At 29.2% G+C, this 139,764-nt stretch overlaps 12 protein-coding genes across 18 annotated transcripts; 6 read left to right on the forward strand and 6 right to left on the reverse strand.

The window, feature by feature from the left end:
• Positions 1-5,976: 5,976 nt before the first annotated feature.
• On the reverse strand, positions 5,977-9,946 carry LOC114189647 (NADH dehydrogenase [ubiquinone] 1 alpha subcomplex subunit 13-A). Its single transcript, XM_028078274.1, has 3 exons — positions 9,618-9,946; positions 6,496-6,567; positions 5,977-6,398 (listed from the first exon to the last, which is right to left on the reverse strand). The coding sequence occupies exons 1-3, from the start codon at positions 9,830-9,832 to the stop codon at positions 6,254-6,256; spliced, it is 432 nt and encodes a 143-aa protein (XP_027934075.1). The 5' UTR covers positions 9,833-9,946; the 3' UTR covers positions 5,977-6,253.
• A 1,707-nt stretch (positions 9,947-11,653) lies between these two features.
• Positions 11,654-16,240, forward strand: LOC114191714 (chaperonin CPN60-2, mitochondrial-like). Its single transcript, XM_028081072.1, has 18 exons — positions 11,654-11,868; positions 12,123-12,147; positions 12,295-12,426; positions 12,716-12,875; positions 12,965-13,140; positions 13,227-13,322; positions 13,527-13,631; positions 13,751-13,837; positions 13,919-14,008; positions 14,098-14,178; positions 14,262-14,330; positions 14,536-14,613; positions 14,734-14,829; positions 14,934-15,033; positions 15,112-15,215; positions 15,431-15,536; positions 15,646-15,724; positions 15,906-16,240. Exons 1-18 carry the CDS (start codon positions 11,831-11,833, stop codon positions 16,009-16,011), a joined length of 1,728 nt encoding a protein of 575 aa, XP_027936873.1. The 5' UTR covers positions 11,654-11,830; the 3' UTR covers positions 16,012-16,240.
• A 307-nt stretch (positions 16,241-16,547) lies between these two features.
• Positions 16,548-22,413, reverse strand: LOC114191715 (PHD finger protein ING1). The gene is made up of 7 exons (XM_028081074.1): positions 22,289-22,413; positions 22,104-22,175; positions 19,161-19,348; positions 18,624-18,687; positions 18,364-18,469; positions 16,923-17,085; positions 16,548-16,834 (listed from the first exon to the last, which is right to left on the reverse strand). The coding sequence occupies exons 1-7, from the start codon at positions 22,314-22,316 to the stop codon at positions 16,724-16,726; spliced, it is 732 nt and encodes a 243-aa protein (XP_027936875.1). The 5' UTR covers positions 22,317-22,413; the 3' UTR covers positions 16,548-16,723.
• An 8,104-nt stretch (positions 22,414-30,517) lies between these two features.
• LOC114190812 (probable serine incorporator) lies at positions 30,518-35,246 on the forward strand. 4 transcript variants are annotated; one of them, XM_028079857.1, is made up of 13 exons: positions 30,518-30,756; positions 31,142-31,383; positions 31,905-31,981; positions 32,179-32,338; positions 32,680-32,704; positions 32,786-32,875; positions 32,994-33,165; positions 33,403-33,476; positions 33,710-33,779; positions 33,860-33,931; positions 34,067-34,200; positions 34,478-34,551; positions 34,726-35,246. In XM_028079857.1, exons 2-13 carry the CDS (start codon positions 31,146-31,148, stop codon positions 34,815-34,817), a joined length of 1,278 nt encoding a protein of 425 aa, XP_027935658.1. In that variant the 5' UTR covers positions 30,518-30,756; positions 31,142-31,145; the 3' UTR covers positions 34,818-35,246. The 4 variants fall into 4 exon arrangements, with proteins under 4 accessions (XP_027935658.1, XP_027935660.1, XP_027935661.1 ...); XM_028079859.1 differs by lacking the exon at positions 30,518-30,756 and having other exon boundaries at positions 31,142-31,220; positions 31,363-31,383; positions 31,905-32,040; XM_028079860.1 differs by lacking the exon at positions 30,518-30,756 and having other exon boundaries at positions 31,142-31,220; positions 31,363-31,383.
• Positions 35,247-36,684: 1,438 nt separating this feature from the next.
• LOC114192244 (dirigent protein 16-like) lies at positions 36,685-37,724 on the forward strand. Its single transcript, XM_028081903.1, has one exon. The coding sequence runs from the start codon at positions 36,761-36,763 to the stop codon at positions 37,499-37,501; it is 741 nt and encodes a 246-aa protein (XP_027937704.1). The 5' UTR covers positions 36,685-36,760; the 3' UTR covers positions 37,502-37,724.
• Positions 37,725-39,519: 1,795 nt separating this feature from the next.
• On the forward strand, positions 39,520-40,535 carry LOC114189878 (dirigent protein 16-like). Its single transcript, XM_028078598.1, has one exon. It carries the CDS (start codon positions 39,564-39,566, stop codon positions 40,362-40,364), a length of 801 nt encoding a protein of 266 aa, XP_027934399.1. The 5' UTR covers positions 39,520-39,563; the 3' UTR covers positions 40,365-40,535.
• A 158-nt stretch (positions 40,536-40,693) lies between these two features.
• On the reverse strand, positions 40,694-46,231 carry LOC114189877 (hydroxyethylthiazole kinase). The gene is made up of 2 exons (XM_028078597.1): positions 45,683-46,231; positions 40,694-41,266 (listed from the first exon to the last, which is right to left on the reverse strand). The coding sequence occupies exons 1-2, from the start codon at positions 46,124-46,126 to the stop codon at positions 40,874-40,876; spliced, it is 837 nt and encodes a 278-aa protein (XP_027934398.1). The 5' UTR covers positions 46,127-46,231; the 3' UTR covers positions 40,694-40,873.
• Positions 46,232-46,652: 421 nt separating this feature from the next.
• On the reverse strand, positions 46,653-50,112 carry LOC114190010. Its single transcript, XM_028078749.1, has 3 exons — positions 49,889-50,112; positions 48,352-48,740; positions 46,653-47,726 (listed from the first exon to the last, which is right to left on the reverse strand). Exons 1-3 carry the CDS (start codon positions 49,924-49,926, stop codon positions 46,852-46,854), a joined length of 1,302 nt encoding a protein of 433 aa, XP_027934550.1. The 5' UTR covers positions 49,927-50,112; the 3' UTR covers positions 46,653-46,851.
• Positions 50,113-61,079: 10,967 nt separating this feature from the next.
• On the forward strand, positions 61,080-64,381 carry LOC114192280 (beta-glucuronosyltransferase GlcAT14B). Its single transcript, XM_028081955.1, has 4 exons — positions 61,080-62,008; positions 62,822-62,897; positions 63,029-63,144; positions 63,595-64,381. Exons 1-4 carry the CDS (start codon positions 61,393-61,395, stop codon positions 64,104-64,106), a joined length of 1,320 nt encoding a protein of 439 aa, XP_027937756.1. The 5' UTR covers positions 61,080-61,392; the 3' UTR covers positions 64,107-64,381.
• Positions 64,382-65,197: 816 nt separating this feature from the next.
• On the reverse strand, positions 65,198-72,861 carry LOC114192566 (protein PAM71-homolog, chloroplastic). 4 transcript variants are annotated; one of them, XM_028082325.1, is made up of 11 exons: positions 72,576-72,861; positions 71,863-72,025; positions 71,226-71,276; positions 70,719-70,902; positions 68,424-68,471; positions 67,914-68,010; positions 66,791-66,954; positions 66,628-66,693; positions 66,284-66,334; positions 65,839-65,943; positions 65,198-65,759 (listed from the first exon to the last, which is right to left on the reverse strand). In XM_028082325.1, the coding sequence occupies exons 1-11, from the start codon at positions 72,694-72,696 to the stop codon at positions 65,694-65,696; spliced, it is 1,116 nt and encodes a 371-aa protein (XP_027938126.1). In that variant the 5' UTR covers positions 72,697-72,861; the 3' UTR covers positions 65,198-65,693. The 4 variants fall into 4 exon arrangements, with proteins under 4 accessions (XP_027938126.1, XP_027938125.1, XP_027938128.1 ...); XM_028082324.1 differs by having other exon boundaries at positions 71,863-72,055; positions 72,576-72,856; XM_028082327.1 differs by lacking the exon at positions 71,226-71,276.
• A 16,924-nt stretch (positions 72,862-89,785) lies between these two features.
• LOC114189890 (inosine triphosphate pyrophosphatase) lies at positions 89,786-94,315 on the forward strand. The gene is made up of 9 exons (XM_028078611.1): positions 89,786-89,889; positions 90,089-90,238; positions 90,755-90,819; positions 90,923-90,986; positions 91,077-91,086; positions 92,453-92,484; positions 92,599-92,711; positions 93,870-93,946; positions 94,036-94,315. The coding sequence occupies exons 2-9, from the start codon at positions 90,112-90,114 to the stop codon at positions 94,151-94,153; spliced, it is 606 nt and encodes a 201-aa protein (XP_027934412.1). The 5' UTR covers positions 89,786-89,889; positions 90,089-90,111; the 3' UTR covers positions 94,154-94,315.
• Positions 94,316-102,785: 8,470 nt separating this feature from the next.
• On the reverse strand, positions 102,786-108,219 carry LOC114191754 (probable pectate lyase 8). Its single transcript, XM_028081129.1, has 7 exons — positions 107,980-108,219; positions 107,483-107,542; positions 106,473-106,547; positions 104,435-105,077; positions 104,245-104,348; positions 103,753-103,891; positions 102,786-103,650 (listed from the first exon to the last, which is right to left on the reverse strand). The coding sequence occupies exons 1-7, from the start codon at positions 108,111-108,113 to the stop codon at positions 103,429-103,431; spliced, it is 1,377 nt and encodes a 458-aa protein (XP_027936930.1). The 5' UTR covers positions 108,114-108,219; the 3' UTR covers positions 102,786-103,428.
• Positions 108,220-139,764: the final 31,545 nt, after the last annotated feature.

A 139,764-nucleotide genomic window follows, 5' to 3' on the forward strand; every position in this document is an offset into this window, starting at 1 on the left:
AAAACATATTTTTTTCCTTCAAAATTCGTACTAAAGTTTGGGGCCAACTTGTCACGTACACAACCACTCATATACAAGATGACGAGGACATGAATGACACTTTCGACATGATACAGGCCACCCCAACTGTTACATCTATTGAACTTTGCACCACCTACAACTCGGGTACCAGACCTTCTGAACCAAATTCTTTAACACATTTTGATGCACATCATCCACAACCAAACATCGAAGCCACACAAGAACCATTTGACCTTAACACTACCTACCTAGGGGAATGAGGAAATGATATATAGTCATATATGGAACTACTAATTTGTCTTTTTACCTCAAATATTTTTCAATCACCTGCACATCACAACACCCAAAGGTTCTTTCCTCAAACTACCGTAGAAGTTGAAATCCTATGCCTACCTACAACGTCCTTAGATCCGTTTAGTGAAAATGATGACAAAATACTTTTTGATCAACCTAATGACCATGACCAAAACTTAAATGTCCACCCCATACAACAACAACACACGTATACATATGTCCCCTACAAAATGTTGCATGACAACTTTGAGCACGATGTCGGTACACTTACCCAAGGAATGAGCTTCCAAACTATGGAACAATTGCTAGATGCTTTAAACATGTACCATATAACAAACCATTGCACCTACAAAATCACACACTCAAACACAACGAGGTTGAGTGTGCAATGTGTACAATAGGTGTGTCCTTGAAAATATCAAACAATATTACGTGCAAGGGACCAAGTATGGGAAATCATAAAGGTTGAAGGTGTGCACACATGTGCCACATAACTCATAACATAAGACCACAACACCTCAACTAAAGAATAATTTCCCAACATGTAAGATAAATGGTGGACTCAAACTCGTTCACACCAATTGCAACAATAATTTCTTCCATCCATACCTCTATGGTGTATAACACAACCTATAAAAAGACATGGTTGACGAAACAACAAGCAATTGAAGATGTGTACGAAAATTGGAAACAATCGTACAACTGATTGTCTTTGCCTACTACAAGCCATGTAAACTTATTTGCCTGAGTTTGTATACAAGTTGAAAACGAGTTCAATTACACATGGGGAGGAGGTCCTATAAAACCAATAACATTTTGGAAGAGTTTTTTGGACATTCAAATCATGCATTGATGTCTTCCCATATTGCAAACCAATAGTGCAAGTCGCGAAACCTTCTTATAGGGGCACCTTGTAGTAGCTGTTGCACAAGATGGGAGAAACAACATTTCCCCCCATTGCATTTGCTATAGTAGAGGGTGAAACGACTCGAACATTTTTTTCCTTCAAAACCTTAGGAAGCATTTTATGCCTCAACAAAATTTATGCTTAATATCAGACCGCCACAACTCAATCAGTGCAATATTCAACAAACTGAGTAGTGGCTGGACTGAAGGGAATTGCGTGTCAATGTTTTGTATTCGACACATTGCACAAAATTTTACAAAAAGATTTAAGAGTATAACTCTGAAAAAAGATCTCATCAACATGGGTAAGTTATTACATGTAAAAATTTGTCTTTTTCATTTTTTTGGCTGTTAATTATTCACCTCATTATTGGTAACTAATTTGTTTTTAAAATTATATTTGTAGCGTACACACTGACCAAGCCACGCTACAACTACTACTACAACATCACTAGGGAAGACAACCCATAAGCAGCATCATGGGTTAACAAAATTCCAAGGGAGTAGTGTTGTCTTGCATACGATCAAGGAAGAAGGTGGGATAATGTAACAACAAATCTAGCTAAAGTAATAAATTATGTCCTGAAGAAGACAAGAAATTTGTCAATTTCTTCCACAATATTGGCCACGTACACTAGGTGCAACACCTACTTCATGAAGAGAGGCAGACAAATAACTGCAATGGTGAGTGCCAATCATATGTACTTTGAATATGTGACCAACTTCCTACAAGATGTGGACTCTAAGTCAAACACACACATGGTCGTTGAATTTGATAAAAATACCACAAGATTCAAAGTAGAGAAAATGGTGAATCCCAGAGAAGTACGTCCATTAGAAAAATTTGTAGTCAGGTTAGATGAAAGGTAATGTGATTGTGGAAAGTTTCAAAAAGTTCATCTACCCTGTTCTCATGTTATTTCAGCTTGCAAACATGCACATCACAACTTCAGCATGTACATTAGTCCCCATTATAGGTTGGATGTTATCATGAAAGTATATGACAATTTGTTTGGCGAGTTAAGGCATGAAAAATATTGACCACCATACCAAGGGCCATAGGTATGGTCTCATCGTGCCACAAAAAGAAGCGAGATATGTCATACTAAATCAAGTATAATTAAGACTACGATGGACATTAGGGAAGGAAGACAATAAAGAAAGTTGTTATTGTAGAACATAATGACACACAAGAAATCATTTTTCTAACAATCCTGGACTTAGATGATCCACATCCAACCACTAAATTTATGTTGTACCATTATTTGCATTCAATAAATTTAGCATTGATTCAATTCAATGGTGCATTTTTAATTATTTTTCACAAATTTGCAATGATTTTTTTTTTTACTTCTTTCCCGTAAATGTATTTTATTAAATATACTTATACCATTTTTTGTAATTTGTTATTTCTTTTTTAATTTTTTTTACTACAACTATATTCAATGTAATGATAAATTTTTTATTTGTACCAAAATTTAATAAATGTGGTCCATATTCATTCCCTTCATTTTCAAAACAATATGTTTAAGATTTTTTAATCAAACTATATTCTGGAATTTATTTGTTTTCAAAAAATATTTCTGCATTCAAAATTACTACAATCTTGTCATATAAAAAAACAAAGTATATAAATTAAATTATTTTTCTAACCTTTTAATATACAATTTTTATAAATTACCAAAAATTAAAAATAAAAAATTTCAATATTTATACAATAATTATTTTTACTTTTGTTACTTATATTATAATTTGTACAATTTTATTTCCAAACATCAATCAAAATAAAATAATATTACACAAATAAAAAATAAACTTTTAAAATAAATTTACATTTATTTTTCTAAATAACACCTAAAATAATTAACATACAATACTAAATATATTTTAAATTTTTTAACATCTTTCTCCATCATTAAAAAAAAAACAGAAAAAAAATACCCAAATACAGAATTCGGTTCCTGAAAACCAAATTCAGACCGAGAAAAAAAAAAATAGAAGCCAATACTGCACAGAATTTGGATCCCTGGACCGAATTTCCAGCATGACTCCAAAACTGTGCTGCTATGTAAAATTTGTATTCAATATCCTATGTAAGTAAAATTAGATGAGAACGGTGGTATTTGCGTAAAAAAAATAAAATCTTTCATAACTAACATAATATTTGACATTTTTAAAAATCATGAAATATGATGACTAAAATATGTGATTTTTCTTAACGAATAATATATTAATCATCTAAACAAACAAAAAGAGTATAAATTAACAATAAAATGTATAAATAACTTTTTCTTATTAAATTCACTAAGTAAAAAAAGTATTCACTTTTAAGATATATATATATATATAGAGAGAATTATAAAACAATTATCTTTTAAAATAGTACAAATTAAAATAAAAATCAATGTTAGAACTTTAAATAAACAAGCATATATGAATTAAAATATTATAAATAAATATAATAACAAAATATAAATTAATATAAATGATAAATAAAATAAAATAAACAAATAAAACAAATGAGTAACTAAAAAAAATATAAGACCTAAGTAAATAAATAAAATTAATGATAACAGGGTGACAGGACACCTAACACTTCTTAAAACTCGTTTAGTGTTTAGAGTTTGCATTTTATATATATATATATATATATATATATATATATATATATATATATATATATATATATATATATATATATATATATATATATACTCTTAATTTAGATTGTCCAAAACTGGAATGTATAAGATTAAATTTTTCTTTTTTGACTACATACATTTTCTCGTTTTGAGAAGATAAATTTCAGTAGTTAGAACGGATCTTTTCTAAACTGGTCAATCTTTAAAATTTTCAAAGAAATAAAATTAAGGTAGTACATTGTTAATAAAAGTACTATCATCAAAACTAATTCTTATTATTTCTAAGTTATTTATTTTCTCTTCTATCTATCATATTTGATTCCAAATCTTATTCAAAATATTTAATTTTAGTTTCACTCCTACTAATGATGGTCATTAAATTAATATTTATTCAATTTAAGGTTTTCTTCTTTTTAATAATATTAAAAAAATTTAATTAAAAAATGCGATACGAATCGTGTTACATCTCATTTTCATTCATTTTTAACGGCAAGAACCAATAACACCTTGCACCATTGTTTTTCACTTAAATATAAGATCATGTTTTGCAAACTATAAAATTAAGAAAGAACATTACCTTCAAATTTCTTATTTTAATTTTCACTGTAGACTAAGTTTAAGTTGAAATAATTAACCAAGCACTGCTTAAAACAAACATAATTTCAACTAGTAGTTCGAAAGTGATAGAGAACATAACTACAATCAAAATAGCAGAAATATTATCCGTAAATCTTCGATTAATGTGAGAATTACAAGTAAACTAGTATGTATCCTAACACCGTACCTAGTACCTAAATTAGTTAAAATATAGAAAAAACTAATAAAATAGAACACAAACCGAAATTATAAAATATTTTTTTTTCTAAATTTGAGCAAACTAATATATTTCAAACAAAATAAACATATCGTATAAAGTTGGTTTGAATTTAAAAATTATTTTAGATTTAATCATTCAAGCTTTATTGAGTAATTTTCTTCTTATCTTTTTTTAATTAATTCAAATACGTAGAATTATCTACAAATATAAATTAAAAAATCAGCACACACACACAAACACGTTGAATTTTTTAAGATATTCTCCAATTTTTACGCATATACATTTAGTTTTTGCCTATTCAACGTAAGCTCTTTTATTGATATTGTTTCAATATAAAAAGACACTACAACATATTTATGGTATATAATTTTTTTTTCTGTTTTAACTTTAATAATATTTAAATTACAAGAGAATAATTTATAATAAATATCATCGATGTAAAAAATAAAGAAAACAAAAGATAAAAAAGAAACTAACATCCTGGAACGCTCACGTAGAATAAAAAAAAGGTAACTACTCAATCTCTTTACAATCGACTAATCTTCTCATAATTAAAAAAAATGATATGCCTTTATAATATTTGATCCTATGTAATAAAAACAATTTAACTGAGAAAAATAATTGCAAATGACAAGTAGCAAATTAACGTTTTCATAGTAGATTGCTATAGGTAAAAAAATAAGTTACATGGGTAATATTCATCATTCAAACGCCATCTAATTTCATGGACAACTTGATTCTAAATCATGTGATTGAACTTCTGCACGTGCTTGGGTATAAAATTTTAGACTAAATATCTACGAAGCTTCTTCATTAAATTTAATTTATCTGTAGGGAATACCTGTGATACTAGTAAATATAACGGAACCAAATGTGTTGTTTTCTACATCCCTAATTTTTGCCTCTACCCTTTTCACCTTTTCTTTTGAAAACTTGCCAATATCAGAGACCTACAACATATGATATGATTCAAGGCTGTCACTTCGATTCTGATTCCTCAAAACAATCAGCCTCAAACTTCTAATCACACATATTTCAGTGTCCAGAGTTAGGCACCGCTTCTTTATAGTAGTGTCGCCATTCCGTGCTCACTTAATCACTTAAAACTAATGACTAAGGAAATATGAAACAAGGAACATAAAATTTTTCCAAATAGTTGGAATTAACCCTTCTTTCCTCCAATTAAGTTTGTGCTTTATTGTTCTAGAAATCAGAGCTAAGATGGGAGCATTCTCTAATCCCCTACATCATTGGCAAAGCTGTTTAAAAACTGTTAAAAATTTCACCATTTCTCTCTTTTTGGGTTTGAGAGTTCTTCTTCTTCCCAAAGTTACGAAAAAAGTGCACAGTTTGTAATGCCAAGGATGTGCATTCTTATACTGACATACATCTGATATTAAGTGCTATTGTCAACATGAAGAACAAATTCAAAATGCATTCTTGTTTTAAAATTTCGCAAAGAAGTCACAAATATTCCAGATACAAATTTATTTTAGAGACTGGACAAAAGTACCAGAATGTTACGAACATGCAAGAAGCAGCACAAATTCGGATGGAGATGGCTGAAAAAACATCACCAGATATCAGGACGCAACTCACCACTTGCTGGGGGCACCCATCTCCCAGAATTGTACACACTTTCACCAACCTTCCAACCAGGCACATCCTTCATCACTTCTGCCTCATACTCGAGGTATTTATGCCACTCTTTAACAAATCTAGAGAAGGAAACAAAAAATAATGGAGATTTAAATTGCTAGCACAACAGTAGCTGTCTATGTGACGATACAAAATTGGTGAAAGAGTCTCAAATACCTCTCATCCTCCTCAGCCTGTAGCACAGGGAGTATGGATCGGCGGGCAGAATACTTTTCTTCCTTCAGTGCCCTATAGGAAGTGAAACATTATACATCAGTTTTAGTTTTTGAGTAGGAACTGAAAGCAAACCTACGTGGTCTGGTTCTTCCTTGATACTTTTTTCAAATCAAAATTGGGGGTCACCTCACCTCTCGTTACTAATCAGAAACTCCAATTTTATAAGAAAAATAACACCAAGAGCACTAAAAGAGTTGTCTTTTGTCTAAATCCTTTTTCCAAAAAAAAGACGCAAGAGAAACAATATTCCAATAAAAAATTAACTTACACAGGAAAATACAGACTGCTTTGTTTTTCTACTTTCCAGACAAATTTTGAATCGATCCAACCCATTTTCTTAAGAATAATTAATAAGAGTGTAAATTTTTTTTATGGTCAACTGGAACAACCCTTCAAAAGGGAAAAGCATTTTCAAGTTTCCTGAATACAATGTTCTCACCTGAAAATATTTCTTGTGCGAGTACTTTTATGTATTCATTTAGTTCAAGAAGCTTATCTCGACTGAAGACATTTTCCACGGTCAAACTATTTTTGGTAAAAATGAATCCTTGATTATTTAATTCTAACTAGATTGAATAAATCATTTTTCGAATACATGGCTTGCATATAAGTTATAATCAACCGGATTGTTAAGAAAATACAAGGTGGAAATCAAGGAAACAACCAAATCACAGAGGAATCAAACAAACCAAAAATGTTTGGTTAGGGTCATTAGTTAACAGAATATTCATTCAAATATATTAAAGAAATGCACATTCCAAGGTATCCAGTTTGATATCAAGGAAAGATGCAAATTCCAGTAGTAACATTTAACAACTCGACATCATAATTAAACATACAAGTCAGAACAACGAAAAATCTCTCCCTTTATGATTCATAAATTAACAATTGTTCTCAATGTCCCTGAGGCCCATCATTGCTGCCTCCGCATTTGCAATCATGTGGTTTTTACTCTCAAAGTCAAAGTTCCGCTTGCTCATGTACTACATCTTGTAGATGTGGAAAGAAAAACAACTATTGGCAATATCCATGAAGCAATGGAGAAGACCAAGGAAACAACTATGAAGTCTTTCAATAACAATGAAAGTAGTAACATTTAAAGAAATGCACATTCCAAGGTATCCAGTTTGATATCAAGGAAAGATGCAAATTCCAGTAGTAACATTTAACAACTCGACATCATAATTAAACATACAAGTCAGAACAACGAAAAATCTCTCCCTTTATGATTCATAAATTAACAATTGTTCTCAATGTCCCTGAGGCCCATCATTGCTGCCTCCGCATTTGCAATCATGTGGTTTTTACTCTCAAAGTCAAAGTTCCGCTTGCTCATGTACTACATCTTGTAGATGTGGAAAGAAAAACAACTATTGGCAATATCCATGAAGCAATGGAGAAGACCAAGGAAACAACTATGAAGTCTTTCAATAACAATGAAAGTAGTAACATTTAAAGAAATGCACATTCCAAGGTATCCAGTTTGATATCAAGGAAAGATGCAAATTCCAGTAGTAACATTTAACAACTCGACATCATAATTAAACATACAAGTCAGAACAACGAAAAATCTCTCCCTTTATGATTCATAAATTAACAATTGTTCTCAATGTCCCTGAGGCCCATCATTGCTGCCTCCGCATTTGCAATCATGTGGTTTTTACTCTCAAAGTCAAAGTTCCGCTTGCTCATGTACTACATCTTGTAGATGTGGAAAGAAAAACAACTATTGGCAATATCCATGAAGCAATGGAGAAGACCAAGGAAACAACTATGAAGTCTTTCAATAACAATGAAAGTAAATACAATGATGCTACCAATGGCCTCTATCTATAGTTCTTCTATTCCAACGCGAAATTGGAATGTGATTTGGAGGTTACCATGGGTTGTATGATTAAATCAAGAGGCTGGGGTGAAGTAAAGATGTGCAACATTTAACTAAGGTTTTCGTTTATAAAAGTGGAATTGGACTATTTGGTGGTGACTTTGCCAAAGAATCAAGGAAGACCAAAGCTTATGGTGAGACACTTAAACACTTTCATAGAAGTTATTCCTGGTGTTCTAAATTGCTTTACGAAAAGCACTAAAACTTTAAACACCTATTAATTTAAACTATTAGGTCAGGTAGTATCCCAAGTCGCCTTGTTGTAAAAAAAAAAGATAACAGCCACAAGTAATAAAAAAAAATAATAATATAATGAAATCAGAGATAATAACTACAAGACTAACGTCAATACAAAATCGAATCACTGCTCATACAGAATGAAAAACGTCAATTGCAAGGATGGTCCTCAACAACGAGGCAATTAGTTGACATAATTTCACTCAAATTCAACTACAGTGAATAAATCTAGATTCCTAGCAAAGAAGCAGATTCCTAGAGTAATAATCCAACGCCACAATTAAATCTACAAGTCAAATGATTCATAATAGTCTCGAATAACAGATCACAAGCTCAAAACGCTCAATTAAATCCCAGAATTTGTCGACAACACTTCAAATTGTAAGATTTAAAAATATAAATTTCTGTATTAATATACGCTGTTAAAGAATCACGGGCAAATAAAAAAAGACAGAACAACAGCCAACAATAACTGAATACTAGAATTGAGAATATGTAATTGGCAATAGGATGCACAATTATAAAATGACACAAAAACACTAAAAAGGTTTTGTTTGGACTAGTTTATCCATTAACACCAGTAGAAGGAGAAACTAAACAAGTTTCTCTCAAAAGCTAAACTTTGATCATGATACGGCAAACATTCTAAACAAGCCAAATAGTTCAGGCATCTATTCAAATATAAACACATATAGGAATATAAACACAAATAGGAGAAGGAATCACAAAAGTAACGACAAATAAAATTAACGAAATAATATTACGAAATTAGAATGAGGAAACCTAAGATGATTTCTTGATTACATTAAAAAACAGGTGAATACAGAATGGAATTCACTCCTGATACAGAATGTAAAAACTTCAATTGCTAGAAAGATTTCGAAAATAGAGAATTAAATCAAAAAGAAGAAAAAAACGATGGAAAAGAGAAGAGAAGAACCTTCGGATCTTGTTGCCCTGGCCGACCTGGTACATGCCCCAAGAGAATGTTCCGAAGGCAGCGAGGAAGATAGCGACGGCGCTTGGGCCCTTGTTAGGGATGCGGCGAGCGAACCGGACCGGTGCGAACCCGCCCGGCGGTGGACCGTCCTGGAGAACCGGCATGTCCTTCACGCTCACCATCCCCGGCTTGTTCCTTATATGGGCCTCCGTCATCTTTTTCCGATCTCCTCTCTTCCGACGCTCGTTGTGTGGAATATAAGAAACAGTGATAACAATCAACAATTGATTTCACGCACTCGCACTTGCTTTGTCTCTCTTCTCTCTGTTGTTTCAGTGTGTGTAAAGGGGAACTGAAACGGATTCGGGTTTTACATTCGGGTCCGAATCCGAAGTGGATAGTCCTACAAGGTATTCCGTTTTGGCGGACCTTATCCCAGCCCACAACCTATAATAGGCACACTTCTTCCATTTGGAGAAAGTCTTCCTGCACCTCACAATTTCAAACTGCACCTATATATACTTCAAAATTCTAATTTTATTTTCTAGTTTAAGATTTTCATTTTAAATTTCGAAATGCAGGAAGGAAAAACCTTCTTGCTTTATGAGTCTTCAGGAATTTTTTCTATTGCGGATACTCTGTAATTCTTTAAATTTTATTAAAATATAAAATAATTGGAAAAATATTTTTTAACTATTTTCTCATCTGATCGATAAAATATCAATTTTATATTCAAATTAAAAATCAAATCCTTCCTTTATAATTACTATTGCACTTCAACTTACATGTCACTGTTGAAAATTTAATGCATGATTTATATACTTACAAACACAGGTTCTTCAAAAATTATAAAAAAAAACAAATAAATAAAGTCATGCATTAAAGTTTGACTTGCTTATGGGTTTTTTTTTTTAAATTCTGTTTATTTTGATAATTATATTACTATTAGATATAAGAGAAATAAGTCAGTGTGTTTGATTAAGTCAAAAAAAGAACTATATTTAATTTCATGTATACTTGTTTCCAAATTTTTAACATTTTTATGACATATTTGTTTCACATTCTTTACTTTTATTTTTAAAAATGAAAATTTCAAAATGTATATTTTAACTATTTTAACTTTTACTTATATGTTTTATTAAGGAAAATTGAATATATATATATATATATATATATATATATATATATATATATATATATATATATATATATATATATATAAAAGGTTCGATAGTCATATATAAAATTCTTCTCTTCCAATATATATTTTTTTCTAATCTACCTAATGTTATTTGTTATCTTGACATTCATATGCGTGAAACATCTTTAGATTATGATCTGATTTAATCTGATGTAGGAACTTTTTAAAAAAATTCATCTTATTACATAGTATATTGATTAAAAGAATTTATTGTATTGTTTTATTGTTATATTTCATATCGTTAGAATATAATATAAAATTCAGCGGTCATCGATCTTTTTATTTATATTACAAATTTTAAGATAATTATAATTATAATTTCAAACTGAATCCAATGTTCATATATTTTTTTATGTGCAATATATTATACATAAGAAAAACTTTTGCAATAACTTTGTAACTATATTGGATAATAATGAGATAACTTAAGAAATTAAAATTATATTTCATATTTTGTTTATAATTTAATTTATTTCTCACTTTAATATGTTATGTATTTTTTAAAAAAAGAGAAATATTTCTTTTAATGGAAATGAGTTTTACAACAACTTCATTTTTCATATTTATTCCCAAGTTGGTATTGAATTCTAAGATCATGTATATTTTTTTATCAATAATGATTACTTGAAGACAAAAGATGAAAAATCATTTATCATATTAAAATATTTTCAAAATCAACATTTTAAATATCGTTATTATTTTTATTAGTATACTTTTGAATTAATATGAAAAATAATTAACCTATGTTTTGTGCGATGCAAACATACAAACACTAGTGTTTTTTTAATAATATTTCAGTTTAATTATTAAAAAAAAAAATAAAATCATGAACTATGAAGATGGTGTGGGGGTTGGTGGCTTAAACCCTAGTACAGGAAGCCGCTTCTTCCAGACCCTCCTCTTTATTTTCATAAACCCCACGCACACTCTCCATTTCTCACTTTGCCTTTGCACTAGGTGCTCCATTGCTGCATTTTCTTTACTTTCTCTCTTAATTTTTCATATTCCCATCATGTATCGCTTTGCTTCTAGCCTCGCCTCCAAAGCAAGGTCACCCTCTTATCCACTCTTACTTTTGTTTGTTCTTTTTTATTCCTGTGTTGTTTGGAAGTCAAAATGTTCCTTTGGGTCACAGAAAATCTTGCAAAATGGATCAAAATTTGATTTTTTTTAATCATTACCTCACTGGGTATTGTGTGTTTGATTCTTACATGTTGGGTGCTACGTTGTGGGTTTGGAGGCTAACACTTGATTGGGATTGATTGGGTTTTTTTGACTTTGAATTGCTGTTTCTTTGGTTGCAGAATTGCTAGGAGTGGCAGCAAACAGGTGGAATTCTAGTTCTTTAATGACACTTTTTTATAGTATTGTAACGCTGGCATTTGAAATTTGAGATTTTATTTTTGGAGATTTGTGTGAGTGAATCCTTAGTCTTTTCTGTTTTGTTTGTCTGTTCTCTTTTGCTGCATGATTTAGGTTGGAAGTACGTTGAGCTGGAGGCGAAATTATGCGGCTAAGGACATTAAATTTGGTGTGGAGGCTCGGGCTCTGATGCTTAAGGGTGTTGAAGAACTTGCAGATGCTGTCAAAGTAACCATGGGTCCCAAGGTAACCGAGGGGATTGTTTGATTGCTTCTTGAGTTTGTTGTTTTCTTAAAATCATTGTTGATGGGGGAGTGTTAATATTTGTGAAGGAGGTAGAGTAAGGGGTAAGTGTAGAAGGATTGTCACTTATGTATTATTGTGGCTGCAATCTCATTTGTTTAAGAAGTCAACTTTTTGCTTTCGAGGGACAAAACCAGTATTTTACAAAAGAATGAACGACATTAATGCTAGTCTGTTTTGAGGTATTGCCATTGTTCAATAGTTGATTAATGTTGAATTTATTCTCTTTAAGGGGCGTAATGTGGTAATTGAGCAAAGTTTCGGTGGCCCTAAAGTAACTAAAGATGGAGTAACTGTTGCAAAGAGCATTGAATTCAATGATAAAGTGAAGAATATCGGTGCCAGTCTCGTAAAGCAGGTTGCTAATGCTACTAATGATGTGGCTGGTGATGGTAAGCTGATATATCTAACGCTTTTATTATTTAGTAATTTCAATTTTACCATGACTGAATAATGAGGGAGCATTTTAATTGTTTTGCAGGAACCACATGTGCCACGGTCCTTACACGAGCCATATTTACCGAGGGCTGCAAATCAGTTGCAGCTGGAATGAATGCAATGGACCTGAGGCGTGGTATAAGTATGGCTGTTGACGCTGTTGTAACAAACTTGAAAAGCAGAGCTCGCATGATTAGCACATCCGAAGAAATAGCACAGGTTTGTGGAACCTCTTTGTTAGAATCTTTCCTTGCACATTGCAGGGGATGCCAATATGGACTTAAGTTTTGAATTTGAATTGTCAGGTTGGTACAATATCTGCTAATGGAGAGCGAGAAATTGGTGAGCTGATTGCCAAAGCTATGGAGAAAGTTGGCAAAGAGGGAGTTATCACCATTTCAGTAAGTTCTAATCTGATCATGCTATTTATTGGTGTTTTATATGCCTGTTTTACTTGTAGAAAGATTTTTATTTTTATTTTTATTTTTATTTTTGCTGTTTTACTTTTCTCTGTGGAAATAAGTGAGCGTTGTTTAGTTGTTTTGAATTTTTACTCCTTTCATATTTTTAGCTTATTATAAGCCTTGATCATGGAACTATTTCAGGATGGCAAAACTTTATATAATGAGTTGGAAGTTGTTGAAGGAATGAAGCTTGACAGGGGCTACATATCTCCTTATTTCATAACAAATGATAAGAACCAGAAATGTGTATGTTCTTTCTTATCTATGTAATTCACAACATTAGACTATTTATGGCAGTTTTTGATATCCCTTGCTCATGAATCTTTGTTTTATATATACTTACCATGCATGTCTTGTTCCTGTAGGAACTTGAGGATCCCCTCATTCTAATCCATGAGAAGAAAATCTCAAGTATAAATGCTGTAGTTAAAGTTTTAGAGTTAGCTTTGAAGGTGAGAAGTGCCATTCCCTTTCTTTTGCATCTGACTTTTAAAATATTGATATTGGCTGTTGACACCTACTCTCTTTTCCAGAGACAAAGACCATTATTGATTGTTGCTGAGGATGTTGAAAGTGATGCACTTGCAACACTTATTCTAAATAAGCTTCGGGCTGGAATTAAGGTTTGTATTGCCTGCTTGGCTGTAGGTTCCTAAAACTTTGTATTGTTAATTTTGTGGAGTTGAGCTTATATATGAAGCTTTGCTTGTAGGTATGTGCAATTAAAGCCCCTGGTTTTGGTGAAAATAGGAAGTCCGGTCTTCAAGATCTTGCAGTTCTAACAGGAGGAGCAGTAAGTTTACTGTTTTGAGGTTACTGCTGCATTAAAATTTATTTTGTTAACTTACTAATGATACCTTTTCTGTATCCCAATAGCTTATCACTGAAGAACTTGGCTTGAAGCTTGAAAAAGTGGATTTGGATATGCTTGGCACTTGCAAAAAAGTAAGAATTTAGCTTTATTTGTAAAACATTTGAAGGCACTGTAGAACTTTTAATGTTGTTTACTGGTTCTGGTTGAGGATGTTGAATTTCCTGTAGCAACTCTCTTGTTTGATATTGGAATATATTTTTTGTTGTGTTCTCTGTTCTTATGATGGAAGTACATAGGGTTAGTATGGGCAACTCACTTAGGTTCTCATTGTTGCAGATAACAATTTCTAAGGATGACACTGTCATTCTTGATGGAGCTGGTGACAAGAAAGCAATTGAGGAAAGATGCGAACAGGTTTGACTGAGTTTATTTATAGATTTGGTTTCCCCATTATACATGTATTCTATGTTCCGTCAACATGTCAGATTTAATGCCACATCTGATTTGTTTGTGATGACTTTTTTTGACAAACAGATTAGGTCAGCAATTGAAAATAGCACCTCAGATTATGACAAGGAAAAATTACAAGAAAGATTAGCCAAGCTTTCTGGTGGTGTTGCAGTGCTCAAGGTATACCTACTTTTTTCATTTTGTTTTAATGGTTTGTCCGTTGTGAAAATCCCACTGAGGTTCTACGTTGACAAGAGTAACATTTGAGAAATAACTTACTACAGATTGGAGGAGCCAGCGAAGCTGAAGTTGGTGAAAAGAAGGATAGAGTGACAGATGCCTTGAATGCAACTAAGGCTGCTGTTGAAGAGGGCATAGTACCTGGTAAAATATCAGTGCATACAGTTGATTAGTTTTACAATCATGAATCAGATCTGACCTCAATTTGTTCTGATACTTCAGGTGGCGGTGTTGCTCTTCTATATGCATCAAAAGAGTTGGATAAACTTCAAACTGCTAACTTTGATCAGAAGATTGGCGTCCAGATTATCCAAAACGCTTTAAAGGTTTGTTTTTTGAATTGCTCTTCTGCTCCTCCATATTACATTTTTGATTCTGACACTTGTGCAAGCAAAACTTGCTCCAAGATTTTTTTTCTCATCCTAGTGTTCATTCTACTGTATGAATTTATATTCCTAAGATCCATGTTGTTAAAGACTTTTAACTGAAATTGCTGATATGGGTTGTCATTCTATATTGCTTGTCCCCATATATAATGCAGACACCTGTGCTCACAATTGCATCAAATGCGGGAGTTGAGGGTGCGGTTGTTGTTGGTAAACTATTGGAACAAGGTGATAATGATCTAGGATATGATGCTGCCAAGGGTTAGTGTTCTTTTATTTCATTTTCCCTGGTTGTGTTTTCATTCCTCGTCAGCAGAGAGACTGATTTTGCTGATGCATTTTTATTCTTGTTTTTCTGTTCCGTAATTAGGCGAGTATGTGGATATGGTTAAATCCGGAATCATTGACCCATTGAAGGTGATTAGGACAGCCTTGGTTGATGCAGCAAGGTAGGATATGCTGTAATTTTATGTTGATATTGATGCATTTTAACTATTTGTTTGTGATGTACTTGGTTATAACTTCTAGATTTATATTCATACATTTCTACTCTGGGTTTTTAAAATGGTGTCATGTGTACTTTTTTGTTGTTATGTAGATTGCTTAATGTTTATGACCCTTTTTCTGCAGTGTATCATCTTTGATGACAACAACTGAAGCTGTCGTGTCTGAACTTCCTAAGGATGATAAAGATACCCCAGCTATGGCCGGTGGAATGGGTGGCATGGGTTATTAACCGGCTTCGATTGATTTGATTGCACCTGAAGACAAAGAATTGGTGCTGAACCCACACTTACAACCTTTTTTTAGCTGAATTATTTGTGAAGGCATCACTGTAATCATAGTGAGAGAACGAGATGTAGGTAAGAAAAATTGACTGCAATAATTCAAATTAAAAGACATTTATTTGTAACAATTTTTACCTCCCAAATCAAGGTATTGTTCCGGGAAAGTTGTTTGTTTAAGGTATTCTTGATCTTCCGATCGATCATATTTAGCACCAATATCCGAAACTGGAAACAATCGTCATAATTTATCTTTTAACCGACCTAGCTATAGTAGCTATAGTTTTTACAATGTAACGATTTGACATAAGTACCTCGATGAATCATGGTCATCTGAACGAAAAGTAGAACTAAGTTTGTTTCCCATCTGGTTACGGTTTTCACTTTTATTGTCTCCTGATGATCGAGATCTGCTTTATTCTGTTTAGTTTGGATTTTATCATTAGTGCAGAATTCCATGACCTGGGGAACAGTAAAGGAACAGATAGGTCTGAAATATGTGCCAAACCAATTCTTAATACATTGACATACACCATACATATAAGTCATTGGAAATGAACTGTTTCAAAATTTCCCTAATAAATAAATAACACCCTTCTAGAGATATTCAGATATACACACGCTGTATCGTTTTTTAAGCTTATTCTTATTCTTCTCTCAGCCTCATTTGCCTCTACGCCGATTTTTTGTTGTTGCGCAATTTGAACAGTACCATTTTCCTTTTGGTTGCTCTTTCAGACCAACACAACCGAAATGAAACCACTCTATTTTGCACTGTAAATTTAAATAGATCAAGGAAATGATGTGTAAGCATTGTAGGTAAAATTGACAAAAAATGTATTTGGAAAAAATAAACACCTACGTTGGGGTTATCACATGCAACCATTGCTCCATAGCTAACTTGATTACAAAAGCAGTATGTGGGTTCATTTGGATCAACAGGTAAATCTAAATCCATGCCAGTTGGCTTTGCTGTGGTCTGTGCTTCTGTTGCCGCCGCTGTGACCAATGTGGTTTGGCGTGTTCTGGAGAGTTAATTCAAAATATGCATCAGCTTGTAACTTTTTTGTAAGCTCTTCGTAATCGGAAAACAGGAGAACAAAAAGAGAAAGCTAAAATTATTATTACCACTCGTCATTATATTAAATGTTTTAGGGAAAATGCTGTTTTGAGAGTAAAATGAAATCTGCTGCTGTTGATCATTTCCGATATTGATTAGATATTAGGAATTATAAAAATAAATTCCGATATTTTATTACATCATAAAGATTTTTCATTATGAATAACATTTCTGAAAATAAATTTGGCTTCCAAAATAAGTAGTATTTTGAGGATCTAGAACTTTCATATACTTGGTATTTAGGATTAATTGAGGTTCAACTACATATAGAGATGCTATGATTGATGACAGTAAGGTATCCGGACAGCGATGTACAAGCACATAACAACAAGGAAGTATAGCATAATGTCAAATGTCGTGAAAGTATTAAATGAAGAAAAGGCATATAAACATGGGATGATGGCAGGAGAACATCATACATTTCTTACAGCAAAATTGACATCTGCCTATTCATTAACTTCTCTGACTCGATGCTTTTAGGTATCACAAATTGAATTCAAGTAACAAAAACATTCTATTCTTCACCAAGCGTAAAGTAGAGACTGGGAGCAGGTACAGGCACTGTTGCTAATAATTAAGAAAAAAATATATTTAGTATCATGGCACTAAGCATCTTCCCTGTCAAGAGTACGTTCAAAAAAGGGAAGAAGGTTATTGTTTTCAATGTGGCCACTGGCAAGCCATTTGGGATCCTTTGAAGGTGGTCTAAAAGGAAGAACTCTTATTTTAGGGGGGAGAAAGATAATTCAAAGGTCTTGAATTGATGAAACCAAATTCAGTGCTGATCAGCAAGGAGTAGTTTCCTTATTTTAGGCGTTGAGGACAAGGTGGTTTACCGGGAGTCATTGATAGGACCAAATCTGATTCAGGCCCTTATAATTTGCAATAGGAAGTTATTTTTGCATCAATTTCGGATTAGGCAGTTATAGGTTATTATGACGTGACAGTTATAAGTTACTTTATATTAATTTGGGTACAGACATTAGAGGAACTGAGGTATGATATTGTTAGGTGGAAACCCCGAATTTGTACTCGAGAAGTAATTCTGGAGTTCAGCACAAAACAGTACCATAAAGGCAGGATTCTTATTTAGGAAATGCATGTGTGACAGTCAAAAAGCAAAAAGGATAATTTATAAGCTAGTACAAAATCGATTAAAATGATTTCTAGAAGAGTTACATACTTTTTTCGCCCTCCTCTACCAGTCCCACTTTCATTACCCCTTCCAGATTTTGTATTACCCTCTGGTCCTGAAGCAGGCACTCCAGCTATTGCAGCATTTTCTCTTTCTGTCATTAATCATATAAAATTAGGTTTTATTAACAAATAGAATTAGTTTGTCATCAAACACCATATACTTCAACTATATCACATAAAAAAGACTATTAATAACATTTACAATACAGATTATGAGCTGCACAAAAAAGGTAGGAAGTGCAGTACCACGTCGAAGCTCCTCATCAAACTTTTTAAGATACTGATCAAGGTATTGTATGTGTGTGTCTACCTGCAACAAAATGATGAATATGTAATTACTAAATTCATGAAATTAAAGTACGAAACCAGTTTCCACTAACTTCACTGCAAATTTATCCCAATATCTATTCCTGAACTGGATTTCTCTTACCAAACGATAATACTTGCATATATAACTCTTTACCCAACTCCCAAGATGTTAAGCCAAATGAAGTGTGTAATAAAAGGAAAATAATATACACAAACCATGTTTGTATAACTGTTTCACAGGCAATGAACACTTGAGTGTAACTAAAATCATTGACAACCCAGAAAAGAAAAAAAGAAACTAGTAAAGAAACAAAAATACAGATAGCAGGGTTGCATAAATACAATCTTTTGATCTAGTTATATCACAGTAGGTATTACAAAAAGAACGCAATATCAAAGTCCAGGCTGATATATTCAAAGACAAGCATTAACGAAGGTCTTAAAAATGAACATAACAAGAGAAATGTGGACTACCAAATCATATGCCTGGACAGCCAAGGCTACTTTTTCATCAGCAACCCTGATACTATGCTTTTGCTCATCAAGCGCTTCATCAGAGAATCTAATAACTGAAGTATCAGGTGTAATGTTTCCAGACCTAACTCCCCGCCTAATATCTTCAATTTCATGTTCACAACGCTGTTCATTTTGCCTTTGAATATCTGTTTACACACATCACAATGCTTATGTTGAGTGGAAAAAGACCTCAGATGTGATATGATAAGAGTAGAAACAGACACACACAACTACGCTTTTCTTCTTTTTCCTTTATCAATACAAGAATGGGCATTGTAGATATTGATCACAAATATGAAAAATAGTACTCTGTATCTTTAATTTAATATCTAATACGTAATCATATTTATGAGTAATCACCAGCAAGATCATGAACATATAACATATTGTAAATGTAGAGTGCGAACTTTAAGCTTATCGCAACCTCACAAATAGGTTTGCAACCCACTTGTATACTACATTTTTTATTTTGTCTTTAGTCAATATAAGATCTCCAATACACCCGCTCATGCTGAGGACTAAATATCCCAAAGGATTACATATTTGTGAGTGGTGTAATAGCAAGTAACAGAATAAGTCTAACAAACTTTATTAGCATATGTTGCGAAACCATCCTATAAATTGGATTTTAAACCTAATCCAACTTCAGAAAAATTGACTTGCAAAATAAGATTTGCACTACTTATACACTATAATTTGGTCATTTCTTTAGTTGACGTGAGTTCTCTAACAATAACATTGATTGGACCATAAGGTCTTCAAAATTCCAAACACAAACTTATCATAATGGACTGAAATTACCATTGGAAGTTAAAAATTCTATTTCTAACCAATGTTTAACATTATAATTGTAGCATTTCGCTCAGCATTATAGTGGCACCACTTTGATCGGTACAGAACCTTGCCCGGAACTCTGTTGAAAGCTTTATTCACACAACATGCCCTTCTCTCTCATACCATCTATTTTGAGACAAACCACAAAAAAACTCCAATCCTTTCTGTTGTTGTTTCCAGCCACTCCCACTTCTCAATTTTGCATGCACTCTGTTATGTCAATTTTGTGCTCATCCTCTACTTCTTTCAGTTCTCACAAAAGTTCTACTAAAGGTCTGTATCCTCCCTCTGCCCCTGTTCTGTTGCACACCCTTCTTTTTTATTTGTCTCTTGTTCTGTTCTGCCACTCGCCCCTTTTGTTCTTTGTTTGGGTTCTATTTTGAATGTCTTTTTTATAATCAGTCACTCTTTAAGCAGCTGTAGCATCACCCACTAGGAGGCTTATACTTGTAAATTTCTTTATTTCAGTTCTTATTGATTTGTGTATTTAGCTTAAGAATGTAGCTTCTGATTATTAATTATAAATATATTTTTCATCATGCATATATTTTGTTATTTTAGCGTTTATATGTATTTAATGTAATTATTCAGCCTGTATCTACAATCCTCATAATAGTGATTATCCCACTATCTTCTATCACACTATCATGCTATAATCACTATGTGCTACTATCTCCGAATAATAACTATGCTTCCAGATTTGTCTATGCAAGGATTCATATACTATACCAAATGATTGATATCAACCTAGTATCCCGCTTACTTTTGCAAGAGAGAATGTGCAACAATGATCTCGAAAACAAGTTTTTGAATCCTGGTGACCACATTCCACGGTTTACTGAAATCAACTATGTACGGATGACAATACAAATTCTTTGGGAAATTCAACCATCATCTGATATCTAAATAAAAATAAGAAAATGATGTTAGTTACTATTAGTTCATAGCTACTTGGTAAAAGCAAATTGATGTTAATTCTGACAAGAGTGCACTGCATAAATTCTATGATCTCTCAGTTTCTCTCTTCTTTCTCTGTATCTTCTATATTCTTCTATTCTACTCTTCTTCTTGTCCCTTTTCTCGCCATGTTTTCCAAAGGGTCCCTAAAGCTCAATCTTGCTCTTAGGTACTAGAGGCCCTATAGGATTCTGGAAAAAGTAGGTCCAGTTTCCTACAGTTACATCTTTCCAAAAACTCAAATAAACCCAACATTTCATCACTCCTAATGCAAGTGATGTCAATACCCTTTGGAAATGGTAGGTCCAGATGCCTACAAGTTACAGCCATGCATAGTGTCTTCTTCCTGAAAAGATCCCAACAAACATATGAAAAGGAAGAAGATTCTTATCATCACAATATTTGGTGCTCTAGTGTGGTTTTGCTTGAAGAGGAGGCTACATGTATTCATCTATTCAAGTTTCAGCAGCAATTCCCAATGTTTGAGATGTTCAACCTTTGAGGACAAAATCTTCATTTTGGGATATTGATATGTGAAGATAAATAAGAAAATTATATTAATGAATTATGTTTGATAGCTGCTTACAAATAAGGTAGGATGTTTTGTGCTTTTGTTTCTCTCCTCTTGCCCAATATCCTCTCTATTCTTTTATCTTTCCTCCACTTCTAGTTATGTCTCTCAATTTCATTATATTTCCCTCCTAAGTTCTATATTTTTATCGGTCAATAATCACATCCTAATAGACAAGTGCATTCAGTCTCAGGGACATAGAATGACATAAAAGTCACCAACCTACGTAGCATTGCTTGAAAATAGAGTTTTTACTTGTCATCATGGTATAAAGGGAAAGAAAGAGTAAATAGTCATATTATCTCCCATTCAATCACAATTATCAAGTATGACATGTTTATTGATTTTTACAACTACTTCACCATTTGTACTTGGCATGATTTGATTTCTCATTGTTTCTCATTGTTTAAATGTGAATCGATTTTTTCGTTCACTGCCAGCACATTAAAATTAAACTAAAGAAGAAAAAAATGCAGACTCTTTAATAAGCACATACATGAGAAGTACATAAATAAATAGAATTATAACACTACAATTACCCTGTAAGCTCTTATCCAAGTCACGTAACAACGCATACTTCTTTTGAAGTATAACAGGCAGTGAATCCAAATCTACAGAAGAACACAGAACAAAAGACGTTTGTTGTTGCGAAATTGAAAGCACAAACACAATCAAACCCTAAAAATCCAAAAGAGAAATGGTGAGAGATAGAGGAAGGAATTACTGGCTTGAAATTCCTCAAGGAACGACATTAGGGTTTCCAACAGGGCTGAAGGGATAACTTCAATTTTAGTTTAAGATGAAAAAAATATTAAATGTAAATTCTGCCTCACTCTTTTGAGTCACGACTTTTAAGAATCTTCATTATTTTAATTTTAAGGAATGGATTTATACATTCAATTGTTGCAATTAATTAAATTAATTCCAAATATTGGTTAGGTAATTATTGTAAGAATTAACATTTTAATTATATAGAAATAAAAATACATCCATGATATTCGTATTTGTGTTTAGTTTTTTTTCTTCTTATAATAAAAATGTAATTATTATAATTATAAAAATATGAATATAAATAATTGTTATAATTTTATTCTAGGTAACTTTTATTTATTTTATGGATATTTTTTACTATAAATACTTATTTTAACTTGAAAAACAGTTACATTAATTTTTTTTTAATTTAAGATTAGTGATTAAATTTAAAAAAAAATAGTGAAACAAATAAAAAACAAATTACTATGTACATGAAAAGAAAATTTAAGAATGATGTAGATAACTAACCAAAACATATAAACCTATAATGAACTCATATTTATATTTTTATTATACTTGGTAAAAGCATATTGTATATTCACAATTTTTTATTCCTTAAAAATATATATAATTCTATTATTTCTATGACTAATTAATTAATAAAAAGAGATAATACAATTTAATGTGTATATGTATAGTTTTATAAAAAATAGTATTTTAAAAAATATGTAATCATTTTTTTTTGAAAGAAAAATTATTTAATTATCTTGAAATAAGAAAAGTATACAATTATTATTTTATAAAATGAAATGAAATTATTTTTATTTATTAAAGAATAAAATCATCCAATTTCAGGAAGATATAAAGAAGTTACCAAATGATTTTCTTTACATATTGTGTAGGTCAAAATAATATAAATTTAAGAATTAATATAATTTTATAATTTATATACTTTTTACTATTTTTATAAATAATTAATTAAAAATATAAAAATAATATAATTTAAAAACATATATATTTTTATAAAAACAGTATTGAAAAATTATATAGAAAAAGTTGATTAATTAGTAAAAATTATCTAAAAATAATTTAGTCAATGCTATTATTTTCTTGTATGAGGATATAATTGATAATGATTCGTTATTTAATAAAGACAATAATGTTTTTGATGATAAGTATGGAAAATACTATAACTAATTTTTATTAAAATATGGTTATAGTTATTTATAAATTGTTATATTTTGTATTTTTGTCTCTATACTTTTTAATTTTAATCCTAATAATTTGTTGTTGTTGTTTAGTTTAGATAGTATTCTGAATACTAATATTTTATCATAGATAACAAAATATTATGGACGACAAATATTTGTCAGGAATTGAATATAAAATTACATAATTTAGATAATCAAAATATACTAAATACTACAAATTATTACAAGATTTTCTTAAAATTAGATTAATTTTTAAATACATTCTAGTAAAAATAGATTTGATACAATGTTTATGTTTTATATGTTGAATCAAAAGTGAAAGACAAGTATCTTTTATAATTGATTTTCCATATAAGTAATAGATTTTGACAGACAAATCTTCTGTATTCTTATACATGTATAAGTATTACTGGGTAAATATTATTTTTAACTTATTTTTATCATTATATTTAGAGTAAATAAAATTAATATATATATATATATATATATATTAATTTTGTCTCATATTCCGATTAATTTTTTTCAAAGATAATAATTATAATAATATAATACATGACACATGTATCATTTTTTTTAGTCATTACACATTATCCATTAAATTCTTATAGATTAATTATCATTATTAATTTAATGAGAAAAATTAGATTAACTCGATTTAAAAAAAATATATGATGGAATTGAAAAATAAAAATAATAAAAATAAAAATAAAAAGTGTTATATATAACTATTCTTTCTCTATTAAAATATTAAGATTTATTGCTTTTTTTTATTATTGTCAAATATGAGTTAAAGTTATAATTTAATAAAGAAAAATAAAATGACTTAAAGTTATAATTTTAGTAAAAATAGGTAAAAATAACAACACATAAGAAAAGATTAATGATTTCATCTTCACCTTCTTCCTTCTTATTTCTTAAATTAATCAAAATACTTGCTACCTTTGGACTTTTTACTTTTCATAAACATATTTTTGAAATTAATTCTTATCAACTCTCACCAAACATACTTTGGGTGGTTTCACAAATAAACTCCTCAGTTGCAAGTTTTCTGACTCATACCTAACTTCAACATATATTCAAATTCTTTACAAATAAGTTAATTGTGTTGAAGAATTACGGCAAAGTATACAGCAAGGAAACTTAAAGTTTTTATGCAAATAAAAAAAATATACAGACTTAATTGAGGTTTCTACAATTATTTTGATTTTTTTTTTCATTTTGAATAAATTAGAGTTTTATCATGTATGTTCATGTCATTCAAACTAAATTCATAGTTAAAAAAAAGTATAAAATAGTTAATAAATTAAAACATAAACTAATTTATACAATTTTTATTTAAATTATTCTCAACTTTGAGATCTAGAAAAGAGGATAAAAAGTGGTATATATATTTTTCTAAAAATGATGATCGATTATTTTTTTACTAAAATATTGAATTATAAATAATTTTATAATAATCGAGTTTCATTTTATAAAATTATTTTTTTCTTTTAAAAATTTCTTTAGAACATCTTCTATCTTTTTTCTAGGTTTCTGATCAAATCGATAATTCTTTTGATGATAAAAAAACTACTAGTGGAATCACTGTAGAGAGTTCTTCATATTTGTTTGATCAGAATTGAAAATATGACGAGTTCATTTTTATTTTATTTTAGAGATATCTTAGCATTTTGAGGTACATTTGGCTAGGATGACCATGTATTGATGGAAAAAACGTGTCATCATGAAGAACATCATCATCTTTTACCTTCGAGAATCACTTTACCTATAGAGAGAAATAAGATTAACACAAGAAACACAAAAATATAACATGGAAACTCCAAAATTAGATAAAATGTCTAATGACAACTAGAGAATAATACTATGTGAAAATTTGTACAACACATAAACAACTTTTTCATGTCATTTGACCCCAAGTGCACCCACACCCCTTAAAGCAAGAATTTAACTATATCTCACAACACTATACTACAAGAGTATAAGAAAAGTCAAATACAAGCTTAAAATATTTTTTACAAGGACTAGAAACACTATAAACACAGAGTCCATTATATAACTATTATCCCCACTCCCTTGCTTATATCCTAGGTGATTTAAGACTTTTTAAGATGCATTATTTTCATCAGCCCAACATGCATGTGCCTTAAATATACGCAAAGTGAATCTATGCTGAATTTTGATCCTAGTGATAGACTTAGTTATTTGATATGATGTTTGTGTAGGTAGTTAGAGGATTTGTGTGATTTAGAGCTTTAGGAGTACCTATAGAGAAATAGGGAGTTTCTATAATAGGCAAGGGTAGCTAGTTTGAAATTAAATTATACTCATGATTGATGAATCATGAATGATATGGTGATGATTTGTGATGAATTGGATGTGTGAAATTTGTTTTAGAATAATAAATTGCATGTATAAAGTGCCTTGATGAATTGATTGCCTAACAAGTGATTTTTGAGTTGTTTGTCTTAATGGTACATGTGAATTAGTTGTGTGACTTTATTGAATTTGTTTAAGGTTGTTTGATAAGTAAATTATGCATGTTTCTAGGGGAAATGATTAAAAAGCTTTGACAAATTGGTCAGGAATACATTGTTAGTAGAATTGAACTACATAATTATGCAAACTCACTAGACGAGCATATGGCTCGATGCTCACTAAACAAGAATGCATAATTTGCTAGTCAGAGAGCTCGAACGTTTTGATTCATAGAGCGAGTCATTCTCTGTTGGGCGAGCTTATCAAAAGCAATCCCATTGGGTATACTCGGTGAGTGAGTCAAAGCTTGATTGGGCGAGTCTAAAATTGCTGAAAACATTAGAGCAAGGTATGCACTTGCCTTGCTGAGCGCAAGAGTTTCACTATGACTCTCTCGTTGAGTGAGCATGTATGCCGCTGAACGAGAAGGTTTTAAGCAAAATCGGAAAGCATCAAGGTAGCCTTCTTATTGGGCGAGCAGTATGGTCACTAGGCGAGTTTCTTTTAGGGGACACTCGCTAAGTGAGACATGTTTTCATTGAGCGAGAATATACTAATATGAAATTATATAAATAGTTTAAATCTGGTAGTTTTTGTTATGATTGATATGAATTGAATGGAAGGAGGAAGTAGTGATTCCTAGGGTGGGAATACTGTCATGGTTGTATCATGTAGTGAATTTATAATAGAGACTGAAATGAGATGATTTTGACTCTACTAGTGGTCAGATTCATTGATATGGGTAAACTTACTAGTGGTCAGATTCATTGATATGGGTAAACTTTGGCGAGAATTTTAAGTCCATTGAGCTTAAGCCCTAAAAGCCCCAACATCACACAATATCAAGTTTTAAAAGAGTTATCAACTTGTGTAACCTATTGGTAAGTGCACAAAATCAATTGTAAATCGAATAAAGAGTTATTGTATTTATAAGGATTTAACAAGTATATTGGTAGTTTATTTTTAGGATTTTTGTATGAAAATATTGATAGTAGTATATATTATATAAATTAAGTGAAATGGAGGCCATGCTTGATTTTCATCACATGTTCTACTACACCAGTAGTGATTTTGTCTATACTATACAAATTAATCAATGTCTTGGAAGTACTCTAAGGTAGATGTAGGCCCATTCCTGCAGCCTATAACTAAGAACTTCAAATCCAATGTGATTCCTCTAGTCCTAGTTTAATGAATTCTCGTTGTAATATTAATTAATTAATTTGTATAAAATAATAAAAAATTACGGTAAAGAAAACATAATATCATCAAATATTCAATATTAAGAGGAGAGTTATTTCTTTGATATCAAATATTTAGAAAAAAATTATAATTGTATGCATTTCAAATTAGAATACCAAATAAAATTAAATGAAAACCAAAACACTTATTAAATTTGTAAACATAAATGGAACCTAGTTGATAAAATTTAAAAAAATATAAAAGAAAACAAATATTCAAATTAAAATATATTTTAAATGTATGTTTACTACACTTTTTTAAATTCTAATGAATATCTTTTTGTATACAATAATAAAAGTTATAATACATCATTTGATCAAAATCACGCAAAGAAAAAATATTATACTAATTGTAATAAAATTTTAACGTACATCTTGTATCTTTTGAACTTCCATACATGTTAGATGATGATAAAAAATGATGTCAATTACATTAATTTTTAATATTATAGTAAATAAAATTTATTTATAAAATTATAGTGACAAAGTTACAACATGATTGATAATGAGTTAGAAAATAAAAAATAATTACATAAAATATATTAAAATAGTATTCTACATGATAAAAATAAACAAAAAATTATTAAATGTGTGTCTTACAAACAATTTGAGAGACTATTGAATGAAATCACACAAAGGAAAACAAATGTATAATTAATGGTATTATAAGATGAAAAATATCAACACAGTCAATCGTTGAGAAATAACAAAAATTGTTTTAGCAAAACAAAAAAATTCTTTAAATGAATCACAAATTAATAATAATTTAGTAAAGAAGATAAATCATTTATATTACCTAGTAAATGAAATATTTATGCTATTAAACAATTAAATTGAGAGTATTAAACATTCCATGTGAAAGGAAAATATATAATAAATAAAGATATTAAAAAAGAATTTAGTCCATTTCAAAACTTTGGACCAATTTAGCCTTTTATCTTTCGAAATACGTGAAATTAGTTATTTTAATCAAATTTTGTTAAATTTATTTGACATTTCAAGCGCGTTTTATAATAGTATTTGACTTAACATTAAAACAAAAATGTGTCAAATAGTATAAACAACTCAAATACAATCCTTAACTACATACGAAACATCAAATAAACCTAACAAAATTTGATTAAAAAGACTAAATCCACTTATTTCAAAAGATGAAGAACTAAATTGATCAAAAGTTTTGAAATGAACTAATTCCAAGATTTACTGAAAGTTAAGTGATCAATAACATATTTAATCCTAAAATAAAACTAGTAATAGATAGAAGAAGAGAAGGGAGAATAATGAATGAAGAGTAACCTTTATGTGGATGTCATCACTAATACAAAGGGTCCTATTCATCACTTAAAATTTTAGAACTTGATAGCTTTTCTTTTACACTTTTAATATAATTTTCATTTTTAACTTAATGAATATTTAAACACCTTATAAATTTATAAATGTTGATACCCAAGTAAAAGTTAAACCTTTAAATTCTTTTAAAAAATAAGTGATCTTATTATATATATCGACATCATAAGTAGATATACTCTTTCATGTGCCTATATGTGGATAAAATCAATCTGATATAATACATCTTAAAACTTACATAAAATTTGATTAAAGTTTTTATTTGTTTTGGAAGCTTAAGAACTTAAATAAATATAAATGAAATTTAGCACGCGAAAGATACATTCAACGGTTACTAATCCCTAATGAATACGCGTTAGGGCGTGTTTGGATTGGGTCCACCTATTTTTCTCAATCATATAGGGAATGCTACAAAAGGTCTTCATGTGGCTACCCATTTTTGTCTTCACCTTCTTTGTCTATATTCCAATTTCTATTTTTAATGTCCAAAACTCTTTTAATTCAAACTAACCTTTTCCCATCTCATTTTTCTCCAATCTTTTTAACAATCATGCATGTGCCACATTTCCATCTAGATCATAACTTCAAACTTTCAAATAATTCAACAATTTAGTATTTAAATATTAAAGGAATAGTTAATAAAAAAATTGGTTTAATCCATATAAAAAAGTATAAATTAATTTGTTACACATTTCATGATGTCTAAAAACATAACAAGATTGTATAATATAAATAAATACAAACATCTACTTATCAAATTGATTTTACAAAAATAAGTTAAATTAAGATTTCTTTTCAAGATTTTTAAGAAATAAGTCTAATTCTAGACAAATGTAGTTAAGATATATTTTGATGATTGTGATATGATACTAAAGAGTAGATTTTAAGTCTAATTTACCTTAACAAAATTTATTTATAAAGTAAATTTTTATCTGAATATATCTTAGCTCTACTATATGTAGAATCTTCAACAAAAATGAGTTAACTATCACCCTTCTTTTGTATTAAAGAGCTAAAAAGGAATTTTTATTCTTTTATAGACAAATTTATTGATAATTTTTGAATGTAAATACTAAAAGAAAATGATCATATAGTTTTATTCATATATTAATCATCTTAGTGTATAAGTCATATAAACTTTGGTTGCAATTTTAACAACTATACAAATAAGGTGTATATCCATATTATTAGGATATTAAATATAGATTCCTGAAATCTGTTTAGTACAAAAATGATTAGATGATCATATATTACCATGATCCCAAATAATCTGCACATATGACATATAATTAAATGTTATTATTAACTTTTATCATAAATAAAAAATTTCAATACATGTCACATAAAATTGCTGGCTATAACTACATGACATGTAATTGAATGTTCTTAACTTTTATCATAAACTAAATAGGTGTATTGGTTGGGACCATAGCAGGGTCATAGTTCTAAACCACCCAATAATTTCTTGTTTTAGCTGCTATCAAGTTTAAAACACAGCAATTGAGTGAGTCTTATAATAAAAGTTTGAGCTAGCATAAGAACTTCATCAAACAGCTGGCGTTTTCTACTTGTAGAAGGTACTTAGATTTCTTAAACATTATATTTCTTGGGAGCAGTGATTTTTTTTTAAGGAAAAAATAATGCAACTTTAGTCATTCTTACTTGTTTCTTGTTATTATTTCTTAGTGAGTGATTTTAGACATGAAAATGAATTAAAATTATGTGACTTTTTCCGTTATATTTTTTTGCTGGTTTTATTTTTTTCTGCAAACTTGTATAAAATAATATCATGGAAAGCAGAGGAAACTTCTACACAAGTGAGCTGCACCAAAATGTGAAGATTTACTAGAATATTGATGCAGAAGTCAAAAAGAAAAGACAAGAAATATTTGATGTGTAAAAGTATGACAACATGTCAAATGAGGACACCAACAAAATTGCTTCAATGAAGCCATTGCAACGGGTGTGAAAACACAAGTTTCAAGATACTACTCATCACTCACCTTTCTTCTGTCTTCAAATACACTTCTCAACCTGCTGCTTCTGTTTTCTGTAGCTCAAACTTTGCATTTTCTTTTAACAAGTAGGATCAACAACACCCTTTGTCTATTTCTCCATTTCTGGTGTTGTCTTGCTTCTGAGATTGCACTCTTAAGCAAAATAAGGTGAGAACTTTGTAGTTGGTTCATGCAATAACAGGCATTTCCTGCATTTAGTTCATAACTTTTACTCCATGATCTTCTTGAAATCAGAGTTTTTTCTTTTTTCCTTGAGTTAACTATTGAAAATGTTTCTTGTGTGAGCATCATTAAGTTGGCTTTGTTCTTCTTTAGTAGTTTGTAAGATGAGCATTTTTGTTGGGTGTTTCCTTCTTTTGAGCACACTTCACTATCTTTTAACTTAAATCTAGTGTCTAGTGCAACATTTGGCTAATGTTTTACCACACATTTTGATAGTTGGGAAAATTTGAAACAATGTTGTATGTGACATTGCCATTGTTTGATAAGTGTTGTTGATGGTGGTTGATCAAGTTTTTTGGTTTGGTTGTAGAATTATGAGTGCCTCTGAAGTGACAACTGAAGCAACAGCAGCACATGCTAATCTGAGGGATTCACAGAGTGTGCTTCAGGTACAGGTGATTGCTTCTTTGGAGTTAAACAGGGTTGATTATGCAGAGGGAAGAAAGAAATCACTGAGAGCTCGCTATTATTTTGGCATTATATTCTTGATAATTAATTTTATTGCCTGGTTTTTCCGTGACTATGGACAAGGTGTTCTGCCATTTATTCTTCGTAAGTCAATTTTCTATCTATCCATTTCCATTCTCCAGTCTAGTCTCAGGCTATCAGAAATTTTGTACATTAACCTATAACATATATTGATGTTGGGTTTCAAATACGAGTCTAAGTCTTACCAGTAGAAATGAGAAAGTTGAATACAATATACAATAGAAAACTCATAAACCAATAAGGTTTTGATGGAAAACAGTTTTAATCCTTTATATGAACTCACCTCTCATTTGTGTTATGTCACCGTAATGAATTCTTTTCTCGATAGATTCGTCAGTGGTATCAGAGCCGTGTTTAAATAGTTACTTCAAAGTTGATCAGGAGGGTCATGGAAATGATTTTATATCTCCCAGAAAAATCTTAAAATAAACACACTTGTTGCAAAACGTTATGTACTCCAATTTATTAATGATGAAGATTTATCCATTAATCATTTTTCATGAACCTGGAGATATTGAAAGTGAAAGATGTTAGGGTCATTTTGTCACTCATTGTTGTTGTTGATACTGTTGTAATTTGTACAGATATGAAAGCTTGTGGAAAAGAAGGAGAAGAATGTTTTCATGCACTGGGAGTTCTTCGCGTGAGTTTAGGATGCTATGTATCTTTCAGTTATCAGAGTTTCTGCTCCCTCACCAATCATTATATACTGCTACTACTGTATCTCTGGATATAACCCTCTAAACGAAGAAATTTTTATTCATTAACTTACTATGTAGTAATCTAGTATCTTCTGCCAACAGAACATGCTACAATGATGATTTATAACAAGAACTATCTTCCTTAACAATGAAATAGATATTTTTCTCAGTTATGTTTCTCACAACAGTCAAAACAAGAAAATTACATGAAAGTTGGAATTTATGGCATTCTGGCTACTGGGAAGTGAAGTTTATTATACTGCTTGTATCAATGGCACTCCCATTCTTTTTCCCTTCAGAACTTGTTCAAATATATGGTAAGTTTCTTGCTTTTTCATAATTTTGATTATCACACATTACTAACAACAATGCTTCTAAACTGGGGTTATCATTCAAGTAGCTTTGAGTACAATATAATTTTTCAGAAAGGATAATTCCTCTCTTTCTTTACCTTTTCCTTGAACATCATTGATAATGTTCCGAATAATTTAGGAGTAGAAATGACAAAGTTAAATACCATACCACGAAAAAAGTGGTGTTAATTCTTTATGTTGATTGGGATCATGTCACATATTTATATAATCTCTCTCCTAATGAATCTCAAAAGAAAACAAAAATTCCATCATATAAGAATGTTAACATATTCACAATCTTGCAGGTGAGGTAGCTCGTATTGGTGCAGGGTAAGCTTCAAATCTTTCACTTTTTCTCTTACCAATACAAGGTTGTTATTTACATGCATGTGGTTGTTCATGTTCACACAGAGTTTTTCTTCTTCTACAACTTGTGAGTGTCATCCAATTTATCATTTGGTGGAATAATTACTGGATTCCAGATGAAGAAAGGATGCAGAGGTAGCTAGCTACACACTATTATTGTTGCAAAAATTCATAGCAAAACTTCAAAAATCAATTTTTACATGTTTTCAAATAAGAGATATATATAATGTATATAATAGTGTTTTTGTGACAGGTGGTCCTTTGGAGTTTTGATGTCAACATTGTTTTATGTTGTCTCTATATGTGGAATTGTGTATCTGTACAAAACATATGCTCCAAGAGCTTCATGTTCTCTCAATCTATTTTTCATCACATGGACAGCAATTCTACTAGCTGCAATTATGGTTGTTTCCTTACATTCAAAGGTACACTGCTACTGCAATTTCTCACAGTCTGCATTAGCAGAAAAAGTCTCTCACTTTTCATGTTTCTAATTTCTTTCTTTATCCCTCAGAGAATATATATTAGTTGGGTTAAAACATGTTTTTAATGTTTATATATACAATGAGATTTTTTTTTTCTGACAGAGCGACCTAATATTTTGATTTCCATTAAAATAATTGAAACATATGGCTTATCATTTATATGTTGAATTATTACAGGTTAATAGAGGTCTTTTATCTTCAGGGATTATGGCTTCTTACATTGTTTTTCTTTGTTGGTGTGCATTGAGAAGGTAAACATTCTGAATAGCATTTTTTCACATCAAAATGTGGTTCTTATTTGGAGTGTAATATACTCATATGTGTGGCTGATTCCATAATCATCATTACTTTGATTCTTCTAAAAAGGGTTCAATTTGATTATGTATGTGGTAGCTTGATTCAGTGTGAACTTGAAATCATGTATTATATTTGGAAATTCCTTCTAGAGATGGTATACTTATAGATCTCCATCATGGAGTTTCAGTGAGCCTGCAAATGCAACATGTCAGACAAAGAATCAAGACAAAGGAAACACCGATTGGATAACTATAATTGTAAGTTTTTTCAGTCTATCTTCGTTAAATTTATAAACCAGGTTAAATTAATTTTACAGCATATGTTATTTTCTTAACAGGGCTTCCTTATTGCCATATTTGCAATAGTGATAGCAGCTTTTTCCACAGGCATTGATTCCAAATCCTTTCGGGTATTTTAAGGACTTCTGAACTTAATCTCCATTCTTTGATCTAACAAGACAACTCAAGCACGTTGCTTGCAAGTTGAATGATGTTTTTTTTTTTTTTCCCACATATTGAAGTGTTTTTTGTGTGGTCATTTTCAGTTTTCAGAAGAGATAGTTGAAGAGGAAGATGATATTCCTTACAGTTATGGATTTTTTCATTTGGTATTCTCCTTAGGAGCAATGTACTTTGCAATGTTATTCATCAGTTGGGATCTGAATAACTCAGCCAGAAAGTGAGGAACCTAATTTATCTTATAATACTCATCGTACAATGATGTTTTGACTACTAAATTTTGACAACTTTCTCTTACAACATGATGTGTCATCTTCTAAGTGGTTTTGGAATATCGAGAATGAGAAAATAGAAAAATGAAGAACCATTTAGAAAATGTCACCTAAGATTATAAGAAAAAATTGTCAAAATTTAGTAGTCAAAAAATCATTTTCCATACCGGTTATATGACTCTTAATTGATTATATCTTCTTTCACTTTTATGAATGATGCACCAGGTGGAGCATTGATGTTGGCTGGATGAGTGCATGGGTCAGAGTTATCAATGAGTGGTTTGCTGCAACAATTTACAGTAAGTGCTTTACTGCAACAAAAAAGTCTTTTCCAAAATTTCAATACATTCATTCATGTTAAGAACACAATAAAAATATCAATTTTTCTCATAAAAATTATAAATTTCTGTACAATTTTTCACATATTTTCCAATTCCCATATTAATTGTTTTCTTTTTATTTGATGGTAACAGTATGGATGCTGATTTCACCAATTGTGAGACAAAACAAAGTCATGGGTAATGATAGAACTGTGCAGGAGACAGTTGACTCGGTTATGCCATGATTAACAAACACAAAATCATCAACATTCTTACAAGAAAAATGAAAATTCTTCCCTTTTAAATTTTTCTGTTCCTTAGTATATTTTACTCTTCAACCCACTTTTTCTTTAATGGTTGAAAGGCAAAAAAGTGGAAAATGAAATAAAATGATAAAATATTTTGCTTTACGTGGTAGACCTGATTGAAATACATTTTCAAATGTAATATATAATCATGGTTCTGATATCTCACTTTGTTCTTATAGCCACATTATTTAAATTCAAATCATGGTTAGTAAGGTTATATGATATGATCTGATGTAATGTTATAGAAGTTGTGATTGGTTTAGCTGTTGTGGACCACAGAACTAATGGTTTAGTTGGCAGCAATTTGTGTTAAGTGTTTGTTGACTTCATTATTTAAATTTACATCAGGATTATGTTAAGAAAAATGGTTGACAACTTCTGATATAAATTCTCCCAACAATTATGCTTTTATATAGATTATAAATAAAAGCTATTTATTTACTTGGTAACGATATGTATGGAACTTTTTTTACTTGTAAGTAAAAGTTTTAAAGCATAAATAACTTTTGGATCGAAATATATAACTGGTATTTGTTTTGAATACACAGCTGAATAATAAATTATAAAATTGAATAATAACTTTTGGATCAAAATATATAACTGTTATTTATTTATTTATTTATTAGCTCTTACAATATCTAAATTATTTTAAAGTTGTTGTTTTGGTTACTCAACTTAATTTTTATCATAACCGCTATTGATGACATAAGTATCAGGAGAAACTAAATACATATCATTTCTCACTATTTCGGATAAAATTAAATACATATCATTTCTCAGTATTTCAGATAATTAACAATTATTTCAATTTATAAATGCGTAAAATGATCATACTAAAAATATTCAAATTTCCTACTAAAAATATTTATATGTCCTGTAAATTTTGTTTTAAAAGTTTTTTGGTAGAAAATACTTACAAATTTTATTGTGAAAAAAAATTTACAAGAAATTACTACCAATTCTTTTGTAAAATATTTTGTATAAAATACTTTTCGCAACAAATTTTGTAAAAAATACTGACAAATTTTATAATCTTGTAAGAAATAATTACTCACGAAGGAATTATTTGTCAATTAAGGTTCTTAGAAAAAATGACAAGAAAAAATATTTTCTTGCAAATATTTTAACAGATTTGCAAAAAAAAATTCCATGTAATATGAAAATGGATAATATCATATATTTAAAATAAAAATTTTAATTTCTTAATCATCCAACTTAAAAAAAAAAAAAATAGTACTAAAAAATAACCCAGTTTACTGGGAATGGAGTCATTTGAGTGAAGTTTAAATTTATCTGACGATTAAAGTTGCAGATCATATACATATATTGATGAAGGGCTTCAACTCGTATAATATATTGTGCATAAAAAAGTTTAAAATATTGTTTATGAATGGCCTATTACAACGTATAAATTAACCATCAACTCACAATTTTTAAAGCCTAAAACATTGAAGTTTCCGTGCGTAAAAGAAAACACTTACAAGAAGAAAAAAACTCCATAATTACTTTAGAATGAGTTTTTCTTTTCTAGGTTCATTAGGAAAGATAATATATAAATGTGTCAGAGTCTAACCCATTACGAAACATTGAGTTTACGAGTTTTTTTTTATACGATGTTTAACTTTGACATTTTTATTCAACGTAGAAAATCACTCAAAAGTGCAACCAAACTAAAATTGGTTCATCCAAATTTGCTAAGGCACAACTAATCTGTCATAGCATTAACAACTTCATTACCACCATTTCTCACAACTAATCCAACACAAACACACAATACATTGATTCCTTAGTACTATTTAAGACCAAGAGTTGAATTCCATTTCCCTCAATCCAAAATAACCGATCTATTCTCCTAAAACAAACAAATTAAGCACAAAAACATGTCTTTGGGATCATCCACAGCAGTTTTCTGTGTTGCAATGCTGTTTCCCTTTGCACTTATGGCTGTGCCAATAAGCATGGCAGGCACAGAACCTGTGATGGAGTTGTACATGCATGACATTCTTGGGGGCAGTAACCCTACAGCACGTCCTGTGACAGGGCTGCTAGGCAGCATATATGGTGGCCAAGTGCCCTTTGCCACCCCAGTAGGGTTCAAAACCCCACAGGGTGCAATTCCCATTCCCAATGCAAATGGTGCCATTCCCACAGTGAATGGAGTCACTGGCATTCCACTAGGCACTGGCTTGGCTGGCACTTTCTTTGCACCAAACAACAACAACAATAACCAAAACAATGCACAATTGGAACTAGGACCTGATGGATTAGGGCTTGGTTTTGGCACAGTAACTGTGATTGATGATGTGTTGACATCTCAACCTGAGTTGGGATCACAACTGGTTGGGAAGGCTCAAGGGGTGTATGTGGCTAGTTCAGCAGATGGGAGCAGACAGATGATGGCATTCACAGCAGTTTTTGAAGGAGGGGAGTATGGTGATAGCTTGAACTTTTATGGCTTGTATAAGATAGGAAGCACCATGTCAAGATTGTCTGTGATAGGAGGCACAGGGAAGTTCAAGAGTGCAAGAGGGTTTGCTGAACTGAGATCTCTTATCCCACCAGGACAAGTTTCCACTGATGGTGCTGAGACACTTCTCAGAATCACTGTTCATTTGAATTGAACTACTGAACTATGGTGATGTGATGTGGATGCATTTGTGATCAGTGTTGGTCTTGTGTTTTTGTCAATGTATTTGGTTGACTATGGATCATAGTATGATTGATTAATGGGATGACTTAATGATCAATATTAAATCTTATTTTGGAATGGCAAACAACTTGAAAGCTAGTGGCACAGGTCACCAGATTGTAACATTGAATGAAACCAAGGTGTATTATTTAAAATGAAAAAAAATTAATCAAGTTTTAATTAGGCTATGATATGATAATCAAAACTTTGTTTGCTTTGCATATGTTTAGTTCATATCATTTCCTTCTTATTATTTTAGTTAACTTCATATTCTTCATTGAGATGCACATCTTTGATGCATGAGACTTTTCCTTCTCCTTTTACTTTGAAGATGGGTTGAGATGTTGGCGTTCTTAAATTAAACCATGTAATATGATAGAAAAATTATAGAGTGTGAATAATAGTTTCTTCTTCTAGAAATGTATAGTTCGACCAATTTCCAAATGACATATATTTAAGTTTATAAACTTAAGGTAAAATAATTAATAACTTTCATAGAGATAAATGAATTAGGGAAGTTAAAAAATCTAAACTGAACTAAAAAAAAGAGAGTAGGCAATTGAACTAAACCAAACTAAATTATAAAAAAATTGAACTATTTTCTGTTGAAAAGTGAACTAAACTATTTTTTAGTTCACTTTTTTAAAATTAAACTTAAAAAAACAATTCAGTACATTATTTAGACTAATATAAGAATTACAAAAGTGTCTGCATGGTATATACTATCTGTTATTGTGATTTAATCCAATAATTATATTGTTCTATACCATAAAAATGACTATAGTTATTTTATTAATGGAGGGAAGATGTGGTGTAACTAGAATGCTATCTGAAATAGGTTTTGGTGGTCCTTACATAAGGAAAACTAACTCCATAGAAGTTGAAATTTTGAAGGAAACCAGTCAATGACGTCCTTTTGTTCCCTAAACCAACAATAAACATGATTAATTTACATGAAAATAATTCACCTTTTTTGTTTGAACCAAAAATCTAAGGAGTAGTTTTTATTGTTAATTGGTCAACAATCATTTAGGGGGAGTACACAGGTTAACTTCTATTGATTAGGATATAACGTGGCCAGTTCAGGGGAGGATGGTAGTGTTGGTATTTGAAGCTTGATTTCTGAATAAGCACTGCATCTTCATCTAAAGATGAACTCGCCTGCCTGATAACTAGACCTGTCAATTTGGTTCAGTCCACAGACTGGACCTTGACACATGTGGGTTGAGACCAAAAAAATCCACAAAACTAAAAAGTCTTCCATTGAAAAGGTCTATAGAATCAAAATGTCCACAAAAACTATGCGGGTCAAGAGTAGCTCATAAACTTTTTTTCCTAAACATATAAAAATATTAATTTTTTCAAATATATTATTGGAATTCTGATCCAGATCGATCCGTCTCGACTTTTTGTCTGGATCGCCCAGTCTTGGATCGATGGTTATTTTCTTACATTCAGAGGTACAGTGCTACTGGTATTTCTAACAGTTTTCGTTAGCAGGAAAAATCTCTGACTTTTCATGTTTCTAATTTGTTTTGGTCCTGAGATGATATAAGTTGGGCTTAAATATGTTTTTAATCTTTATACATAGAATTAGATTTTTTTTTTTTGTAACAGAAAGCTATCCTAATATTTTAATTTACATTAAAGTAATTAAAATATATGGTTTGTCATTTTTATGTTTAATTACTACAGGTTAACAGGGAGGTTTGTGACACAGCACATTCTTATTTTTCTTCCATGGAAACCCACACAATGAACCTCATAGCACAGGCACTTTCTTTCGTTACATCTAAACTATGCCATTGAACACAAATGTTGACTCATTTGGTTGAGTATAAGGCACAACTAATCTACTTCCCTGTTAAGCTCAACAACTTCATTATCACCTATGTCTCAACCACTCCAACACACTGTGTGTTCCCTCCTATATAACACTAAGCCATGCATTGTACTCCACATCCTCTCATAAAACTCATTACCATATAGAAGAAATGGCATCTACCTATGAAACACTTGGAAAAAAGATGGCTATGGGATCATTAACTGCAGCTTACCTTGGAATTTTGCTTGCCTGTGCAGATTTGGCCATAACTGTTGCAGCAGTTGACCCCATTGCAGCCACTGGGAAAGAACATGTTATTGAGCTATACATGCACGACATTCTGGGGGGCAGTAACCCAACAGCTCGACCAGTGACAGGGTTGCTGGGAAGCATATACAGTGGTCAGATACCCTTTGCAACGCCAGTAGGATTCAACACCCCTCAAGGTGCGATTCCCATCCCCAATGCCAACGGTGCTAACCCCACTGTCAATGGAGTTTTTGGTATTCCATTAGGAACTGGATTGGCTGGTACTTCATTTGCACCAAACTCAGGTAACAATAACAATAACAACCAAAACCTTGCCCAGCTGCAGTTAGGACCTGATGGACTGGGACTAGGGTTTGGTACAATTACTGTCATTGATGATATGCTAACCTCTCAACCTGAAGAGGGGTCCCAACTAGTTGGGAAGGCTCAAGGAGTATATGTGGCAAGTTCAGCTGATGGGACTAGACAGATGATGGCTTTTACAGCCCTGTTTGAAGGAGGGGAATATGGTGATAGCTTGAACTTTTATGGCCTGTATAAAATAGGAAGCACAATGTCAAGAATATCTGTGCTAGGGGGCACAGGGAAGTTCAAGAATGCAAGGGGTTTTGCAGAACTGAGAGCTCTTATCCCACCGGGACAGATTTCCACTGATGGTGCAGAAACGCTGCTGAGGATCACTATCTATTTGAAATACTAAAACTGGGTGCTGTTTGATCACTGATGACTGAGATTGGTCTTTTATATTGTCAGTTTGATACCGTTTGCAGAATGTATTTCAAATCTTAGTTGTGTTCCCAAGAAAAGATATGCTGATTTGCTTCTTTTTTTTTTTTTTTACAGAAAATGATACACTGTGGCGTTTTAAGTATTTCTGGTCGAGTTTTTATTTTTTAATACTAGTTGTAGCAATAAATGCCTCAAACTCAGTCAATGGCAGTTTACAAGTAAAACTTAAAAAATGAAGCAAATCAGTAATAAGCTATCACTGTGTTCTAAAGGCATTAGCTATTGTATGGTGTCAACATAAGCTGCAAAGAAAAAAAAGCAAAGCATGATGAAAGATAATCAAGAAAAATTCAGACAATGAAAGAGAGTTACTGCATATGAATCGTGAAATGGAAGAAAATGTCACTTATTAGTTCATATATGCATACACTAGTCTACCAATGCAAATGTTACCAATTGGCATGCAGGATCTTCATATTTTCAACACAGACTGGTGATATTAACATGAGAATGCAAGGCAGCTTCATCAAGTCCATAGAGTGCATCGATCAAGTGCATTCGCAACGATGCTGGACCTTTGGCCATCTTCATTCCTAGCTCAGCAGCAACGCCAAATACTGCTAATGCTGACACTGCCGCATCCAAAGCATGGGTTTTGTCAACAGCAACAAAGGCAGCAATCAGTGCAGTGACTGAACACCCAGTTGCTGTTACTTTCTGCATCATGGCCACCCCATTGTGAGCACCAACAACTCGATTTCCATCCGTCACAATGTCGGTGGCTCCTGACACTGCAACTATGGCACCACTTGTCCGAGCTAAGAGCTTTGCTGCTTCAACTGCAGTCGTTGACTCGTGAACACTGTCCACACCCTTGACAATGGAGCTATATTACATAGCGTAATAACAAATTTTCTCAGATTTAAGGGAGACAAAGATCAATCCCTTGACATCATTAACTATGTATTAACACCGGACAAAGCAAATTTACCCATACCTGAGTTGTAAAAATTCAACTACTATATTTTCTTTTTTATACCATCAGGGAACAGAAATAACCAATGGTGCCAATGTTTTTTGAGACCAAAATGATGTTTTATTCCCACAAAAAGGTTATTAGATAATCTATGAGATACAGCCTATTAGAAATGCTGCCTGCACTAGTAAATTATCTCGTTCAGTACCCTCGTGATCCAATTGTGGCTTCTAAACCCCAGAAATAATCACCGAGAAGAAACAATCACGCTCAAAACAAATCCCACGAACCCTTTCACCAGTTCCATTTTACATAAATCAAGTGGTTATTTAGACGATTTGAAAATAAAGAACAATTATAATACATAATATTTGTAAAAGAAAAGAGTAGAATATTATGTATATGCTTACTTTTGTATATTTTTTCTAAATAATGAAGGAGTTTAATATGTTTGTTAATTCAAATGACAAAATTTGGGCCAACAAAATTAGTCAATTTTTTTGTCTTTATAAATTCCAAAAATAAAATTGAAAATATAAAAATATAGTTTAGTTTTCATGTACTGTAGTGTAAAAATTAACCATATAAACCAATAACAAATTACATAAATTATAAAAAGCTACACACTATTTTTTTTTTTTATGAAAATTAGTTTATACTTCAATGAGGCAAAACCATTATCATTGACTACTTAAAATCCATGGAAACAATATTTTTTATCGGTTAAAAGTGTAAACATAGGACTCGTAAGCATAAAACAAGTTTACACTAATTAGAGAATCTTTAACAAAACCATGAATATCCTTTTAAGATTCGATATCTTAAATGTTTTCTAATTCGAGCAATTTATACAAAGAGTTTCTTAGAAATTGAGTTTTATATTTTCTATAGAATCAAAATTTTAATTTTTTTAAAATTGAAGTACAAGTAAAAATGTATGAACTACTTAATCTTCATGAAACAAACTTATATATCGATTACTCAAATATGATATATCATTCTGTGAGTGTCGATAACTCGTTAAGGTTCAATATATGATGATAAAAAGCGAGTTTCTTAAATGAATAACATTTTAATATTGAATAAGATAAAATATCGAACTGATCTATTAAAATATTTTTTTATTACAATTATTTCCATTAACAATTTTGTTCTTTTAAAATTAAAATGTTATGATAAATATACAAAATATGTTTAAATTAATTGACCAACCGACTCATAAGGGCTCAAAATAATGGTTTCAATTAAGTTAAAACATTTTTTTAGTTATTATTCAAATTAAGTTGACTCATTTGTACACTCGTGATAAGTCACATAAGTCACATACGTATTTAAGTCGTATCTCTTTTTTAAAAATAATTTGTCATTTTAAATTTAAAAATATTTCCTTGTCTCCAGATTTAAAAGAATTTTGAATTTTCTATTTTGAAAATAATTGACCGGTAGTTAAAAATTTGTAATTGTTTGAAATGTTTTTACTTGTTATTTTTTTCCTCGTTTTTCTCCCTTCCTTGTAATCAGTGTGGCTTGAGTGAGTATTACCACATTAACGTTGTTTCATTTAGGGGGTGGCAAGATGGTCGGCCGGTTTTGGTCCAACACGGACCGGTTCAGTTCGCATTTTTTTTTGTTTTAAATTTTTGTTTGTAAAATTTGTTTATGTATATAAATTTATTTAAATAATATAAAAATTTTATTTTTTTAAGGTATAATTACTCGTATAGTACCCAGTTTGGGGCTAATGTGTCAAATATGTATCCGGTTTTAAAAAAGTGTCAATTGCATCCTAACCTTTTGAAAAAGTGCTCAATTAGGTCTCTTTCAGACAGAGTTGACTAACGCCGTTAGTCAACTGTCACATGTCAGTATGTGATTTTTTTGATTTTTTTTTTAATTTTTTTAAAATTTTAAAATTTCTTATTAAAAATTTTTTGAAAAGAAAAATCTCACGTGTCAATTCTCTGTGTGTGACACGTGGCATTGTCAGTGTCACATGGCATTGCAATGTCAAGTGTCAGTATGACTATCAGATGTCATTATGTTGATTTCGATTTAGTCTTCATATATGTTTTTTTGTTTTAATTTAGTACCTACTTATGTTTTTTCTGATTTAATTTTCACATAATATTTTTAATAATTAAAATCCATTTTTTATAAAACTAAAAGTAATTAAGTATAAAAATTTTACAAAAATCAAGTATTTGATATTTATATTAAAATTTAGGGATAAAAGTTATTTTATTAACTCATTTTTAATAAAAAAAATTAGTATAACATTCATACCTATAGAAATTTTGGTTTAAAATTAGTAAAAGACAATATTGTTCTATTTTAGAAAAAAAATAAAAATTAACAAAACATGATACTTAATAAAAAAGTAATTAATAAAGTAATATGTTGTTTTTAATAAAATATATTAGTATAACATTTATACAAATAATAAATTTGGTCTGAAATTGAGAGAAACAATATAAATATTAGTACTTAATTTTGTAAAAATATTTATACTTAATTATTTTAAATTTTATAAAAAATGGATTACAAAAATATTTTAATTATTTAAAAAAATTGGGACAAAATTGAATCAGATACATATACTTTGGTACTAAATTGAAACAAAAAGACATATATGGAGACTAAATCGAAATCAACACAATGACATCTGATAGTGACACTGACACGTGGCTTTGCGATGTCATGTGGCACTGACAATGCCACACACATGGACTTGACACGTGACATTTTTATTTTTTTTCAAAAATTAAAAAAAACGGTTAAAAAATTTTAAAAAAATTTAAAAAAAAATCACAGACTAACGGCGTTAGTCAACTCCGTTTGAAAGGAACCTAATTGAAGCACTTTTTCAAAAGTTGGGATGCAATTTACACTTTTTTAAAATCGAGTACCTATTTGACACACTAACCCCAAACTGGATACTATAGGAGTAATTATACCTTTTTCTAATTATTTTTTATTTTTAAATATAAAAAAATTTTAGAAATGAAAATAATAATAATTTACTGTTATTTATTATTATAGGTTTAATTATGCCTTTGGTCCCCATTTTGGAGTCAAAATCTCAAAATGGTACTCAAATTTTTAAAAGTCTCAAGTTGGTCCCTTTTTTTGTTAAAACGTCTCACGTTTGTCCTTTTCGTTAAGTCAAGGTTGACGCCATTAAAGGAAGTGTCACGTGTCAGTTCCTCGATTTTTTGAATTTTTTTTTGAATTATTTTTAAAAAATCAAAAAATTGTCACGTGTCAAACTGTCATTGTGCCACGTGGCAGTGATAGAGTGATGTGGCAGTGACAGTGACACGTGTCAGTAAACGCTAGGTGTCATTTCCTTGGTCTCAATTTGGTCCATTTATTTTAATTTATCTCAATTTAGTCCCAATTTTTGTAAAAAATAGCAATTTTGTCCCTCTTCAAATTGAAACAAAAATTAATTTATATAAATGTTATACAAATATTTTTATTAAATTTGATATTTTTATTCAAATTAATATTTTATTATATATTTTTAACATAGCTAAGTTTATTTAAAATTATGTTTCAAATTCAACTTTACTTCAAATTGTTTCCAAATTTTAAATTTATATGTGTTTTATTGTTACATGAACTAGTTAATTTATAAATTTTTTTCTATTAACATTATTTTCTATTAACAACTTTTAAACTATTTTAAATAAAGTTCAATGTAAATCCATGCTTTAAAAAATTTGGTTAAAAGTAGTATAAATTTCTTATATAAACCATTTTAAATAAAGTTCAATGTAAAATATCAATTAAATGAATTTAATTTGGTTAACAATATTTACTTGAAATATCAATTTTGAAGAAAATGTTTGTGTACATTTATATAAAAATTAAATATGATTTCAATTTAAAAAGGGACAAAATTGCTAATTTTTACAAAAATTTTGGAGTAAATTGAGACAAATTAAAATAAAGGGACCAAATTGAGACTAAGGGAATGACACCTGACGTAATACTGATACGTGTCACTGTCACATCACTTTGTCACTGCCACATCACTTTGTCACTGCCACGTGGCATGATGACAGCTTGACACGTGACAATTTTTTGATTTTTTTTAAAAAATTCAAAAAATCGAGAAACTGACACGTAACATTCCCTCTAACAGCGTCGACCTTGACTTAAAGGATAAGACGTTTTAACAAAAAAGGGACCAACTTAAAATTTTTAAAAATTTGGGTACCATTTTAAGATTTTGACTCCAAAATGAGAACCAAAGGCATAATTAAACCATTATTATATTAAGAAATGAAATTGTTGTATTGATTGATTACCTTGGAAGCGCTAGAGTTGGGTTCCGCGGAATCGAGTGAGAGCGCGATGATCTCAGAGGCGTTTCCTCTGACGACGGTGGGCTTGAGACGGAGCAGTTCCCGGCAGGCTTCGAAGCGGAAGGCAGAGGCGTTGGCGGCGACGGGGTCCAGGACCCAGGGCGTGCGGTGCGTGTTGCAGATTTGGGCGGCGGTGGTCATGGCGGGAAGCCAGGAGGGGGAGAGAGTGCCGACGTTGACGTAGAGGGCGTGGACGCCGGGTGTGAAATCACGGAGCTCCTCGACGGCGTGGAGCATGGCGGGGGAGGCGCCGGCGGAAAGGAGCGTGTTGGCGACGATGTCCATGGAGACGAAGTTGGTGATGCATTGGATGAGAGGGGTTTGAGCACGAACCAGAGATAGAAGATGCCATGCCGTGGAACCCCACTGGGTTTGATTCGAGTCCATAGACAAAGATAGAGAAGGTGTGTGGAAGAATACAAGAAAACAGAGAAACAAAATGTGAATACCTAGTTTTTTCTTAAATCAACTAAAAGTACAAGACTCGTGATTGATAAAAAAAGAAAATAATAAATATTTAATTAAATCTTTTAACCCAGTGTTAATTAAAAAATTTCGTTCTGTAAGAGATATTATACTTTTGAATGATAAAAAATTAATAAAAAAGATATTTTAAGTATTAATATGTGAGATCAATTACAAAATTTAAAAATTAAAGTATACACACCCTCTTAACACCATGAAGAGTGTTTATCAAAAAATAACTTTTGCTTTACCTTTAGTTTCTTTCTACAATGTTTTCTACATTTTAGACAATTTTTTCATTAAAACTACTCTCTAACTATATATATATATATATATATATATATATATATATATATATATATATATATATATATATATATCATTGATCAAATATTAAATCTACATAAAAATAAAAATAAATGAAAAAGATATCATAAGGAAAGGCAAGTTAAAATAAAGGGGTCAGCAAAACAAGTGATTATGCAGTTTTAACTTAACTACAGAAGTTACCACATATCACAAAGCCTCCAACAGATGCAGACCCATTTAGTTAGAAACATACCTACATATATTACATATATCACTGCCATAGATAGTTACCATCCTAAAGAGTTCTGAACACAACCAGAAACTCCACAAGTGTTTGATTAAAATGTTAACCCTCTTAAAGTCACGAACTTTTCTTGTATCTCAGCTACACGTCGGACATTGCTGGCTTTCTTCAGATCCCATTTTGATTTCTGGGACATTCCAGACTGAATCTCATGAACAAGGGTTGAGATTGAGTTGGCAACGTTTGATAGCTCAGAAGTGATCTTATCTTTATCCTTCTGCATGGTTTCAAGGGCACCGGATATCCTGTTCCGTTTTGCTTGAAGTTGCTGAATTTCATCATCAATTTCTTTGATAGATAAAGCACTTATGTCCATTTCAGCTTCTGTCTCAGACAGTTTTTCTTTCAAATCGTTGTACTCGTTTTTGAGACTGGGAATTTTGAGTTTCTTTGCCTCTAGCTCAGCCATGGCTTTGTCTGCCTCTTCAATGCTCCCCATGGCCTCAAGGAAGGTTTCACCAGCCAAGGGAACTTGTTCCACCAATTTTAACTTAAACAGATGATCAACAGTGAGATTGGGATCTTCACGAATCTGCGATGCAAGTGTAGCAACTTCTGCAACATCATTGCTTTTGATCAATGAAGCGAAATCTAGAGCAAGAAGGGAAGAAAGCTTCTTCTTGCAAGACTCTATTGTTTCAATATCCAATGCAGTAGCATTAGTAGGGTGATCTGATGCTGCCGTTTCAATAACAGGTATATCAAGCATGTCCTCCAAGTTATCAAGATAAGCATCAAAATCTGCAACTTGTAGAGGTGTTACAAGGGAGCCGACAGGAACTAGGGCGGAGCTTTTCTTAGTCGGGCGACCCCTACTTTTAGCCGCACCGCCGCTTCTTTTAGCCGGGCCGCCGCTACTTTTTGTTTTCCGGTTCGACTTTCTTCGGGTGCCAGTATCATCATCTTGTACTGTCTCCGGTGAGTGTAAGGTTAGAAGGCCATATACATCACAATAAGAGAAACACATAAGATAGAGGGGCAACAAAAGTTGCAAAGGTACGAGTTAGAAGTCAAGTTACTACGTAGCAGATAAGAGGACAATGACTTATTTCATAAACTTCTGACCAAAAAATTCTTGCTTTGCTCCTTTCTAGCAAATAAGAAGCTCCCAAATCATCTCATCAATGTGAAAAACAACTGACCCACCAAACAATAAGAAAAAACATAGGAAATATACAAAACATGAGCCATCACTGGCCTCCTAGTACTCACCCTCACACAAGGAGAAGCGTGAAGGAAGAAAGAAGAAAGTCCACCAAGAAATAATAAAAGTCGTGAACCATTTTGGTGGGAGTAAGTAAATGTTGAACAATGTAGGGGCTCGTGATAATCATGGAGGAAAAGTATCAACTATGACTAAGTAAACTGAGACAAACAGAAGGGCTTTTTTATGCAGGAAAAAAATTGAAATACTTAAACTACAGCCAATAGAAACAATACCAAAATAAGAACAATTGAAAAAACCAGGAAAAGCTGAATGAGAAAATAACAGCGTAGGGTTGAAAAAGAAAATTGTGAAACTGTTTTGGCTAACCTTTTGTGGGGGTTTGAGCAGCTGAGGGAATCTGCCAGGTAAACAAAGCGAAGAATGCTTCAGGTTCCATGTTAGGAAAATTTGATTGAAGATATCTCTGGATAGCAGTCTTGCTTGAAAACTCTATCCTGCGAGAACCCTTCTGAAGAGATGGTGGAGGGATAAGGTATCTATCGGTAAAATATCCAACCTTGGAACTCCTTGCCGCCACTTTCCAGCCCCATACATCACCAGCATTAGGCCACCCTTCAGGTGCATATGGCAAACCTTGACCAGAAGAGTGAGGTGGCACAGGTTGAAGATCAGAGGTTTTATCCTTTGCCACATCCTTATAAGCATTGCTGCCAATTGCAGACTCATTCTTCAAGGATTCTTTTTCATCCTTAAAACTGCAATAACAAAACACAATGTCGACTGCTTAAGAGTCCATTGAAAGAGTGATTTACAAAATAACTCAATTGAAATAAGCACGACCCTTACAACAAGACTGTTTTTCAATGCCCAACATTCTTGTATAAAAGCACAAAAATTTTCAAACATGATGATAACCATTACGTCCACTATAAGACCTTCACTGAATCTTCACATAACACAGAACTTGACATGAACAACCCAATTCCGGTCAACAACTGAGAAATCAACAAATAATCAAGAACTATGAAGAAATGTGACTCAAGAGGTTTTGCTTGAATAAACTTCATAAGTTTGTGCACAAATTAGAGATCATCTTTTACTAAAATATGTCAATTAATTAACGTATACATAAACTAATTTAAAGAAACATGCTCATTTTTTTTTTCTTAATTATTTCGCCTAAAAATATTTATGAAACCAAACAAACTGTTAATTTGAGTAAGTATGAATTCAAAAGTATAAGAGTTTTTGAGAATTATGTTAGAAAAACAAAAACTATATTTTCAGTAAAGATCTCTTGACTTCTTCTAATTTGCATGCAGCTCCTTCGGGTCTCTTATATTAGTTTTTTTCTTTTCTTCCTAAAAGCTGATGTTAAGCTTTATAAAATGAATGTTTAACTTCCTTCGAAGGTTAAAAAAAAAAAAAAAAAAAACTTTTCATTCTTTTCCTTCTGGGCTTGTTTGGACAAGTTTACAGAAGTCCTCCCAACTCCCAAGAGAGAGAAATAAGAAATGAAATGAATTTCATGGGAAAGTTAAATTAAATCATGCAGAAGTTAAACAAAAAAAAACATATCACATCTAATGCATTTTTTTCTGATTTTCCCCTCCTATAATTCTTCTTCCAGAAGTTTAACAACTGTTTCTGGATCATAACACATATATTCAAACATAATATAAATAAAAAGCCATGCATGGCTTCTCTGATCATAGTCTATTCAACCAAGTTCATATTTCAAAACTGAACACATTCTTTAGCAGTAAGAGAAACCAGAGCAAGCAACCCAAAATGAAAAAGATGATCTTTTTCTAACAAGAGACTGAAATGAATGACAAATTAACAAGTGTGGGAGTACAAAAGAGAAACTAAGTAAAAGAGGAAACAAAGAGTGAAAAATAACCTAGTTGGAGTGACAGGTTCAGTGTCTGAGAGATCCATAGATGAAGGAGGAAAAAGGTCGCCAATTAATTGAGACAAATATGCGAAAATTGGAAATGTCAGAACTAAAAGAAATTGGAGGGCACACAGCGGAACAATGAAAGGAAAAAGTACCACAAAGGTTGCCGGAGACAGTGTTACTGAGTTTCAAGACTATGAGCCATTTGAGAATGAAAAAGAATGTTTCAGGAATCAATGTTATGTAGAGAAGGGATTAAGAGCATCTCGAGGATTTTTTAAATATTTTTAATTATATAACTAAATTACAAAATTAAAATAAAAGTACAAGAAATTATAAAAATATGATTTTTATTAGATTTTATTATTGTAATAAATTGATCAGAACATCTTAACATGTGTACCATCTGATATAGGAAGAAGAGGATATAGGAAGAAGTGGGTGTCATGATGAACAAATGTGACTCATTTATAAAAATGTCACTTCAATTTGAATCGTAGTTAAAAATTCTATAATCATATTTGATTAATCACTTATTGAATTAATGGATTAATTCATTTATAATTTATTTGTTATAATAATAAAATCAAAAGTGTTTCTTTGATCTTATCAGGTAAAAATTAAATATCAAAAGTATATAATTTGATAAATAAATAAATTAAATATTAAAATATTACATAACAACATTTAAATATTTAAAAATATTAAATTTTGTGAATTTATATAAAAATAATAATAAATAATTATAATAAATAAATAAATAATATAAAAAAGTTAATAGTGTTGTTATTATAATTTGTGGATCAACTTACCTTCAATCCAATTTAAACTCATTTAACTCATGAATTAAATGAACCGAATTTAGTTGGATTCATATTTAAAAAAAAATGAAATTTACTTCACTCATTACATGATGAAATCCATTTTTATGCTTTTAATAAAAAGATACCCAAAATGCTATAAATTAATTTATGCTCAACTCTTATCTTATTTTTGTTTTCTTGTGTAAACAAAATTATCTTATTTTTGTTTTTTATGTGTAATCAACATTATGCTCAAGACTTATCCCTCTATGTATCTATGTAGGGATGGCAACGGGGCGGGGCGGGGACGGGTTTCGCTATCCCATACTCATCCCCGCATAAAAAATTCATCCCCATCCCCATACCTAAACTCAACGGGTATCAAACTTTTTTCCCATCCCCATCCCCACCGGGTAACGGGTATAATCTCGTACCCATACCCGTACCCGTGTTCTAACTACTTCAATATTAATTTTTATAAAAGAAAAAAAAATTACGGTAAAGAAAACATAATATTATGAAATATTCAATATTAGGAGGATTTTCTTCGATGCCAAATACCTTAAAATAAATTATAATTGTTTACATTTTATATTAGAATACCAAATAAAATTTCATGTGAACCAAAACATTTGTTAAATTTGCAAACTACAACATTGATGAACTTAGTTGATAAAATTAAAAAATATTTCAAAAAAATATAAAAGGAAAACAAATATTTAAATTAAAATATATTTTAAATGTTTGTTTACTTCAATTTTTTAAATTCTAATGAATATCTTTTTTATACACTAATAAAAGTTATAATATATCACTTGATCAAAATGACACAAAGAATAAATAATAAACATAATAATAAAAGGAAAACAAATATTCAAATTAAAATATATTTTAAATGTTTGTTTACTTCAATTTTTTAAATTATAATGAATCTCTTTTTTATACACTAATAAAAGTTATAGTACATCACTTGATCAAAATGACACAAAGAACAAATAATAAACATAATAATAAAATTTTGACATAGATTTTGTATCTTTTGAACTTCAATATATGTTGGATAGTGACAAAAAAATATTCATAGCAATTACATTAAATTTTTATATTGTAGTAAATAAAAGTTATTTATACAATTAAAGTGGAAAAAATTACAGTATGATTAATAGTGAGTTATAAAATAACAAATAATTAGATAGAATATATCGAAATATTATTCTACATGATGAAAATAAACAATAAATAAAAATATTAAAAGACTAACAAATGTGTGTTTTAGAAATAATTTGAGAGACTATCGAAAGAAATCGCACAAAGGAAATCAAATGTATAATTAAGGTATGATAAAATGAAAAATACCTTACAGAACTAATTATTAAATTATGTTTGAAGTGGTTAAAATTAAATAGAAATATCATTAGTGACCAAAAAATTTGTCATTAAATTACATATAAATTAGTAATTAAATTAGTCACTAAATCAAGTACAGATTCGATCATTGAATCGGTCACTAATTTAGTCATTGATTCAGACAATAAATCAACTACTACCACCAATGACGAAAAATAGTGACTGATATGGGTTACTGACTAAATCAGTCACCATTTCATGTTTTTCTTGTAGTGAATTATCATATACTATTCCTAAATATCATTATATATATATATATATATATATATATATATATAATTTTAACCACTTCAAATAGAATTTAAAGTGAAAAAATTACATTATGATTAATAATGAGTTATAAAATAAAAAATAATTAGATAGAATATATCGAAATATTATTCTACATGATGAAAATAAAAAAAATAAATAAAAATATTAAAAAACTAACAAATGTGTGTTTTAGAAATAATTTGAGAGACTATCGAAAAAAATCACACAAAGGAAATCAAATGTATAACTAAGGTATGATAAGACGAAAAATATCTTAGAGAATTAAGAAAACTTTTCAAATATTAACATATAATTAATGGTTGAAAAATAACGAAAATTATTTTAATGAAACAAAAGAGTTCTTCAAATTAAACAAAAATTAATAATAATAATAAGTAAAGAATTTTTTTTATATTATCTTAAATTGAGAGTATAAACATTCTCATGTGAAAGAAAAATTTATAATAAATAAAAATATTAAAAAATAATATAAATATTCAAATGTGAGGCATAATTTTTTTTAATTAACATACATCATTTTAACATAATTACATAAAGGTTATGATAAGATAAAAAATATATTGGAGATGAGAATGAGTTTCATGACAAATGAAATAATTAAAAGAAATAAAAAATAGAAAAAAAAAATATATATATATATAGGGGTTACTTGATTAATTGTGAATATTTTAATAATTTAAACGAGAATGGAGATATGGCGGGGACGGGTATTATGGCGGGTATATGTACATCCCCATACCCATCCCCATACCCAACTGAAAAAGTTGGGGATTCCCCATACCCATACCCATACCCAGTCAATGCGGGGATTCCCCGTCAAAACGGGGACGGGTTCGGGCAATACCCACGGGGACGGGTTTATTTGCCATCTCTATATCTATGTAGTACTATTGATTTTCCCGCGAGAAAGATTTTATTGAATTAAGTATATTTTTAGTTTATGAATTTTTATTTAAAATTAAAATTTATTAATTTCTCAAAATTTGAAAATAAATAAATATAGTTTTTTAATCTAAAGACATTAACCAAATAGATTATATTAATTTATTTTTAAAAATTAAGATTACAATCTATCAAATGTTGAGACACAAACAAATTTCAAATTTAATAAAAATTAAAAATATATTTAATTTTTTCATTATTTTTTATTATTATTATTTAGAATGAGTATGGTAAATTCAACATAATATATAAATATGGGTATAAAAAACATTAATACTATTTCCAGGTCTAGTGGGTGAATTTTTATAATCTAAGATATATTATTTTTTATTTTTAGTTTGTTTAAAAAAATAATTACAATTATAATATACAAAATTTATTATTATAATTCTATAAAAAATATCACTTTTAGTTATTAAAAATCATTTAAATTATTTGAATTTTCTTTTCTTTTCCTTTCTGAAAATAAATTGATAGAGTTTACAATTTTTTTCTTCAAATACTATGGAAAATAAATATTAATAAGTAAATTGTCAAAAACTGTTATTTATATATTCAGAAGACTTTTAATATAATAGATTTTGTAAAATTAAAGGTTTATCAAAGTACATAATTTATGTGTATAATAAAAAAGATAATTGAAATTTTGTTTTATACTAGTTAATTTCAATTTTTAGGGTTTTTTAAATATATATTTTTTATTCATCTTATTTATATACTGAATATATTAATATACTTATATATTTTAAATTTAGAAAAAAGTAATATATTTTTTAAGAAATTAAGATTACTTCTTTGTTAATTTGTTTACACAAATTAAAAAAAAAAATCTCGATGTTTATATCTAAATAGTTTATTTCAATTTGGTTTGTCTTGGGTTGATTATGGTTTAATTTGGTTTCGGTTGATTTTGAAGTACCAAACTGTAAATTAAATTAAACTGTTCAGTTTTGAAAAACGATATGTTAGCAATAAAAGATTTTGAGTTTTAAGCATTTCGGTTTTTTAAATGGTTCTATTCTGAACACCCCAAGCTATTATTTCATATCAGTTTGTAAGGGTTACTTTGATAAAGATTGCGTTTCAACTAATTTGTGGTTGAGGTGTTAATGTAGAGGTTGAATGAAGTAATTTAAAAAGATATTTTATTTGTTTGAAGAATTTAATTTTTTTTACGATAAAATAGTTTATTTTGAGAAATAATTAGGAAGAAATTAAAATTCAAAAAATTTTAAAAATATTGCAAGTGAATAAAATAGAAGAAACTCAATTCTTATAAAAAAAATAAGAAATTTGAATTTATCATATTTTTAAACTTTCTCATTCCACTCAGGAAAATTAAGTCGAGTTGACTAAAATTAAAGAGTTGGTATAGTCGACTTAAGCAGAAGGCTCAATTGAGTCTACTTATATTGAAGGTCGAGTTGAGTCGGATCGTAGAACGAATCAGGTCGATTGCCAAGACAAGTGGTCAAAACCGAAGTTCGAGTTAAGTAGGCCAAGATTGAAGGTCTTGCCTAGGGATGACAAAAAAAATTGTATCGTGGATAAAATATGTAACAAATACTAAATGGATATTTACGACTAATGAGTACGGATATTTAATTACTCGTTTACTAATGGAGCGGGTAGAGGTACTATGGTATTCAACCCATGGATATCTACTACTCGCTCATAAGTTTTTCTTTTAGGAAATGATTATTAGTAAGTTTTTTTTTATATATATATATATAATATATTCGTGAATATTCAAGGATACCTATGAATATTTTTTTTCATGGATATTCAACGAGTAATGAGATGCGTAACAGAGTGAGTTTATTACATCCCCAGTATTAGCATGTTGGCCCAAACTGTAGGTCTCGTCGAGTCGATCAGGTCGAAGGTCAAAATGAGTCGGCCTGAAAAAGTCGATGCGAGTCATCCGGCTAAAAGTTGTGTTGGAAAAAATTCCAAGAACCGTTTTATTAATAGAGAATAAAATAAACACATAGACAACTCTCTTATGCCTTTGACCCCAAGTACCCACACTCTGCAAAGCAATAATTTAACTCAAACCTCATAACACTCTTATTACAAGAGTATAAGAAATAAGAATAAGAAGAGTCAAATACAAGCTTGAAGTGTCTTTTACTCAGGGCAAAGAACATCTTAGACTTATAGCCCATTATATAGTCACTAACACTCACTCCATTGATTATCCTAGGTGATGTGAGACATAGAACTGAAGCACAATTCATCTCGGAATGAATGTTTAGTTAATTCGACTTGGAGTGAAGGTCAAAATGATTTAACCTAGATCGAAGGTTGAACTAATTCGACTTAGATTAAATATCAAGTTGATTCAACCAAGGTCAAGCTGATTCAACCTTATCCATATAGTTTAAGCTAATGATTCTCACTAGAAAAATCAAAGATAAAAAACTCAACTCCAAATTATCATAACTTTAGGTAGCTACACATAGTTTCATAAGAAACACATTTTTCATTTCTCTTTCACTTTTAGTATTTATGTAAATGTGAAAACATAAGTGGCTAAGCTTCCCAAAATAATATGTATTTCCTCAATAAAAAAATGTTTAAATTAAATATGTGTATTGTTGAATTAACTACATAATTAAATTATTTGATGGAGGGAGAGCGGATGAAACGAAAAATATCAGTAAAATCTATATGTGTATCATATCATTATTATATTGTTTATAATTCTTTATAAGGTTTGGTGGGCATTTTTTTTCTTCCACATATTAATTTATTTAGTTATTTAATTATTTTATTTTAACTTGAGAATTTCTGATTTAATTTGAACTTTTTTATTAGATCTTAGAACCTTTTGTTTATGTGAGGTAATTTTGGAAATGCAATGGTTGAATTTCGTCTTGATCTTAAGATTGAGAAGATGTTTAAAAGTAAAAATACTCCAAAAAAAGACAAACAGATAGCATGCAGGCCACGCCAACCACACCTGAATCTGACGGTAGATAATCCAGGACTGACCATATCATCAACTCATAAACCGTGAACTATTCCGAATAATTAAATTTAGAGTAAAATATGTTTTTTATTTCTTAATTTTCAATTAATTTTAAAATTAGTTTATTTTAAAATTTTAGATTAATTTAGTCTTTCATCTTTCAAAAGATGTGGATTTAATCATTTTAATCAAATTTTGTTAAGTTTATTTGACATTTCAAGCGTGTTTGATAATAATATTTGACTTAACATTAAAACAAAAATGTGTCAAACAATATAAACAACTTAAATGCAATCCTGAAACGTGTATAAAACATCAAATAAACCTAACAAAAAGTTTATTAAAAAGACTAAATTCACGTATTTTAAAAGATGAATGATTAAATTAGTTCAAAATTTCGAAATTGACTAATTTTAAAATTAACTGAAAGTTAAGGGAATAAAAGAAACTGAAGAACTAACTTCACATTTTTGAACGAAATTAAAAATCAAAAAAATAATTTCAAAATATTTATATAAACCGCTAAAAATATAGTATTTACTTTTTTCAAGATAAAAAAAGTAATAAGATTATAATTATTGTTATCATTAAAATTATAAAATAAATACAAATAATTTTTATAATTTTACTATAATTAATTTTCATTTATGATGGTTAAGTTTTAAATAATAACAGTCAAATAAAAAAAATGGTTAAATTAAATCATTGATAACTTAAAAGATAATGTTAATAAAATAATTAGTTTTATTTTTTTAAAATATTAAAAAGGTAAAATTGAGAACGTGAAAAACAAGAAAAAGAATAGAAATATATTAAATATATATTTGAAAAAAAATTAAAATATCAAATATATTAAAAATATTAATTTTAAAATATATATTTTAAATTATATATTAATTAAATTATGTAGGTATGAAAATTTTGGAACCATGACCTCCCTATGTTTCTTCAAATGTTGGTCAATTGACCATAATTATAGGATTTGTTATAATTATTTTTATGTTCTTTTGTTTTTAAATTTTATCATTAAATTAAAATTTGTTTCTTTCTCAAATTTGTAATTTAGTTTGATCTTTAAATTTTAAAATAAATAGACATAGTTTTTTTAATCCAAATCATACATTTTTTAAATTTAACATGTAAAATAAATTTAATTTTATTGAATTAAAAAATTATATCTATTATTTTTAAAATTTGAAGATGATAATATATCAAAATTGAAAACATAAAGAAATTTAAATTTTACATCAAAGTTTAAAAAGCATAAATATATTTAATCATTTAAATAATAATTAATTTAAAATGCATTTAATTTACATTATAAAAAAAAAAACTCTTTCACCGTAATACATTCTAAGAAAAGAAAGACTCAACCAGTAAGAATAAAAAGAAAAATGAAATGAATATTTTGAACTACTCCAACCTAATTTCAAAGTTTGACATATACATGACATGAGGATACAATAAACACCATTGTTAGATACCAAATCACACATATGATATCATCCTAATTTTAATTTCAATAGTAATTTAAGGAATAAAATATCCTAATTTTGCTACTAAATAGTCAATAGAATTAAGAGAGTATGTTCAGAATAATTTCGAGAACAAAGAAACATACTTTTATGACATGTTATTATTTTCCATCAATTTTATCCACTTCTGATTGATTTTTAATTATATTTTTTATCACTTTTAACTTATTATGAAAATAATAAAAGAAGGTTTTCTATTTTTTTTAACATTTTACATTTTTATGCATTAATTAAACAAGTATTGAACTTTCATTAACTGTTAATCTGTTATCACCATTTAAATGAAATTATTCGATCAATTTTTTTTTAAATACAATTTTTTCACATTCTTTTTTTTCAAAATTAAAATGCAAAGAACATGATATTGGAAAACATACATAATACAAATATAAATAATCTTGTCCTTTCTCAGTTCTCAAGTAAATACATAGTTAAACTACAAATATTCATAATTGAATCCTGTCCTCACAACTTTAAAAACATATCTCTAAAGAGAGAGAAAATTTGTAATAAATTGTTATCTTTGTGCAATTTGAAAATTACCAATGTATTAATATCAATCTTTGTTAAATCTAATAATATACAATAGGGTTATAGTAATCGGTGGTCTAAATGCACAGTTTAAGACGCAGTTAATTTTGTAAAAATTTATAGATAACTGTAATGTTAATGAATCATAACTTTAGTAATTATGAGTATACTTTTATTTTATTTAAATGATAAAAATATCCATGAGTATTATTTATTTTATAATTAATAATTTATTTAATACAAAAAAATAGTAATTAAATAATAAGATAACTGTAAATTAAAATATATTTGAACACAGAAAATTAAATTAACAGAAAAATAAAATATCATTTGTTTTTCAATAAAGAAATAATTAACATAATATTATATATTAAAAAAAAACTATTTTATGTTCTCTGTTAATTTTTGTGTGTTTATTTATATTTTAATTTTTAATAATATCATAATATAGTTATTGTATTATTTAATTATTTTTTATTTTTTTATCAACTAAATTATCAATTATAAAATACATAACTCTCATGAAAAATTTTGTTTTTTAAAGTACATTAATAATTATTAAAATTATGATTTATTTATTGTGAGACCCTAGAAAATGGTGTTTTAAAAGTGATAGTGGTTTAAAAATAGTGAGACTCGATTATTTTAATATTAAAAGGTTTTAGTATAAATAAAATTGTTATAAACGAGTTTCATTATTTTAAAACACACCATCTCTCTAGAAACCACTTTTCTAGAGTTCTCTGACTTCTCTCTAGAGGTTCTGTTAATCTGGTCGTCTGATTGAAGAACCGAGACCATAGGATTGATCCTCTCGGTGAGCTCTTCAAATTGGACCGATCAGTTTCTCCGTTCGCGTAAGTTGAGTTTCCGCTCTTTTTTAGTCTTTGTTTGTTTTCTGTTGCATGCAAGCCCTCTTCCGCTTGCATGCGACGTTTTAATCATCAGTATGAGTCTCTGCTGATCAGTGATCATAACGGTATGTCCTGATCGTTCTTGTGATGTTTCTATGTGTAGATAGAGCATCCTGTGGAGTTAGAGGTGTTGACGTTTTTAAGGCGTTGACGTTTGTAAAGCTGTCTAAACAGGATAACAGGTAAGGGAAGCTAATTCTGTAACTCATTTGATGTAGATTGTATTCGTGAGTGTTTTAATTGCATGATTGTTTGTGTAATTGATGATTGAAACTGTTGGTGTGTGAAATTGAGTGGTAGATGCCTTTGAGCGAGTTTGCATGTACATAACAGGGAGGATTTCTGGTAGTTTCGCTTAGGCGAGTCGATCTCGCCTGAGCGAAAATACCAGAAGCTCACCCCTGTTAATTGTACGAAATCTCGCCTAGGCGAGCTGGGGTCGCCTGAGCGAGATGACATCTCGCCTAGGCGAGCCAGTCTAGCCTGAGCGAGAGTTCGCCCAGGATTTGTAATTCGCCACTGTATGATGTCTCGCCCAGGCGAGATCAACTCGCCTAAGCGAGATTGACTCTCTAGCCTAGGCGAGACCATCTAGCCTAAGCGAAATTTCCTGCAGAATATTGGTTTTTCCCCTGTTTTGATTCCTTGATGTTTGATTGGTTGCCTTAAGATAATGCTGGTTGATAATGCCTGTGATCCCTATGCATGTTGGACTGTATGAAGGAATTGAGTATGAACTTGAATGTGAATGGAAGTATGTTAGAGTTAGGATTTCAAGGGAAATTCTAAGAGGAATGTTTTAGTGTATGTAAGGACATAAGGACTCAGTTTTGGTTGGCATCCTGACGCTCCTAGTAACCATTAAGACTCATGTAGAGTATGATGGAATTATGTCGTGAGGAGTAGCAGGAGGTCCTCGTCGTTGGACTTGATCCAGTCTAGACGTGGAGGGGACTTACCCTGGGAACGGTCGGGTGAATACTCCATGTGTCCAGACTCTGCAGAGTTTGGGAACCATCGCAGGTGCAGGCCACCAAGAGATCCGATGTCGCTTACATAATCCGGATATCGAGTCTAGAGTAATATATCTGCATTGTGTTTGGGGTGGTTTATGTGATTCTGGTGAAAATGAGAAAGATTGCATGATTCCTTAATCAGATTAGCTTACCCTTGCTTTTTGTGTTCCTGTCTTGTGTTGTATGTTTCCTTTTGCGATGATCACCTATTCGGTGGGAGCAGATGTGGTTGCAGTATCAAAGGCACTTCTGGAGGATGAAGAGCCATCGTGTTAGTGATGAAGAGGAGGTTTCCAGTGGGAGCTTTAGCAGTGGTCAGTAGTACAGAGTTTATTAGTTTAGTTTAAGTGTATGAGTGATATATTTTTATAGTCATACCTTTTGTAAGATTGTATTAATATATTGGGTACACTGGATTATCTGTTTTGGAGCTATGATGAAACTCCCTATTTTTATTAGTTTTAAGCTGCTGAAATTGGGATGTTACATTTATTGTTATTCAAAATTCAATGTTCATTGATTATGTCCTTAGGATACTTATAAGCATTATCCTATATAGTATCCATTAAAAACATCGTCCAAGAATCCATGAATGGAGTTGTTTTCAAGTTAAGGTACCCTTCAATTAAAATTGTAACGGATCTTTGAAGTTAAAATTAATTATTTTATACAAATTTTCTTACATACAAATTAATTTTAACTTATATGATTTTTTTATTTTATTTTTTTATTTTATTATGATTTTTTTTCCCATCTAAATAGACCATGTCCTTAACAAAAAGGTAAAGAGAATCAGAAAGTTATAGAATTAGGAATTAGGAAACAAAGCAAAGAACCAATCCAAAACCCACACTTAGAAGCAAACATACATCTGAGAAAAAACACACACAACTGAACCATTTCATTTCATCACACCAGAAAAACACAGATGCTGGAAAAAAAAAAACACAACTGAATCAACCAACAACATTTGATTTCATCACATTAAATTCCACAACACTACTGAACCAACCAACCTTTGATAATATCAAAGGTGAAGAAAGGGGAGAGATCTCACCAGAAGAACCCAAAAAGCAACCATTTTTACACACCCCACATAGAAGAACCAGAAAATGCAAAACCCAACTTCACCGCCACCACCACAACCACCGTCGTCGTCATCATCGTCGTTTTCCTCCACCTTCTTCAACCTAAGAGATCCAAAGCCCAAACCCACCCTCATCCTCCTCTACACCTTCCTTTTCCTCTCTCTACTCTCCCTCACACTCATCCTCTACCTTTCCCATTCCACCATCCACACCCACTCAGGACCCGACCCGTTTCTCCACCCGACCCATGCCCACCGTCTCGTCTTTGACCCCCACAAACCCTCTCCCCCTCCGCCGCCCGCCGTCGCCTACCTCATCTCCGGCTCCCGGGGCGACGCCGCACGGATCCTCCGCCTCCTGGATGCAACCTACCACCCTCTCAACGTCTACCTCCTCCACCTCGACGCCTCCGCCCCTCATGCAGAGCGCGAGCTCGTGGCCGTCACCGTGCAGTCCAACCCCATCTTCAAGGCCGCGCAGAACGTTCACGTCGTGGGGAAGCCCGATTTCTCCTACCCCAAAGGGTCCTCCCCTGTCTCGCTGCGCCTCCACGCCGCCTCCGTCTTGCTCCGCCTCTCGCTGGACTGGGACTGGTTCGTTAGCCTCAGCGCCGATGCTTATCCTCTTGTTACGCAAGATGGTATGGGTTGTGAATGAATTCGGGTGAAATGCCATTTTGGTCCCAAAGATTTGGATGTGGTGGTGGTGGTAGTTTTGAAAGAGGAAAGTGTGTATGGATTTTGTTGTCTTTGGAGACTACTTAGATGTTGAGATTAGATGATTGTATTGTATTGATAGATTTTTTTAATTTTGAGGCGAGGAAATTAGTCTTTTGGAACAATGTGACTGAGGACATGTTTAGTTAGGAGGTAAAAGTGCTTTTGAGAGCTTCTCTTCTGGAAACATAGAGTTGGATTGGTTTAGTTGTTTTTAGGGACTGAATTGGTGTTTGAATGTAGAGCTATAGGGGATTATGGATCGACTTTTTTAGTCTCGAGAGGTGAAAATGGCGTTTTTCAGATTTTGGAGCTTTTGGACTAATGTGATTGCCATTATATCTTTGAGTAAGCAGTGATTGTAAAGTCTAATTCAACCACAAATTGTGTATGTGAGAAGTTTGTTCACTTTCATAATAACTATATAGTAGAGTCGTGCTGCCAATGCCATATTACTGTTACTTCTTGGTAATGAAAGATTTATACTGTTGTAGTCTTTGAAAGATGGAATCATGATTTTAACATGTGAAAAGATTAGAATGTGAATCAATTTACTAATTTGGAGTGTTGAAATTGATGTTGAAACAAAGGATTATAATGATTGAAATTTTCATTTTTCAGGAATGAAAATGATGATTTTTGTCTTTAAGGAGCTAAAATAATGTTTTGCTGTTCTTATATGTTGCCTAAAACAATATGTTTGATATTTTGATGATGAATCTTTTGTGGTGTGTCAGATCTTCTCCACATTTTGTCGTTTCTGCCTAAGGATATGAACTTTGTGAATCATTCAAGCTATATCGGATGGAAAGAGTAAGTTTGTGTTCTTGTGTGATTTTGTTGTTGTTATTGTTTGTTCAACATTGTAACTGTAGTGATTAGCGGTTGATGTTATACGGTGATGCAAGAATGAAATTTGTTTCCCATGTGTTTTGGTGATGTAGAGCAAGGAAATTGAAACCTATTATTGTTGATCCGGGACTGTATCTATCCGAAGGGACTGAAATGTTTTATGCTACTCAGAAGAGAGAACTTCCTAGTGCTTACCGCGTGTTCACAGGTATTAATGTGTTTTAGAGCAATGTATTTGAGTCTCTGCATATTTTTGGCTTTTCATTTTATTTAGTTAGTGTGCCAGTAACAGCAAGAGTGGAAAAGAGCTGTACTGGTAATATACTGATGATGAATGATTGACATTCATGAGAAAAGAAGAAAACATGAACATCAAATGTTTTTACTTTTTAGGACAAAATTGGATTGTATATGTATTCATGAGAAGATGAGAAAATTGTTTGATTTTAGTTTTGCTCTAAGGCACATCTTTCTGGATGGAATCATGGGACTGCACTCATATGTTCCTTACTATTCCAGAGTGTCAATTTATTATAGAAGACATAAAAAGTTGGAAACAAAGTAGAAACAAAAAAATAATGTTATCTGAGATGAGACATTCTTTTGTCTAGTTGCTGGGTTAGATATGCAGAACTTTGGTTAACATCTTTAGGTGCAGGTTCATCTTTTTCTATCTTAAGTCGCCGTTTCATGGAGTTCTGCATCTTGGGAGAAGACAACCTCCCAAGGATTCTACTGATGTATTTTGCAAACACACCTTCATCCTTGTCCAACTATTTCCCCACAGTTCTCTGCAATTCTCGGCAGTTTAACAGGACAGTCATAAACCAAAACTTATTATATGGTGTCCAAGACAGCCATAGAAATGATCTTCGACCACTTAACTCCACAGATTTTGATGACATGATTCGGAGTGGAGCCATCTTTGCTGAAAAGTTCCACAAAGACGATCCGGTGCTCGATCTCATCGACCAAAATCTTCTGGGTCGAACACCTAGATCAGTTGTTCCTGGTGGATGGTGCTTAGGTGAGGCTGGGAACAACACTTGTTTAACTTGGGGTGATGCCAAGATCTTAAGACCTGGTGCAGGTTCTCAACGGCTCGAGAAGGCGATCGTTGAATTGCTGGCAAATGGCATTTTCCGGTCACGCCAGTGCATATACGAATGAACCTGACTCCAACCTGACATCTTAACACTACAAGAATGGTTTCTGTGCCTTGTCTGTTGAAACTCTATGGTCAGGGTATGGAGTTTTTTGGGTGGTTCTTTACACAAGATAGGTATGTGTATTGTACGAGTATGCATTATGTTAGCATGATTAAAATTTTTGCCACTTCTGAGTGGCCTTTTTCTATGATTTAACATGAATGCCAATATAGCATGTACCTTCACATTTGGTTGCTGGATATAGTACACAAAAATTCCAAGTTACTTGCAACTAAATCTTAGATGGATTATTCAAAAGCTTTAGAACATGCATATGACAGTACCACACCTTACATTAAAATATACTATATTGTTAAGAGGTGGACTTTAAACTTAACTTAATCCTACATTGTGTATTTTTCTTTTATCGATTGATTTAAATTTTGAAACAAAAATAAATAAAATTTGTAGAGTATTTTTTATTTAAACTAGCAATGTCATTAATATTATTAAAGTAAATATATTAATTCTTTATAAATTAACAGAACTCATCTAAAAAATACACTATGAATACCATATATTTGTAAAACTAAATTGAATAAATAAATTCAATTATTTTATGAATTTACAAAAATAAATTTTAGTTATTGTTTTAAATAAGTAAAATTTTCAAATGGTTAAGTTGCATTTATATATAAAATTGATTGTGTTTAAAATAATTTATATTATCAAAATAAGTTTCACATGTTTTTTTTTTAATAAAAGGATCATTAAAAGAAAAATATGCCAAAATCCAAAAGCTTTCAAAACAAATAAATCATAAAACATTGGAATAAACAAGCAAGATAAATTTATGTCATGTATCCAATATGTTTAAACCTAATTACCTTAACCATTGTTGTACCAGTTTGAATTGTTCTATAATTATTTAGATAAAATTAAAGACCAGTTTGAATATTTTCAAGAAGCAGGACATATAACAACGGTTATTGACAATGTATCAAGTAAAATATGTAGAGAGGAGAGATGCACCCAAGTTGATTGCAAGCCATAGTAGATTGCCACGGTAACATTACTTGTGACTATATTTCTATTTCCTCACCCAATTATAGATTGTGCATGAAACATAGATAACACATTTACATTCCTATAATTCACAAAAACCCTAAAACCGAACATCCATAATATCCTAACAAGTGACAACTAAAATATATTCAGTACAAAAGCTTACATTTCTAACACGAGAAGAGTTGTTTTGATTGACAGTTTTGAATCTGTGATGTAGTTTTATTAATACAACAAATCAGCACATTCCTACTATTTTTATTAATACAACAAATAAGCACAACCCCACAAAAGGTAGTCTCCAGAAAGAATTGCACAAGTTTCTCTTCGCACCTCACTCTAATGCCACATTTCATGCTTCTTATTCTCTAACAATGTGAGCAATTTGCTCCTGATGTCTGATAAACAAATTTAACAAAGTTAAAATATGAGCTTTTCTCTGTTCTCTCAGCAATCTTTCTGTGTTATGAGCATGTCTTATTCCTTCCAACTCCATAAATGATAGATTACACACCCCAAAGGTGTAAGCATAGACAACAATGAATCAGAAAACTCCAAAAAAGGTGGCCACAGCAAAAATTAGAAACAGCCCTCCACCCAAGTAACCAACCTGATGAAAGTAAATTGCAATATTAGATATTTAACTACAAATTCAAGCATTCCATGTTCAATCAAGTTATGATTTGTACCAGTTTTTCAGAAATGTAGTTAGCAAGGAATGCTCCTCCAAGAATGGCAATAGTTGTTGCGACTAGGTGTCCAGCAATGGCTCCACTTGCCACACCCCAAGGAGACTGAAACAAATAACAAATTACTGAAGTTAATATATATATATATATATATATATATATATATATATATATATATATATAATCAAGAGAGGATTACCGAGAGATACAATACCAGTTAGATATGAGCCTATCTCACATATAAGGAATTAATACCACCTCAAACCCAAAATCTTAAGACAATGAGTTTATAAATCTTTATCCTTACTCAATGAAGGACTTAAACTCACACTTAAATTTCCAACAAAATATATATATATATATATATATATATATATACACACACACACACACACACATATAAAGCAGAAAGTGTTATGAGTCATCACAGAATTTAAAAGTGCACCTGAGCAGCTCCTAGTGCAATAGTAGCAAGCATAGAGCGATCTCCCCATTCCTACATAGTCCCAGTAACTAAATTAAAATTCATGCTGGATAACAGAATTGCTTCCACAAATTAAGTGTGATTAATGACTACCTATACAGACTCAGAATTCAGGAGTATAAAATAACAAGTAATTTCAGGCTGTCTGTATTCATGGACATCAGGGGGAACATTTTGAGCAAATGCAACATACAGTAAGATTTTCACAATGCATCAACACAATTGTTTCATTATAGTGGTGATTTTACAATCAGAAATTTATGCTAAATTATTCCTTGATAAAACAGGAAAAAGTGGAGCCTTACAGCAAAAAATACGAGGCTGAATGACTTCCATATAATCTCTAGAGGATTTGAAAGTTTTTTTGATACCTGAAGATAATTCAGAAAGAAATGTTAAAGGGTATAAATGACAGTTGAATTGCAAAATTGAAGGTAGAATAGTGTTGGCCATGCATGGGTTTCTAACCTTCTCTTTCACAAGCTCCTCTGCTTCAGCGAGTTCATCAAGTTCAGGACTGCTGTTATCACCCTTCTTAGCCACATCAGATGGAAGATCCCATGCATCTTTTATTGCTTTTAGGCCGAAAAACAAAAGAAGGGTTACTGCTGCATATTCTCCAATTGGCACGGCTGTAGGTAGACCACATAAAGCACAAACATCAGTTACTAGCATAACAAATTATCTATATCAACTCTCTGCCCGGGTGAAAAGATAATTAAATACTACAGAACAGAGATTACATGAAACTGAAAGTGTTGGATTAAAGTAGGACAAAGACGAAGTAAAATTATGAAAAACATACTTCAGATATTTCTATTTGATGTAAAAAGTGCGGTTAATAAAAACAGAGAGATACACTGAAAAAACCCAAAAGCTACTTATTGCAGATCAATTAAATTTAAGCTCTTTTGTCCTGGAACTCCAGAAGGACCAACATGGCAGGTCAGTTTATATCAATGTTGAAGAAGGTAATTGTAACTTGCTTCCAGTCTCAGACTTAAAACAACTTCCTATTAATATTCGTAAGAACAAAAAAATTGATTATTTTCTATTGGTGTAATGTTCTCAATGGCTAATTCTACATACATTCCTAATGCCTGTGAAAGAAATTAACTGAGCCCAATCTCAAAAGCTGGTTCAAGATGAGAGGACTACCCAAGCCTTATAGGGAATAATAACATTTAAAATTAGGAAGTTAATTACATTTGGTACTGACTTCTGTACATCAAAACAGATTTAAAACAAGAGACAAATCTGTGGATATAATTGGAGAAGTTAAAGCAAGCCATAGTGTGAAAAAGAAAATAATGACAAAAACCACTAACTGGTTCTTATTAAACTATAAAGCTTATGAAAATTTTCAGAAAAGCATAAGATACAATATATAGTAATTTTCTTACTCCATTTCATACACAATATCTATTCATTAGCAAACTTTAATCTATGTTTATCAAACAGATTACACTAAACCAGTAATTCAAAACAGAATGCATTGCCTAAAATGCTGAGTCAAGTTCCTTCACTATATGGACATGCTAAAATATGGTAAATCTGAAAAGTCAAAGAAATACCATATGCTACAACTTACTTGTCTGAAACTGAGCAGGCACTGATTGAAAGATTCGGCCAATTACAACAGACAGGACTGACATGAGTCCAAGAGCACCCATTGAACCCAATAGGACCTGGTCAATACATAACATCTCAGTTAAAATAAATGTTTCGAAATGCTAATTACACTGCTTGATAATCAATTAATTAGAACTACAAACTTTGAATACCACTAGATTATAGATTAAACAAATGCTATTTCAATACCGAATTGACAAACAAATTAGTGTACACAAGTTAAGAAATCGAATTGGAGTAAATTTGTTTGTCTAGCCTTTTACAATAAAACAGTAAAGACATATGTAATAATATACCAGAAACAGAAGAATTTGTTGAACAGAGAGGAAAAATAAACCAGAGAGAAGAATAATTCCAATTCTAAAAATTAGGAGTATATAAGCCAAGAAATTAAAACAATAACAAAGAAAACTAGACAATATTACATCAATGATGGATTGGATTGCAATAAAGAAGTCAGAAGGCTCACCAATCCCTTCTCAAATTGCATTGCCAAGAGTGCAGCAATAAAGAATGTCTGGTCAAAGGAATAAATGCCAACTTTAGGTTCATGAATACATACAGGGGTAACAAATGTTTAATAAAAGACTAGAACACTACTAAACCTGCACTTGTCATGGTTATAGAAATCCATAGGGTAAAAAGCAATGAAACAGTTTCAATGCAATAATGATAAAAATTCTAAACAAAGTTGATGCAGGAGAGGGAAAACTTAGTGAAATCCATTTGGACAAACAAATATATCTATTGAATAAGATTTTGTTATTTGGTTAAGTTTGTAGCATTACAAAACTAAAAACACAAAAAACATTCCACGCATGACTAATAAAAAAACAAAAATATGTTACCAAATATTAGTCTATGAACATTAAGATAGATATGATATCTGCTCATTCGGGTATATGAAAAACTTAAACTATTCATATACTTGCTCATTTTGTTTTAATTTGTCAGCTATAGAACCAGAAATTCCTTTTCATAGGAGGGAAAAGTGCCTAAGTGGCATCCGTGAAGAATATTTGGATAGAACCAATGGCAAATACAGAAAATGTTGTCAATGGGAACAAAAATATAATTTATAATATTTTCACAAATTTAAAATATCACGAGCATTGTGCACAGCATGACAAAATGAGCTCAAGAACAATGAGATATGGAGTGCAACACTGGTTGCGAAAACACATCTACTGAGAGCGAATGAACACAAAACACACAAAGCAAGATAGAAGGTGAATTAATGTCTTGTATTCTGACAAGCACAAGTCACAATAGTAAGAGTCCATTCCATGTCTAAAACACAATATATATTTTATATCTTACAAAAATATTATTTTTTGATTCGTTATCAAAATCATAATATTCTCTAGCTTTATACTCTAAAAAAGTATACTGAGTTACTACAAATATGAATAAATAAGATAATAATTATTTAACAAAAAAATATTAATTCATTTAAATAAATAAGTATTTCATCTTAAAAAGTAGAAAAGTTTGACCATCTCTATTAATTAACTTCAGTTCTCTTTTTCAATTCCTTTTGCTTCATATTCATTTAATATTTTTCCACCTTTTTATTCAATAAAAAAATTAGATTAAAAAAACATCGTAAATACAAAACAATAATAATAATAAAAATACCTTCAATATTTTTCAACTAATTAATAAAAGCCATTTTGAATAGTTATAAGAAAATTGTAATATTAAAATGAATAAAATCTAAAACAAATTGAATAATATCTCAAAAAAATAGCTTTTATCTATAACATCAATAAAGATTTTCTCCTATGTATACAAATTCTTACCATTTTATTATTAAAAAGTAACCATTTTTTTAAACTAAAATAACTACCTATAATAAAAAAAACCTACAAACTAAATAAAAACTACCTACAATACATTTATAAAAAATATTTATAGTTATTTTATAACATTAATAAAGGGAATTATATATATTTATTATTATAATTGCCTTTTATGAATTTTTTTATAAGTTAATTATATTTTTTATTTTAATGATAAGAAACATCATTGGTTAGTCATTTTCCCAAAATAGTCTAACTCAATTGAGACCTACTTGAGTATCAAAAACCTTGTTGATAATGTACTAGTTTGTTTATTCTCTACTTTTATTGTTCAACCAACAGGGCTAGACCTCTTTGATAGAAATAACAGCAAATGCAACCATAACTATTTTCTCAAATTTATGTCAGAGTGATAGAAGCAAGTAAAATATTGATATCACGTGTAATAAACAATTGCTTTCTTATTTTAGGTTCCTCTGGTAGATTTGAAGTGTCATGACGGTTAGCTGAATGGAGTTGCTAAACTGTATTTTAAAACTAAATTTTTTTAAAGAGAACATTTCCGATTTGAAATCAGTTCAAAATTAATTTTGTTTTGAAATAATCTTTTTATTTTATTTTATTTTTTGAGAAAAAAAAAACTGGTTTAAAAACTACTTTTTGGTTTGAAACTGGTTTTGAAGAAAAAACTAATTCTGAAACCCTGTCTCAACCAAACTATTATTTTAGGTTTGAAACTGGTTTTAAAATATCCAAATTGGTGGTTTGAAAAAAAAATGCATTTGGATTTAAAATCCAATTATTTAGAGCATATTTGGAAAAGTCTTTGGCATGAGTTATATTGGAAATTGAAAAACCATATTGAACATCTAAGAAATAATAATTTGCCACATACGAACAATAGGGAAGTTAATGTAAACAAAAAGAACCAAGAGAAAGTCTAAACAGTAATAGTTAAATACCTTGTCTCCAATCTCAGAAACAAATATTAATGTAAATGCAGCAGTGAATCCTGACTTTGCAATTGCTGCTAAAATTGATGAAGGTCCTCCTTTGACAAAGGCAATTAGTGAAAATACAAAAGCACATCCCAACAGCACAAAAGCTATAGAGAGAGGATAAGGGATCTGAGTAGGAGGTTTCACACTGCCAACCCATAAAATATATATACATTAGAATTATCATAGAGTCATGAACAACCACAGTAATAGTATGCTTAAAAAAAGCAACCGAAAAGATTTCAGTGACATGTTAATTCACACAACAAAACTAAACAATGGATTTAGACTCTAACGTCAATCTGCTAAAATAAATTGGAGAATTTTTCCCTTTGAATGCAACCACATGCTTGATTTAAATAACTAATCTTTTAAATGGTGATATGAATACTGCCAATTTTCTCTTCAAACTTTTACTTAATTTAGTACAAATCTTTTAAATCTGATCTGCAAGAGGAATACATTTCACACCTTAATAGATTCGTCAGGCTAAGTCGGTATGAGAAATCGGTAAGTGTTATACTGCACAGAGGAATGCAATTCCCTCAAAAAAATAGTAGCACAAATCCAAACTTTTCATTTGATCTAATATGAAGCAGAGGATCATCTAAGATTGTTAGAACAAAAGTAACGTAAAATGGCCATGCTTGAGTATCAGACTGATAACAAATAATTAGGGTGGAGAAAGAATGTGGTGGAGAGGAACCAGGTTTATTGACCAAAAGCTCATGTTACCAACTTCAGACTTTATGTTAGGAGTTAGGATTGTGGCTGGCAACCTTGTCCATAAAAAACCTCAACAGTAAGTCTCTAATATCAAGTACATAAATAAAAAGACCTGAAGCATGTAATTCCACACACACCTCAATCATAAATATATATGTGATCTGTATAGCAAGTTTACAGCCTAATTTCACATATAGAAGCTGAGATTTCAAGGGAGAACACAATCATAAAAGCAAATGAACATTACACCACTGAAAGTTCTAAAACTAAAATTACATTGTGATAAGTTCCTAGAGCTACCCTTCATCTTATGGTGTGATGGTCTATATGGCCATCTGTTGCATAGCAAATGAAATCAATCAAGTGGAACAGTGGAACTCACACTTTAGAAGAACTGTCTTCTACGGAATTCTTTTCAAAGACATTGTGGCCATCTTTCTCATTACTGCTTCCATAATCTCCGGGTTCAACACCACTAATATTGGATGCTAGGGCTCGAATTGTGCAACGGGCAAAGCTCAACCCTGATTTCTGTCTGCGTCTTACTATATATAATTCAGGCATAATGTCACTCCCTAAGCCAACAAACATAAGTACAAACAGTATAATCTGCGTAAAAAGCTCTAGGTAGCTAACCTGATAAAAGTTAGAGAGCACAAAATCCACTCATAAGATTTGATTCAGACTTCAAGGATTAGAATTAAGGTAAACGTAGGAATACAACTACAACTACAACTACAACTACTTTCACTGAGCATTAATCTCACCAATTTCACTACCAAAGGTAATAGCATTGAAGACAAGGCAACATCACTTCAAACTACAACATAAAAAGTAAAAACCACAGCATAAAACCTTAAATTTGTTATCATAATTACTTGGAAAAACATGATTTTCTTATGAAACGCCCAAAGGAAGAAAATCTTGGAACTGACCCACCAAATTGGACTTGACCCATCTAAGCAAATTCTGTTCATTGTCACATGAAGAAAACCCATTCAACAAGTACCACCAAAAAAGATCGAATAATTGATAAAAATGAAAACTTTTGAAATGGGGTGTAAGAAAAGAAGTTAGATGTTGGTTAGAACTTACATGGGTATAGCGTGGTGGTTCTGGTGAAATGAGAAGAGGAAGGCAACGCATCCACCACTGCCAAGGAAGGAGGAGGCTTTCCCCTCGAAAGCAAAGGGGCATGAGGACCTAACCCTCTCATATTTTCTGTGAAAGTGATTCTACAGTTTCATTTCTGGGTTCTGCAAAACTCAGAAACTTTGAAGGAAACCAGTTGAGGTAAGGCTGGTACAAGAAAGAGAGTTCTTGAAGGTTGACACGTATGCAACGGGGAGAGAAATTATGGATGAAGTAGCCACGCATTCATTCATGCTTGTGCAATGCACACGATTTATTGTGTAATTATTTAATACTTTATTGTAGTAATGAATTTTGGAGTGTATAAAATCTTGATTAATTGTATTAAATTAGAATGATAATAATAATATTAAAAAATAATAAGGATAAAAAATATTATTGAATATTTTTTAGAATTAATTGATATATAATATATTCTGCTTTTTAAATAAATTTAATAAATAAATTATTTGGATAAAATCATTATATATTAGTTATCATAATGCTTTATAATTTTTATCCTGGTATTGTATTTAAATTATCTATATTTACTAATGAAAATATGTGCGTATGTATATGTGTTTATTTCTTCTAATTTTAAAAATAGATATAAATAATGTTTTACATTTTTTATTTATTTTATAAATAATTTTTTATTAAAGATATTTATTTTATTTTAAAAATGATTAGTTTAAAAAAATTAAATAAAAAAACATTATAATTTAATAAATCGTAAAAATAGTAAAATAATTATTTTAATTTAAAAATAATTATTTATTATAAGGTAAAATTGAAAATAGTAATATGGAGAACAAAATGGAATATCCTTTATAAATAGATATAGATTATTTATAAAATGTACTTTATCATACAATTATTTCAAATATGTAATCATTGAGTCAATCAAAACAAATAATTTAAATCTACAAGAAGCAACACTTTATAATCTTATCCAAAGAATAAGTGTGAAGATCTATAAAATTGTGTTTTAAGAGTGACTATGTTTCTACTCTTTTGAAGATCAAACATACTAGGATTGCTCCTTGCAACAAGTTAATCAAGATCAACCGATAAATTTTTTTGTTTGAGGTAAGTTCGTTGTTGCCTCTTTTGTGGTTCATGGTGTTTTAGTCTACATGCGTGTTGGATCACTTAGGTGCATGGGTTTAACTTTTTTCTTTGATGGAGTTCACCTACAATAACAATAACAACTATCATACAAGTATAGGTATGACCCAATATGAAACTTTATATGATAGAAGATGCAGAACTCCTCTATGTTGGTATCAAGATGGAGAGATAATCGTAGTGGTTGTTGAAGCAGACTCGAGTATCTTGCTTATTACTTTCCCAACTTTTTAAACAAAATTTGGAAGAAATATAAACAAGTTATAATATTATATTGAAATATAAATATTATGTGAACAAAATTAATATTTTAGGATTAAATATGTTTTTAGTTCCTAAGTTTGGACGCGAGATTGAAATTGGTCCTTATCCTAAACTTTGATACATGGATATAATACGTTTAACCCAATGATGTTAATTTTTTTGGACATGTTAAATGGTGTTACCTGCTGACCTTGAATTGGGATCATGTCAAACAACTCAAATGCTCATCTGGAATGTGACACGTCAAACAAAATCTAATGTTGTTGGATTAAAACAATTATATCTATCCATTTTAAAAGTTTAGAAACCAAAATGTATTAAAGTTTAAGGCATAAACGAATTTCAATTTTATATCAAAACTTAGGGACTAAAAACGTATTTAACCATATATTTTATTTATTTTTTATATCTTTTGCACATTTTAGGTCAAATTCAAACAGGTCTATAAACACAATTAATATAATTTTAGAGACAATACTTACTTAATTCTTATATTCATCCTTATACTCTTATTCTTTCTTATGATCTTATTGATTTAAGCATCGGAGATTTTTCTTTTGGTAGATTTCATTTTCTAAGGATGAATTTGAAGGAGAGTGAATATATAAATTTAAGGGGATAGAAAGAGAATTATGGTGTTGTTTGTTTTAAGAGTTTATGGATGATTTGATAGATGCAATAGAAAAAAAAATGTTTTAATAAATTAAAACATAAGATTCAACTTTACCTTTATTGTTAAAACTAATGTAAAATAAAATCTATATAGATAAAGTTAATTTAAAATAAAATTTGGATGATTAACTTCTAAATAAAAAATGATGATAGATGTTATTATTATTACTAAACTTATTATTAGGCTTAATTATGTTTTAAGCCTTTGATAAATTTGGAAACTTTCATATGAGTGTTTAATAAATTTTTGTGCTCTATTGAATACTCAATAAAATTAGTTTTTTTTTTCAATTGAGTTCCCACTATTAACCTTTTCTATTAATAGGATGATGTGACTGTTAAGAGAGTGACATGATTATTATCTTGTCATGTCACTTTGCTGATATGTCATCACATGTCATTTTATTATTTTAAAAATTTATTAATTTATAATTTTATAGCTTATGATTTTATAATTGTTTAATTTATATTTTATTATTTTAATTCAAAATTGTATAATTATAAATTTATGATTTTATTATTTGAACAAAAATCGAAAAGATATCATAATTTTATATTTTATAATACTATAATAATTTTATTTTTGAGAAATTCTTATAACTTCTATCTTGGGAGAGACAACTTATTGTAATGTGTATGGAGAACAATGTTTTGGAAGTTAATTTTATATTCTTGTATTGTTGGAAATTGAACACCATTAAGGCAAATTGTAAGACCCTAGAAAATGGCGTTTTAAAAGTGATAGTGGTTTAAAAATAGTGAGACTCGATTATTTTAATATTAAAAGGTTTTAGTATAAATAAAATTGTTATAAACGAGTTTCATTATTTTAAAACACACCATCTCTCTAGAAACCACTTTTCTAGAGTTCTCTGACTTCTCTCTAGAGGTTCTATCTCTCTGGTCGTCTGATTGAAGAACCGAGACTGTAGGATTGATCCTCTCGGCGAGCTCTTCAAATTGGACCGATCAGTTTCTCTGTTCGCGTAAGTTCAGTTTTCGCTCTCTTTTTTAGTCTTTTTCTGTTTTTTGTTGCATGCAGGCCCTCTTCCGCTTTCATGCGACGTTTTAATCATCAGTATGAGTCTCTGCTGATTAGTGATCATAACGGTATGTCCTGATCATTCTTGTGATGTTTCTATGTGTAGATAGAGCATCCTGTGGAGTTAGAGGTGTTGACGTTTTTAAGGCGTCGACGTTTATAAAGTTGTCTAAACATGATAACAGGTAAGGGAAGCTAACTGTTTTACTTGAATTTCATCTAGAAATCACTCTGATGACTTTGAATTGCATGATTGATTGTTGTATCAGTGCTTGAATTGCGTAATTGAGTGTATGCTTGGATTGTGCTAGATTTCTTTGCTGTTGCATGTGAGAACAGATTGGGAATCTGGTATTTTTGCCTAAGCGAGCAGCTCTCGCCTGAGCGAAAACACCAGAAACTCATCCCCTATTTCTGCGCGAGATCTCGCCTAGGCGAGCCAGTCTCGCTTGAGCGAGAGTCACTCTCGTCTAAGCGAGACAGCTTAGCCTGAGCGAGAATTCGCCCAGAGTTTGGGTTGTTCTCTGTTTTGAGCCTCGCTCAGGCGAGAATGACTCGCCTAAGCGAGAGAGCCTTTTTGCCTATGCGGGACCTTCTAGCTTGGGCGAGAACCCCTGCAGTTGAGTGTTATTTCTTTGTTTCTAATGGATGAAGCTATGTTTGAATGTTAAAATATGAACTTAGTTATGATATGCATGAATTGTTATGACTGGTAATATGTGTGGTGAAATTGCATGAAGTTGGAATATGAGAAGAAGTGGTTGAATTAGGATATCAAGGGAAATTCTAAGAGGAATGTTTTAGTGTATGTAAGGACATAAGGACTCAGTTTTGGTTGGTATCCTGACGCTCCTAGTAACCATTAAGACTCATGTAGAATATGATGGATTATGTCGGGAGGAGTAGCAGGAGGTCCTGGTCTATGGACCCGATCCGCCATAGAGGTGATGGGACTTACCTTGGGAGTGGTTGGGTGATAACCCCTTGTGTCCAAACTCTGCAGAGTTTGGGAACCGTCGTAGGTGCAAGCCACCAAGAGATCCGATGTCGCTTACATAATCCGGATATTGAGTCTAGAGTCATGTAAATGTGTTGTGGTGGTCTATATGATTCTTGTGATAATGAGAAAGATTGCATGGTTTCTGTTTATAATTGAACTGCATGATTCCTTAATCAGATTAGCTTACCCTTGCTTTTTGTGTTCCTGTCTTGTGTTGTATGTTTCCTTTTGCGATGATCACCTATTCGGTGGGAGCAGATATGGTTGCAGTGTCAAAGGCACTTCTGGAGGATGAAGAGCCATCATGTTAGTGTTAAAGAGGAGGTTTCTAGTGGGAGCTTTAGCAGTGGTCGGTAGTACAGAGTTTATTAGTTTAGTTTAAGTGTATAAGTGATATATTTTTATAGTCATACCTTTTGTAAGACTGTATTAATATATTGGGTACACTGGATTATCTGTTTTGGAACTATGATGAAACTCCCTATTTTTATTAGTTTTAAGCTGCTGAACTTGGGATGTTACACAAATGCTGATAACTAATAATAAATACTTTAAGAAAATATTAGTTTGGAGAAATTTTTTTATTTTATTTGACATGTGAGAAAATATAATTGTCATGTTTAAATTTTTAAATAATATTTTCAAAAAACAACAACTTTAAACATATTTACATTTAGGTTAGTCTATAGTTATTATCATGGTAGCACATAAACTTAAAATTAAAATTTGTAGTTAAAATAAAAGTACTAATGCATAACAATATCACGTAATTAATAATTTCTTCAATAAAACTAATACATTACTTTTTATATCCATAAAATTCATACAAACTTTCTCAAATAACACTTTTATTTAACCAAATAGATTTTTAATTAGTTTTGAGTGAAAAAATATTGCCTTTAAACCCTTGAACAATTATAATTTTATTTTTTAATTCAAAATTGAATAATTATAAAATTATGATTTTATATTGTTTGAATAAAATTTGAAAATACATCATAATTTTCGTCCTCGTGGGTATTGTCCGAACCCGTCTCCGTTTTAACGGAGAATTCCCGCATTGACTAGGTATGGGTATGGGGAATCCCCGACCTTTTCAATTGGGTATGGAGATGGGTATGGAGATGTACATATCTCCGCCATATTACCCGTCCCCGTTTAAATTACTAAAATATTCCTAATTAATTAAATAGCCATATATATATATATATATATATATATATATATATATATATTTATTTATTCTAATTATTTGGTTTGTCATGAAACTCATTGGCATTTCAATTATATTTTTCATCTTATCATAACATTTATGTAATTATGTTAAAAATATGTATGTTAATTAAAAAATTTTATGTCTCACATTTGAATATTTCTATTATTTTTTAATATTTCTATTTAATGTATATTTTTCTTTCACATGAAAATGTTTAATACTCTCAATTTAAGTATTTAATAGCACAAACATTTTATTTACTAGGTAATATAAAAAAATCGTTTACTTATTATTCTTATTATTAGTTTTTGTTTCATTTGAATAACTTTTTTATTTCACTAAAACATTTTTTGTTATTTCTCAACCACTGAGTATATATGTTGATATTTGAAAAGTTTTCTTAAATCTCTAAGATATTTTTCAACTTATCATCTCCTTAATTATACATTTGTTTTCCTTTGTGCGATTTCTTTCAATAGTCTCTCAAATTGTTTGTAAACATTTGTTAATTTGTTAATATTTTTATTTCTTGTTTATTTTCATTATGTAGAATACTATTTCAATATATTTTATTTAATTATTTTTTATTTTTTAACTCATTATCAATCATACTGTAATTTTTTCACTATAATTGTATAAATAACTTTTATTTACTACAATATAAAAGATTTAGTGTAATTGTCATTAATATTTTTTTATCACCATCCAACATAATTGAAGTTCAAAAGATACAAAATCTATGTTAAAATTTTATTATTATGATTATTATTTGTTCTTTGTATCATTTTGATTAAGTAATGTATTATAACTTTTATTAGTGTATAAAAAAGAGATTCATTAGAATTTAAATGATTCAAGTAAACAAACATTTAAAATATATTTTAATTTAAATATTTGTTTTTCTTTTATATATTTTTTTTAAATATTCTTAAATTTTATCAACTAGGTTTCATTAATGTTTGCAAATTTAATAAATGTGTTGTTCTCATGAAATTTTATTTGGTACTATAATCTAAAATGTAAAAAATTATAATTTATTTTAAACTTTTATTTTGATTATTATTTGTTCTTTGTATCATTTTGATCAAATGATGTATTATAACTTTTATTAGTGTATAAAAAAGATATTCATTAGAATTAAAAAGATTGAAGTAAACAAACATTTAAAATATATTTTAATTTGAATATTTGTTTTTCGTTTATATTTTTTAAAAAATATTTTTAAATATTATCAACTAGGTTTCATTAATGTTTGTAAATTTAATAAATGTGTTGGTTCTCATGAAATTTTATTTGGTATTATAATCTAAAATGTAAACAATTATAATTTATTTTAAACTTTTATTATGATTATTATTTGTTCTTTGTATCATTTTGATCAAATGATATATTATAACTTTTATTAGTGTATAAAAAAAAAAGATTTATTAGAATTTAAAAGATTGAAGTAAACAAACATTTAAAATATCAATTATGTTCTTTGTATCATTTTGATCAAATGATGTATTATAACTTTTATTAGTGTATAAAAAAGAGATTTATTAGAATTTAAAAGATTGAAGTAAACAAACATTTAAAATATATTTTAATTTGAAAATTTTTTTCTTATATATTTTTAAAAAAATATTTTTAAATTTTATCAATTATGTTTCATTAATATTTGCAAATTTAATAATTGTTTTAGTTCTCATGAAATTTTATTTGGTATTATAATATAAAATGTAAACAATTATAATTTATTTTAAAGTATTTGATATCGAAGAAACAACCATCATTGTAATATTGAATATTTGATAATATTATGTTTCCTTTGTCATATTTTTTTTTTATAAAAATTTATTAAAATTAATATTGAAGTAGTAAGAAAATGTGTATTGGTATGAGTACGAGATTATACCCGTTACCCGGTGGAGATGTGGATGAATTTTTTTTACGAAAATAGGTATGAGATAGCGAAACCCGTGTCCGCCCTGTCCCGTTGCCATCCCTACTCATCCATCCTCATTAGATGCAATTCCAGGAAAACAAACACAAAGCCAATTTCATATTTATAAATATTAAAATAAAAGTTTTCTTTTGTATTACAATAATTATTTACTAAAGGATATATTTTTAGTTTTACATAAGGGTTAAATATGTTTTTGGTCCCTCAAATTTCAGTAATTTTTGGAATCAGTCCCTCATCAAAACTTTATACCAATTTAGTCATTCATCTTTCAAAATGCGTGAATTTAGTCCTTTTAACAAAATTTTGTTAAGTTTATCTGACGTTTCAAACACATTTCATAATAGTATTTGAGTTAACATTAAAGCAAAAATGTGTCAAACAGTGTAAATAATTTAAATACTATCATGAAATGCGTTTGAAACGTCAGATAAACTTAACAAAATTTGGTTTAAAGGATTAAATTCACACATTTTGAAAGATGAAGGACTAAATTGGTCAAAAGTTTTGATGAGGGACTAATTTTAAATTTCGCTGAAACTTGAGGGACCAAAAACATATTTAACCCTTTACATAATTAACGAAAGTCATATAAATTTCTACTCTTTTTATAGAAAAATAAAATTACACACATTAATAATTCATAAATAAATTCCTTTTATCTAATTACACATGAATCTTTATTAATAGTGTTTTAAAATATACACTGAATCTTTCGAAGGACTCTTACAAAATTAATAAAAGATATAAAGGATTTTATTTTTTAAGTAATATTTAAAACAAAAATTAATATTTCAGAAATAAACTTATTTTATACAATTACGCATGAATCTTCGTCAATGACAAAATTTTAAAAGATTCATTGACCTTTTAAAGGATACATTGACTTTTACAAAAAAAAAAAAGTATTTTTCAATTGATATTTAAAAGTTACCCATTAATACCCCAAATCAAGTTATTATGAATAACAACAATCTACAAAATATAAATGATAGCATTTAAGTTTTTCATTAAATATATGTAAGAAATTATATTCGATTATATTGGTAAACTATTATTATGAAAATATAGTTTCAAGTTGACTAGTCGAATATGATCAATTTTAATTCTTATATATAGAAACAAAAATTTACACAGATTGATAGATCATATAAAGTATTAAGCGAAAATCACAAAAATACGAAAAATGTCTCATTATTCACTAATCTCCATGATTTTGACGAAAGTTCTACTTGCAGCCACAATTGTTCTCCTAGTTTCATCTGGTATATTTAAGAACATATACTTATCTCTTCATTCATTTTAACTTATAATTTTTGTTAATAATTTTATCAAACACAGTTCACTTTTATCAATTTTTGTGAATATAATTATTCTTTAAAACTTTAAACCAATTTAGTTCTCATATTTAAATATGTATAGATTTAATCATTTTAATTAAATTAAATTTTATTAAATTTATATAATATTTTAAATATATTTTATAATAGTATTTGAATTATTTATCTCATTTAACATATTTTTTGTTTTGATGTTAACTCAAATATTATTATAAAACGTTTTTGAAATCTCAAAATTTGAATAACACGCAGGTGTTAGCAGCAAACAGTTCTGTCGCGGAACATGCACTCAGTTTCCTGAGTGTGATGCTCACTGCAAATTTGTTGGGTACGAGAGAGGAACATGCGTTCCATTTCCAACAAAAGGGAAAATTAGATGTTGTTGCTCTCAAGATGTTTGATAATTCTTTTACTTCACATTTTTCTGTATCTCCTTCAATAATATTTCTCTCTCTGTTTAAAATAAAAGGCATTACTTGCTCAATGAATTCACTATGAAATTTTATTTCATTTCTTAAGCAAATTACATGTAGTAAATCTCTACTCATGATAATAAGGATTAAATGTATCTTTTATATACTCAAGCCATTTTCAAAATTTATTTCATCCCTAAACTATACAGATTTTCCTTTCGTATTTTATTAAAGTGACATAAAGCATCATTCATAGCTTCACATGTTATTTATTAGAAAGATGTTTTATCTGACTTTCATGAAATATAAAAGTAAAGTATAAATAAATTTAATTTAAGAACAAAACACAATTTTAAAAATAATTTGAGGATGAAAAACATGTATAATTTTAATAAAAATCCCTTAGTACAACTTACGATAATGTTTGATCAAGTAATATGATGAAGTTCTCAAATATTGGGTTAACATTTTTCTTTACTTCACACTGTTATTGTTATTTTTACTCTTTGGTATGTTAAAAGTAGACAGGAATATAGATTTATTCAGCGTTAATAATTTTTAACTTTTGAAATTGTTGGAATTTTATATTAATATACAAGTAAAAAGATGTATTTTATAAAAGGATTAAATATATTTTTATTTAGTCCTTAAATTTTGATGTGAAATTAAAATTTGTTATTGTCCCAAATTTTTATAGGGTTTGATTCCTAAATTTAAGAAATGAATAGATATAATTCTCCTAATCCAACTGAGTTAAATTTTGTTGACGTGTCAAATTACGTTCTAGACTGACATTTGAGTTGTTTATAATATTTGATATGTGTTCAACTTTAATGGCAGTCTGTCCTTCAACACGTAAAAAATGTAACATCCATAAATCAATAAATAATGTATTACTTTATTTATAAGCATTTTAGTATGTATCTATAATTAATATATATATATATAATATACATATTATTAAAAATAATAATATATCTATTATAATAAATTATGAACATATAAATGTAAAGATTATAAATATCCAAAATATATAAATAATTGAATATTTTATAAGAAATATATTAAATATTTTAGAATGTTAATAAGAAAGAATATTTTTATTATAATAATAGAAGAAACGTAAATAAAATGAATGGGTGTGATATAAAAATATTCAAAAGTTATTCATAACAAAATATATATAAATAAATTTAATTAGTATATATATATATATATATGTATATATATATATATATATATATATATATATATATATATATGGAACGTCTAGAAACACATGTATTAAAGTCACGTAAGCATGGAAAGAATAACAATAAATGCACGTCTATCTGAAGATGAAATATCATGAATGAATATTTAGTTAGTCATGTAATTGGCACAGTGTTGGAAAAAATTTAGTTCAAATAAAACTAACACTAATCATTACTTAAAGTAGTATAAATAGGTGGTGATGGAATGCAGGGGGAGAGAAGAAAAATAAAACATAAACAGAAGAAGAGAAGAAGAGAGTCGGGGTGTGTGAGAAGAAAGAGAGAAGAAAGAAAGAGGAAAAAATTTTATATATCATCAAAGTCTCCGTACAACCTTGATACAATTCTCACAATAACTAAGGTAAGGGAAGGAGACATCTATCATTTTTTTTACTTTAATTATTTTTATCTGTTCATAATTAGTTTTTTATCTCTATAAGTGAGGTGTCTCTAACCTCATTCTAATTTATATTTAGTTATCGTTCCTATTTATTTATTTATATTCATCTCCAGTTATGCACTGGTCCTATTTACTCAATTTATATTTACTCTCATTTACTTATTTATATTTATCTCCAGTTACGTACTTGTCCTTTTTATTTATTTATATTTATTTTAATTATTCATTATCCTATCTATTTATTAATTTATATAATTATATGGTTTAATATTGAAATAAAATTTATGATAAATAAAGATTTGATTATTGTAGTTGGAGGTATGACCTTGGGAATTTAAACGAGTTAGTATTACTCAAGATGAGATGTTCTTGAGTTACTTTGTTGGCCATGAGCTCATTTATCCCGACTAGTCACTACAAAATTAATCTTTATAAAAGTATAATAAAAATTCAATTTTATGGATTTGAGAGAATTTTCATTTTATTTTATTATGATATGCTGTATTTTTTTATGTGATATTTGTCTCACTTCCCTATTTTATGATTGTGTGTGCAAAAAATTAAAATTTTATAACCTTATCATAGATGATTGCTCCCAACATGTCTGATCCCTCCTTCGCCGACATTGTGGCTATTTTTCGGGGGAATGCATGGCATATCAATGTAGTAAATAATTCTGTAACATTTCAGGAACGGGAAACTCTACTATTACTTTTCTTTTTGCTCCAAACGCACTGATTGTCATCGAAGGACAAATCAGAGTTACCTTCTATTTACCCGCAACAGTCCAACTGAATCCTATCCATAATATTTTCCCTCCACCTGTTTGAAACCAGTACATGAGGGAGAAACTATAAATAAACAAACAATTTTTCCTCTTCTAGTGTAATAAATATAAGATGTACTAAATGATATGGATATGAGATGCATACAATATTGTAAATGTATATATGTTAATATTTTAAGTATAATTAGATATCATTGTATAATTTTGTCTCTAAATTTTATAAGTATATTTTAGAAAATAATAATAATAAATAAATAAATATAATTTTTTTTTGTCACAAAAAACACTAATATCATTGGGTTAAAAAAAGTTATATTCATTTATTACTAAAATTTTGAGACCAAAATGTATCAAAGTTTATAATAGAGACGAATTTCAATTTCACGTCAAAATTTAGGAACTACAAACATATTTAACCTTTTATAGAACTTCTATATTTCAAATAGTAAGTTTAATTGTGTGGTTACATCCACTTAACAATCCAAAAGTTATAAATCCAACGATGTTGTCATTGCATGGTATCTTTAATTCTTACTAATTCCTTACCCTATTACTTTTTTCTTATAGTTTCTAACAATGAGCATCGACACAAATTTATTTTATTACTTTCATGTGTCACAATCACTAAAAAAAATATTATTGGTAATGAATCCATCAATAAAATTCATCAGCAAAATCTTTTGATAATTTGGAGTTTTTACTACCAATAAATATTTTTGTTGGTAAATTTCGTCTGTGAAATTGGTTTCAAAGTTATTGCTTAACTTTGACCATATTGTAGTAAAATTCGCCAATAATGATTTCTTTTAAATCTGTCAGTAGTTTAATATTTTTTAAATTCATTGATGAATCTATTAGTAATTATATTTTGAAAATTCATTAATAAAATTATCAATTTTTTTAAATCCATTGGTAATTCCATTGATAAATTTGTTGGTAAAATGATTACTAATTTTTCTAATGAGCCTAATGAAACATTGATTGTAATTACATAAAAGTGTGTAAGAAGAAGAGAAAAATGAGAGGGGAAATGAGAGGGGAAATGAGAAGGAGGAGGAGAGAGAAGAAGAAGAGGTTGTAGTGATAACGTGTCAATAATTACCACCAAAAAATATTTACTAACGGATAATTATCAACATATTTAAACTATAGATAATAGTCACATTTTTTATTATCGGTAATTACAGACAAACTTTTAGTTATTGGTAATTATTGACAAATTTTTCTTTCAATAAGTAAAATTTATTAATGACTATTATATAAAAAAAGAATTTGGTCATCAGTAAATCGTCAGTAATTTTGTTTTATTAACAAATTATTATGATTATCAATAGTTTTTGACCATCAATAGTATTAGATTTTTTTTCAGTAAATATTGTACATAAAACATGTTATACTGTTTTTATTCTAGAAACTAAGTTGTATAATAATTTAAATTTGGCTTAGTTATTCGCTTAGTCTTCATTTTAGTTGAAAATTTTCTAGTTGAATCCTGCTTAATTTTCTGTTTCAATTAAGTTATATTTTTTTTAAAAATGATCTCAATTAGGTTTTATCGAAGAAACAGTTATTAACTGCCATATCACTTGTCAGTATGTTTTTTATTTATTTATTTTTATTATTTTGAAAAAACAGTTATTAATGACAACATTATAAAATATGCAAAGTTTCAAAGGATTGACATATAAAAGTTAATAAGAGAACTCTCGTTAACTTTTATAAACAGTTACTAATGACAATATTATAAAATATGCAAGATTACTTTTATAAAATTTACACGACTAATCGTGTAAATTTTTATTTTTCAATTAATATTTAAATCTTGCACATTAATATTCCTTATGTGAACTTATTTTGTATAATTACACGTAAACCTTTATTAATGACATTTTAAAAGATACATTGAACATCTTTCAAGGTAAACATTAACTTTTACTAAATTAATAAGATTTGTGTAAATTTTTTATTTTCTAATTAATGTTTAAAGCTTACACATTAATACTCAAGATAACAACTTATTTTATATCATTATTAATAACACATTATAAGATACATACGTTGACTTTTACAAAAAGAAAATAATAATATTTGTGTAAATTCTTGTTTTTCAATTAATTAATATTTAAAATTCATACATTAATATTTCTAAAATCAGTTTATTTTACATAGTTATACATCATTATCTTCATTAATGACCACACTCGAAAAAAGTAAAAATGATAGCATTTAAGTTTTTCATTAAATATATGTAAGAAGTTATATCTAATTACATTGGACAATTATTATTATACAAAAAAAGTTTCAAGATGAGTTGGAACATGTTCAACTCTATTTCATGTATATAAAGACAAAAGTGTAGACAGACAGATAGATCGTACAAAGTATTAAGAAAAAACTACAAAGATTATAAGAATGTCTCGTTGTTCACTGATCTCAGTTTTGCTGAGAGTTCTCCTTCTACTTACAATGATTGTCGTAATTTCATCAGGTATGTATAAATTATATTTTAGAACATATTTTGCCGATATCGTAATATATATTTTTATATTTTTCGTATTTTGATATTATATTCTTATATTTATTGTGTTAATCTTATTTATTTGTTAATAAAATGATTCTTTGGGTATAGAGACAATAATAATTTTATTTGATGATGCGTTTTTTTCCAAATTAACATCAGGTTCATGTACTTTTGGTTTTGATAATTTTTTGTTAATTGAAATTTTGAATAACCCGTGAACATGTAGGAGTGACGAGCAACAAAGCAATATGCAAAGGAACATGCACCGAATTTCCTGATTGCAATGGTCACTGCAAATTATTAGGGTATGACTTCGGCAAATGCATTCCATTTCCACTTACAAAGGGAGCTAATTGTTGTTGTTCCTAACATTATGTTCTAACCAAACAATTTATTCCTTCGATAAGTTCTACTATTCAAAATAAAGCATTATCTACTATATCCTTCATTTTGTTCTAGTTTTCCTTAAATGTCGTTCGGATTTCATCTTCCAAATAATAGTATCGCATCATTCACTATTTCAAGATCAAAATTATACTACCTACGAAAATCAACCGGGATAAGAGTTGAAGTATGTGTTTGAGTTTTATAAAGTAAAATAAATAAATAAATTGAGTGTCAAACAAAAATAATTATTTACAAATTAACTGTGTTAAAATTTTTGGTTAAAAGAAATGTCGTAATGTTTATGGTTGTTAATTTATAACTTATATTATGTTAAAATTTTCTATATCTCTTCTCGGAAGAAAATAACAAAAATAAAACAAATATTTATTCATATGAGAAAATCTTAATTCCTTTTATTCACATGGAAAACACTTAATATGATCAATTATTTTATGACTCTAATAAAGACAAATTTAAACGACATTTAATCTATTACTCAAACTTACTATAAAGTCAAATCTAATATTTTTTAGGTGATTTAGGTGATTGAAGTTTTCAAAAAGGTTTAATTATGCTTTTGGTCCCCATTTTGGAGTTAAAATCTCAAAATGGTACCCAAATTTTTAAAAGTCTCAAAATGGTTCCCTTTTTTGTTGAAACGTCTCACGTTTGCCGTTTCCGTTAAGTCAAGGTTGACGCCGTTAGAGGGAGTGCCACGTGTCAGTTCCTCGTTTTTTTGAATTTTTTTTTGAATTTTTTTTATTTTTAAATTTTTTTTAAATTTTTTTAAAAAAATCAAAAAATTGCCATGTGTCAAGCTGTCATCGTGCCACGTGGCAGTGATAGAGTGATGTGACAGTGACAATGACACATGTCAGTATTACGCCACGTGTCATTTTCTTAGTCTAAATTTGGTCCCTTTATTTTAATTTGTCTCAATTTAGTCCCAATTTTTGTAAAAATTAGCAATTTTGTCCCTCTCCAAATTGAAATCAAATTTAATTTCTATATAAATGTACACAAATATTTCCATGAACATTGATATTTCAAGTAAATGTTTTTAACCAAATTAAGTTCATTTAATTCATATTTTACATTGAACTTTATTTAAAATGGTTTAAAAGTTGTTGATAGAAAATAATGTTAATAAAAAAAAATTCATAAATTAACTAGTTCATGTTACAATAAAACACATATAAATTTAAAATTTGAAAACAATTTTAAGTAAAGTTGAATATGAAACATAATTTTAAATAAACTTAGCTATGTTAAAAATATATAATAAAAATATCAATTTGAATAAAAATATTTGTATAACATTTATATAAAATTAAATTTTATTTCAATTTAAAGAGGGACAAAATTGCTCATTTTTACAAAAATTGGGACTAAATTGAGACAAATTAAAATAAAGGGACCAAATTGAGACTAAGAAAATGACACTTGGCATAATACTGACATGTGTCACTGTCACTGCCACGTGGCACGATGACATCTTGACACGTGGCATTTTTTTTTGATTTTTTAAAAAAAATCAAAAAAAATCAAAAAAAAAAATTCAAAAAAATGAGGAACTGACACGTGGCACTCCCTCTAACGGCGTCAACCTTGACTTTACGGAAATGGCAAACATGAGACGTTTCAACAAAAAAGGGGACTATTTTGAGATTTTTAAAAATTTGGGTACCATTTTGAGATTTTGACTCCAAAATGGGAACCAAAGTCATAATTAAACCTTTCAAAAACTTAAAACTTCAAAATACTTTTAAAGAGTTTGAGAACTTAAAACTTAATCTAAACCAACAAACAATTTTTAAAGCAAAACCTTAAGTTTGGTACCACTACAAAAAAAAACTTATATTATCGACGGTCAAAATTCATCGGTAATAGTCAAAATATGTCGTTAAACCAAAATACCAACAATAAAAAATTTGTCGGTAAAATTTTATTGACAAAAATCATATTTTATTGGTAATTATCAACAGAAAAATTCGTTAATAGATAATTAATTAAATTTTAAAAAGTACTTATATAATTTAAAGAGTAAAATAATAAATCAATTGATATTAATGAAAGTAAGTGTAATTTTACTATAGACATATAATTAAATTTTAAAAACTAATTATAAAATTTAGAAAATAAAATAATTTAAATTAATGAAAGTAAAATTAGTAAGAAAAAATAGTTATAAATATATTTATATATTTTGTTATTTAATATTTTTATACTCTTTTTATAATATTATATACTTTTAAAATTATGTATTTTATCTTTATCTATATTTATATTTTATCTATCTATTCTATAACAATACAGACAATACCTTTTTTTGTCCACGTCTTATAATACTATTTTTATCCTTAATTTTTTTAAAAATTAATTATTTTATAAAGAATTTATTTTTAACCGTTATTCTAAAAACATGTCTTAAATCATTATTTTAAAAACTTTTTTCATATATATCTTATTTTTTAATTTTATATTTAACAATTATTTTAAAAATTAATTATAAATTTGTTATAAATCTTAACTTAAATTTTTTTAAAAATTAAAAAATCGAACACATTAATAAAAATATTGATTTTGTAATTTTTTGTTCAGACTTTTCTATCAATTTTATAATTATTTTTTTTAAAATTTAATTAATTACCAATACTAAAATTAATTATTTTTATTAATAAATTAAAAAATGGATACACATGTTCTCACTTGTTATAATAGTATAAAAATCTTAAATTATGAAAATAAACCAAAATTACATATTATTTAAAATCTCACTATTAAAGTGGGGAAACAAAAATTAAAATTGTGATTAAATTTTGAAAATAACTAAAGTTATTTATAATCAAAAGAGAGTCAGCAGTGGCAATCCCTTCAGTGCCGCCGGGGTTGTGGGAAGTCGACTCTACGGTATGCAATTCCTTCTCAACTTTTCCTTCCTGGTTCTTTTCTTCCAAAAATAGAACAAAAAACTACCAAAAGTTTTTTTTTTTTTTTTTTTTTTCTCTTTTGTTGTGATTATTTTGTCATGCCCATGAAGAAAAATTGAAAAAGAAATGTTTTTTTCTATAATGGGTCTCTCTGATTTTCTCACTGATTTACTTTCCAGAAAAATCAAACGAGATTAGGGAAATGGCTGCTGCAAGAGGGTTGGTCCTGTCACGTCCTGTTACTTTTGTGACTGGAAATGCCAAAAAGCTTGAAGAAGTTCGTGCCATCTTGGGGAATTCCATTCCTTTCCAGTCCCTCAAAATTGATTGTAATAATAATAATCACTCTTACCTTTCCTTTTAAATTACATTTTCAATTTTGAGTTGTTTATGCTTTCCCCCTACTTGTCTATGTTGTCTGTTTGGTTGAGACATTTAGGGTGTGTTTGATTTCTGTTTTCAAAGGTTGTTTTTAGGTTTGGAAAATGCAAAACTAAACAAAGTTTCTCAAACCACTAGTGTGGAGGGTGGAACAAGTTGTATAGCAGAGTGCGGAAAACACGGGGCAAGAAAAAAGTGGGAGAAAAAAAAATGAGAAAACATCTTTTAACTGCTTCTACTTTTTTGGTTTTGACACACTTGTTTTGAAAACAATTTTCAAAACTTTATTCATTTTTTACTAAGTAATTGATTGGTCAGTAGTGTGAAATTGTTTTAGAAAAACAACTTTTAGAACTGATACGTGAGAAGTGAGTGAATCAAAGAGACCATTATTTTGTGTTCGGTTACTTTTCTTGTTTAATAATACTTCTTAGAGTTTGTTTTTCCATGCTTTTTATATGAAGTGCCCGAGTTGCAAGGAGAGCCTGAAGATATCTCTAAAGAGAAGGCTCGAATGGCTGCCCTTCAGGTACCTTGTTATAGTTTTCTCAAATATGCTTGGTCTTGTGTGATTTTTGGTTGTTTTTCTTTGTTTTATTGTTTTTATACTTTTTTCTGCTATGTATGCCAAGGTGAATGGACCTGTGTTGGTTGAAGACACTTGCCTCTGCTTCAATGCCTTGAAGGGTCTTCCAGGTGGATATTATTTTGTTTTTTTTATGCAACGAAAGCTGGCATTATTATACAACCTGACTGATTTTGATTGACCGTTTTACACTTTTTCAGGGCCTTACATGTAAGTTCATTTTCACCCTTAACCATTGTACTCAGTGAACTTTACCCCTTTATTCTGTCATAATTTTTCAAGCCCTCATATTATTGTTATTCATTTATACTATAGTTTTTTAGCATGAAACTGATGTAGAAAAGTGCAAGCATATGGTTTCTTAAAATAGGCTGCAACTATGGTAGGAAACTGATGATGATAGATCTTAGAGAATAGCTTTTTTTTTTTTTTATAAATGTATGTACATATTAGGTCATTTTGTATTATTGGTCTGGGTTTATCTTTCTTTTGCTGAGACCGGTTGAAATAAGAAGGTAGGTTGAGATAGCGTGAGTGAGAGAGAATGATCTTGTGATTTTTGGGGAAATTGGGTCCTTTGGGCTTTGGGAGGCATAGATCCTCAAAATCTGTGTTCTGTCCAGTAATTTTGTGACTTCTTTCCACCATTATTCTCTAATGAATACCGAGTATATTTCATTCCCACTAAATGGGGTTGGCTTTAGAGATTCTAGTTTGCCATTGTGCATGATCCTTATTTTTAGGTCGATGGAGCTTGATTTGGTGTATATGGATTCTTTAGTAGTCTCCAACCTTTCTTTTAGGGTTTATCTCTAATCTTCATTAAAGGGATATTGGTGTATGTATGTTGTATTCTCACATTTGTCCAGCACACATCTATATTTCATTATTTTATACTGCAAAACCATCTTAAGCAAATTTTCCTCCATAGTATCCTGATCTCCGTATGCTCACTCCTTTCTCCAATAGTTGAGCAACAAATTTTGAATAATCTCATGAACATATGATGGACATCAAAAATTAAAATCAAACCTGAGTGACTCTTAACTGTAGCTGTTCATATACCTCTCATAGCAATATGTGCTCCACTTCCAATTCTTACTTTGGAAATGACAAATTTGTTGAGCTCTTTGAAGAGCTCTTAATCATGAGTCACGCGGTTTGTACCACCACTATCTATAAGTCAACATTTTTGTGAAGTTATTGGTTGTAAAGTATGATATTGCAAATCTAGTTAATCCTTTGCAACCTTGTTATAGGAACTTGGGTATTATGGGGTAAGTGTTTAGTTCTCCCCCCAACCCCCTCTTAATACTGCTTTTGACGGTGGGTTCACCAAGTGCTTGGGTGCTTATCAATTAGAACTAGAACTGACTGTTTAATGTTTATGTAATATTCTCATCCTTGTAGGTCATTCTCATTCAATATTGAGTATAGAAATATTCATCTGAGTTCTTTTAAGCTTCAGTGTCTACACTAATTTCTAAATCATCGGCATTGAGCAAGTGAGATTTTTTAGATTCATTATCTTTACTTCCTAATGATTATTGTCTAATTGCATTGATGTATCATGCAGCAAGTGGTTTCTGCAGAAGATTGGCCATGAAGGTTGCACCTAAACTGCATAACTTTGAATCAGTTTTGAATTTTTTGTTCATGTTTTCAGGAATAAGGATATCCCACAAAATTTGATTTTACTCATTCCTTTCATTCGTTTTCCAGGTCTCAACAATTTGCTAATGGCATATGATGATAAATCAGCATTTGCCTTATGTGTATTTTCCTTTGCGGCAGGTCCAGATAGTGAACCTATCACATTTTCTGGAAAAACTCCGGTATTTCTTTGAATCCCTTTATATATAATTACCAATTCATATATTTTCTTTGCCAGTTTAATATTGGGGTTGTAATAATATGAATCTCCTTATTTCCATCTGGTTAATAAATGATTCAAATACTAACATAAACTGCTTTTCCAAATTGAAAAATGCTAGCAGCACTTTCTTCAACACTTCTTTAATCTGATAATTTTTATTAAACTTGATTTTAGTCCATATACTCCTAAATTGATGAATTAGTCTTTCAAACTTTTAAAAATATGTAAAGTTAATTCCTTTGGTGGTGCTTAAATTTAATGTTTAGTGTCGTTTTTGTTTTTTGCCACTAGAACAAAGTTGACTAAAATACAAGTTTAAAAATATGTTGTTGAGTCTGAATACTAATTCATGAAAACCAAGTTTGATGAACATTACAACGAATAAAAACACAGGTTTCCCCTTTCCTTATTTAGTGAATGATTCTCACTTATTCAACGAGTTTCATTTATGATGATCAATTCACTTAGACTTGATAGAAAGTGGTTGATATGTGTGATATGTATACCCTCAACAATTGTTGTTTTAGGAATCGAGTTGTTTTAGGAATCGAATTTTTCGATTATGACTTACTCACCTGACCTAGACCTATGTCAGATGATAATTGATATAACTTGTAATAGTTTCTCTCTTAACAATTGTTCCATTAGAAACTCTCTTGACAATTATCTCACTAGAAATTGAATTCGGGACCTTGACTTTAATACTAATTGTCGATTATGACTTATCCACCTAACCTATATCACAGGATAATTGATATAACTTGTAACCATTTCTCTCTTAACAATTGTATGCGACTTTGACTTTAACACCAATTATTGAATTGAACCTTTATTACCGGGACAAAAGTTATAGTTATCAATTAGGACAACCTTTTATACGGAACATACCAACTTAAAGTTACAATTTAATTGTGACTTGGTTCAAGTGACTTATGGCACAAGACAATTGGTGTTTATTATAGTTTATACATCATTTTTTATGTTTATTTCCTTGATTATTATGACATATTATATAGAAGAAAGAGAGACAAAGAAATTGTAGAAATTACATATCTCAGTATGGTTAATGTACGAAATGAATGTAACTAACTCGTTTTGTGGTCCATGGTAATGTTAGGGGAAGATTGTTCCACCAAGAGGGCCTAATGATTTTGGATGGGATCCTATTTTTGAACCTGAAGGCTATGATCAAACGTATTTCAATCCCTTCTTTCATGTCATTTTCCGTTCAAACGTTTCATAGTTTCTTGCAAAACCTAATTCCTTCCATTTACTCTTTGTAGGTATGCAGAAATGCCCAAAGAAGAAAAGAACAAAATTTCCCACCGCTCCAAATCTCTTGCATTGGTGAAATCTCATTTTGCAGAAGCTGGTTATACTTTTCAGATCAATAACGTCTGAAATCTCATTTGGTACATTATTATGTACCTCAAAGGGAATGTTTTTAACAGTACCAAATATGACACTATTTTTGATTTTTGTGTGTACAAATTCTCCCCTAAAAGAACAAAAATCACACAAGAAACAGAAAGGTATACCAAAAAAGCTAATCTTTCAAGTTTACAGATGTTTTTATCTGAACAAAATTGCTGAAAGAGAAAAAAATATAAATGATTATATATAAAAAGAAGCATAAGAAATAAAAATAGAATTGATGAAATATTGGTTAGGTTATTTTTTTTAATTTAAATTGTTAAGAATGTTTGATAAATAGTAAATGTTCAATACTTTCCAATTTAAATAGTTTCTTTATTTTCAAATATGGCACATCGAGTTTCATTTAAGGAATTTTTTTCCAAGTCGATTAGAATGATGATGATTAAATGGTTTTCTTCTTGTATGTATGGTTATAAATTTATTGGCATTAAAATCTCCGTTTTATTTTTATTATTATTGGGATTTCTTTCTCTTAATGTACACATTTTCTTTTCCATTTTATCTTTAGTAATAGATTCTTTAAATTAAAATAATTACATTATCACATGTTCATTTTTTTAATTTAAATATATTTGTCTTTCAATTTCATTATTTTTTAAACTTAAAAACTATTTACAATAAAATAGTAAGTTATTTATTTTTACTTTTATAAGTATAATAATAATAATAATTTTATTATTTTTATTATAAATGCATATGTTTCCTGGTGTGTTATAAAAATGTTAAGAAATTGTTTTGTATTAACGTGCTTAATTTTAAGAATAAAAAGAATAAGATATTATTGAAAGTTATGTAATAATAGATATTTATGCAGGTTAAATATGCGTTTAGTTCTTAAAATTTGATGTGAAATTAAAATTTATTTTTGTTTTAAAATTAAATATATATTTTACTTTTCAAATCTTAAAATTAAATATTTTATTAATTTTATATATTAAATTATTTTAATATGTCAAATACATTTTAAATTAATATTTAAATTGTTTATAGAAGTACGTTTTCACTTAATGTTAATCGAAAATGTCATTTAACATCCTCAACGAACTCGATGTAATTGAGTTAAAAATTTTATATTTATATCAAAACCAAAAACAAACACGAATTTCAATTAGTTAAGGTTTAAAAAACGAACACATATTTTAACCTTATTTATTTTAAATCGTATTTTCTTCTATTAAAATGAGTTAACGGTAAAGTCTAATTTTAGTTGAGAAAAATATATTCTAGTAGATATGATCAATAGTTTTTTGGATATTAATCCTGAACGAAATTGGTAAGTACTTAATACTATGATTTATTTAAATTTACAATAAATACTTTTGAACTAAATAATTTAAAATAAATTATTAATTAAAATAAACAGATTAAATAAATATATCAAAATAAAATATGTATAACAGAAATAAATGAGTCCAAAAAAACACTTAACTCTAAAATTTTCCAATTTTTAAAATGAATAACCGGTTTCCTTCTTCTTTGTGTTGTGACAATACACTACAAAATATTTAATAAATATATTACCCTAATGGGTTTTTTAAGGAGACAAAAATTATAGTTTCTAAACTTGTTTTTTCTAAATTCTTTAAAGTATATATATATATATATATATATATATATATATATATATATATATATATAATTTTTCTTTCTCAAAATTTCATATAAAACTTTTAAGTCTTAAAATTATTTTAAATTATTTAATTTTCAATGAAACTCTGCACATAAAATCTGGAGATAATTATTTGGTGGCACCGACATGAATCAACTATAGCAAAATACATACATTTCATGTTTTGATGGCATTTATTGATCAAGATCTGAAGAATAAATTGCATTTTTCTTGAATTTTGTGTGTTTCATCACGAATTGACCACACTTTTGTTTCTTCCTGAAATGCCTGTATCATGTTTCTTTTTCTGTATTGTGAAGATTTTCTGTGTCTTTAAATATTATTTAAAGTTTTCATTGGAAAAACTAAATAGTTTAGTAAACTTCATTGGTTTTAGTAAAACAAATGTAGAATTTTGTATTCTACATTTTCCTTTCTAACCCCTAATAGTTGCATATATGTAATTAATTGAAGGTCATATAAAAGAAGAGAAAGATATGAATGTGAAAATAATAACTAAAGTTACCTTAAGAATGCCATGTTATGTGGGCGTGGAATACAAAAGCAAATATTTAAATTTTTTTATGAAAAGTAATTATAAGGAATATCAATAAATACTTTCGACCTACGTCAATTTAGTTAAAAAGCAAATTTGCTTCAACATAAAATTTTAAAATTTTAAGAATTATCGAAAAAAAAATAATATTCTATTTTTATTTATTTATTTTTAACGTGACTTAATATTTTATTGATTTGTTTTAAAAGAAAAATAGTAATACAGACATACTCTTCTACTGCCAACCTTGAAAAAGTCGAGAAAGACACGGCCCTTTTGTCGGCATTCCTATTTTCAAGATCTTACATTGCATTTTGGTTTGGTTTCTTAACCCTTCATCACACATTCCCAATGTTTTTTTTGTTTCTTACCAACATTCTTAGATCTTCTTCTTTCTTCTCGCTATTTATTATACCACATTCAATGACCTCACATGCTTTAGAAATTGAAGATAAAAATAATTTAAATATATTTTTTCTTTTATTTCTTAGAGTGTCTTTTATAGATAAGATAGTATGTTTTGAGATATTATTTATTGGATTAAATATATTTTTAATTCCAAATTTTAATTAAAATTGAAATTAATCGATATTTAAAATTTTGATATATTTTGATTTTTAAACTTAAAAAATAAATAAATATAGTTTTTTAATCTAATTATGTTAATTTTGTTTGACATGTTGAATGCGAGTTGTTTATATTATTTTACACATTCTTGGTTCAGTATATGTTAAGAAATACATTCGACATCTCAAAAAAATTAATGTATTTGGATTAAAATTATTATATTCATTTATTGTTAAAGTTTAAAGATCAAAATGTATCGAAATTTTGGACAAAACGAATTTTAATTTTAAACCAGTTCACGAATGAAAAAGAGACTTGAAACTTCAAGATAAAGTCTACTATTGAGTTTATTTTCTTGATAACCAGAACCAGATTTTATAGTTTTAACTCATTCGTTATATATATATATATATATATATATATATATATATATATATATCTTTAGTAGTGTTTTATATATTATAATCTTTTATTTCATATAAAAATATATAGATATGTCAACTAAAAAATTTGAATCAGGCTATTCAAGAATTCAAAAGAAAAGAAGAATTGAGACTTTAATTGCATAACAAAAAGGAGCTATGAACAAAAAAGAGCAAATGTCTTATGTATTGTAGATATTTCATTTTTGAAAGAAAAATGCTTAAAACTTGAAAAATCTTTAAAGCATGATAATTTCTTGGATATTGATAAATTTGATTTAATTTCAGAATTAAATATCTTAAGAAAAATTATAGGTTTGGAAAATGATAAGCCAATTGACATTCTTAATTATATAAAAAGAATACTTTTTTTTTTCAAATACATATATAACTTATAGAATAATGTTAACAATTCTAGTGTAAAAGGAGTTTCTCAAAGCTAAAGATAATAAAAACTTATTTAAACCCATCAATGTCTCAAGAAATATTAAATGGATTAGTCTTATTATCTATTGAAAAATAAATGTTAAATGAAATAAATTATGACAGTTTAATAAATAATTTTCCATAAAAAACTCAAAAAATAAATTTTAAATAAAATATTTCATTTTGTAAGTTTGCTTTAGGTCTCTCAAAACATTGAGTCGCCCCTATATAGAACTACAATCTTTTACTAACTACAACCAAACTAAACGACAAAATATAAACCCAACAATATTATCAGATCTTAATTTATATCTATAAAAAAATTCACTAAATTTAGATATTACATCTGTACAGTTTCTTTCTTAATAAATTCTTACTCAAAACAAATTAAACGTTAGTCACAACTAATGGTATAAAGATCTTATTTATAAAAAGATATCGTAACTAATGTGAAACACACTTAGAGTAACAAAAATGACACAAATTGTGCTTCTTATTAATTAACATAACAAATACATGGACGATTAAACCAAACAATCTAAAAATTAATAAACACGTTTCCTAATACCATCTACCAAATATAGTAGAATCTACATATAAATATAAACATTAGATCGTTTATATCATTCTCAGAGAATCTATAAACCTTTAAACAAAAAATTGATTAAAATATCTTTTATAAGTGATATGAAATATTTAAACTTGTCCATGAATATCATTGACTTTTTTTATTTATTAATAAAGTTATTCGTTGATGTGATTTAGTATTCAATAAAACTCTATTTAGAAAAAAAGAGTTTAGCATGTGTAGTTTAAACAAAACCATCTCACCAAAAAACAAGTTATTTCATTTAATATAGCATTATAACTAATTTTAGTTAATTACGTTTGAAGTCTCTTATATGAAAAAAAAACAATTATTTCAATCTCTAAAATTTGAAAAAAAAAGTTTGGGTTTCTAGAAAAAAAAAATGACAAACTAAACTCTCAGATCTATTGAAGAACTGGTTTTTGACATGGTTATGAAAATTTTAAAGCTCATTGATCTGAAAATTTCTAGAACGGAATCATGGCTGAATTAATAACAAACATAACAGAGTTGCAATTATGCTTTTGGGGCCAAGAGACTAACCCTAAAAATTCAATTTTTTCACGTCTTGAGATCCAAACCTCTCGGAATAATAACAACAATAATCATAGTTATCATTTGAAGAAGAAAAAAAAATTGTTTTCTTGAAATGAAAAATAAAATCTCATAGAGTGGGGCCCTTTGTTTGTTCTTAAGAAATAATTATGATAGTTTCGAATGTGTGTAAAATTTTCTTGAGCCCCTCACTCTCACTCAAAGTTGCCTTCCATATAATTTTAATAGTGAATATTGAAACAACAAATCTAGCATTGAAAAATTAAATATATTTTTAGGGCTATACTTCAATCGTAAAATAATTTTTAGGATTAGATATGTTTTTTTTTTTTTAACTTTGAGTAAATTTTAGAATTAGTTAATTTTAAAATTTTGGACTAATTTAGTTCTTTATGTTTCGCATGTTTCGAAATACGTAAATTTCGTCATTTTAATCAAATTTTGTTAAATTTATTTGACATTTCAAACATATTTCATAATAATATTTGATTTAACATTAAAGTAAAATGCGTCAAATATTATAAACAACTCAAATACAATCTTAAAATACATACAAAACATCAAATAAACCTAACAAAAATTGATTAAAATGACTAAATTTACGTATTTTGAGAAATGAAGAACTAAATTGGTCTAAAATTTTGAAATAGACTAATTTTAAAATTCACTTAGGGAACAAAAACATATTTAACCCTAATTTTTAATATATCTTAATAAAGCACAATTAGAAACACTAAAAACATTTAATAATCTAGAACTAAGTTTTAGCAACAAAAATACCTTTGAACTTTGAATGCCCTTCTTAAGGGTAGTATTGAATGAGGGTTTTTGTTTGTGGGACCATTAGGGCTACGACTAGTAGTACTGGGACTACCCTTTAACGTTGTCGGTGCAACGAATTTAGATTCATTGTTCCTTTTTCTATCCTTGTACTCAAAATTACCATTGGATTGAAACTTTGCAACATGGTCAAATGTTGCCAAAGAAGTGTTATGACCTAGCTTTTTCTCTACTAAATACATACCACTACAATTTTAAACAGACAACTTTTCTTTCTATGTTTCTACCCATTTTTCAAGAATTCTGGATCATTAAATTCAGCCTCCACTTTTCAAGTCTCACCGTAGAAAATAAAATTTAATAATCTCATTACTAAAATTAACATTCAATTTGATATTTTAATTTATTTTTACGAGTCCATATAACTCTTTCTTGTTATGTTGTATGAAGATTTGACATAGTACATTATCTTGATCTGCATAAGAAAATAAATTAAATTAAGAACATTTACGAAAATTATTATAAAGATAATGGTTAAATATATATATTCTTTAATTTTAATGTGAAATTAAAATTTGGAATTCATTTATATATGACATTTTGATATATTTTGGTATTAAACTTTATAAATGACTGAATATAATTCTTTTAATTTAATTATGTTAAATTATTTTATGTGTCAAATATGTTTTATAGTTGAGGTTGAATTCAGAAAATGTCAAACAATATAAATAATTTAAATGTAGTATGAAATGTGTTTGACATGTCAAACATATTTAACTTAATTGAATTAAAATATTATTTCCATCCTTTTTAAAGTTTGAGATCGAGAAATTTATCAAAATTTAAAATATGGATTAATTTCAATTTTAATTAAGAGACTAAAAACATATATGATCTTAGTAAAAGATATTAAATAAAAGAAAATATGAAATGGACTTTTTTTTTTTAATTTTAAACCGAACTTATATTTTTTTTATACAACAACATTCTTTATGTTACCGGATTAGGATTATTTATCTTGAAGTTGTCATTTTACTACTTTTATATGACTTTGTTATGAGAAAAATGTTAAGTTGGTGAAGAATGATGCTTATAAATAACTGTTAACTTTAACTATGAAACATTTAATACTCTGGAGTGACTTACTTTGGAAACTAATCGACATATTTCCGTAAAAAACATAATCTTTATGAATAACAAAAGTTATGTCTTGATATAGCAAAATATTGAAGATTTGAATTTTGGATTATTGATGAATAAATTTACACCCATTGATTAAGGTGTTTGATGATAAACATTTGTTGTCTTATATTTTGAATGGAAAACTAAAAACAAAAAATATTTAGATACACAAATTTATGGCCAGACATTAGTTCGTACCAATCTTGGAAGGATAAAGAAAATGATGGGTCTAAACGTTTAATTCAAGCATCTATTATAAAGTCACGTCTTAAGTAAAGATTATATATACCAATAATACTTAGATATAAATGATACTATGCCACTCATTATATCAGATAAAATTTCATTCACTAGTCATCTAATACACAAACACAAAACAATTACACGTATTAACTCTTGAGACAATAAAAATCATCTAAGTTAATTCCTATTTAGAATCTAAACTTTATTACTAATAAACTCATTTGGGTCATTTAATTAAAAATCTTACAATGTAAATAGAAGATCATAGTGTTAAGTGGCTATTGAGAGAATGGGAATCTTATAATTGGAATTCAAGTTTCAAATCAATTATATATATATATATATATATATATATATATATATATATATATATATATATATATATATATATATATATATATATATATATATATATATATCATATTTTATTTTAGGCTACGATTAAATCATATATAAAATATCTGGTTTCACTTTCAATCTAAAATCATATGACAATAAAAATCATCGAAATTCATTTCTATATTCTAATAAATAGTGTTCTTCATTCATCATAAACTATTATCATTTAGAGTCTAAAATTTATCACCAATAAACTCAATTGTGTCATCTAATTAAAAATACTATAGTGTAAACAGAAAATCATATTATTAAGTTCTTCAAATGGGTATTGGGAGAATGTGAATGTTATAATCAGGATTCTGACAAGCTTCAAACCATGAATCAATAATATATAAAATATCTTTCTTCATCTTTAATCTGAAATCTTAAAAGGATGGATTTGTGATTTTTTTTTTCAACCATAAGTGAATGTATAAAATATTGGACATGAATTTCGATCCAAAACTTAAAAGAAAATGAGTTTATAGATATTTCTTTGTATATTACTGATTGAAGTATTGATTGGTTATAGATGTTTATGAAATTGTGATTAGCAAAGAAAAAGTGGATTGGAAAGTGAATGGAGAATTTGGCGAAGAAGCAGGCACATGCCCTATGGGTCCTATCTCACATGCATGGGAGGTATAGTCTTTATTACAAATCTAACCATGTGCATTCACCACTCATCATCACATTCATCACTGTCCATTGCTCTCTCCGCAGGCATTTACTACCTTCCCTCCAACCACTTGTCACACAGACAAAGACATTTGAACAATACTCCATTCACAAATCAAACACCTCTTTCATACCTTATTCACATTGCTTCACTTCATTCTGTCATGTCAATACTTAGACTTAGTTTATGTTGCTTTTCTCAGTCACTGCTACAATTATCCACCCTTCCTATCTCATATAACATTAATCATGTCTTTTTTTTTCTTTTGCTTTTCAATTAACATTACTTTCTTTTGTTGCACAAGCATTCCTTTGTGTAATTGAGGACAAAACTAATGTTGAACGATACTTTAACATGATGGCATGTCTTGTTCAGTATTTGAGGCATGATAATAGTTAGCATTAAGGGGGGGACAACTTAGGTAAAGGGGGTCATCATGTTAATTAGAAAGATAATGAGGGAGGGGAGGATCATGTGGTGCACATGAACGAATCGCACATGTTGGTAGAGAAACCAACACTGGCAGATATGTTTAATGATTTACAGCCATAATTGCATAACAAAAGCAAACATTACTTCCATTGACAAGGAAAAAAGGCTAAAAAAGTTGAGAAAGTTAAAAAGCAACACCACAGCTATTACAATTCCATAATCGTCATTCATAAAGTGTTTCCATATAACTCAACTTTGACAATCATGCTTTTGCTTGTATAATTAACTCAACAAAACAAATAGTAAAAAAATAACAAAAGGGAAAAATCAAATATATATATTTATATATTTGGGCTCATTCAAATCCTATAAGAAAAACTGAAAAAGACTGAACAGTATGTAAGGAGACATGATTTGACATTTGGAAAAATATGCATATAATTGGTGGTGGGTAAGGTTGATGAGATGAGATGAACTGGGAAGGACCAAAGGGAAAGGCAAAAAATGAAAGGGAAAACAATGGATGGCGCTTCTGCACCTGCTCCTACAATTGCATTGTTTGTTTCAGCTGGAGCAAGTCGAGCAGCTATGATTGAGCAACAGCAAAACACACAATGTGGCAATGGGGTAACAGAAACCATATTGACATGTGTAATTAATGTACACTTGCCAAGAATGCAGGATGACAACGGAGGTGTGAGGAAAGCAATGGATATATGATGATTTTCTACTATAATATGGTAAAAACTTAGAATCAAACACAAAAGAAAAATAATTGATCTTTCATTCACATGGCTCTGGTGGCTGATATTTATATGCTAGCACTGACGGCCTCTTTTGCAACCGAGTGCACCAGCATTGGAAGTTATGGTACCAACCATGGAAGAAGATTTTGCTCCTAAGCTTGAGGCCCTGGCATAGCTGGCTGAGGCTCCAGCTCCTGATGGGGTGAAAAAGGCACCATTCAGCAACAAATCTCCCTCTGATCTCCAATTCCAACCCTTCCACTGACTTTCTGCTGTTTCCACTCTCTTAGTCACCTGTCAACACCAAGATTTTTTTTTCTCAATCAGTTAGTGAAAATGGCTTAACTAAAACGTCATCAATTTACAGCATCACATGGATTGATTGTCCTATTGTACCTCCTTTGCAAAAGGGTTAACAGGAGCATTGTATCGGTTTCCCTGGCTGTTAATGGTGGGGTTAGCACTTCCACCAATGGCATACATTTCCCAGTGAGTGTAGTCATTGTTCACCACGTGAAAATATCCGTGTCTACACCTGCATTATTCATGACCAATGTTTTGTTAGATTAGATAATATAAATATTCCACCTCTGATTTGAAATACATCATTGCAGGAGGGGACAAAATAGCCCTATCCAGTTGTTGATTAATGGCTACACCATCTGGTCCCGCACAACTAATTCGTCTAAGAAATTTGTGATTTCCTTAAACTGAAGAAGAAAGCCTAAAAACAAAATTAATGCACCAAAGAGGGTCGCTGCGAGTCTGCCCATCAGACCAACCTATCTTGTGGTTACATTTATATGCATTTAAAGCACACAACAAAGAGGAGGAAAAGAGGAAAACGAGCAAAGGGGTTTCAATGCAAAAAGTGACATTAAATATTACCGTGGCATTCTCTGGATAAGTCCCTCTCCGAAATGGTTGTATGCGATGGTCACTTGCATGAGCTTGTCTCTTGTGTAAGAATCACTGTGGCCCAGCAGAATCACCTGAATTTGCAAAGGAATACAAACTTGATCCATGATTCAACAAGGGAAAAAGTGCACTTTGACACAGGAAAATAGAGTGAAAGTACCTCATTGTGGTGGGTGAAGTGGTTGTTTGAAATAGTAATGGCTGTTGAGCCCAAGACAGCATCCACAAGGCCATCAGCACAGTGAGACAAGGAGTTGTGGTCAACCCAAATGTGGCTTGAGCTAAATATGGAGATGGCATCTCCATCAGCCATTGTCCTCCACCCAAAGTGGGTTGGGGAGCTCCTCACCATGGCATTTCCAGTAGGTACGCAATCATGAATATGCAGGCCATGGATGATGACATTGGTAACAAACTGGATTGTGATACATGCCCCATTAGCAATGTGCACATTGGCTCCTCTTCCATCAATGGTCTTGAAGCTGTTCATGATTAGCTCTTGCTTCAACTGAATAACCATGTCCCTCTTGAACACAATCCACAAGGGCCTGTCCTGGATCACAGCATGGCGAAGAGTGCCAGGTTTGGGGTTCACAGGGTCATCATCCCTGGGGTCAGTCACAACATAGAACTTTCCATCACGACCACCAATGGCATTTCTGCCAAAACCAATGCCACAATCTGCAAGACGCTTCCTGTTGCGTTGCCAGTTGGGGTCACAACGCCAGCAATCATCAATGGGGTTACCAGTTCCACAAGAGAAAAACCCCAGATTCCTTCTCTCTGTACTATTTTGGATGCTCCTGTAATATCAACAACATTATTTTCTTAGTGCCATCGTTGTCAAGCAACTATCTTTATTTGATGTTATCTTAACAAATTATTAATTTAATAACATGCCAAGATGTGATACAAGTTGAACACATTTGGTGTTACAAATTGAACAGCATTGTTTTCATGATGCCATTACTGTAATCAACAATCGTTATTGGGTGTTGTTCAAGTTCTTTCAATCTACACTGAGCAATCAGTCCTCATGTAATTTCCAATTTTGTTTCCTTCAAACATCAACAGTTTAAAACTATGACTGTGGGTTACAAATTTAACACAATTTGTTTGCATATGCTCGTGTTAAATTCCTTTGTGGCATGTATGTAAATGCAGACAAAAAATGTTCTGGCTTTTTGGATCACAATAATTAGACCTAATCTAAATGAGTAGAGTCAGCTAACAGGAATAAAATAAAGCCACTGGATACTACCCAAGATAAAACTTTTAGTAAATCTCCTTGAGCCTAGTGGAGGAAACAAACGATGTCAAAATAATTTATCCATGTGACGAGTGAAGACAAAAGGAATTTTCCTACTTGTAACGGCTAAAAATTCTTGCCTTTTTTTTTGGAATAGAAGATATGGTAAATATGCTTTTCTGTCTTGACATGGATCTTGACCCAAATATGCAACTGTGGCCACGTTGCACGGAATCACCAACCATCACATGGTAAAATGTTATACAAAAAACTCAATCCAAATATCAAGCACCGAAAATTTTGGTCAGAACTGCTAGAAGCAACTGTTTTTTAATGGGAGAGAAAGAGTTGTACCCCGGAAGTACAACACATTTATGAGGAAACATTCATTAATTTGCTTATAGGCAAAGGGATTAGATTTATAATGGCATGCAAAAGCACCATGAGCGTGAAGAAGGGTATATCATGAGAAAGTGCATGTGACTGAACCATGAAAAGGAGAGAGAGAGAGAGAGTGACCATGACCGAAAACATTGCTGGTTAGTGACAAGGTAATTTCCTAACCAGACATGCCACAAAAGGGTCAAAAAGAAGAAAAGGTTAAGTCTTCAAAGTTTATTCATTCAACTGTGGCAAAATCAGGAAAGTAAAGTGATTGAAAAAATGGGTGAGTTGGGTAAATAGTTAGGTCTCAATTCTCAAGGGGGAGTTATGAGTGCCACCAAAATGCCACGGCACACCACTACCCTACCCTCATTACACTCAATAGTCCCTACTCCATGTGAATGAATAAATTAATAAAAACATAATAAAACATTATAGATCATTATAGGTTCATGTAATTTTGTCTTTTGCTTTAACTTATGTGCTTAGCTACGAAGGGACATTGTAACAAGGTTTCTCTGTATAGTGAAAATGAAGAGAGAGAGACAGAGAAATAGAGACCCACATCTCAACCATTGAAACCACTTCCTCTGGGTTAGCCACTGCAGCTTGTTCATTTAATTTTTCGGCCTCTAGTGCCCTGAAAGAAACAGTTACAAGCACAGTCAAAATCTTAAACAATAAATAACCAATCAAACTACTAATTCAATGATTATATTATTTCACTAAGTAGGGTTAGTTATAGTTGTCTTATGACAACATTAAACTTTATATAATGAATCAATTTTTCTTTTAATAACCAAAGTTTGACTTATTCACTAAATGTATAGATAGCAGCAATAAATAAACTACACCTTTTGGTGAAATTGTAAGGAAAATTAAAATATAATATATGTAAAAATCCTTTATTGCAGTCGGCAACCGTGACCTGTTAACCAATGTCCTTTCTGTACTATAATAAATTAAATATTTAATAAATACAAATGGAGAAACAAATTGTTTTCCTTCAAAACAAATAAACACCTATTTTAGAAAAACAAATTGACAGCACAATGTTAAATTAAAAATAGAGGAAAATAAAAAAACTGAACAGGGACACTTGTCGGTGAGAGATTTGAGTGAGTTCCGTAAATACATTTGCTCCGTAAAAAGTTAAAGTGAAAAAAACAACAACTTGATAAAAGCCGTTAAGATAAAAATTTATTCACCTTATTTTCTGGATAATGACCAAAGTACCCTTAAGAGAAAAAAATATTTAACACGTTGGGAGGGTAGTTTTGGAAGAGGAAAAAAAGTTTGTTGACGGTTAACCAACTCTTTAATGGGGTGGTGTGGGGAGTTATTTTGCTTTTGCAGAACCCTCAAAGCAAACAAACACAGAGAGAAACGAACATAACCGAATAAACGATCCAGATCGAAGCATCAACGATTTTTCAACGGCTGTGATCGTTTGCTCGATCCAACGGCTGAGACCTAAAGTTAGAAACTCAACACACGGTCTCGATTAACCGGCGTTTCAAGGAATCAGGATCAGAGTTTTAGCTTCTTCTAATAGTGGAAAGAAAGAACACTAACCTTTCCGCCATTGACGAGTTCTGCAAGCTCGGCAACCTGTGTTTTTCCACTTCAACATTCCTATATAGTCAAAACAAAAACGAAAAAACGGCTCAGAGCAAGATCTTCGTTTTCTCTCTGTTTTCACAAAAAAAATAAAAATGAGACCAATGAATGAAAATGAAAACGAGTGTTCAACTTGAAAAGTGGAATTGAGATTTTCCAATGTGTTAAGCTTTCTCTGATTTCTAGTTAAAACTTGTATAACAGTGGTGAATCCCACTTGAACGGTTTTCACATCAGAGATCGCACATTGCTTAAAGAAACAACCCGAGAGTGTATATAAACGAGTTGCAACTCAAATCACACGAAGTTTTTTATGGGGGTGAGAAAGTAATAAGGAACACTGTTTCGGTTTGGAAATCCACACAATGTGGCTAAAGCTAAAGCTAAACCAACCCATCACAGAACAACACATAGAAAAGAAGCTTCTGACAGTGAAACATTTGCGTTGAGACCTGAGGTGAGAGATCTGTGGTGTGGTGGTGGTGGTGGTGGTGGCCATGGCTGCTTGTAGGTGAATGAACAGCGCCAGAAGGAGAAAAAAGAAGACCCACATCGAATAAGAAGAAGAAGAAGAAACCACCGCCATTGCAGAGAAAGTTGAATTCTCCTTGCTCTTGTTGCTTTGGAGAGAATAATGAGAATGTTGAAGAGAAAAAGAAAGAGAGAAAGAGAGAGAGAGAAATGGATGGAGTGGACTCAGAAGGACAGGTTCCAACATAACGGTTTTTTATAGACACTAAACGAGAAACGCCAACCTTTTGACGGCGTTAAGTAACTGATCGTTTTTCTTGTTTGCGTGTTCGCCGTCCCTCCGACGGCGTTATCGAACAAAGTACTACTGTTACTGTTGTTTGTTGTTTGTTGCTTTTAGCTTTTGCTTTTTTTTTTCTTCTTCTTCTTCTATTTGTTTAACCCTAAGTTACTTTTTTACCCCCTCTCTCTCTCGCACGTGGGTGCAGTAGCTGTCACATGCCGTCGCAGGGTATGGCACTGTTACTAATTACTCATACAAACGCTAATACTAAGATCTAAAATCTCACATCACCACCACGCACCACTTTCTCTCTTTTCACTTTCTACTTTTTTTTTTCCCGCTTTATCCACCAGTCACTCCCCAACTAACTTCAAACGGTTTTTAATTTCTCTACAATATCACTGTGACTTAATAATTCTCTCTTCTTTGTCTTCTCCCACTTTTAATTTCTTATTATTATTATTTTTTTAATTTCCCTTGCCTTTCTATTAATTTATTTATCGCTTCAAAATATGCCTATTTATATTATTGCTACATAATACTTATCTTTTAACTAAACATTATATAAATTATGGAAACTAAAAAGTTCTAAAAAGATTGCAACACATTAAACATATCTAAATACACTCTTTAATATAAATTTGGTGTCTCTACCACCATTATTATAACATCGTCTCTTCTCATTCCAAATATGATCATAGCATTCTAAAAATATATGTATATTCAACAATTATATATTATTATTTAATCATTAATTTTATTATATACTTATTTTTAACCATGCTCTCTTACCATCATTTTTTTCTTAAGTGATAATCTTTTCATTAAGTGAAAATATTTCAAAAATGCAACAAACATAACAAAAATTTATCCAAAAATATTTCTATTGATTATAAAGTCTTTCTTATGTTGAAGTTTTTGAGATATTGTCTGTTTTGAAGTGTGAAATTTAAAAGGTATATCGAAGGATGGAGAAATGTAAAAATATTCAAATTACGCTTAATCTTAACTCTTAAATGATGTAAGACTTATTAAGTGTAAGTGTACCAAAACAATACTCATAAAATATTGGTATAATTCAAAATATGACATAAATGTGATATGAATTTAACCTAATTATAGACTAACTAACTTAAGCCTTACCTTTTCAATGAATATTGATAAAAAATATTGAATATAATTTGATCTTAATTTTGCAAATGGGTGCAATCCCAAAACACAATCATAATATAATATTAAAATAATACTTTAAATCATATTATATTTATTTTTGATCTATTTTTAGCATTGAATAAATATGGTAAATATTGAAACTAAAAAGCCCATTAAACATATATTTTTAATCTATTTTTAGCATCATGTCAACATGACTATCTCAAACATCAAAATCACATAATAAAACCATAACTCAAGCAATTTAACATAGAAATCATTCTTCCTACTCTATAATTTTAATTCGAATTAACTATAGAATTCATTATATCATGTATAAAAACTCCAAATACAACTACTTCAACGAAATAATTTGATTAACAACAATTCAAAATAATACAAATCCCCAATGTCAATAACTTTTAATTTCCTAAACCTTAGTCTCAAATCATCTTAACACTCAATTCCATTCAAGAATCCAACATCACATAAATTTCCAAATCAACCTAAATGAATTAGATTTATCAGCTCTCTTTACCTCTACCATGAAGTTCCTTTAATAAACATATCAAAAAATCAACCAAAGTTGGAAAAGTCACAACTTACTTCGGGAAACCTAATAACAAATAAAACATATCATTGTAGACTTATATTAATAGATATTAAGTTATTCAACTCAAATCTCACAATAATGCAAATAACTTATACATACCAATCATAAAAGAAAAGAAATTACTTTAGATATGAAACGGTACCAAATTAAAAAATTGGTATGAAATTTGTACATACTTTAGATATAAAGGAACAACCTTGAGACATTTAATTTTTAGGTCTTTATGACTCATTTCTATCCGATATGAAACTCTTATCTTTAATACTTGAATTTTCATCAAGTCAAATATATAAGAAATGAGAGTTGAATTGTATATTAAATTTTTTCTTTTGTTCATAAGAATTTTTCTTATTGTACAATTAGACAATATTTTTGTTTTGACACATTCAAGATCAACAATTGTTTTGCAAATCTTGTTTAAAAAAATACTCATTTCTATAGTTAGATAGCAATCCAATGGTATACAATAAAAAGAGTTAAGAGTAAATTTACTCTTTATATTTCTAAATTGCTTTGTTTATTAACAAGATTTCAATTCTTCAACTTAAAATTTCATCTCTAACTATTATAATAAAATTAGACTAATCTATCTATCTATATATCTCTCTCTCTATATATTATAAACTATAATGAAAATTTAATTTAATTTCTAACTTATAACAGAAAAACGAATGGTTCACTACTAAAAAAACATATATTTTCTGTCAAGTTTTTTAGAAAATACTTATAAATTTTATAAATAATGGTTTGTAAGAATTTACTATCAATTTGTTTGAAAATTATTTTGCACAAAATGTTCTTTGTAAAAAATTTTGTAAGAAATACTTGCGAATTTTATAATTTTATAGTATGAAAAAGTTATCCGTCAATTAAAATTTGTAAAAAAAATAGCAAAAAAAAAATATTTACTTGGAAAATTTTATAATAAATTTATAGAAAAATCTCACAAAATAATAAAAATTCTAATAGTGATTTAATGATGGATGACAAATGGTTAGTGATGTCATAAAGGAGGAGGGAAACAATAAAATAAAAAAGTGAAAAATTAGAAAAAAAAAGGTGTGAGTATCTTATTTCATGTACATGATAAGTTCAATCGATATAAAAAAATATTTAATCATCACACTAACTTCTATATCTTTTATATCGATTTTCTGTTATAACCGTTTTTATGCCTACGTGGAATTAACTTTTTAAACTACTTTCATACTATTTCAATTTTAAGAAATAAAGTAATACTCTACTCTTTAATTTTATATAGTTTAAATTTCATTTTCCTTCACACGATTTTGTTCCATTTTAATTTTCCCCTCTTTTTTTTTTTTCTTCTATAGAGACACTACACGTAAATGATTAAATAAACAAAAAGAAGGTTATCTGAAATGCTGAAATACCTCGCAATGACGCAATTGTATAAATATATATTTTGATAGGTTTTGTTTTTACTTCTCTTATAAGAAGGTTGATTTTGACGGGGCGCAATTAATGTTGTTTTCATGTATCATTGAAGGAATTCAATTTTCTTACATCACAATTCAATTGATTATGCTTCAAGTTAGCATAGTTAAACCAATTAATGGTCAAAGATTATTATAATTAGACACCCTAACCTAGTAATTCTGATCTTAATTTTTAATTTAACCCCACTTATCTAGTTATAAAAATTAACAAACTCATCACATACTATTTATTATTGAAGGAGTCTATAAAGAAAAAATCCCCATTTATCTAGTTCATATATAAAGCATTCTCTCATTTTTTTTTTCTTTAAAATCCGAAATAATAATAAAAGTTTGAAAGGAGTCAAATCCAAAAATATAAGGAAAATTCCTGTTTAAATGTCACAAAAATAAAAAATTATAGTTGAGAGTAGATTTTTTACTGATTTTTTTTATTATCTTAGGCTGAATATTAAAAATACACTGATATTAGTATATTAATTTTTTTTAATATATTTTAAATGGTTAAATATGTTTTATCTTTTCATTCATGGAGAAAATTAGAATTAGTTCATATTCAAAATTTTGATTCAATTTAGTCTCTCAATTTTAAAAATTTATGAATTTAATCTTTTTAATCAAATTTTGATAAATTTATTTAACGTTTCGAACGTGTTTCATGATCTCATTTGAGTTATTTACATTGTTTGACAAATTTCTGTTTCAATGTTAACTAAAAAATACATTTGAAACATCAATAAAGTTAATAAAATTTATTTAAAAAGATTAAATCTGTGTATTTTTAAATAAATAAATAAAATTTGTCCGAAACTTGGAAGAGGAATTAATTGCGATTTCCAGGCATATTTAACTTTGTTTTAAAAGGGTTAATTTGAAATTTATAGTTAAGATGTATGGTGTATGGTATGGTTGCATAGAAGGAAAGTATGGAAGTGAGATGTGGAATTATTGTAATGTAAATTGCATAATAGTAGGAAGTGAAGAGAGAATATGTGCAATAAATTAAGGGTGGTGGGTAGAGAAAGTGGGGACCACGGGAGGAATGGGTGGGGGCAGAGACACAGGATGATATCCCGGGGGAGTTTCGACCCTACGATTACACAAAACAAAACTCCAATCTCACATTTTACTGCTGATTTCACGCCCAAAATGCACTCACAACGCGTAACAATAACGACAACTATAAACAACAACCAAAAGTTTCTAATAATTTTTTTTATTTAATTAGATTTATAAAGTATTATTTTAATGGAATTTAGTCTCCCCATCAAACACGTTTACCAATCTCAACTAAAGATTAAAAATCAAACCATTGTGATTTAGATTCTTAAAATCAATATTAAGATCATCTAAGAGACTCCCTTCCAGTAAATCAAAGTTTTATATTCCTTAATAATTGTGATTAAAAGTTATTTATATACATCTCTCTTTATTAAAAAATATATATTTTTCTAAAGACATGATGATAAAGTTAGTTTTTAAAATAGATCATATATAGCTTAGAAATGGGTTTCAAGGATTATCATATGTATATATATTTTTTCCTTTAATTTTTAGAGATATTTTCTAAAGAAAAAAAAAGTAATTAGATATATGAAATTGTAAAGTAGATAAAATATTATAAATGATAATTAAGCTCGATAATGTTATATTAATATTAAGATAGAAGGTTTAAGTTTAACTCAATCATACAAATGTTTGTTTTCATTTATAAGTTATAATTTAACTTTTTTTCATTCATGTCCAAATTTTGATTAAGAAAAATTTTGGTGACCCTAATGTTATATTAGGATAAAATATTTTAAATCTAATTCAGTCTTTGTAAAATCGATTTAATAAGATGATGTTTATCTTTATTAGTATAACCAAAGATTGAAACTTGGTTTCTTAAATAAATTCAAAATTTGATAAACTAAAATTATACCAATGTAGTATTCATGAAGTAGAAAAAAAAAAAAGCCTAAATACTTGGAATAGTTTATATTAATTGGAAAAAGGAAGAAAAAGAGTATTGGTGAATTTGATTTATTTTTTATTGGTTAGTTAATTTTTGATGTGGCGAGATTGATTCCGCGGAAACGTACGTTGAAGATGCGCGCTAATCACGGGCAGTGACTTTCTTTTGAAGATTAATGAGTTTGACGACTATTATTCCATCACCATTCAACCCTTACCAATAAAGTTACACTTTTTTATTTTTTATTTTTTATTTATTTTTCTACAGTTTTATATAATATATGAAAAATTAGAAATTGGAAAAAAAAATAGTTTATTCTCTTGATAGAAACTTGACATTGCAGTTATATGTTAGCATTTGTTTTGGGTGGGGTAGGTTATGAGAACTTCAAACTTATAATTCTAACATATTCGAGTAGATAGATGAAGTTGTTATCATCAAATACAATTCAACCTACTCAATTACCCAACACATTCAAATTTTAGGTGTCGGTTATCAATTTTTTTTATTACATTTTTCTATTCAATTTTCCTCTATCAAACTTTTTTAATCACTCTAATTTTTATGTGTTACATCTCTTTCTCAGGAATAATTATTAACTTTTTCATTTAAGAAAACTAACTGTTGAGTGTTTAAGTTATGTTATGTATCTAAAACTAACCTTAATTGATATATTTAAATAATATAATCTATAACAGGATTTTTTTTTTTTATGTATACACATTTTTTTTATTAATTGCTTATTTAAAGTTAAGAAGATAGAAGAATTTTTCTTTTTAAAAAATATGTATATGCATGTATTTCATGTGTTGGCCAAGGAATTAGACTGTCTGTTTTTGGCAAGATGAACGCGTTTGAGTTATAATTATTGACTATTTGGGAGTTAAGTTATTTAATACTTAAGTGTGGAAATGAAACTATATGGTTTAATTTCATGTTAATTTTCTTTTAAAATCAATTAGCATTTAAATACTTTTTTTTTAATAAATTTTTTGAATCATGTATTGGTAAAATATGTCGAGGTATTAATTATGCTAAAGTCATTATCATATATTAGTAACTTATTTTATCATAAATAGAAATAATAAATTTTCATGAAATTTAGTGAGGAATTGAAATTTAGATTATTTCTTTTGGTGCTGTTTTTTTATTGTGCTTTCAAAAAACATTAATGTATTTTAAAGATTCACAGATATGAAAAGAACAAAAAAAATCAATGGAGAATTCAGACTCAAGAAGTTATCATCTTAAAACATTGATTTCAATTGATAGGTCTTTAATTTTTCTCATCAAATAAAGTATAAATAGTTTTAAAGTAATTGTACTTAATGTCCATTGCTTAAGAAATCTAATTATAAATTCTATGGTAATCTAATAAAATATCGTGCTCAAGTTTTGTAAATAAAAAGGTATAATTAAGAAGAATAACTTCATTAAACACAATGCACTAAACTATCCTATAAACATTAGTCATATAAAAAGAATTAATGACCATTTCATATTAAAATTACATAAAAGATGATATTTTATTAATAAATATGGCTTATTCAAGTAGAATTTTAGACAAATACATTGGATGTTTACATCACTTATCTTAATTATTTATTGAGATATAAATTAAGACAACTTTCCTTATTATTAGTTAGTTCAAAGAGAAAATTCACAAATTTTTTTGTTTATCTCTTTCTTTCACATGATTATTATATATCATAATGATAGATAAAGATAACAAAGATATATATTGTATGAATAGTTGTACAAATAATATTTCTCAAATCAAAATATGTAAGGAGCAAACTAAATAATAATAATTATTATTATTATTTTTTATATTTTTTTCCAATGTCACTACCTTGTCATTGTTCTATAACACAACACAAGGGTTGAGTTTGACTTGTGATCTTTCACTTTCTATTTTCTTTTGGCAAAATGAGGAAATTTGACTTTAACCTAAGTCTTATGTACAAGAGTGTTTCAGTTTTCAATGCTTTGTTCACTTAACTTTCAAAACTATGAGCATGGGCCACATGGCCAAAACTACTCGACTTATATACTATAGTATTATTAAAAAAATATTTTCTTTCTAGTCATTTTCACAATCATCAACAAAATTATTGTTTCAATTTTCTTATTTTACATTATATCTGAATACTTTAGCATTGAAAAAATATTCATTAATTAGAAAACAAATAATCATTTAATACTTTTTTCTATGTAGTACAATATATATTCAATCAAGTGTGTATAATTCAATTGGTACGATTGTTCTAATTTACTTATTTAGAAGTATCAAATTTTAAATTTCCACAAAAGAAAAAAGGTTTTGCAATTTTCATTCATCTTATCCAGCGAGATCCGAATTAATTAAACATTTGTTATCATTAATGTGTTAATAATTCTAGAAGAACATAAAAATGTGTGTTTTTTTAAATATATTATTTACACAAAGTATAAATCAATTATATGTTTGAATTAACTGTTGCATGTGACATCAATTGTCCGTGGCGGAAGTAGACTGAGTCATAATTGAATAATGACGTTTAGGTACTCTTACACTCTTAAGTAAAAAGAGTTACACATTGACTAGAAACTCTAGCTTTTGACATAGTAGTAAGCGCTCGATTCAACATTAACAATTTAACACAAAATTTATAAAATGATTATTTGACTTTAAAAATAAGTATTATTTAAAATATTTTTTGATTTTTGTGTAGGTAAAATTAATTAATCATTAATTAATGTCCTCGATTTCCATGGTATTTAATTATATATATAATTGTTACAACACAAGGAAAACAAAAATTGTATGGATAAGTTTTTTGACACATAGATATCTTTTGAGATTTTGTTTAGTGTGAAAGACATTATTAAAAAAGTTGTTCACTTTTTATAATGTTTAGAAAAAAGAAAAGAAATAGACAGCAATCTCCAACCAATTCCCACACCAAACTACTTTTGACAAACAAATCATTCCTCAATCCATGCCACATGTTGCTGCTCACTTGCCCTAATTTTCCTTTTCTTGTTGCAAATTAGGATTCTCTGAAAGACTACTGTGTGAGAAACTGAGTCAAACCCTAAACCAAAATAAGAAAGAAAGATTATAATGGCATAATGGGCAACATGTGAATGCATCTATTGGTGCATGTGACACAGTGTACAGATTTCAAGTACAACGTTAATTAATGTATTTTAATACATTCAATTCTTAATTGCTATATCAGTCAAACTATGTGCTTTTTCTGTTCTTACTTTTCACATTTTGCGTATTACTTACATAAGTTTAATTAAAAACCCTTTATTTTTTATTTGGCACTTTATTAAACTTCAGAAACTCTTTATATTTGTATTGGCAAAATTCATGATTTTGAAATTATGTGTTTATGTTTGAATATATAGATTAGAGAATTTAGTGGTATACACAATTTTGTAGAATGCAAAAGTTATCTCTGAAGTTCTTTCAGTTTATAATCGATTGTTGTCTCAATCAAATTCTCGATGTGAAATCAATTTTTTGAAAGTTTAACTAATATTATGTTTATTAATTAATATTTCAAACCTATTTCAGAGAATTCGATGTTAACTATCGTTTTTTTACATATTAATAATATATTTATTTTCTGCATAACTAAATAATATATACAAAAAAAAAAGGAATAGTATAAACTCTCCAAACCTCCCTACTAATATATTATAGTGTTACACCATTATAATAGGAGATAAAAAAATGAGGTAGACTATATATATATATATATATATATATATATATATATATATATGTAATGATGATGGTTAAATATAGTTTTGGTTTCTTAACTTTTAATGAAAATTAGAATTAGTCCATCTTCAAAATTTTGATTTAATTTAGTCTCACAACTTTATAAATGTGTAGATTTAGTCATTTTAACAAGATTTTGTTAAGTTTATTTTACGTTTTAAATATATTTTATAATAATATTTGAATTATTTACACTGTTTGATACATTTTTGTTTTAATGTTACCTGAAAAACACATTTGAAATGCGTTTGAAACATCAAATAAACTTAACAAAAATTTGTTAAAAAAACTAAATGCAAACATTTCTAAAGTTGATGGATTAGATTGAGTTATATTTTGAAGAAAAACTAATTTTAATTTTCACTAAAAAAAAGAAACATATTTAACACAACATATAATGTTGATGTGTATATAATAATCACACACTAATTCTATAAAAGGTTATTCATTGAATGAATAACATTTATAATTTTTGACGATTTTAAAAATATTAGTATTAAGTTCAAATTTAGATATTAACATTTGTTAATAATATCTTGTTGATAATTTATCTTCTATGGTATAGATCTCATTTAGCAACATCATATAACAAGATAACTTTTTATATGTCTCATTTTGTTTTTAAAACATAATCGTATACAAGCATATGATTAATTGTTTCTGCTTATTCTTTTGTGTATAAAAAATTTAATTAGATTCACGTGTGTTCTTGCTCTCTCTTCCATTTAATTTTAATTTTATTTTTGTGCTGCATTATTCACGGACATAAGTTTGGGGAATGATATTAAATATTTATACGTATTACGTACACTTCATATTTTTCATCGAAAACTAGTGAATTTATTAATACCCATTTTTTGGTTCACGAGAAGAACAAACACCAACTACTTCTGATTCCATTTGAAGAACTACCCAGAAACTATATAAATACAACATTGCTTATGTTATGCCACTTATTGCAAACTATCAAGTGTCAGAGTGCTATTTAATTCCACCATATATTTACAATATCAACTTATTATAATCTTCAATTTCAAATGTCTTTCATGTTAAATTATCCATATATATAATATCCATTTCTTTTTCATTTCACCTTTTTTTAAATTGTGTCATTAGGGTTAAATCGTTATTTGAGTACTTACAAATATTTAGCCTTATACAAAAGATGTATATGTATATGCATGTTGGAGATTCCATGTACATGTTATAAATGAAAACAATTTACATCCCCACCTTATACTAAGGAGATTTGTTTTGGACCTATCATCATGCTAAGGTGTGTTGAATATAATGTGTTTAATATAATGAATTTTGATTTGCATATACCGATAATTAATGCAAAATAATCTCTCACTATCTATAGAAATTTAATAATTACTTTCATAGTTTTTCACTTTATGTGTCCTTTTAAGTTTTTTGTTGTGATATTTTTTTTAAATTAATTGCTATTTACTTTAATATTGTCTCAAATAAATATTTAGACTAATATACATTATTTCATCATTCACTCAATCCAATAATTTCATATCGTTTAGAGGTTGAGGTCTAAGACAGTTTAAATACTCATTCACCCTTTCATTCTATAAGGCTCCTTTTAAAAACAAAATTCGATACTCCAAAATAGACAATATCTTGGATGTATGATCATTGATAATGAGTTTACTTAACGAACTTGGGAATCAGAACATTGTAAATATTTTTTTTTATTTTACAGAAATTATTCAAATTTAGAAAAGATCATCATATTTTCTGAAAGGATCTATCATTTTGGTATTCAGAATAATATTTTTTTTTTGAATTTCTTTTTCTGTCTTTTTTTTTGTTTTTCTGAAAAAAATAATAATATTTGTGTTGTGTGTTCTTCGTCTTCAAATAAAGTACTTCTACATGTGATTCTTGGAAATGAAATAAGTTATAGAGTTCCCATTGTTAGAAGAATAATATATGAAATAATATTGCTCAACATTCACTAATATAAGTTAAGTGGGAGCCAACTTCATGCATCTACAAAAAATTAAACAAAGATAATAAAATGAAATGAAAGGAATAATAATAAAAAAAATGTCATATCATAATTTAAAATTAAATTACAGCGTAAAAGTGTGACTTTTTTTTCTTTTCTGAAAGTGCAATATTTTCTTCAACAATCATCTGTTAAATCTGTTAAATGTACAACACGGCGTAGTATCGCTTCAAAACCCAATTATAATTGCAATATATTATTTCTATGTAAGCTCACTATATTGTTTTCTTCTTCACTAGATATACCTTATGAGATGATAATGTAAAATATTCACATAAATAGTTATTTTCTAATATGTAGGCATCATTAGAATATTTTCAAAGTTACAAATAAAAATTCTTATCATCAATAGTATTATTTTAATGCAAGCTTCATAAACATATATTCTTTAAAAATTGAAAAAAAAAGTTATATAAAATAGAGGTTATTGAAATCTCGATAGAAAATATTTGAGACTGAACATTAAATTTAACTATTATAAAATAAAATGAAATTTACAGATATTGTAATTCGATTATTTATATAGTTCACGTGAGATTTTCAATAAATTGCTTATCTCGCGTACTAAACATTTTGTTTTTAGTAACAAAAAATTTGAAGAATGGATGACATAATATATTCAAGATGGATTCAAATATATGTTTAGAAATTAAATTTTAATTTAACTTGTTGGAAGTCCCACATCGACTAGAAATAAGACTAATTCACAATATATATATGTGGGTGCAATTCTTACCTTACAAGTCAGGTTGTGGAACTTAAGTTAGGCTTAAATCTCATAGTACTTAGAGTCTCTATATTTAGAGTGTACAAACACCTCAACTTAAACATTCCAAGCCGATTTTGGATTTTGTGGTTTTAAGTTAAACTTAAAACTCATTTCTAACCTAATTTAAAAAAATATCATACGATAAATTTTCATTCACAGATAAATAATCAGTTTAATATATCAAGTATTGACATATTTACTTTTAGTATAATAAGTAAAAAAAAATACAGTTTTAAGACAACAAATTTAATTTCGCTAATCTTATTTGACCTCCAACAAGGTAATTAAATATATATTTGGTTTTTATTAATTCTGTCGTCACTAGTGCAGTTTTGACCTTTTAACTCGCGTTATAGGCCTCGGTTATCGCTTAACCGAAGCATAAAATGGCGCGGTGGCACTTTTGTAATTTTTTCCAACTTTTATGCCTCGGTTCATTAGAAAACCGGTGCCAAAAGTCTTATATGCCTCGGTTTTGAAGACTCGAAGCCTAAAAGTTGGCTAATATTTCAAAAATGCCATTATAGCAGTGACATTTGGCCTCGGTTGGAATTGAACCGCTGCCAAAAACTATTTTTTGCCTCGGTTAAAATTGAACCGAGGCCAAAAACCGGTTTTCTGCCTCGGGTGGAATTGAACCGCTGCCAAAAACCGGTTTTCTGCCTCGGTTAAAAATTGAACCGAGGCCAAAAGGTTCGTTAGGGTTCAAAAATCGCGAATCACTTTTTTTCTTCTTCTTCCTCGCGTGCGCGTTCTCTCTCTCAGCCACCCACCTCCACTGCTACTGTTGCGCTCCGACCACCATTTTGTGTCTCTCTCTCGCGCTCTCTCTCTCGCGCGCTCTCTCTCTCGCGTGCTCTCTCTCTCTCTCTCTATTGTGGTTTCTATCGTTGGGACTTCCGGCAAGGGTGTTCCATTTTGATTTGATGCAGGAACGTTATGCAGGTTCGAATCTGGTACTGCAATGGATTTGGTGCTGCAATGAATCTGGTTCACACGCGTTCATGGCGGTCCGGTGACAATGGCTGACGACATCAGGTTTCCTGGAGCTTTCATGGCTTTTTTTGCAGTGAGCGACTTCAAGAGCGGTGCTGTTTCGTTTCTAGTGCAGGGATGGCGTTGCGGCAACGAAGATGCTGGTGCGTGGTGCTGATTTGTGGAGGTTCGTTCATGGTATTGCTCGTCGCTGTTGTGCGTTGCAGGTGCGGTGGCTATGGTGGCGGAGCTTCTCTTCTCCTCTGGTGGCTGCTGGTGCGCGAGTATAGAGGCGCTGTTGCAGTGTAGTGGTGCGTGGAGAGAAGATGGAGGTGCTGCTCACGAACAGTGGCTGCTTGCGACGTTGACGCTGCAGTGCGAGGCGAGAAGGATGGAGGAGATGATGATGTGGCAATGTATGATTGGCCAGATTTTAAAAAAAGAAGCCCATATGGCCTCGGGTGTACCCAAAACCGAGGCCAAAGGGGTATCAAATTAAAAAAAAAAAAGGCCCATATGGCCTCGGGTGGAACGTAAAACCGAGGCAGAAGGGGACTCTATGGCTTCGGTTCTTAACCGAGGCAAAAAGCTATGACCTTTTGGCCTCGCCCCAATATGCTTCGGTTCTCGAACCGGTGTAGAATATTGAAAACAACCGCTGCCAAAGACCCTTTCTGCACTGGTGCGTATATGACTTTATTAAATAAAAAAGTAATATTTATATGCAATTCATATTTTTTTTTAATAAATTTAAAATTCCTATTTTTAATTGCATATATATTAATGTTAGTTTTTTTAAACACATGTGACTAGAGACTTAACATGAGCTTAGCTATATTAACTTATGATGTACCGATTCTTCAATTTGGCTTACGTATTTATGTCCGACACGTATATGTATCCGATATTTTATGATACTTTATCAATATTTGTCAATGAAGTATCTAATTCATGAAGTCGTAATAGACTACAAGGAAATATTTGAATAATGAAAAATTTTAGTGACAAAAAAAATAATTAGTCACTGTAGTAACCAATTTAGGTACAAATTTATAAACTAAACATCATTGGTAACTAAAATAGTTCAAAAAATTATAATTGATCTATAAATTGATAACTAAAGTATTTTCTATTACAAATTGGTTTTTAAATTTGTCACTAACATTAGCTATCAAAGTTTTAATTTGGATTCACACAATAGCAATCATATATTTATTATGTTTTTAACAATTGTTGTACATTTTTCAATATTTATATACAACGTATCTATTACGTATTGTATCCTATTATTTTCAAAATAAATGTATCGACGTATCGGATACGTATCGTATCGATACATGTATCATATCCGTGCATCATAGATATTAACCATTGATTAATAGAGTTGAAAAAACTAAATAAGTTAAAGTTGTAGTGTTAAGACTGTAGTTTTCTTTCATTATAATAAAATATAATTTAATTAGTAATTTCATTAATAAATTTAGGTTTATGATTCACTTTGTTTCTATAATTTTTTTACGAGCCTTAATATTTGTTAAATAAAATCTATTTAGTCTTTTATACGTCATTTGGAAATATCATATGGTTCACTTAGAGACTATTTATTTTTCTTTCAATTTTTTTCTCCATCCACCTCCTCCACATTTCTTGACTGAATGGAATGAATATATATATTAAGGGTTAAAAAGTAAAAAAATAACTAAATTTTAATCCATAATACTTCTTAATAATATTAATGTCAATTAAACAGAAAAGATTAATTTAAAAAATATGGAATAAAAAAATATATAAATACAAAGTGAATTGTATATCTAAATATTTATATTTCCACTTCAATAAACAACTTATATCACGTGATTTTAGGAAACTCAACTCAAATCCACAATTTGAAAAACTATAATTTAATTAAAGCAATGTGTTAATGATTGGAAGGCTAAAGAAATTAGGTTTTGGGAGCACTATTGTGTTCCCTCTTGCCATGCAAGAAAGAAGCAATGTGAGTGTGATGATTGCAAAAGCTCCATGCCTATGAGGCTATGGCTAACATTCTTTTTCACGTAATTTTCACTTTTTTTTGTCCTCACGCTATCATCTTCATCTAATCAAAAAGAAAGAAAAAAAAAAAAAACATTATTATGATGGAATGCAAGCAAAGAGGACCTTTGATTAGGTGGACCAATGTTGATGCCTCGCATGGGTTAGTTATGACCTTTTGACTTTTTCAGTTCAGAAGTTAAACACAAATCATTTTATTCATACAAGTAAAGGGACAAAATCATTGTTTTATCAACACTCATGCATAACATCAAATATTCTCTATTTCTTTTCACAAAAATAATAATATCAATAACATTTGTAAGTTATAATATAAAGGGTTAAATATGTTTTTGGTTCCTTAACTTTTAGTAAATTTTGGAACTAGTTCATTTCAAAACTTGGACCAATTTAGTGATTCATCTTTCGAAATACATGAATTTAGTTCTTTTAATCAATTTTTAATAAGTTTATTTGATGTTTTGTACACATTTCAGGATTGTATTTAAGTTGTTTATACTGTTTGACACATTTTGCTTTAATATTAAGTCAAATACTGTTATGAAACGCACTTGAAATGTCAAATGAACTTAAAAATTTTTGATTAAAATGACTAAATCTATGTATTTTGAGAGATGAAGTACTAAATTGGTCCAAAATTTTGAAATGGACTAATTCCAAAATTCACTAAAAGTTAAGGAATCAAAAACATATTTAACTCTAATATAAAAAATGTGCTTCTTCATTTTATTATTATCAATTTAATTTAACTATATTATTAGTATAGCTTCATTTTTATTTTTTTTGGACTGTCGAGTAATCATAAACCCCCATGGATAATGACATTTTTGATTTCTATAATAATTGCTCTAAGATTTATGTTCATGACGACTTTCATAAAATTTTCGATATCGTTTAATAATTTAGTATAATAACAACTATTTTAAAAATTGGCTACACTGCAATTTCTGTCTCCATTTAATATTTGATCCATGGTTTTGGTTTTTTTTTTTTTCATGATGTTAGTTATCGAATTTTAAAACATTTGCAATTTTAGTATGATATTTAATTTTGTATAACTTAATCTCTTTTATATATTTTTTATTTGACTAAATTATTTGTTATCGGTACTTTAAATAATATAGGTCCGAGATTCAGCTAAATCAAAATAAAATAAATAAATTTTATGCAAGATTGAAGACGGGACTCAATTTACAATTTTCTTAAAATATGGGACTAAAATTATAAGGAAATTGGAGAACCAAAATTGCGAATCAATATTACAATTTAAATTTTAACAATATACATGAAAATTTGTAATTGATTGATCTTAGTGCATAAATTAAACTGTTTTATTATTTGGATAGATAATTTTTATAAGCTTTTTCAGTTATATACTTTACACTCAAATATTGTTGTTATCCATCATTTAAAATTGACTACGTTTAAGGTAAAAGTTGTATCACTGTTCTTAAAATAAGTATAAATAAAAAGGATATAATAAAATAGTATGAAAAAAATGATGATTCTAATTATTTGTGTTACCCTAAATAAATCCAATTTGCATGTTTTCAACTTGTGATTTCATACTCACTCCAATTGGGCTCCAACCCACTATCTCAATGTTTTCAACGCATACTATGATAATGTCAACCAATTGCTTCCAACTATGGTGGGAAGAGTTAGTCAATTTTTTATAGGGGTATATATAATATATATATATATATATATATATATATTAAATATAACCCAAACACTTATGAGGATTTATTATAATGAACAACACCTTTGTTTAAACACACAAAGTAAAAAGTAAAAAGTAGAAAGTAATTTTTTTAGGGTACGAGATAAAAGATACAATAGACCATGGAATAGCATGATAATATTTTGGTTTGAATATATTACTATTTTTATAAAATAAATTACTTTCTTGTTTTTTTTTTCGAAAGTGTTTTTGTCAAGGTTTTTAGATAATTCTTTTGAAAATTAAAAAATTAATCCTTTTTGTGTGAGATTTTTTTGTCATTCTTTTTAATTTATTTAGTTTTATCATTCTTTCTTATCATTTGAAAGTATTTCAATTTCGGTTGAGCTATTCTTAATTTTATTCTTCTTGCTCTTAAGTTGATTAAAAATGCTTAACTCTTTCATTATGTCTTGAGAATTGACCTCTTTCTAAGATAATATTTCAGGTGTTGTTGGAGAACGGTTGAAACTAATTCTTTTTGTGGTCATAAGAGACAAGGGAAGACTTATGAAAAAGTGCAAAGACTTATTAGGAAAGATAATTTGAGAGCTTGACCGAAACATGCATAGAAATCCATGAAACATGTGGAGAGCACATTAATAACCAAAAATTTCCTCTGAAACAAAATTTCTCGTCACTAAAATCCGTTGCTAATATGTGTTTGTGTTCTTACTTGTTTTTTTGAAGAATTGTCGTTGTAAGTTGTATTTCCTTGTTTTTTGCATAATTCTCTTTCTTTTCTTATATGTATTAAGAAAATGTTGTTGGTACAATCTTATCTCTTAAAGTAAAGAGTGCAATGGAAGTATTTGTCTTGGAAGTAGTCTTAATCTGGAAGCTCAACAGTGATACTTGGATTTTCACATTGGACATGCCTCTAGCTTAAATTTTTGTTAAGTTTACGTTGTTTACTTTAAGTCTTTCCTTTAATGGAAGATGTTTGTTTGGTCGAAATAGAGATACATGTGCGAACACACACACACACGCACACTTGAAAACCTTTTTATGAAAATTTTAGTTACTCCATTTTTGTGAAAACCTTCCAAAACCTTGAGAAAATCATTTTGATAAAAATGAGTGATCATTCTCCTTCTAGACATTCTGATGTGCATGGAAGCTATAGGGATGATGAAGAGTTGAATCTAAGAGATGAAATTAGAAACTTAAAAGAATATTTTAATAGAAAGTTTGAGAAAAGGGATATAGAAAAAGGAAAAGAAAGAGGAAAGGAAAAAGAAAAGAGAAAGGGAAAAGTCCTCTTTCTTTGTCTCATAGTCTCCTTGGTCCTTCAATATTATCAACACAAGTTTCTTGAATTGAAAATTACAATTACGCCAAAATCTGTAGTTATTAGTTAAGATACAAGTCTTTCTATCTAAAAGTGTAACAACCAAATGTCACAATTCGATTATGACTTAACACACCTAGCTTACACCATGAACATTTGATATTAATTCCAACAATCTCATCCTCAACAATTGTCTTGTTGGAAACAATTGATGTCATCTGCAATAATCTCCTACTCAATAATTGTCTTGTTAGGATTCAAACTCCTAACCTTGACTCTAATACCAATTATTAGATCAAACACTGACCACTAAACTAAAAGTTATAATTGATTGTCGATGTGCAACTCCTTCTATTTAAGAGCATAAAAAGCCAAGTGCCACCACAATTTAATTATGATTAAAACCATCCAGCCTACACCATGATAGAATTGATGTCACTTGCAATAAAGTTCACTCTCCTTCAGCTTTCTAAAGAGAGTTTCCATGTTCATAGAAGTAAGATCCTTGGATTCAAAATTGTCACTTTTGGTTGTTAAGTTCTATGACAGCTAAATCTTAATTCCAACTCCTCCATGTCTATCAAATGATTCATAGTATTAGTAAAACTTTTGTGCATATCCTAATATAAATAATAGAAAATCGATAGTTTTATAATAAAGTTATGAATTGTGGAGTGGAGGCTTTGAAGCCACCTTTACTCTTTGCAAGCATCCATGCCTGAAAATATGACAGAGAAAGGTAGGTAGTGGAAGTTTGGGACCGATTCATGCAAAACAATGTAATCCATGGAGACATTAAATCATTGTGGAAAAAAAACATGAATCATTTTTGCTTTGAGGCAAAGTTTTCGAAAGACCAAGTGTGGTAAAACATTTGTGCATACATAAGCATAAAGAGCTATCGATGAAAATAGAAAATGTGATCACTAATATAAGAAAAAACGGATAAAAATAAAATTTGTGTTTAGTTTAGGAAATTAAAACAGAGATTAATCAATAAATGAAGATAAATAAAAGCTTTCCCATTTTGTATTCTTCTATTTTTTGTTAATAAAAATTTTTTTTGACAATAAATAATTGATAGATTTTGGAATGTTTTGAGACGTGAAAGTTTGATAGTGATATAAAATTTATATATGTAAACTAATAAAATAATTACTAAACATATGTTTCAATTTAGTGGACTTAGTGTATGTAACATTAAAATTTTAAACTAAATTTTTTAATTAAAATTTTAGTTCCTACGATATGATGTATTTTTACTTGTACCTAATTTTTTAATTTAAATATATTTAATAAAAAAATTATTTAAGTTCCTTTTATTTTGTGTATCAATTTTTATCTTTTATGTGTCAAATAAATGATGTGTCACACATTAAGTCCCTTTTGTTGCCTGATGTAGTAATAGTACACGTTAAGAAAATTATGAAAACGTGTATATTGTTATGATAAAAATAAGTTGAGCAACTACAAGAAAAATTTAAAAATATTATAGAAATCAGTAAGTGTGACACTATAATATTAGAAATAAAATATAAAAAAATATTTTTCTGCCTAAACCAAAATTTTATAATTTACTAAATACTCAATTTAAAAATAATAATTTATTGGGTACTTAAAATAAATAATATATTAATGACCTTAAATTTATTTAAGGTTAAATAGTATATGCATTTTTTTAAATAATACTACACAAATATATTTTCATTATATAAAATCAAGCTATCATCAACAATTATTTTGTGTTTTGAATGATAAAAATTAAAAGAAAATGTAATAATATGAACAAAGGTAATATTTATAAATTCGGAGGGAAAAAGGTTATTTTTTAAGTTTATTTAGATAAAATTGTAACATACACATTCAACCAAATCGTACTGAAGTTGTAGAACATCAACCTTCAACTCGCCAAAGATTAAAAAATTATATACCTAGTATGTAGAGGATTTCGATAAATTTGGATTTTTTGTTGAATTTTTTTATATTATTCCTCAATGTCTTTAAAATATATTGATGGTCACTAATTTTAAAATTTTAAAATATATTAAAAAAATTAAAATATCAATACAATGTATCTTTAATGGTCAGCAAAGGATAATGCTAACATAATTCATTTTAATAAACAAAAATAATTACAAATATATTATAGGCTTAAATACCTTTTTGGTTCCAATTTTCGTGAGTTTTGTTTCGTTTGGTCCTTATTTTTTTTTTTTGAAATGTTCAAAATGGTCATAATTTTTGTAATTTGTGGCCAATTTGGTCCTTTTTGCATACGCCATTTAAATTGTTAACATAAATGAACAGTAACTGCCACGTGTGACTCTGTGGTTTTTAAATTTTTTAAATTTTTTAATTTTTTAATTTTAGAAATGTTGTCCACGTGTCAAGTCAGTATTGTGACACATGGCAGTATCTCGTGGCTTATATTCAATTTGGTCCCAATTTTCGTTAATTTTGTTCAATTTAATTCCAATTTTCATTAATTTTATTCAAATCAGTCCCAATTTTGCTCCTCTCCAAATTGACCAAATTTAATTTATATATTAATGTTGTACTAAATCATTTAAAAAATAATGAAGAATTTTCCTTCTAGTTTTAAAAATAATGAAGAATTTTTCCTCTAATTTTAAACTAACTTTAACTCTATTTTTTACATGTACCAAAAATAAAACATATATAATAATTTCCCTAAAAAAATATAGTTAGGTTTGTTATAAAAATAATGAAAGAAATATTTAAAATAAATTTTAATAAAAATAAAAATAAAATTTTCAATATAACATTTATATAAAAAATAAATTTCGTTATTTTGGATAAAGACTTGGAACTGAATTGAACAAAAATAACGAAAATTAGGACTAAATTAAACAAAATTAACGAAAATTAGGATCAAATTAAACATAAGTCACGAGATACTACCACGTGTCACAATGTTGACTTGACACGTGGACAACATTTTAAAAAAAAAAAAAACAGAAAGTGATACGTGGCAGTTATTGTTCACTTCCATTAACTATTTAAACAGCGTTTGTAAAAAAGATCAAATTGACCACAAATTACAAAAATTAGAACCATTTTAAACATTTCGAAAAAATAGAAACAAACTAAACAAAACCCACGAAAAATGAAACAAAAACTACGTAATCCTTTATTATATATTGTGGCTCATTACTTACACAGAACACAAAATCAATCTTATTTAACTTTTATCTTCTTCGAAATAAAATACAAGTATAATACTAAGTCAATCATAACTTTTTTTAGTTTTTAATATCTATATGACTCTTAATTTTTCTAAATATTTTATATTTGTGTCTCGTAATATATATGATGCATTATAGAAAGGTAAATTGAGGCTATGTAGTTGGAATCTAAATAAGCTCATAAGACATTTGGATTTGTTTGATTCCATGAAAGAAAAAATAAAGAAAGAAAAAAATGAGAGCATCTCAAGAATGTGTTGTATCGTATGATTAAGAAAGCACATAACATCGATTTAACCACCACGTCGTTTATAGTCTCTATCAACCTATCACTTCAATTGATTAGGAAGAGTTGATAAATGCAATGGCTATATCGTTATATTTCCAATATTAAGCAAACTTCTCAGATTACATTGCCATCTATTCATTTATTTGTTTTGTCATTAATAGCCATATTTTCACATAATTGTCAAATTTATTTAGTGCTTAATCCTCTTTCTTGTAAATGCAATTAGTACTAACCCAAGAAAACATTGATATAATATATATAATATATGATTGATTACTTTTAAAGTAAGTATTAAATGATTATAATGTTGCCAGTGAAGTAATCCATAATTTATTTGCTTGCACTTCTTTCTAAAAATAATAATAATAAATGATTAACTAATAACCAACAGATATATGATTGCTAAACGTTGTCGTATACGCCAAAAAACAAATACAAATAATCTATATGCAGGTTAATGTAGTTGTAATTAACCTTTTTCCCATTCTTATTAAACCAATACTATTTTTTTCTTCATATCTTAATCATTTTCTTTATAATCATCTTATTCTATACAGTTTATATCAATTTTTTAAAAATTTATATTATGCGATCTCAATGAAGTGACGTAATAGAAAGATATTACGTACTAGTGATGTTAATTCATTTACCGAAAAATTTCATGTTTAATTCTCACATAATCAACTTATATTTTTCTCGTAAAGAAAGTATTAACAAGATTGGTCTTAATGAAAAAGCAAAGATTGTTTTTCCCAATTTTGAAATATTGGGAGGTCCAACTTTCTGTATTATCACTTAAACAAGTATAATTAATTATATTTAAAACATGAAAATTATAATTATAACAATGACTTGATGAAACCGACAACAATTGACTAGTGTTTTTCGTATACCTAAGAGCATGTGTGAAGGAGAAAACAAAAAAGTGGAGTGAGGTAGCAAAACACACACACACACACATAGTATTAAAAGTTGACCCTAAATGTTCCCAACAACACCAAAACAAAGCACATGGGAAGAACCAATGAAGTTCAAAAGAGAGGAACCTTTTTTTCAATTGGTGTGATCACCAATCATGTTCATTTGCCTAAATTTTGGATATATTTTTTGGACAAAAATATTATGTATTTATGGTTCCATTTTGACAGGTAGAGTGATTTAGGGTTCATATGGTATTTGAACAAAATATTACATGGTCCAATTTATCAACCATATTCGACCAAGCATGTGACCTCTAATTGGTCATACTCTTCATATATATGCCTCACATGGCTCAAAATCCTTTCACACTTTCTCACACATTAATACTTCTATCTCCAATCATAAACAACATAACCTCAAGCCAACAAGTTAGAAAGTTAGGCACAAATTATTAACGTCAATTCTATTTTTTTTTTATTTGTTGAAGATCCGTCACTGATATTATTCGTCACTGATATTATTTACTGAATTGAATCAAATTAATAAGAAATTTTTACCCGTTAATCATGTTTATATAAAGTTAAAATCTAGATATAATCATATGACTATATATTTAAAATAATTTAAGAACTAAGAATGAAGTTGTATAGGAATATATTGGTCACACATTAATTATCTTGAAATTTGTTTGTTGGGAAAGAGAGATGTATAGAAAGATATAATATTATTGTAGATTCCAGGCTTGCAAATAGATAGGGTTTTGGCCAGCTTTCATGATGGTATAAAGTGGATGAGGCATCTATTAGAATTGGAAATATTCAATTTGTTTTAAAGTCTCTCTCGTGTCCCAATTTAAAAGCTAGAAGAAAAAGAGAACAAAATATTGCTTTCCAACCATGTATGAAGAATAATAATAATAAATAAATAAATAAATCTAATGGAAATTTAAATAGAAAATAATTAAAATTTTAGGGTTGTAGTCAGCTATGATTCCATAAAGTATGGTTCATATTTCTCTATACACGTGTTGGAGTACAAGTAACAAATCATACATACCCTTAATATTAAAATTCATAAAATTAGGAGTAAAATTAATTAGATCAAAAGTGAGATTTCTTAAAAAATTTACAATTTTAAAATTATTCATTTTTAGTGAAAGCAAATAATGTATTATAAAGATTATATTAAAAACAATTTTGTTAATAAATAATAGATATGGTTGTTGTTAAATAGATGAAAATGTGGGGTTGGTAGATTTATGAATACTCTTTTGAACTACTTGGAATATATCCAACTATTCTCCCATTAAATTGGGATGCTTGAAATCTTGATGGGTTTAATTTTATTTTTTTCTTTATTTAATGTGATAAAAACCTAGATCTAGAGAATTTATTGATCCATATTTATGGCATGGTTTGTAACAAGAACCATCCTTTCAACTAACATTCCTAACGTTGTACTAATTCCAAACACTTCCAAAGTTACCAAACTATCTTTCTGTTTGTACTGTGTCCTTGAAGTCAATAGGTTTGGTTTATGTCTCTTTATGTTATCACTATCCTTTAATATATTACTTACTTACTACACACGATTTTTATTGCTGTGTGTGTTAACTTCATGGAACTTCAGCAAGAAGTTAAATCCGTTAGCAACTTTTCACCAACTAACATTGTTTCTCTGGTTAGCTACGTAACTTTAACACAAGCTCCGGGTTAATCTAGATTTTTTTTTTTAATTTGTGCATTTCAATGGATTAAATATGTTTTTATATTTTAAATTATTTTTAAAAATCATGATTTGTCCTTAAATTAAACTATATATCATCTTTGCACTTCATGAAAATCATGTCATCTCATGAGATGTTTCTCATGTAACACACGGAGTTTCATGATAAACTGTAATATAATTTTCAATTTAACACATTTTCATAGAGAATGAAATGTGTTAATTAGAAATTTACAAAGCTAAATATTTAGTATTATTTGTTAAATGTTTAATAATGATGACTTAATAGAATCTCAGAATTTTCATTAAAATGATGAACTAAATAATTCTTATAAATTTTATTAAAATAATTTTGACATCATTTTAATATTTTATTTAATAATATCTATATATAGTGTAATATCCTAGAAAATGATATTTTAAAAGTGATAGTGGTTTAAAAATAGTGAGACTCGATTATTTTAATATTAAAATATTTTAATTTAAATAGAATCGTTATAAACAAGTTTCATTATTTTAAAACACATCATCTCTTTAGAAACCACTTCTCTAGAGTTCTCTGACTTCTCCAGAGTTCTCTGTTCGCGTAAGTTGAGTTTCCGCTCCTTTTTAGTCTTTTTCTGTTGCATGCGAGCTCTCTTTCGCTTGCATGCGACGTTTTAATCATCAGTATGAGTCTTTGCAGATCAGTGATCATAATGGTAGGTCCTGATCGTTCTTATGATGTTTCTATGTGTAGATAGAGCATCCTGTGGAGTTAGATGCGTTTTGGTGTTCTTTGAGCGGTTTGGGTATGCAGAGTCGCTTTGTCAAGTAAGGGAAGCTGATAATTGAATTTAATTAGAGGATACAATGAATGTAATTGTGTGTAATTAGAATTGATTGTTTGAAGTGTAATGGAATGTGAATTGTTTGATGTTTGGTATAAGTGAAATTGTGATTGCATTGTGTGAATTGAGGTTGAATTGGAAAATGAACACTTGAATCATGGCTCTAATTGGTATCATTTCACTTTGCTTGAAAACCATTTTGAAACTAGAGAACACTGCCATGGAGGTACCAATTTGGGTCATGAAATCAAGTGAAACATCTCCCAACGAAAACCAGAATATGTGTTGTTTTCTGGTGCAAGGCTAAGCCTTGAAAAATGTGAGAGGATCAGCGCTGAGCGCCAACCCAGCGGTGCCTAGTGTTGAAAAATGCGAGAAGAATGAGGCTGAGCGCCAGCCGAGCAGTGCCCCAGCGCTGGGACCCCTGTAGGTCTGGAACGAAATTTTAATGCTGAGGCTGAGCGTTGGAATATGAGGCTGAGCGTTGGAATCTGAGGCTGAGCGCTGACTGCCAGATTTCATGTGTTTGCTGTTTTGATGTGTTTCATTGCATTAACTGATTTGAAATGGATTATTTTGACTATCTTGGTATGCTTTGAGTGAGATTGGGTGAATATGGATCTGTTGTATGTGAATTATGGAGGAATTTCGTGGAGAAATTCTAAGTGTGGATGAGGTAGGGTATGCAAAGACATAAGGACTTAGTTTTGGTTGGTATCCTGACGCTCCAGTAACCATTAAGGCTCATATAGAGTATAATGGGTTATGTCGTGAGGAGTAGCAGGATGTCTTAGCCATTGGACTCGATCAAGTCTTTGGCGCGAAGGAGACTTACCTGGTGTGATGATTGGGTGATAACCCCTTAAGGCCAAACTCTGCAAAGTTTGGGAATCATACACAGTGCAAGCCACCAAGAGGTCTAATGTTAATTGCATATATCCAGATAATTGAGTCTAGAGTTGAATGACGTGTGAGTATTGGAATGTTCCTGTGTGAATTTGTGATAATTGATTATTATTATGCTCTTACTCTAATGTAACCTTCTTTAAATCATTATTAGTTTACCCTTACTTTCTGTGTTTTTGTCTCGTGTTGTATATTTCCTTTTGCAATGATCACCTTAATGGTGGGAGCAGATGTGGTTGCAATGTCAGAGACACTTCTTGAGGATGAGGAGCCATCATTTTAGGTGGAAGCTTTAGTGGTGGTCAATTTAGGTATATTTTAATTAGTTTAGTGTAAGTGTATAAGTGATATATATTTATAGTCATATCTTTTGTAAGATTGTATTAATATATTGTGTGCATTGAATTACCTATTTTTGAACTATGATGAAACTCCCTATTTTTATTAGTCTTAAACTGCTAAAAATTAGGATGTTACATATAGAAAGTAACATATAAGATTAGCTTTTTTCACATTAATATTATGAGTGGCAAAATGGGTTAGTCTGACCCATTTTTGTCTATCTCGCCCTTAACCTTCCAAAAACAAGTCGGGTCAGGTTGATCTACCAATAAAAAATGGATCGAAAAATGTAATCCGCCTTGTCACGAGGTAGGTAAGCCCGCCACATTTTTTTATTTTATTTTAAAAAAAATATATATTTATGAATTTTTTTTGTATATATACTTATAAATAAACATTTACAACATATTTAATCATATAAATATTTTTTAAGCTTTTAATTGCTCAATTAATATCTTTAATTGATAAATTAAAATAATTATTACATTTATATGTTAAATTAGTCTATTATAACTAATAATTGGAATTTAATTTGTAAGTGTCAATGATTTAAATTACAATAGTATTGCATAATTATATTTATACAAAAAATATAACATAGAAAATCTAATGTTTTAAATTATTTTTAATTTTAAAAAATTAAAAAAAAACGGAGCTAGCGAACCAGGGACAGACTAATCCACCAGTTTTGCGGGTTAGGTAGGTTAAACCAAAACAGATTAACTAGTTGAAAACTCCAACCCGACTTTTTCCTTTTCTTGACGAATTAGTGGGTTAAATCCACTTTGACATCCCAATTTATATACTTAAATATATATATATATATATATATATATAGTTAAATAAAAACTTTAATACATTTTAATCTCATCGTTAATGACTTTTAGATATAAGAGAGAATGTCTTGAATGTAAAGTGTATAAAACTATACATTAAGTGGTTTGATGACTATTCAAAAGCTTACCTCTATTAATATTTTATAATTATTGAATTATCAAATCAATATTTACTCTATTCTAATAATTTAATTTCAAAATAAGAAATACAATTTGTAATTATAAAATAGAAAACTGAATTTAGAAAAGAGAAGAGTAAACTCAAGAAATTCACCATCACTACAAAACTTAATTCAGCTTGTTTAGTCTAAATTCTATAAATGGATCCTAAAATCAAACAAAATTTGAGAGAAAAAGAAACAAATAAAAAATTCATAAAACTAAAAATTAAGTAAACGCTTTATAATCATGAATAATTAACAATAACAAAATTTGAACATAGAACCTTGCATAAATTGTGAAATTCACCATTACTAAATTCGAATTAATGGATTTAATTAACCCAATCAATTAATTACTGTAAAAACATCTCCCAGCTTGTTTATTGACGTGATTTGGTTGTCCAAAATTATCCATTATCAATGAGGTTGTTTTTTTTTATTATCAAACTTTGCTTTTAGAGTAAAGCACCTTTAATGAGACCGAAAATGTATTAATTAATATATAATGGGATAAAGGAAAAAAAAAAGGCTAATTAACTTTTTCTTCAACTGTTTATTTACAGAGTTCATTCCGTTCTTTGAAATTTTAAAACTTTCAATTTAGTATTTTTAACTAAATTTTTTAATGAAATGAAATTTATCTTTGTCTAAACTAGACTTAATAAGTTAAAATTTACAATCAACAACAGTTCTAACTGAGGCTAAAATTTTGTGACAAATTAGTAACATTTTAAACAACTTTTAAATTTTTTATTAATAAGATATTTAAATTAAAATTATATTTTTTAAATGATCACAAGTTCAAACCGTCACAATGTTAATTCTATTTTATTTTAAATTAAATTAATAATTAATTAATTAATTTGAAATTTTAATGCAATGAAAAGAAAAATAATTTATATTTTATTTATTATTTATGTAAACTTAAAATACGTATTGTACATTCTTATTTTATAATATTATGGACAGAAATTATAATAAAATTTATTATACAGTAAAACTAAATTTCTACTTTATATTTTCATAGATTAACAATTTTAAAATATGTTTAGTAAAGAGAATATTTAACAAATTAGAAATTTAAAAACTAAAATAATATAAAATGTGTAATATCATACACTCTCTTTCGTGTCATTCATTCATCATATGTCACATTTAATAAGTTGCACTTAAAATAGAAATAATCAAATAAATAACAAATGAAAAAAAAATTACCTTGAGCAAAATTTGATTTGATTGAACAATTTTTTTTCTTTTATATTTGTGTGGAAATTTGGCAAAGACAAAGTTTGAAGTACTATTTTTGTCCAAATAAAAATAAGACAAAGATGAGACCTAACAACATTGATTTCACTCAAACAAAAATAAAATAGATATTAAGTTTGAAATTTTGTTTTATTTTCACTTGGACAAAAATATCATAAATCAGTCTCTTTACTATATGTAACGTCCCAAAAATTAGATAACCTCAAATTAATAAAACGTAACATACATAAATATTCAGAGACCATAGAGTTTGGAGAATGAAGGTACACGGTACACCCAACATACCCATTTTACATAAAAAAGAGACCTCACACGGCCTAAAACAAAGTACACAGGTGAAAAAGTAGTATTAAGTCTTGTACATACAAGATAATCATAACTAATAAAAACTCCTTAAGCGATGGGCTCTATAGTGAGTCCAATACCCGTTCGTAACCATCAAGTTGCAACATCCGTATTATCCTTACCATTGCCAAGGGTTCTCACATCTGCTCACATCAATAAAATTGATGATCATCGCAAAGGAGGAAAACCATACACAACCATACAGACAAGTGAAAGGGTAAGCCAGTGCACAAGATTCTTACATCATAACACTCAACATTCAATCACATAGTCAAGCGTAAATAACGGGAAACCACACATGAGGTACCAAACTATTTAAAACTCCAAGACTAGACTATCCGGATACGCATAATGAGGCACCACCACGAGACAGTGGAATTATGTCCTAGCAGCGAGGCATCACCACGTGGCCTTTGTGAAATTACGTCCTGGCCTTGAGACACCACCGCGTTGCCCTCGTGGAATTACGTCCTGCCGTTGAGGCACCATCATGAACTCTCACCTCGAGGTTCATGGAATTAAGTCCAATAGATGAGGCGCCACCAAGGACTCCTCGGGAGGGCCCATGGAATTACGTCCATTAGGTGGGGCACCACCATGAGCTCTCACTACAAGAGTCATGGAATTATGTCCTACTCACACTTTGTATATGTTTCACCAACCAATCAGAAAGTTCATATAAATACCAACATCATGCATAAACAACCAATCATACAACTCATGCTTCCCAATTCATATGGCAAAAAAGCAACATACCATTTTCATCTCAACCTCATATATTAATCAAGGCATCATCCCTCAAACCTTTCTAGTCAAGCATTCAAGTTAGGCAAGCAAGCAACCACATCATTGGCCATTCACATTATAGCAAAAAACCTGCCCCAATCTCGCTCAAGCTAGAAGACCTCGCTCAAGCGAGAGAGGTCCTTTCGCTTAGGCGAGCCCCTTCTCGCCTAGGCGAGAGCTTGAGTAGTAGAACAGTGGCTCCTACAGATTCTCACTCAGACGAGTTCCTTCTCGCCTAAGCGAGATTACATCTCGCTCAAAATGAAGACAAGTCGCTTGAGCGACAGTTCGCGCAGAAAAGCTTGGGCAAGCCTCTGTTAGTCTCGCCTAGGCGAGGCATGCTCGCTTGGGCGAGAAAACCAGTGTCTGCCACTGTTCCCTCATGCAATAGTCACACAAACACAATCCTAAAAGGTAAAATGACATTCTCATCAACTCACGGTAGCATCCTGACCACAAAATCATACAATAGCATTAGAGCAAGCATAAAACGAACTAGACAGATGGACTCTAGCTTCCTTTACTTGGAAATAGCTAGAAAAAGGGCTCCGACAGCCGACAGTTGAGCACAACAACTCTAAGGGCAGATTCAAGAGCTGAAAATAGTAGCACAGTTTTAAAACGAGCCCACCCTAACAAAACCCTAGCTGGAAGACGTGAAGAGAAGACTGAATGAAAGAGCACAAGTTGACAACAACTTACGTGGAGAAAAGGGACTAGATTAGTTAACTTGACGGAACATTGGCTAAACCCTAGCAGAACCTTCTACAAGGAGAAGAGAGTGTTTGAGAAACGAGAATGTTTGCAAGTGAGTGTAAAATGACGAATACTAACTGTTTTAGGGGCCTTGACACCCTATGAGTCAGCCCCATCTGCTTAGGATCAACCCTTAAAATAAGGCAGGAAAATAAACAGACCTTACACTATATCAAAAGGAAGATCTTTTACCCAATATCAAAACAAAATTTTGCAACTCTTAAACAACTCAAAAAAATTACTATGGTTTTAAATCGTTCAATATAACCTACATTTTCATTAAACTCATAAACCAACCTATATCTTTGAAACTTTCAAACTTAAATTCAACTCAATTTCAAACTCAAACTCAACTTAACTTCAAACTTGAATCCAAATTCAAACATTTATATATATCTTAGTTATACCATTTGTACCTTTAAAAATTTACTTGACATTTACATTCAAGGATAAAAGTACTTTTTCAAATTTTTAAAAATTAAAAATTAAAAATAAATAAATTTGAAACCAAAATTAAAATTATTTTTTGTATAATCCGTTCTTTTCTACATCCGTGCAACATGAATGTGGACGCGAACATATGGTCAATTTATACAAACCTTTCAAGGAACAATAACAAATGAAGATCAGATTTTTAGAGTAAACAAATTTTCTTGCATGTAATTAAAGTAAAGGTTGCTTATCTTTATTTCTGGATAGATTATAGGAAAAGCAATTTAAAGTAAAATAAAATATCTGGCTTTGACTTACGAGTCTCTTTAAAAAGATTCCGCAAACATTTTCATTTTTTAAATAAAAAAACAAAAACCAGTTGAGATATAAATTAAAAATCATATTTAAGAAAATATAATATAAAAACTTCTTCAAATAAACTTTTACATAATGTTAGTTTATAAAAAAAATGATTTCATTTTTTTTTCTCCTGAATCATAATTATTTATAGCGATGCTTATTTCATACGAAATTTTAATCATTGTTGAATCAAGTATAATAATAAATAAGAGTTTTGATTATATAAATTTTAAATTTTACCTATAAATATTTATACAAATAAATACATAAATAAAACATATAATAATTTGCTTATACATAAGTCATTTATTAAATTGTTTTTATTTTCACTATTTTCATTCAAAGGAAAAACACAATAGTATAAAATTGAAAATAATTAATTAAGTTTGAAGTTCTTGAAAAATTTGAAAATTTACTGCTGAATTTGTATTAAAATTTTGTGTTTTATTGAGTCTTACAAATTTAAAATCTTTCAATTAACTTAAATTTCCTTTTTTTAATTTATTTATGTGACGGTTAACTCTAT

Source organism: Vigna unguiculata, chromosome 7 (genome assembly GCF_004118075.2).
Source record: "Vigna unguiculata cultivar IT97K-499-35 chromosome 7, ASM411807v1, whole genome shotgun sequence".
In the NCBI taxonomy this organism is placed as follows: Eukaryota; Viridiplantae; Streptophyta; class Magnoliopsida; order Fabales; family Fabaceae; genus Vigna; species Vigna unguiculata.

Excerpts from the sequence above, each read along its gene's own strand:
- LOC114189647 (XM_028078274.1), bottom strand. The coding sequence starts at position 9,832 with ATGACGGAGGCCCATATAAGGAACAAGCCGGGGATGGTGAGCGTGAAG. Across the intron at positions 6,568-9,617 it reads CAGGGCAACAAGATCCGAAG|GGCACTGAAGGAAGAAAAGT; the intron begins GTTCTTCTCTTC and ends CACTTCCTATAG. Across the intron at positions 6,399-6,495 it reads CAGGCTGAGGAGGATGAGAG|ATTTGTTAAAGAGTGGCATA; the intron begins GTATTTGAGACT and ends TTCCTTCTCTAG.
- LOC114191714 (XM_028081072.1), top strand. The coding sequence starts at position 11,831 with ATGTATCGCTTTGCTTCTAGCCTCGCCTCCAAAGCAAG. Across the intron at positions 11,869-12,122 it reads AGCCTCGCCTCCAAAGCAAG|AATTGCTAGGAGTGGCAGCA; the intron begins GTCACCCTCTTA and ends CTTTGGTTGCAG. Across the intron at positions 13,141-13,226 it reads CATCCGAAGAAATAGCACAG|GTTGGTACAATATCTGCTAA; the intron begins GTTTGTGGAACC and ends TTGAATTGTCAG.
- LOC114191715 (XM_028081074.1), bottom strand. The coding sequence starts at position 22,316 with ATGTCGTTCCTTGAGGAATTTCAAGCCA. Across the intron at positions 19,349-22,103 it reads CTTGGATAAGAGCTTACAGG|ATATTCAAAGGCAAAATGAA; the intron begins GTAATTGTAGTG and ends GTGTGTAAACAG. Across the intron at positions 16,835-16,922 it reads TTGCATGTGATAACCCCAAC|TGCAAAATAGAGTGGTTTCA; the intron begins GTAGGTGTTTAT and ends TTAAATTTACAG.
- LOC114190812 (XM_028079857.1), top strand. The coding sequence starts at position 31,146 with ATGAGTGCCTCTGAAGTGACAACTGAAGCAACAGCAGCACATGCTAAT. Across the intron at positions 33,780-33,859 it reads CCGATTGGATAACTATAATT|GGCTTCCTTATTGCCATATT; the intron begins GTAAGTTTTTTC and ends TTTTCTTAACAG. Across the intron at positions 34,552-34,725 it reads GTTTGCTGCAACAATTTACA|TATGGATGCTGATTTCACCA; the intron begins GTAAGTGCTTTA and ends TGATGGTAACAG.
- LOC114192244 (XM_028081903.1), top strand. The coding sequence starts at position 36,761 with ATGTCTTTGGGATCATCCACAGCAGTTTTCTGTGTTGCAATGCTGTTT.
- LOC114189878 (XM_028078598.1), top strand. The coding sequence starts at position 39,564 with ATGGCATCTACCTATGAAACACTTGGAAAAAAGATGGCTATGGGATCA.
- LOC114189877 (XM_028078597.1), bottom strand. The coding sequence starts at position 46,126 with ATGGACTCGAATCAAACCCAGTGGGGTTCCACGGCATGGCATCTTCTA. Across the intron at positions 41,267-45,682 it reads CCAACTCTAGCGCTTCCAAG|GGTGTGGACAGTGTTCACGA; the intron begins GTAATCAATCAA and ends TCCATTGTCAAG.
- LOC114190010 (XM_028078749.1), bottom strand. The coding sequence starts at position 49,926 with ATGGATCTCTCAGACACTGAACCTGTCACTCCAACTAG. Across the intron at positions 48,741-49,888 it reads GAACCTGTCACTCCAACTAG|TTTTAAGGATGAAAAAGAAT; the intron begins GTTATTTTTCAC and ends TTGTTATTGCAG. Across the intron at positions 47,727-48,351 it reads TGCTCAAACCCCCACAAAAG|TACAAGATGATGATACTGGC; the intron begins GTTAGCCAAAAC and ends CACCGGAGACAG.
- LOC114192280 (XM_028081955.1), top strand. The coding sequence starts at position 61,393 with ATGCAAAACCCAACTTCACCGCCACCACCACAACCACCGTCGTCGTCA. Across the intron at positions 62,898-63,028 it reads AGCTATATCGGATGGAAAGA|AGCAAGGAAATTGAAACCTA; the intron begins GTAAGTTTGTGT and ends TTGGTGATGTAG. Across the intron at positions 63,145-63,594 it reads TGCTTACCGCGTGTTCACAG|GTTCATCTTTTTCTATCTTA; the intron begins GTATTAATGTGT and ends CTTTAGGTGCAG.
- LOC114192566 (XM_028082324.1), bottom strand. The coding sequence starts at position 72,696 with ATGAGAGGGTTAGGTCCTCATGCCCCTTTGCTTTCGAGGGGAAAGCCT. Across the intron at positions 65,944-66,283 it reads TTGCACTAGGAGCTGCTCAG|TCTCCTTGGGGTGTGGCAAG; the intron begins GTGCACTTTTAA and ends TATTTGTTTCAG. Across the intron at positions 65,760-65,838 it reads ACTACATTTCTGAAAAACTG|GTTGGTTACTTGGGTGGAGG; the intron begins GTACAAATCATA and ends TACTTTCATCAG.
- LOC114189890 (XM_028078611.1), top strand. The coding sequence starts at position 90,112 with ATGGCTGCTGCAAGAGGGTTGGTCCTGTCACGTCCTGTTACTTTTGTG. Across the intron at positions 90,239-90,754 it reads CCAGTCCCTCAAAATTGATT|TGCCCGAGTTGCAAGGAGAG; the intron begins GTAATAATAATA and ends TTTTATATGAAG. Across the intron at positions 92,712-93,869 it reads CATTTTCTGGAAAAACTCCG|GGGAAGATTGTTCCACCAAG; the intron begins GTATTTCTTTGA and ends TGGTAATGTTAG.
- LOC114191754 (XM_028081129.1), bottom strand. The coding sequence starts at position 108,113 with ATGGCGGTGGTTTCTTCTTCTTCTTCTTATTCGATGTGGGTCTTCTTT. Across the intron at positions 104,349-104,434 it reads ACTTCACCCACCACAATGAG|GTGATTCTGCTGGGCCACAG; the intron begins GTACTTTCACTC and ends TTGCAAATTCAG. Across the intron at positions 103,892-104,244 it reads CTTATCCAGAGAATGCCACG|GTGTAGACACGGATATTTTC; the intron begins GTAATATTTAAT and ends TGAATAATGCAG.